Source organism: Primulina eburnea, chromosome 16 (assembly GCF_022965805.1).
Source record: "Primulina eburnea isolate SZY01 chromosome 16, ASM2296580v1, whole genome shotgun sequence".
Classification (NCBI taxonomy): Eukaryota; Viridiplantae; Streptophyta; class Magnoliopsida; order Lamiales; family Gesneriaceae; genus Primulina; species Primulina eburnea.
This window is the reverse complement of record NC_133116.1, coordinates 5293438-5400000: the sequence shown is the minus strand read 5'-3', so window position 1 is coordinate 5400000 and position 106563 is coordinate 5293438. Positions and strand designations below refer to the sequence as shown.

The window sequence follows — 106563 nt, the reverse complement described above, 5'->3', positions numbered from 1 at the left end:
AGAGTATTATTTTTTATTGTGAATATGGGTAGGGTTGACCTGTCTCACGGGAGACGGTCTCACATAAGACTCACTCAATCAGGTATAGAGTTTGTATTGGTGCGACAAATTTGTGATACGAAGCATTTAAAAATCGGTTGAAAACTGCTATATATGGCAATCAATTATTATAACATAAAATATCACAAAAAAATGGCAGAAGATTTTCTCTCTTATTTATCATAAGTTCGATTTGAAATGTGACAAATCACTAATTAAATGAGTGAATCTCATGTGAGACCGTCTTACGGATCTTAATCTGTGAGACGGGTCAATCCTACTCATATTCACAATAAAAATTAATACTCTTAGCATAAAAATTAATATTTTTTCATTGATAACCCAAATAAGAGATCTGTATCACAAATACAATATGTGAGATCGTCTCACACAAATTTTTGCCTTAAATACATTGAATTTTTAGCATAAAATTGACTAAGACTTGTGCCTACGAGTATTCATCCATCAAGTTCGTGATTAATAAACAAAAATTAAGAAATAAATCGAATAAAAAAAGGACAAGTGGTTTCAGTTTATTTATTAATCTTGATAATATTTAATAATGATGACGAGTTAGCACCTAAATCATTGTCATTAGAGATGGTGACAATTTAAGCAAGTGATTACCGTTAAAAGAGAAGGGTTTGGGCCTACCCATTGTTGAAATTTGTTGCACCAACAAAATAGGATTTTTTTTTTTAGTAATATAGACTAAGAAAATTGATGCCCTTTTACAAATAAATTTTATAGTATAGGTTCAATTATTAATCGATCGGAAGCATCTTCAGAATTCGAGCAGAATTATGCTATCAGCCAATGAAATATTAAGTATTTTATTTAGAGGACACGTTATTTTACAATTTTCTTTTGTCACCTAAACGTGTTTGGACCAATGATAACTTTTAGTAAGAATAACATCTCAATTGTAGGAACCAATAATGACTCGTGGTAGGAATGATATCTCAATTGTAGAGTAGATGTTTTTTGAGACGGTCTCACAAATCTTTATCTCTGAGACGGGCCAACCCTACCGATATTCTCATTAAAAGTAATACTCTTAACATAAAAAATAATATTTTTTCATAGATGATCTAAATAAATATCGATCTTATAAAATACGAACCGTGAGACCATCTCAAACATATTTTTACTTCGATTGTAAAATCTCATTAACCGTTGCGAACATATAAATAATTGTTTTGTTTGTATATATTTTTACGTATAGTAATTTTTTTAAAAAAAATAAATTAAAACATTACATTAAATTCAGAACTATATGCAATATTAAGAAACTTTAAGAAAGGCAGTGAAAAGTGTAGTAAAATGGGTCAAACAACTTGGTCAAAATGGTTAGGTTGGTAATGAATAACAACAATGTGAACAAAATCCCTCACATGCTTGGATTCATGCTCAGTTTTCTCAACTTGATCTGTAAAGAACAAGAAGATGCTACTAATTACAAACAAAAATCTAGTCATGCTTCACATTATTAATATGTTTTCATCTCTCCAATGTTTTGTCTGAAGAATAAGTTCACTATGTAGCTTCAGCTGACATCGCACAATATAATATTAAAATATTTAAAAAGTTTCGTTTTGAATGCTGGGAATGGTTTTCCTCTAACGGTAGTGGATTTAAGCCTATGATCCATTCGCTAGAAAAATTAAACCATTGATTGAAAGTGAGCCTTGATATGCAAAAGTGACGGACAATAATGAGAAGGCTTGTATCCAGGAATTTTTTTTAAAAATAATTGAAGTACATCTACAAAAAGTATTTCATCCTTTCGTCTTGTCTCATAGCATTGTACACCGCTTGAACCTGGAGAACACATATAGATTGTGTTATTCATGCATGCTGACGTATATACATACATGTGTGTGTACGTAAACATGCGTAGAAATGATCCAGAGTGAAGGAGATGGTAGCACCTGTTCGCTGGAAACAACTCGAACAGGACCAATGTTCACTGATACATATTTGCCACCTGATGAGATCTTCTGTTTCACTTGACCCTGTACCCGAAGAAGAAGTGTAGAACTTTTGTGGTTAAAATTCGAAAATTTTGGTCAAGGATACAAGTGATAGAAGTTTTAAACTGTTTAGATGTATGATTAAAAAATAGAGCTACTGGAGATCAATAATGAGATACCGAGAAGAAAAACAAAAGGGATCCATCCAGATAAATGATCGGGTTTTCAACCGAAAAAAAAGCCTAATTGCACATCAAAATGTTATAGATCCATTCGGACAGGCAGGATATTTTATTCCTAGCTAAGAAAGTGAAGAACTGAAGCCAAGAGGGAAACTGACGACATTTCGCTGATCAGATCAAAATCAGTTCTTTAATAAGTACTAGTTATGAGCCTCTTTCAACATCTGAAAATCAGACACCACAAAACCTAAATCCTCTCAGTATCAATACTACATAGACTTATTTCAACATGTCGTTGACAATGCCCGGGAATTAAACATTTTTTGTCTCTTTTTTACATTAAGATATTAGCGTGTGATGTCAAAGACCAATCTGTCATCATCCAACTCAACCGCTTAAAACATAATCTAATTGTAACGCAACCAAAGCTACAACTGACTGCTTCTTCGGCTATAATGTATTTGCAAATTCCCATACAAGGAAAAGAAGAAACAGAAGGAAGTCAGATAGGAATCCACATCTTAATTAGAGGTGCTACATAAGTTTCTGCAGTTAACAGAAGGTGCTACATAAGTTTGTGCTACAAAGAGTCGGAGTCATAAAGCCTGACAGAGAAATGCCGAAGAAAATAATGGAGCTCAGCCATTTATACAGAGCATCGCTAGTTTAGGTTTAAAAAAAGCTTTCCCCATGCAATTTATGCTGTTTCACTAAAAATGATGACAAGTCCCAGTACAGGTGCCAAGAACAGATAAAATGGTGCCAAGATTGTGGTAGCAGTGGGAACAGAGTCACAGGATACCTTACATCCTCCCGCATCTACCTACTATGCATGCACATTAATTTCTAAAAGATTATCTTTTTCTGCAGTTCATCACCGACAGTCGTTCACTGTTTCGGGATAGAATAACACATTTGGATGGAAGTAAACGGGGCATTCCCTTTAGCACTCTGCTTCAGTATATGACTCATCCTAACACTCCAGTAAAAAATCACAAAAGAGAGATGCTTACTTCTGGGATTGGCCTGTGAATAACCGATTCAACAGCAACAACCATGGCATGTACAAAATCATCACCCCCAGTACCGATGGCAGTAAATCCTCGAACTGTTGGATAGGAATTTACCTGTGCAGGAAAACAGATATTTGACAGCCGAAAATATTTCAAAAAGCTGAACAGACCAAAGAAGCAGAATGGCAAGTGTCTCGAAGATTAATGGTTAAATAATGTCTTCTTTATCCAGAGAATATGTTTCCGCCCATGAAATCGAAACAAAATTTTGACAAAAGGTGTAGGCAAGATAGCATGGAGCATACCTTTTGATCAAGAGCAAGCCATTCATTAGTCGAATCATCGGTAACTGTACCCCCAATCACTACATTCGTCGTTTGTCTGACCCTTCCATCTGTCTTTGAAATTTCTGATAATTTTGAAAGATGTACTCAAAAACCCCTTTTCAAATACAAATTCTATTATGTAAAATTAAAGAATGCAAGCACAACACAGCAAAGTCTATTGCACTCCTCAAATAAATGCCTCGAATATTTTAAACGAACTATTTTCCCTTAAATTCCACACAAGCCCTATTTTTCTAGCAATTGAGCATTCTCACCACAGGTGAAACAAGCGCACAAGCTGCTCAAGAAAAGCAACACCCAGCCGCCACTCGAACAAGAAAAAAAAATCCATATTTATTTATTTGCTGCCAAAATAAGTTAATTTGCCAAAACATGCACCTGAAATCGCCTTCAACACCGCTTCCTGAGGTGGTTCTTGCTCATAATCGTCTCCAGAAGAAGATGCGCTTCCAAAATTTGCGCAATTTCTTGCAAACTGAGAACTTTTAGCAGATACCGCAACCTCGTTCCTAGAACATATTGCTGCTTTACAGCCACAAATTGGTTTCAACGTCGATATTTTCTGGTGGGCCGAAATGATTGGTGTAAAATTGCTCACGAAAGGTAAAGGCAGAGATGATTCTGAAATTTCTGTCAAGAAAACGTTTCGGAGAATACTTCTGCATGCCATTTTTGAAATCTTGGTGGAGAAATTACAGTACGTTTATATGAAATATGTATGAGTTCCTACTAATTGGGAAATTTTGGGCACCGATTTGTTTTGCTATGAGCAGTACGTGTCGGCTAAAGGCAGACGGACGTTTACGGTCGAAAAGACCACAGAGCCCCTTACATTTTGTCGATAAATAAATAAATAAATAAATAAATAAATAATCTTTTATAGTCTTTCAGCTAATAAATAAGCCCTAGCCAAAATCCAAATTACAAATTAAATAAAATTTCAGATTTTTTCAGCCATTAGAGTCAATCAATCACCTAATATGCACGATTCAGAAGTTATCAATGAAGAATCGGAGAGAACAGCTTTTCGCAAAGCGGAGAAAAAATACAAGATTTATTACGATAGCTCCAAAAAGTACGAACTTTTTTTTATTACCTTCTTACCTGTAGTTTTTCTATTGCTGGGTTTTGACTAACCATGTTGGAATGTGATGTTTTTTAGTTCTGTTTTGAGGTTTTCATCTGATTGTAATACCAGGAAAAAGATACCGAGACCTGTAGATTTATCCGAGGTAATTGATTTCAAGTCAATTTTAGACAAGTACAATTGCCATGATGAACTTATGGAAGGAGTTACCGCGTTACAATGTGACTTCGATAGGCCTATTTTCTGCTTGAAAAATCGACCAGGTATGCCAGGATTTCTGCTATAGTGATTTTTTTTTGGATTTTCACGATATGACATATATCAGTTCTTCTGAATGGAATAAACGAAGTTATGAAAAAAGTTGTAAATTTTGCCCTCAAATTGCTGAAATTCGTCAGGTATGCAGGTTTTTATTTTATTCCTAGTGCATTGAGCCTTGAGGAGCAATGCCAATGGATAAGGGAGGGTTTGACGAGTTTTCCTCAATTCCCTAATAGAACAAATCACGATGCAATTTATGGGCCGATACCGGACTTATTTGTTTCGGCTACACAAGGAGAGGCATTGGTGTTTGAAGAGAAGGATCCTGATAGTGTCGATTCTGAGACTGGTAACCCCAAATGGAAATTAGTCGAGGAAATGGATCGATTGTCTGGGAGTGATGCATATAAGTCGGTACAGGCTTCTTTGTTGATGCGAAAGTTGAGATGGAGCACACTTGGCTTGCAGTTTGATTGGTCCAAGGTGAAGCTAAAAGTCTTTCTTATATTTCTGTTTATAACTTTTTATCAATTTTGTTTTTGTAAACCAATTTTGTTGATAATTCATCTATTTAATTTGAATGGATACTTAGTAGTGCAGAGCGTATGTGATAATCAGTCTTAAATTCTCAGAGATCACTTTTATATGACTGTAGTTACATGTTGAAATATTTCTTTTTCATGCATAATTATTTTCACTCCATATGTCATGATACGGTTTTTACATATTTCCACTTCCTATGTTACATAGTCTTAGATTGATGTCCGTGCAATACTCGTATTGATTGCCCCATCTTTCCATAGCATTTGTGCTGGCCTTGTGTAATAAAATTGGGATCGGCTCTCTATGAATAATACATATGGACATGCACACATTATTTGCTGTTCTTCATGTCCTATAAAGCGTTAATATTGGTTCAGCGGAGCTATAACGTTGATCTCCCTCACAAGAAGATACCCAATCCATTATGCCAGCTGGCTAAAAGAATGGCTGCACCTGCAATGCCACATGGTGAAGAATTCCAGCCAGAAGCAGCAATAGTGAACTACTTTGGTTTAGGTATCTCTCATACTAAAGACATCTTAAATGACTCATTAAGTATTTTCAGTTTTACCTGGTTATATGATTGATATCCACGCTCTTCTTTTAAGGTGATATGCTTGGTGGGCACCTTGATGACATGGAAAAAGATTGGAGTAAACCGATTGTAAGCATGAGGTACTTTTTGTTAGGCTTAGTCCAATGAATTGTGCCTTCTCACTATCTAGGTAAGTGCAATGGTATTGAGAAAAATGCTTTTCCACAGTTTGGGTTGCAAAGCAATTTTCCTCCTTGGAGGAAAATCTCGGGAAGATTCACCCATTGCAATGTTCCTTAGAAGCGGTGATGTTGTACTCATGGCTGGGGAAGCCAGGCAATGCTTTCATGGTAATTATAGCGTTGCTTCTTAGTTCAAAATGCTGTATTTGCTGTCCTCTTTGGAGACATTATGGGTAAATTATTTTAAATGACTGATGATGATTACAATATCCTCACAAACAAATTCTGTATTCTAGTAATGCTTATATCAAGCAAGTACTGATGATTAACGAGTTCCTTTTACTGTGTTGTTCAATCTATACATAAAATAACGTGAAATTTATGAGCATTTGGTTGGCAGGTGTCCCCCGTATATTTACAGACACGGTAAATGCTGAAATAGACACTCTTGAATCACATTTTGTGGACGAAGATTTTTCATTCTTGGATTACATCAGGACTTCAAGAATCAACATCAACATTAGACAAGTTTTCTAAGAAGTTGATTGGTTGCTACAAATAGCAGGTTGGCATGGCAGTTTTCCCAGAACTCGAGCAGTTAATTTATCCAAACTTAACTTCTTAGTTCGAGTTATAATTACAATCGCGAATCTGACGGTCTAATTTTTTACCTGGAGAAGTCGATGTTGAAAAATGTGCTGGTAAAATAACATTATTTATTTTCACCGTGATGATTCATGTTATTCAAATTTCTGTTCTCTATCGACAACCGCCTATTTGTTGTCCAACTTTGACTTTGACATATGTCGGTCGTTAGTAAAGTTTGACAAACTTTGTTTATTGTTGAGAAAAGTCTGATTTTTAGTTGGGTATGATGCCGTGGACTAACATTTTAGATTCGTGTGGGTTAAATTAGTGTAGGCGTACTCGATCAAATAAGAATTGTTTAGTTTTAACTCAACTTGAGCAATTTTTTGAAGTAATTGGAGATCAAGCTTCATGTTTTATTCCCAGATTGTCATTAACATTCGAATAAATAAATATAATAATAATTTGAGCTTGAAAACTCATTCAAGTTGAACTTGGATTGAACTGCCATGCGAGCCTATTTGTCCCAATTTTCGTTATTTTGAGGTTAAAACCGAAATATGAATCTATATTTTCGTATTACATAATATATCGAGAAATTGACTAGATTCCTCCTATATGTGCTCGAAAGAAGAATCGTGCATCTTGATCTTGCCACGGAATTTACCGAAGGAAAGATTCGAAAGCCACCACAGAATTAAGAATTAAGAAAACAACAAAATAACCCATCATGATGGACAAATATGAATTCCCCTTCTGCTAATCTTTACTAAGCTCCAAAAACACCTCAAACACCCCAAGACCACAGCTTTTTCCACCACGCTGCTGTTACGTGTACTCGTCCACCACCACTTCACGGAAACTCATATATCACAACAATAAAAACACCCAAACCCCAAATATCTTCGCTCATAATTCCCAGTTTTCTTCCTCGAAACAATCGGAAAGAGAAGGATACAAGCAATACAAAGAATGGGTCCGATTGTGATAACCCAATTAGCCACTGGTTTAAGCGTGTTAGCCGGAGCAGTTGTCGTGAAACAAGTAATAGATCAGATTCAAAACCCGATGATGGGTTCTGGCCGGGGGCCTAGATGCCCCAGATGCAACGGGTCGGGCCGGGTTTCCTGCATCTGTTCGCGATGGTCGGATGGTGACGTGGGTTGTCGGACCTGTGCTGGTTCGGGTCGCATGGCGTGCAATAGCTGTGGTGGAACAGGGACGGGCCGTCCAATCCCGGTTCAGGTATCTGCATCGAACGGGTCTCGCTGAAAGCGAACCGGAGTTGTTTAGAAAAAGGGTGGATTGATCCCCTTTTAGCACCTATATTTTGTAACATCAATTTCAATTTCTTTTGAATTGATTGTACGCATAATCTTTTGAATCATTTGGATTGAAATAGGGAAAAAAAAGCCAAATACAATGATAGCTAAATGAAATGAGATATTTTCACAGATTACCTTTGTCCTACTTTTTTCCTGAAAGTGTGTGCAACTGCCTTCTGTTCATCGGTGAAATTGGATTACATAAGGTTAAATTATTTGTATTTACCGGTTGCCAGTTGCCCCATGCATCGTGGTTGCGCTTATACAATTTATATTAGTTGTAACACGATATATGAAGTTGGGGGAGGGGAGGGAGGGAGGGGTTGGGTAGGTTCATACACTTCGAATTTCGAAAACATTGCTGGAATTGGACTGAGTTGGGTACTGATATGAATTGCCTTTCACATTTGAAATTTTGTTTGGCCCAAATATTGTGTTTCTGTCTTCGTTTGTCTCACTTTTCTAGCCCAACCTAGCCCAGCCCAGGGATTTCATTTTATCGACGATAATTTTTGAATGGGTTATTTGAGCAACGGGCCCAAAATTTAACATATCTGATTAAAGTCTCTAGGGAAACAATTCTTTCTAAATTTATCATCAAATTATTACCAACCAAAATTTTAACTCAAAGAAGGAGAACTCAATTGGGAGGCTGCAGATAATGATTTACTAATATTTTTCAAGGAACCATTTTTCTTTAGGTCGATCAAAATTATGTTCACCGATATATGTAGATAGAGCTATTGCGGAGATTAGAAGAGGGAGTGTGATGGCCTTTTAGATGGAGGAAGCTTAATTCTTGTTCCCATTTATATATTTGTTTCATTTCAAGATTTTATCTAAAACGAAAGAGACATACATCGGTAAAACATTGTTGAAAAACTAAGGGATATGCATGACATTGGGGGCCATGTTGAATTGTTTTTTTATATATTTTTTTATTAGCCCAAAGCGTGAAATTTGTCAAAAACCAATGATTTCTATCTAAACATTTGACCACACCACAATTGGTTTGGTGAGACTGGATGAACAGAAAAATATCGAAATCACTGTATCCCACGCACAGCATCAATCTTATCCTCTTCTGAACTACTCCCTCCCTGCCAATCATTACTCCCATCACTCCTCACCTTCATTCCTAAGTTTTTATTTATCAACAATTATATAATTTAATATTCATTCGGGGACATTTTCTCATATCCCAACTGATTTTTTTGGATTTGTACAAGAATACATGTTTGATATAATTTAATATTCTAACGAGGATGTCCCATTTTCTATATTATTTATTACCTATAATCATCATTACCATTTCATCTCAATAAATTATTGGATTTGTACAAGAATATATGTTTGATAATAAAATGGGCAATTTGCTATCTGTTAAAACAATTACAAGAATAATGTAATGGAAGTCCATCTTAACAAATCAGATGTATGATTCGAAAGTTTTGGATTGCACGCTTGATAATAACTATAATATTTGATAAAATAACATACATTTGCTTTCCTTATTCAAGAAATTAAAGTCGTACGTGATGTTTACCGAAAATATAGGGTCCAATTTCAGTAAATGACACTAGTTTAGACGCATAGTCTAAATTTGTTCTGAGCCTAAAATCACGAAGAAGACCGTTAGAAGAGGGCGAGAAGGTGTCCCGGCGTAGCTCTTCCGATGCTCAAGTCAGAAACTGAGGATATAAGAGGAGAGCAGGTGTTTATAGAAAAATACATGAGCTTGCCATGAGCTTTCTACCTTGGTTAGAGATGGGTCGAGGCCTACGATCCGATGTGGCTCAATTGCGATGGGCTCATCTCTGATGTATCAGTATGTAAACCGTGATATGTTTGTTAGATGCATACAGAACACATATATGTTTTAGTAAATTATTTATAAAAATTGACTCGTCAAAGCTATCCAAATTGTCTGGCAAAAAAAATTTCCACATTATTTTGGATTTATATATTTTCTCGTCGTGATCGTTTAAATGATATGCAGAGGGTTGCGGGGTCAAGAAGCAAAAGGCGCAGTCTTCCACACAATTGAGTAGTGTGGAAGAAACGGCAATAAATAACATTTGATTAGTATTTTCGTGAAAAATTACAGCAGAAACGAATTATTTATATTATTATTTATTCTTTTGAATACAATAATTTGGCAGACTGTGGTCCCATAAAACCATTCTGTTCATCTTAGGGTTTATCTTAGCAGCTCATCATTATTAATAAGTTTTTTTTTCCAATTTTATCTGATTTTATTTATTTTAAAATCATCACCTTTAAATTCAATTTTCCGATCGATATTATAAATGTGTGTGTGTGTGTGTGTGTTCAGAGTCAATGGGATAAAGATTCGAACTATCAAAAATATACATTTTTCATGTGCTTTGTGTTTACTTGAAATGATTAACATAATTTTTAGTCATTGATTTCAGTGAAGATAAATAATCAAGAACAAACTTTTCATTACTCAATACAACATCCGATCCTCTAGATATGATGGTGGTTCATACCAAAAGATGGATTTATATGTCAACAACATTTTTAGCTAGCAAATGAGCTAACTCAATTATCTGTTTTTGAACCAAATAAATAAAAAATTGAAACTCTGGTTTATAAGCTATCTACATCTTCCAATTACATCTCCAAACTCTGAAAAGTCATCTACATATATAATAACATCAGCGACACCTTTGCAATCAATTTCGAAGATTTATGTAAGCTCATTTTTGTAACCTAGTTAATAGCTTCTAAAAGCCCCTTAGCTTCTCCTTCAATAAAAATTGAACTACAAACAAACATATGTCAATTTACATGATCGAAACCAAATTTTAAATAATCAATTTTCATAAATGTAACGAGTGCATTACAAGCAAGGTTGACAACGAAATTAAACATAATAAATCCGTGTTTATAAAGAAAACGGCGTGGTAGTCGACATATAATTCATTTTGTCTTTATCCACTTAAAAAAATCCTAAAATAAAATAATATGGGCTGCAATGTGATTGTTAGTATGGGCCTTTATTAAGGTTCAGCCCAAGCCCGGTAATACGAGTTTATTATAAAATAAGAGGAAGTCCAATACACTGTTTTAGTGTGCTAGGTCTCAGATCAAAATCTTGATCATGACGTAACAAGGCTGCTTTTGGATGGAAATTAGTTTTTTTTGGATGGAAGAATTTGATACCGCTGATTTATTTGAAATCTTTGTTGAAAATCCAGATATTATAAATCTATTATCTTCAATTTAAGTTAGGGACATCAAAATCAGACACGACTCACCAATTTGACATGGTTAAACCCGAAAAAAAAATCATGTTTGATTTTGAGGTTTTCGGGTTGGGGTTAGATCAGGTTGGACCCGATAGCTGACCCGAAAAAATGATCGGGTTGGGTTGGATTCAGTTGACCCGCAAATTTTAAATTTTTTGTTGAAACATTATAATTAATAAATGTTGCATACATTTTTATATATTGTATGTCTGAAAAAAAATATTTATTGTATATTTATATTATAAATTTTCATAATTTAATATTTATTTTGAACATTTTTTTATTTTGTAAACAATTGTTTATTTGATTTAGCAAATATATGTTATTTTTCTACCATTAGACTTTCAATTTAAATTATATATGTGATATTTTTTTTATTATGTGTTTAAATTAAAATATTATTATTATTGTTTTTGAATTTTCTTTAAAAAAATTAAAAATTAAAAATCAGATTGATAGGGTTGATTCGGGTTCGACTTGACAGTTTTCGGATTGGATCAGGCTCAAAGTGGGTTCGGGTCGATCAATTTTTTAATGGTTCTACTGCTCAATCAGACCCTACCCACTCGAATTGACACCCTTAATTTAAGTGCTTCTTTCAACCAAATTGAGGCGAGTAAATTTAATATCATTGTGTCAATTATTTGGGGTCTCGAACTTTAGATCTAGTTGCAAATTTCAGAAGTCTCATATTATAGGATCTCGTTGCAAATTTTCAATACTGATGTGATATTTGCTATTTGAAAGCGAATTTTTCAAAGAAGGAATGAAAAAAAATTGAAAATCTATGTGTATACAGCAATTTGAAGTAATGGCCCCCCGCTACATGTAGTAGCCTGTGACACAAAATTTGACTATTAGTGATAAAAAAAACAATATAAATTCTGAAGGCAATAACAACTATAGAAAAGCACGATTCAGTACAACCTTCAACAACTGGGGCGGTGCTTTTAGGTACTTCAACTTGTGGTTGTTAAAAATATTAGAGTCAATATTTTTATTAGGACAAAATAAAATTCAAGATTACATAATTTTAATTCAATTGTTAACAATTTTATATTTTTTTTAATGGATAAAATTTATAAGATTTATGTTGTTTTTTTTTTTACAAATGAACCAACATAAAGATGTATTTATTAAGTGTGATATGAAATGAAATATACAGTGAGTAGGTTCTCTTGTAAGATGGTCTCACGAATCTTTATCTGTAAGACGGATCAACACTATTGATATTCACAATAAAAAGTAATAGTTTTTCATGGATGTTTCAAATAAGATATATGTCTCACAAAATATATTACGTGAGATTTTCTCACACAAGTTTTTGCGACATATAGTTGGATTGAGTACTTGGGGTAAAATTATTTAGATGATAATCACAAATATAATAAATAGTTAGTGTTAGATACCGGGATAATGTCACAATGTTTTGTTTTAGTTAACTTGAAATTATGCAACAAATCACTAGCTAAAACCACGTAATGACGGCATTTTCCACTTCTAAATTTCTTGGTTGATTGGACATATTAATTCTATGATCAAGTTTTTTATGGTCGACATGTATTATGTTGCATTATTATATAAAATTATGATGTCCGCTACATCTAATATACACTTGTGCATCGATGCACGCTCTTGTACAATATTTTTTATTATTTATTTGGTTTATATATATATATATATATATATATATATATATATATATATATATATATATATATATATATATATATATATATATACTAGAATTAATAGAATCTTTTCAAATATCATTGCATTATTATTATATAATTTTCCAAGACGAGGGACAATGTTTAAATAAGAAAATGTTGAAAAGAAAGAGCAGTTAACAATGACATTTGACCTATTATATATTAGTTTTTTTTTTAAAAAAGTCTATATTATTAATTTTAATACTTTGCAAATTAAATTTAATTTGTTAATTATTATCAACCAAACAATTATTTGTGATTAGATCATTATCGGTCGCATGACTTTTGCTGATGATGCACAGATTCCTTGCTGTACTTTCTATTATTATTCACTGCTTAATTTCTTAGAAACTTAAAGTCCTAATTTTTATTGTATCGATTATGACTGTGGGTGGTCGATTTTTGTATGTATATGTCGTAACAGACCGTACTCTAAAAGCGTATTTAAATTACAAGTTTTAATTGGAACATTTATTTATTATTAATGAAATATTAAAACGATAAATATATATATTTTTTAAAAAAATTAAAGTGTTCTAATAAGGAATTAGAATAAAGGAATGTCAAGATCGCTTGAGACATACTCAAAATTTAGAACGTAGTGACTGAGATTATGCATGAAACCCGAGGTAAACTAGACATTACAATTATTATAATTAAACTAAATCCCCCAATTTGGGTAAATAAATGCTTTAAGAAACAATAATATTCTCGTTTTAATTTATTTTCTCCCTAATCCCACTTGCGGTTCGTTACGCTAAATCCTCACAAATCCCCATTAACTACTAAATTATATGTTAAACCACTCCATTCATTACAATTTTCCGAGGAAAATTCGGGAATTAACGAGAATGATAAAATGTCACGTTACTGAAATCAAGATCTTATAATATTTATTTATAAACTACACACAATTAGCAGAACAAGAAATACTCCATCTATGTGAAGCATTTAATACGATCGAGAGATACATGTTGATGTAACCAATATTTTTCGGGTCGGCTCGGGTCGGACCAGGCTTATATCCGGGTCATCACTCGCAATCGTGATATTTTTTTTGAAAAAAAAAAAAAAACTTTATACATGCATACATATGTGTAACAATATATATATATATATATATATATATATATATATATATATATATATATATATATATATATATATAATATGGAAGAGTTAGTGACCGCCCATGCGTTGTTACCCAAATTAAGGTGGCTATATAGTTCTGAAAGAGACAATTAGGTTCATTTACTGTCCTTAAAAACAGAAAATAATCCATTGACGTGACTCGCAATTTACTAATACGTAGTACCCACTCGGCTTGCATCATGGGATAGTTTCGAAAGTAAGGAGACAATGATTTATTTTTAATTCAACAAATTCTTAAGACAACAAATTTATAAAATTAATTTATAATCAATTATCCCGATCGAGTAGGAATATTCAACCAAAAAAATCCGTGTAGTAGATGTTATGTATGTATTGAATATTGATTTATTTACGTTTCAGTTTTTATTTAGGAGATGAATTAAATGTATTAATGGAGAACAAAATTAAATGTTTAATTACTTTGGGTTGACAAGGACACAGACACACACAGAGAGAAAGTGGTATAGAAAATAAGTTGACGGCGCCAACTCTAATCTACCTTGTCGAAAGCATGCTAGCTCTTCGTTGTAAATAATGATTTTTATTTAATAATGTTTATTTGTTGAAATAAAATCATTTTTTAAGGTTAAGCATGCTCATTGATGCAGAATTAGTCCACCACGTAACCCTTTTTTTTTTTTAAAGAAACAAGTCCACGGAATGAATTTGACGAGATGAGGATTACATAATCTAGCATCTTTTTTTAAAAAAAAATTTAAAAAGTGATTATTTGCGATCATTTAATTTCAAATATTAATTATACCAAAGGTTTTACGGAAACCGGGAAAAAACTTGTTAAATGAATCAATTATCGAAACTAAATTTATTTTTCTCCATTGCTCCCCAGTTGATGAAACGGGTAAGGATTTTGGGGATATGTATTCCAACCACCCCTCATCATCGACAAAGTCACTGCCTTGACATTTTGCTTCCGTAGATAATTAACACATCAATTCATCATTTTAATAATTGTTGTATGTATCTCTATATTTTGTCTTACATGAGTTAGAAAAGGAAGTTAACAATGAATTCATACAATAACTTGAGTTGATTATTTTTGTAAAACGATGATAAAGACGAATTACTTACTATATCGACCCTTTTCTGCAGTTTTGTTTGCTTGGAAATGGGTTTGGGGCGTTACAAAATGGTAAATCGTGAAATAAATGTTATGCGCTTCAAAATCCTACATGTATGTGAGTTAGTTTTTTAAACCTGTACAGCAAAGTGATACAGCTTAAAAAAACCCACATACTGAACTTGTGTTAAGTTTTCGCATGCTCGGATTAAAAATAAAATATATTTTACTATACATGATATCAAGGCAAGGGCGGAGGTACAGCCCCTTGTACCTTATGAGCTTTAGTCTGGGTGGTCCAAATTTTTTAAAAATATTATATGTAAATTTTTGTATAATTTTGAATAAATTTGATATTAGTTCGAGTAGATCAATTTAAAATATTAAAGGATGTTAGAGTTTAAAATTATAGTCCGGGTAACGTCCAGATTCCTGGCTCCGCCACTGTATCAAGGCATATACCATATAATTTGGTATCTGTTAAGTTTTAGCAGTAATTTCTTCATGTCAAAGTTTTATGTAATGAACAAAATAAGATAGGGTGATTAATCTTTGAGCTCACTTACCATGCACGTAAAGGTTGAAAAATGGTTTTGTCCCTAAACAAGCAGGCAAAAAGCAACCTCGCTCTTGCTTACACGGCCAAGTATGGTATATTATGACCTTCATAAGATTTGGAGACCTGAATTGGTACCAAAATCTATTCCAATTTTTACATGCACTTGGGGAGGGAAAATCGGGCATGGTGAAAATCGAGTTAATCTACTACTCCCCATCGGAAAAAATTCTTCTCGTATTCTAACATCATTAAATTATATATATTTATCACATTTTAATGAAAATTGAAATCATAATTCAGTAATTAAAATTTCACCACATACAAAATGAAGCAACGATTTTGGAATTGCGTGTGGAAGCAGTCTTCCGTTTGCGACCAAATGATGTCAAATTTGGTCAACCTCAGTCAACTCTTTGATATAAAAAATAAGTTAAAATGAACGGTCCGGATAGCACACAAACATAGTGCGAGTGATCCAACGGTATTGACAACGCCAACCAAATTTCTATTTAAGGGTGGTTACCGTGATTGGGGGAAGCGGATTCTCCTAATTTGCTACTTCAAAAATCCCCTAAATTTTCATACCCAAAACCCAACACATAAATTTCATTTCCAAAATTAACCCGACATGGAGTCTCAGATAATGGATTTATTTTTAATATAATTATACCCAAAAGTCCAAATTAATTGCAATTTGCATGTGATTGTATTAATTATTTGTACTGAATAATTATTTTTATGAGGCACCACACACACACATAATGATAAATACACAAATATAGAGTTGAATTTGTATAGGGAAATATATGATAAGATTAATATTATTTTTTGGTTTTTTAATAATGTGAATAATATGTTTTAAAAAATGATTTATATAAAAGATCATCAAGATTATTTTAGTAAAATTTTAAATTTCCAAATTTAAATTCTATTTCTTCTAAGAAGAAATTAATTTCTAAATTTCTTTAAAATTTCAAACCAAACAGAAGATGAAAATTCTAAATTCATATATTTTCAAATCCATTTCTACATCCATATCGAAATCCAAAATTGTAAGTATTCAAACACACTGTGTTAGTGGGATAGTTAACTTAGAATATTTCTCTCAAGTAAATAAAAATTTTGTTAACTAAACTATTTCCTTTAATAAATTGATAATATTTTTGTGAAGTGTCCTTTTCTGAGACTTAAAACTTTTTTGAATGGGTTTATTGCAATTTCCCCCTCAAATTCAAATTTTCGTTAATGACTGAAATATTATATTACTATATATATATATATTTAGATGATTAAGGAAAGGTTAAAAATTAGGCTTGGACAAGACTCAAAGGAAAAATTATGCGCAGGCGTGTGGTAATCCTAACAAATGCGTCAGCAACATCCTCTGCCCAGACATTTCTTTCTCTCGACACTCAAATCCATGTTTCGACTTGTGAACTTTTAAAAAAATTAAGTTAACTCAACCTCGGCATGTTAGTAAAAGTACAATTATCGCATATTTTGCAAATTATTCAATCAATAAAACATCACGATATGTTTATTTCTGAAAATTCGAAATTTGTTTTCTCGCGAATATTTTATTGAAGTTCAAAGATTTATCTGATGCATATACATCAGGATATTAGTCATTTTTTTTTTCTTGTATTCTCAATTAATTTAGTAACATGTTTTTATAATAGGTTAATGAGTAGGTCTCTTGTGAGACGATCTCACGAATCTTTACCTGAGAGACGGGTAAACCCTATCGATATCCACAATAAAAATTAATATTCTTAGCATAAAAATGTAATATTTGTTCATGGATGAACTAAATAAGATATCTGTCTCACAAAATACTACACGTGAGACCGTCTCACACAAGTTTTTGCTTAGTTACAAAATGTATCCCCAAAAGCTAAGAATGAGATATCCAAATCATGAAATATAGTATGTTCTTTTATTATGATCAATACAATCCAAAGGTTTACTTTAATTAATTGACCTGAATACGAAGGAATTGAATTGCATTAGGCATAAGTAACCGAGCAAGTGTAAGCCATGGGTGATGCATCACACGAGCCAAGATGCAGTCAAACACCCAATTTTGCCGTACCCAAAATTATGCCCTTGATTTCGCCAAAATAGATTGAATGATGAATCAACCTTGCTCCCAACAATAAAATTCATAAACTAAATTTACTATATTTTATGTTCAAATAAATATACAACAACATCATATTCTGGAAAATACATACCAACTTCTGATTCCTAGCCGGGGGAGAAAGACGACGATCGTCTTCGTTGAAAAATAAATTTAATTGAATAAATGTCGAAGAAAACTATATTTTAAATCAGCTTTATATTTTATATAAATAAAAAAATCTGAATACCCTCCCATGTAATAATACAAAAATATTTTTGGATGCATAAGTACCAATCACATGTAATCCTCCTAGAATTTGTTTGTACGATAAACCAGACCCATGCATGTGAATTTACCCTTGAAATCTACTCTAAGTAAAAGTTCGTTCACGGTGGAGTCAAATTTAGTTTAATTTAATTTACGTTTATGGAGTCAGCCAGTCACGTATTAATGAATTATTTTTTCGATTTACAAGTAGATGTAACTGTGATACATGTAATCTCTTTTATTAATTTTTACGTGTGCTTTTTCTCATGTTTTTTAGTAGAAAAATTTATATTTTAATCTTGATATCAGTTAATTTCTCTTAATCAATTAATCTTTAATGTTGATGTGATATTTGCAAATGATTATATGTCATCGAAAATTATTGATATTAAACATGAAAACAGACTTTAATTTTGCCCGAATAAAAAAAAAAAGTAAAGTGTAATCACATAGCATACAACTTCACTTTTTACTACGTACGAATAGATTCTTATCTATCATAGCCTACTCTAGTGGCAAAGCCAAACCGGATTTTTCAACGAACTAATGTTAATTGAAAATTTAAGTTAATTCCATAAAAATAATCACACATCAAATCACCTATATATATATATGTATATATATATGTATATATGTATATATATGTATGTATATATTCCGAACCGTGGAAGGAGGAAGCATCAGTTCACGACAACTTGACACGTGCAAGCATGGAAACCATTCCTTAATTACCATTAAATACAATTTATGTCCTAAGGCGGCTATAAAAAATAATAAATTATGCTAATTTTGCTTAAGAAAAATGTGTTAATAGAAAGCCTGCATGCATGCACATACACGAAACATTAGGAAGTTTATTCGCGGCTGCCGATTTATCTACCAATAATAGTTAATGAGATTGGGAAATGGAAAATTTTGTAGTTAGTCAACCACGTCTAATCAAATAATTAATTAAAGTGCGTTCGTAGTTACAAAAACTTTCACCTAATGTTCAAGCATGCTTATATATATGCATTAATTAGTCTTCAAAGCGCGATTAAGATGTCGTTTTGCGAAACTTATCTAAAACAGTTTATAAGTTCTCATGCTTAGTTACATCGAAAACCCGATTCGATATTTCATTTTATATTAGATTTTTCGACAAAAACATTCAGACATAAAATGAAAAAAATGGCAATTTTAATCCTTTAAGTTTACCTGTTTTTGTTTTTAGTCCTAATTTGTCAAAATTTGGTTAACATCCAGTAACTTGAATTTTTCTTGGTTTGATCTTTTTTAACCGGAAGTCATTAAACTAATCGAATATTGTTTATTTGGAACCGATTCTGTCATGTGTGGCTCATATGATGCGACTAAATCATGTTTCACCCATATTAAAATCAATCTAAGCAAAAATAAATGAATACCAAAAATGAAAAACTTGAAGAAAAAAATCATGTCGTTTATTTAGATATATTTTAAAATGTTAAATATAAGTTTTATTCTTATCACATAATGTACGTAAGAGAGCATCGATTTCAAATAAAAAATATTTTCACAGAACTAAACACATGTTAGTGAAAGAAAACCAAACTTTCATAAATTCAAACATGTAAACTTAATATTAAAATCACAATTTTCCTAACATAAAATTAACTGAAAAAAAGGAAGGAACCACCTGACCGATTTTCCACCGTTTACAGTATAAATTAAATGTCACCAATTATTGAAAAAGTTGATAGCAACATATATACAATTATTAAATAATTGACTATTTTATGTTAACGTCCCCCTATCGGAAAATACTCACTCATTTGAGACAAGTCGGCCGTATTGTTGGTTGCATTGTCACAATTCATAGACGCGTGATAGACTCGAAGACAAAATACACAGAAAGTTCTATCAAAATTAATTCAAGAATGGTTAAAACATTTACAACATCATAAATTAAGTGGAAACTAAATACAAGAAAACGATTTATCACTTCCACTATCCGAAAAACCCGATCGATTTGCTCGATCCATGTTTATGCAACGAGTTCGGGTTAGAAACAATATAATATAAAACATGCGGTCGGATAATCAGTCATCTTCTCGATGTTCTTGACCTACCGATGTGAGGGTAAACTGACATAGATTACATGGCCAGGGCTAAGCCGACCGATGTATCCGGCAAGGTTTATTTTATCTACTCAAAGTAAATGCATGTAGAAATATATCTCGTACTCGTTGTCTCTGATTTGATCGTTAAAAGGGCATTGTCGAACGGATTAAGAGAATTTAGGATCACCAAGTAGTAGATTTGACCCTTTATTAATTTAGCAACAGACAATCATTTGCTAATAATCTTGTAAAACATATATTTTTGACCATTGACGTTTAATTTAATTATTATTATTATTATACAATAATGATTTCATCAGTACGTATAAACAGGAGCCAACAACCAAAACTAACGTCTAATCAAGATAATTAATAAATAAATAATCACCGGATAATGAAAAGTGGTCAAGATAATTAAAATAGTGCTTAACTTAAAACATAAAAATCAAACGCTAGATAAAACAAATTAAGGTCATAATCATGTATGAGTGGAAATAATTGTCAATGCCGACCATTTCGGAAAATGATTTTGATTGGTATTTTTATGGTAATTTTAATTTGAATGGAATAAGAGCTTTGAAAAGATTTTGACGGGTTTCATCGTTGTATCGATAATTATTTCACCAACAAGACAAGCTATCACTCGCATATTCTTGTTATAATATACCTCAACTTTTCTAAAAATTTATTTCAAAATTATATATTCATTTTTTTTTTATGTTTGAAGTTAAAATTTACTTATAATATATTTAATCACTTCATATTAAAAAAAACTATCACCTTAATGTAGAAATATTATTGTCCAAGAAAATTGTAATATCATTTTCCCACATTTGTTGAAAATGAAAGTTTAAAATATTTTATTAGAGTTTTATAATAGACTCTTAAGTATGTCTCTTGTGAGATGAGTCAACCATACTGATTTTCACAATAAAAAGTAATACTCTTAGCATAAAAAATAATATTTTTCATTAATGACAAAAATAATCGATATTCATAATAAAAAGTAATACTCTTGGTATAAAAGGTAATATTTTTCATTGATGACTCAAATAATATATCAATATCACAAAATTCGACTCATGAGACCATCTCTCAAAAAGTTTTGCTTAGATTTTTATATCAACTCGAGATAATCATTTTCGTTAAACGACGATAGATATGATATTCGCATGCCTAAACTCAGGACGTTGTATAGAGTTAGATGTCTTAAGATATGAACTCTTTTGGTGTAAACCGTGTAATGGATTTCCAACATGTCCTAGATTACATTTCAATGGGTCCCAAGAGACTTCACAGGAGTGGTTGAAATAATCGGATCGAGATCCACATCATCTCTCGACTTATCCATTCCTATCCTCCTCCTCCGACAATCTCCAAATATTTTTTAATATTATTATTTATACAAAAAATAAAAATAATTAAATGAGTCATTGGGTCCATTTACCTTGGATCATTTGCAGCGAATCCATTCATTTGCATATTATTCAAGAAAATTATTGGTGTAAATTTGTTTTAAATAGATATATTATTGATTCAATAATTTTTCTTCATTAAGAAACCTTAGCTAGCTAGGCCTTCCTTCTTGATGGATTTCTTCATCGTAATCAATGCTTCTAGACGATTCCAATTTGTTTTTTTTAAAAAAAATCCGCTTATTTTAAAAACTTTCGCAATATAAGATTCGTTTAAGAAGTACATATCATCGATGTATTTAGTATATTTCTCTAATTTATTTGTATTAGTTGTTCCACATCGATTGGATAAATTATCTGGGAGTTGCATATATGGACTTGGACAATCATTCCCCCATGAGCTAGCTTTTGGGTTGAGTTAGGTACAAGTTCTAATCTTAACATGGTACAAGAGCTCAGGTTCCACTGTTATTTATTGGACTGCGTATAGTTAGGCCACCCGATCTGCCTATAGTTGGGTCATTTGTAAACTCCACGCTCCAGATGTTCATTCCTGAGCGTGAGGAGGTGTGTTAGTTATCTCACATTAGTTAGATAAAATAACCTGTGAGTTGCATATATGGACTTGAACAATCCCCCTTGAACTAGAGGAAGCTAGTTTTTGGGTTAAGTTAAGTCCAAGTTCCAATCTATTCATTCTATTTATTTTTTTATTTTTTTAGGAAAATAATTCATTATATTTCTATTAACTTTTTTTTAAATGATTTTCGTTTGTTTTTATCGTTTACTTTAAATTTATTCAAACTATTTAATTTAATCTAATTTTTTACTTCTCTTTATATTAATTTATTCTGTCAATCTTTTTTAAAATATTGTCATTTGTTGCTATTACATATATAAATTGCATTCAATGCTTTGATCGAAATTATTAAATTTCATTATAAGACCATTTCCCAAAATCGACCTTTCACTGGAAATAAATGAATGCCATATCATTTAAGATATTTTCCACTTGATATTTTACATATTTCATGCATATAGGAAATAATATTAATCAAATAGAGAGGAGAGAAACGAGTCTTTAACTTGACAAGCGTCTCTCGTGACAAATTCGTGGCTTACAGGAGAACTATCATTCTACCAAATGTTGGTTGGATAGGATATGATTTGCCTTACGCGGATAGAAAGATTAAAACCGACTCTTTTTATTTTTTTTATGGAGATAAAGATACAGTCGTTTGTGTGTGTGCACTGAGTAAATAGACAAAAACTTGTGTGAGATGGTCTCACGGATCTTATTTGTGAGACGGATATTTTATTTAGGTCACCCACGAAAAAGTATTACTTTTTATGCTAAGAGTATTACTTTTTATTGTGAATATGGGTAGGGTTGACCCGTCTCACAGATTAAGATCCGTAAGACAGTCTCACATGAGACACACTCGAGTAAATATTCGTATTAATTCAGTTTTTTGCAAATCATACTAATCAAATAAATTACACTGTGTAATAAACTTACTCAATAACATATTAGTATGTCGAATCGAGGCTTACACATTTTTTGCTGCGACAAATGAGACATGTTACTCGTGCTAAAGTCATAATACAATATGTGATTTGTAAATCAGTAATTCTAAAACTTAAAATTTATATCATTGCCAATAATTTAGAAAATACTTTTTTAAAATAAAACTTACAAAGAGTTCAGATGGAGATTATATAGAAATATTAGCTGTTTAATTTTTGTAATATACAAAAAGTATTTATTGTTCCAAAGGTGAAATCGCTCACCTTAGGCGTCTCTCACCCCCCGGCCCGACAGGAATGTGAGAGGGGGTAAATCATGGTGACTCAGCCAATCAGCAGTAGCTAGACTTTATGCTACGCCGCACACAAGGAGCTCCTCTCATTGGAAGGAATTTAACTCCCCACACTGCCGCTTGTGAGACTCGATCCCTAGTCATTGTTCCAAGATTCACTGCTGCCGACCAACTGAGCTAAGCTCACGCGGACATACAAATATATATATATACACACACTGTTGATTTAATGTAAATTGTGAAATGTGTTAATCGAGGAGAGAAAAGCTGAATGAAAGGGCGGAAAGGGGAAATCAGAAGAACATAAAATGGCAAGTAAAAAACAAACAAGAGTAACCGAAGCTCTGTTTTTGCTGAATCACTCATTTGACCTCCAGTGGTTGGAGATGTCTAGAATCTGCTACCCTATTTATTACCGCACTCCCCCACTCTCACCCCACACCACGTGAACTCACTCTCCTTTAATAGCCCAACTAACATATACTCCATAATCATATTTCCTATTTCCCAAATCCTTTTCATAATAAACTTATGATATATAAGTGTACGATGGATATCACATTCAAATTTCCAAAATTTCCTCATCAATAGTGTTTTATTTTATTTTTAGGAACAAAAATTTCGGTTCATCGCACTTGTCATATCAATAAATACCAATTTTCGATATAATACGATACCATAATGAAAAATTCGACATCAAATCGTATAAAATTTCAAATTTTAGTTCGTTATATCGAATTTTCCACACATTATCAACAAAATTTTTTGGTATACTATAGAAAGTTACCGACACAACATTTCCAATTACCCAATTTAAATTTAGGATAAGATATAATCAATTTAAAGTATTTAATTTTTTGGTGTACTATCGAAAGTTACTTATGAAACGATCTCACATAATTTTATCTGTGAGACGTATCAACTCTACCGATATTCACAATAAAAAGTAATATTCTTAGCATAAAAAGTAATAACTTTTCATGGATTACCCAAATAAGAGATTTGTCACATAAAATATGTCCCGTGAGATCGTCTCACACAAGTTTTTGCCTAAAATTGAATTTCACATTATTTTTGTATGTGTCGCCTTAATCTTGAATGAGATCAAATTGAAGGTCAATATGAAATACATCACCTAAATAATAAGTTTGATTATGATCTCATGAGATATTATCAGGGACATCAACAAATTTGAGCACAGAAATTGAACTTGGGGATAAGTCCTGAGTATTATAAATATCTAGCAGAGCTCTATGATATGTCATATGGATCAATCATAGGATGATATTATTGGATTTTTGGTTTAGTAATTTCAATTTGATTGAGAATGTATTCTCAATATTTTAATAGAGTGAAACTGGATTAGTAGTTTATTTTGATCGGTCAAGAGTGGGTCGATTGGAATAATTTATTGGAGTTCAATCGAATCGAATTGGGATCTATAGAGATTTTTTTTTGCTGGCTCAAATTAGAACTTGAATAAATCATACTAGTTACAATTTATTTGATATTTAGTGGGAAAAAAATCGATTAGATATGAATGACACATATATTGGCGACACGTTAATTTTTTAATATATTATAATTCGAGCTTCGAAGAGATTGGTTTTTGTTTTTAAAAAAATTTTGTTCGAGTTTGACTCAGAAAGAAGTTTGAGTTTGAGTTCGGCTTGAAATCTTTAAAGCTATTCGCTAACTAACGGTTCACGAATTATCGAACAAAATAACTTTACCTTGAGTTCGGTTCGGAAAAAGTTGAACATATCTGAATTCGATAAATTCACAAATCAAATATTTATTGAACCGACTCGAAAAGTTTGCAAACCGGTTCGATTCGTTTACAACCATTAGCTAAATAGAGAATACTTCGAGGTTTGGGACATAGATCCGGTGCATGTCAACATAGATCTAGATGAGATCAAACTTCCTATGTTTGTTAAAGAACACTTCAATTGTGATATCTAATATTTTGTGTGATTGTACAATAAATTCATACAAAATATAAAGATTCTGATAATGAGAAGTTTGATATCCAGAAAATATTTTCATAAAGTAACATAAAAATAAAATGAATAATTAGAATAATACAAAAACTATTATCAGATATTAATTTTGTGAATCAAATTTCCAATCTACCCATGAAAAGCTCCCGTGACATCTACTATTGTAATAATATAATTTTACTATAATTTTAATTTTTTTAAATCGATTAAAAACAAAAATCACGTCTAGCACGGTATTTTGTTTATGCAAAAAATTATGTGACGGTCTCACATGTCGTATTTATGAGACGATATCTTATTTAGGTCATCTATGAAAAAATATTATTTTTTATGCTAAGAGTACTATTTTTTATTATAAATATCGGTATGATTGACCAGTGAGATGGTTTCATATGAGACTCACTCTTTTGTTTATTGTTTACACGGATTATTTTATTTGGTTCCAATCATCTCCGTTACTCGTTCAACAGAAATAACTACTTCAAAAACAAATTCACCAAAATTCATGGACAAAAGTTGATCCAACGAAGACTTGTTATGTTTCATTTTAAATAAGTATATAATTTATGATATTGAGCTTTGATTTGGTGGATCTTGAATTTAATAAAAAAAGATTAGGACAACGCATTTCAATTCAATTCATTTCGAGAAATTTAAAATTCGACTAATGAATTTGTAACACAAAAATGATACAGGTATACAAATAAATGCAGTCGATTGAATTAAATATACCTATCTATAAATAAATAAATACAAAAAAAGTATATTAATTATTAAAATAAAGCACGAGTAATGACACTGTAAAAATTCGAGTTTTCACTTTCACCGCAGTGGGAGAGAGTACAGAGGACGACGGGTGCGGGGATCTGGTCAACGCCGTTTGACCACGTTCTGCAGGTAAAATAATACAGACAAAAGAACAGGGGCATTTCCGTAATTCCGAGAGATACCCCCTCACGCTCTTATATATGGTAACATCCCCTCGTTTCACATCTCATTCCTCATTTCCCCGTTTATCTCTAACAAGAACAAAAGACAAAATCACGCACAAACACATGAGAACCAGGAGAGGGCTGTGTTATCCTAAAGAGGTGAATATGTGCGTCGCTAATAATAGCCGCGCCGTGAAGAGAAGGAAACTGGAGGATGTCGCCGGAGGAGATACAATCGGCTGCTGGAGAATGTTGAAGGAATCCCCTCAGATTGCCGGTGGACGTGATTTGTTTGATGCTTTGCCGGACGATATTGTGCTGACTATTCTGTGCAAACTCAGTTCTACCGCTGCCTGTCCTGCTGATTTGATCAATGTTTTGATAACGTATGTGTTATTTTTTCAGTGTGAACAGAAATTTTTTTTTCCGTATCTGAATCCGAGTTTCATCCATTTTATTTTGTCTTACGAACAGATGCAAAAGGCTAAACGGATTAGGTCTCCATTCGCTGGTGTTATCCAAATCCTCTCAGAAAATGCTGGAAGTGAAAGCCAAAAACTGGTCGGAGTCCGCTCATCGATTCCTCAAACTATGCGTTGAAGCTGGAAATATCGAAGCCTGTTTCATTCTAGGCATGGTTGGTATAAATTTTTAGCGATTCTCTTCGGATTTGATGATAATGTTAAATAAAATATACGATATTTTGTTTGAGATTGCAGTTAATGACTCTCGATGCATGTGCGAACTTCTATATTTATTTATTTTAAAAAATAAATTACTGAGATTTATTAATATTACCGGACACAGATTCGTTTCTACTGTTTGCACAACCGAGGAAGCGGTGCATCATTGATGGCGAAGGCCGCGATTGGATCTCACGCTTCCGCGCTCTACTCCCTCGCCATCGTCCAGTTCAACGGCAGCGGCAGCTCGAAGAACGATAAAGACCTTCGGGCAGGCGTGGCGTTGTGTGCACGCGCAGCGTTTCTGGGCCACGTCGACGCACTTCGAGAACTTGGGCACTGCCTGCAAGATGGTTATGGAGTGAAGCAGAACGTCGCCGAGGGACGCCGATTCTTAGTTCAAGCCAACGCGCGCGAGTTAGCTACCTTTCTAGCGGCGGCTCCGTCCGCTGTGGTGCCCACCTCGTGGCTGACGTGGAATCCCCACCGCCACGTGGTTGGCAGCGGGTGTCCGTTACTAAGTGATTTCGGGTGTAATGTACCAACTCCGGAAGCTCATCCGGCCAACCGGTTTTTAGCCGATTGGTTTTCGGATCAGATTGGGAACACTCCGGGTTCGGGGCTCCGTCTTTGTTCACACACGGGTTGCGGGAGACCCGAGACTAGGAGGCATGAATTCCGTCGGTGTTCGGTGTGCGGAGCAGTGAATTACTGCTCTCGCGCATGCCAGGCGCTGGATTGGAAGCTGCGCCATAAGGTGCAGTGCGCACCCGTGGAAAGACTGCCTGATGAAGACGGTTATTTTAACGGCGATGGCAATGACCATGGCGATGGCATCAATGGTAACGGCGGAGAAGCGATGGAGGAGAGTTAACGGCGAGGCGTGGACTGTGAATGTGACGGTAACGGCACGGGAGTCTTTAAAGAAAGAGAGAGTAAAAAGTTGGTGAGTGAAATGAAGAAAATGGGAAATTTCGAGGCCAATTTTGAAGGGATTCTAATTAATAGTTCATTATGGTCATTTCTTTTTACAAGTGAACTTTTTACCCGCTCTTTCTTTGTAAAATAGAGTTTATTTATTTTACTCGGTCTTAAGTTCAGATCCAAAATGAAAAACAAAGAAATTATTATTTGATTTGATTTGATTTGATTCGATTCGATTCACTTTAAAAGTAGATTTGATTTATATACTGATTATAAATTTCCCATGTATGATTAGAAATTCCTTTTAATTCATTATTAATCCAAACAGCATAATTAGATTATCACATATTAAATCTAAAGATTTATACATACACATTCGGTCTCTTTACACTAACATGACCAAATGATAACAGAATATTGATATTGCTGGGCTTTTATCACACTTCTCAGCAGATCACATGAAATGTGGGTCATGACAACTGCAAATTCTTGAGGAAAAAAACAAACAAACATTGATTCCAATTAATTGAGTGTTGTACAAATTTATTAATTAGGTGAAGAGTTGGGATGTTAAAATGTGAAATATTTGAATAACTAACCACATAAAATGCTTGAAATCTGCCTTAACTTTAGGGTAAAGATTGAAATGAAGGAAGCTTCATCTGAAAAGTCTATCATCAACCAGCAAACATTTCATACCTTCGTTTTCTACTTTTCTTCATTCTCAAATTATAAGGATCCAACCTTAAATGTAGTGACACATTTATTGGGACTCTAAGACAGATTCCCACGGTAAATCTATTTTATTGAATAGTGTTATTGAGGCCCGTGAATGTATAAATGATAAAAATAATGTGCCCATAAAAGAAAAAGAGAAAATGGAAAACAGAAAGTGAACTGGCATAGGGTATCCTAGGTAGCAAGTAATTAAAATTGACGATTCAGGCAAAGTGTCTGTTTCTTTTTCTCTAGTCTACTTTATATGTTTTGGTCAAAAATTGTCAGATTGCAAGAGATTGACCAAAGCAGAAAAAAAAAAAAAAAGAAACATAAATAAATAAAGAAGAGAGAATGGATTAGAAAGAGGGCAAAGGTAAAAGTTAAGGAGACAATGCATTATGGAAGTGGAGAATGTGCTTTGTCTGAGAAAAAGCTTTATGCTCCCCATTTCAAAAATAAAGATACAAAAACAAATAAATGTAAAAGGGCATCTAATAATGGAATGCACTTATTCCTTCTTTTATCACTAATTATTCACTACTAACTATAAAATCTAAACCATTTTTTTTAAAAAAAAAATAATACAAAACACGTTAGTAGGAAAGAAAGTTATGCCGTAACTCCGGAGATTAGACGAGTTTATTACATGAGAAAAATATTGACTTCTATTCAATAGATTGAACAAAAAAAAATCATTTTTCGATCAAACGACGATTGTATCTACTTGCCACCGATCGCCCACTATTTGTGGTCCAAACTCCCAACCAAAAAAAAAAATTAAAAGAAGCCATTTGATGCCATCTTTGTTGGTTGGAGACTAATTGTTGGTTGAGAATGCAAGGACACAAAACTACAAATAGGGCAACAATGTATGACACTATATTTCCAACAAATACAAGCTTTCTGCATTTGGGATTCTTCCCTATATTGTTCCCCATGTGTCTTGATTTATTTCTTCCCCTCCCCTAATGAACAAACTCATATCCATACTAACTTTAAGATTATTATCAATGTCTTGATGATAACGCGACCTCAATTACATCACGAACTCTACATTTTTCGACAAACGGACCTCTAAACATGTTGTTTTTCCAGGGAAAAAAACCCATATTTTATAGAGAAACAAATTGCATAAAAGTTAAATTTTTTTATACAGATGATTATCGCCATTAATCGCATTTCTACTGTCTGATTTGCTATATGTTGATATTGTGAGATATGAGATCAATTTTTGCTTTTTAGGGAGGAAAATTGTTACAAGTTGGTTAGTCTTAGGGGTTAAGAGGCACTTAATTGTGATTGAAAACAACTTATCTGATCTTCTTCATGTACATTAAATTTTCTTTGGTATTTGCGTTAATATATATATTTAATGCAAATTTTCGGCTAGATTTTCCACAAGCAATTATGAAAGTAGAATATATTTTCATAATATTTAAAAGGACACGATTGATTTAAACTTAACAAGTTTGATTAACATGTGATATTACAGTAAATTGATGTTATTTGTCGAATTATTCGATACATAAAATCAAATTCTTTGCACAAATTTTTTTTTGTTTTTTATAAATAAAAGTCATAATAATTCAAAAATAATTATAACTTTAAAAAAGACTAGTAAGTTTGTAGCGTTGGGACAAAAATATTAATTGTTGGCAATGTAGTATGGTGCCTAAGAGAAATATTATATCTATTTTAAGTCAAAATATTTGGTGTAAAAAATAGTACAAGAATTTATTATTTCCCCGAACAAGTGCAACAAAATTGTACCGAATTACCTCATACATGGCTACAAAATTAATGACAATATCGACGTCTCACCAGTAGCAATTAGTTGCATGTTAGTAGCCCTTTTTCTTGTTTTTTTTCATGCCTCCAGATTATATAATCAAATATAACTTATTTTATATTCTTGTTTTTCCAATATATATTATTCTTTCTCGACTTTATTTATATATAATAGAATCATGTGTGCATGATATTGACACAACACATGCTATCTATGTTCTTAATATTTTAATTAAGACAATAAAAGTATATCAAAATTACATAGTTCTTATTTTCAATAATAATAATAATAAATATTTAATAGATAAAATCTAAGTTAGGAATAAATAATAACATAATAAGCTAGCTAGACCGAACAAGTCCTCCGTCGTCGTCGCCTACTCGCCTATATACATTACTTGTCCGTCTAGTTGATTTATTCGACTCTAGCGCTCGAACCCGAGCTACTACAAGGGTTAAAGCCCGGTCTCCTATGAAATTAAAAATAATCCCTCTTCTGTTTTTTTTAAAAAAATTCAGGTAAGTTTAAAGGTTATCATGATCAGATGACTCTTGATTTATATATTTAATGGCAATTAATCATGCAGCTACAGCGTAAATTAAATTAATTTACTTGCAAAAATTGTAACTTGAAGTTGCCAAGTGTGCAGGTAATTAAAATTCTCAACCATTTCCCTTTCGCATTCTTGCACTTATGATCCCAGCCACTGGCTATCTAATCTATGCATTTAGTAGGAATTGACTTCTTAAAATTACAAATTACTTTGAATTATAATATACATATAAGCTCGCAGATTCTTTAGGATTTAACTTGATCAGTAATATTTATTAATACAATATATTCGACGTCAGCATTTTCTCATGTTTTCGTCATCTCTTTGCATGAGTATGGCCAGTTTTTCATATAGAATATACGCATTTCTTTAATTTAAAAAAAAGAGTAGGTCTTTTGTGAGATGGTCTCACGAATCTTTATCAATGAAACGGGTCAACCCTACCGATATTCACAATAAAAAGTAATATTCTTAGCATCAAAAGTAATACTTTATCATGGATGACCCAAATAACAGATATGTCTCACAAAATACGATCCGTGAGACCGTCTTTTTGTGTTTTAAAGCCTCATATGTTCCTCTTTCAGCCCCAAACTTTACATTTGTTGTCATTTCTTAATTAGTTAAGGTTGAGTTTTTTTAATAAATTTCCAATGATTATGTCACATTTTTTCATCTGTATATATAGTATTTATATATATTGATCAATAAAATATGAAACTTGGAGGGGCCAGGGGGGATATTTTATTTAAATGGGACACCAGGAAATGGAATGCTTGCAAAGAAATTAATGTAAATTCCGATGTCTCAATTATATTGTGGGGATGGATTCTTGTTGTCTTCACATGATTCGAATAAAATGAAATATGAAAATTTCCAGTATATATTATTTCATGTCTTTGTTTCGATTATTCAGACCCTACACGTATGTATGAGTGACAGACTAACCATATTTTGCTACAAACTATTAATTAATTTTGGAAGATTATATCTTCTCATTTTTTCCATTTTCGTTCACTCGAAATATATGTACAAAATTTTAAGTGGAGCTGGGGACGAAAATGTATGGTTCTGAAATTAGTTACAAGTGGTACTCGTTATAAGTATATATCTAACCTGAGTTTATATGTGAAAGCTGTGTTTTTGTATATAAATTACTGTTATAATTGGATCTTGAACTCGAGTCTCGTCTGGCTAAATCTAGAATCCAAAGTTATATGGGCTTCTTCAAAAAAATGTTTTATCGAGTAGGTTTTTAATTTTTTTTTAAAACCATAACATTTATTACATTTAAATATTGTAGTGGAGAGCCTTTTTTAATATATATTTTAAATGAAAATACAAATTAAAGGATAAAAAATCACATTTTCTTGGTTTGATTTTTGGCATTAAAAACTTGTCGATACAAATGCAATCGAGGTAGAGTTGTGCGGATATTTTATTATTTCGGATGGATACGGCCCTTTGTCCGCATCGGCTCGTGAAAAGAGTTTGGTCCAATTAATAAATGAAATGGGTGGCATGATAAGTACATTTTGTGTTATACTTTTTTTTTTTTCGAAGCATTTGTGTTATACTTTTTATATATAAAAATAAAATAAATATGGATGCGATACCATATTTAAAAATTAAGATTAGATATGTTAATACAGATAATACAAAATGATTTATTTAAATATGACAAAAACTTGTGTGAGATGGTCTCAGGAGTCGTATTTTATTAGACAGATCTCTTTTTGGATCATTCATGAAAAAATATTACTTTTTATTGTGAATATCGGTAGGGTTGACCCGTCTCACAGATAAATATTCGTGAGAGTGTCTCAAAAGAGACATCTTCGAATACTATATAATAATATTTTAAGCCTATATAATCGTCAAATCTTTGAGATACAAAAAAAAATCGACATTTAATTTCAGTTTGAAGTTAGAGATATGATAATACAATGGTGATAAAAATAGTTAATATAGTATTTGATTTGATAGATAAATAATAGTTTGTATTATTGTCCTTTTAATAATTAATAGAATAACAATATTATTATTTATTAAAAATTATATTATAATTTAAAATGATTTATCTATGTCAGATAAATAATTAGTAAATAAATAATAATTACTTCAAACTCTCCTAAAAGTTTTTGTATATCACCACAACTGATGGGCCTAAACTTGCTAGACCAATATAAACGAAAGTGGGCCTGATATAATAGTCATGGACTTGTAAGCTCTTCCAGAAAAGAAATAGAAAATTCTGTATTTATAACCCAAATATGATTGATACAGGCTTAGAGATAAAGCCCACTACTATAGTAGCATCAGTGGCTGAGATATGTGGCAAATTCATTGGCCATTAGCATTTTTCACGTTTGCCTTTGCTGTCTCATCAGTCGATTCACGCCATTGATTCAGGTAAATCGATCCACAAAATTCAAATTTTTTGTCTGTTTGATTGGTTTTTTGTTTGAAACTTTATTTGTATGTATGTTCAGCTGCATACGTTATCCAATTTTTCAGTTTCTGTTCGATCCGGTGTCAGAATCTAGGGTTCATAAAAGGTTCAGAAGCTAGAATTTGTGTTTCAATTATCTTCATAGGAGCCTCCACGATTCTATTAAAGTTACGTGATTGTTCATCCCTAATCCCAGTGAAGTTGTCTATTGTATTGTGTGATCTTGTCTTAACTCAAAAAATGTTTGATCGTAGCTGATTGATGTATATTTTTCCTGTTTTTTTAGTTGGTTTATTGTTTTTTAAGATATAATTGGACCTTGGATTGCATTCACCACTGGCAAAAACAATGAGTGAACATCTTCGCCTTTAATTTTAATGCTTGTATTTGAAATGTGATGTTGAAGGATGGGATTCATAATGGAGTTTGCCGAGAATTTGATTCTGCGAATGATGGAGGATCCGAAGGAGAGGGACAGGAAATTTAGGGAGCGTTTGTATGATAGGAAAGACAAGTGCCAGAAAACTAAGGAAATGTGGAGCTTACCTCTGCGTCCCTATGGATTCTGGACCTTCGACCGGCACAATGCTCAGATTTTCTGGGATTCTCAGATTAGCCAAGTTCCAGGGCGCAGGGACCCATATGATGACCTCATCCAAAAAGCTTCTTCGTCTTCCTCATCCTAATAATTGGTCAGTTTGTAACATGTTCCGTTCTTTTTGTCGAAAGTACACGTAAGAAACTTTGTATGAGTATCACTATGAGCTTGTTACAGTCCAGGACTGAAAATATGGTATAGGTTTTAGGGTCACATAATTCTTACGAGACTACATTTTGGTGCAGATTATTTGAGCGTTATAAAATGTAAACTGGTTGCTTCTGAGATTTTTTTATCTGTACACCGAAAAATAAATTGTTGATATTGGATATGAATACTAGTTGCTTTCATATATGTACGTATGGGAGTTGGAGGATTTGTATTATTCTCAATAGTGTAAAATGGAAAGCCTGTCATACTGCCTAAACCTGATGGATGGATTCTGGAAGAGTCCGTATGATATTTCCATATAAAGATAAAAGCTACATAATTTCTAACTTTGGCTGCACCGTTAGGTTGTTGCATATACTATTGGTGAGAATATTTTGGAACCTATTCTTGGCATTAATGTCACGAGTTGTGGCTGCTGCAAACTATCGTTGTAATACTTTGTTTCATCGTCGTACTTTTTATGTCAAGATGTATATTATTTCCAGCACAGGCATTTCAACTGTCCATTAAGTTTCAATGGCCTTGGAGTTGTTTCAGTTTGATCTCTCCAGCATTAACTTCCCTATGTTCACAAAATAAACACCTTCCTAGAAGGGTCAGTTGTTCACGTTTCCACCAGAATCACCTCTACCAACACAACCTCCATTCTTACGTGGCGTTATGCGCGTGATTCGTGGCAGAATTTAACTGTGTTTAAGAAAATGCAATGATGTTTTATGCGCTCATCCAAATACATTCAAAACTCAAAGATATAAACCTTTGTGAAACAAATTAAGAACTAAAGAAATGCCGCAGACATTTCTTATCCCTGCCCGGTTTATGTTAACACTGCCTTGTTATTTAAGGATAGAGATAACAGCAGTTCAATTTTTGTTAACTAATGTGCAGAAGCTCGAACAAGAATCAGAGTTTAAAAATGGAATCAGACGTTCAAGAATCAAAGTGTTATGATCGAAAAATTGCGTTGGGGTATCTGATGATTCTGTGTTGTTTTTCATGCAGGGGAATCTAAAGCATCTAGCTTTCAAGGAGTCTGGATAGAGATGTATTTTGTTTTTTACTGGCTATGTGCTGCAGATCAGCGAGACCAAGAAAGCTCTATATTCAAAACTTTTTATTGTGGAAGCATAAATTATGGAATTGAGAATAAATTGCATTTTCTTCTGCATCTATGTTATTGATACTTTGTTGTGATCTGTGACTGCGTTTCTATCCCCTATCATGTGATTATTGGCATAAGGTTTAAGTAATGAGATATAGAAGAATAGAGAACATTTTCTTCTGCATAAATATACTCCTTCCCGTACATCCCATGGAAAATATCAAATCACATCCCACATTGACTTGTCATTCGGAGTTCCTCTATGTTGTTATGCACTCCTTTAATAGGAACCCATTTTTCTGAAGGATCCTAGTTTTTTGCACTTCTTTGGGACTCTAAGCATCCTTTTGATGAGTTATATTGTGCCCGGATATCAAATATAGATCAAGCAAAGACTTGTTTTGTGACGGTATATTGATATATCAACATAGATCAAACACCACCCACAGAAGCAGCACAAAAAGCATCTCGGCAACGTTCTTCCAGAAACACGTTACATCTTATGAATTTAAAGCAGAAACAAGTACATTAAAACTGAGGTGGTTTACATATTTCTATCTGCCAACTGTTTGATTCTTACTATTCAAATTCTAATGGGTTGGCTCGACAATTTAACCCTCAGCTCTTGCTCTGCTTTACCGAACGGAATCACGAAATCCCCACTGAGGGATCTAATTTCTCACGGCAAAGATCGTCTGTGTAGTTGTAGATTCCTCAATTTTTGTCTTTACTAATCAATTTCTAATTTCATAAGCTGAACAAGCCACAAAATGTATAGAAACCACCAAAAAAAAAAAAAACTACACACACAAAAGTATCAATTCCAAATCATTTACACAAATCATTCAATCCACAAGATCAAAAACCTCCCAAACCCAGACCTGATGTTTTATAATAAAGCATCTTGAAAACAAATCCCAACCCTCTACTCCTCATCCGATTCACTACCGCTTGTGCTGCCAGCATCTGTCTTCTTACCAGCAGCTTCCTCCACCTGCTTATAAGCCTTCGCCATTTCTTCAACAGGAACCAATGGGATATAGTTAAATAAACTATACCCTTGTGTTGCCATATCTTTAACCAAATTGTTGTACTTCTCCGACCAGTGCACAGCTGCAGGAACAGCAACCTCAGATGCTCCATGCAGAGCAGGATACTTGTTAGCTTTGAACCAAAAGAGAGCCAATTGGTTCACAGCTATTTGCTTTGAAATTACACCAGCATGGGAAATTGCAGTAAATGGACCAGCAACTTTTGCTTCCTCTGCCAAGTCTTGTGCTATTAGTGATGCCTTCTTCACGACTCTCCGAGCTTTAGAGACAGCTTTCTTGGCTGTGGGTGGAGCATTCTCATCAAATTTGTAGACTGCCTCATCCACCTAAGAAACAAGGATTATATCTGAGTTCTTGAGGATCCATTCGAGGCTGGATACAAAATGAAACTGGACCACATATAGAAACACTTGGTTTCAATCGAGGGAGGACAGGAGAGATTAATTGAAGGCGGCTAGATGAGGTCATAAAGCGATTTCTTAAATTCAAGAGACTGAAATATGAATTTTCAAAAAAATAATTGATACAAGTTTTTAGTTTTCTTACTAAGAGGTCCAGCGAAACAGGGTTGTGGAATAGTAAGCAATAAAGCTTAAATTATCCAATTTGCCAAATCTCTTCATCAAGATGTTCATCAATCACTTGATAAACAAGAAACTCCTGACTACAGTAATTCAAAACTTTAACTTGGCTAACTTAATTACATCGGAAGACGAGTTTTTCCTTCAAAATGACAAACTACTTGGAGGATATTTTTAATAGCTTTGAACATCCTGGAAACTTTTGTCAATCAAAAAGGGAAACAACGAGCATAAACATGGTATCATCCTGATTACAAAATTGTATTCGAAAAGACAAAGTTGCAAGAAATAAAAATTCCAAATCCAGCGAAAACAATAAAACAAAAAAATGAGATATTTTACCTTCTTGTCGAGAAACACAAGGAGATCACCAGGAACACCCTTAACTTTCTGGTACACAGGATCAACCACGGCCGTAACGGCGTTCTCCACTGTTTCAACGGTGGATTTGAGCGGACCGGAGTTCTGTTTGGCGTTGTCGTACAGATTTGACACCACCACGACGGCGTGCACCGCCAAAATCTTCAGAAATTCAAGGTGTTTCAATTCCGCATCACTTCTCTCAACCTCAACATCAACCTGGCAACAAAAGAACCGAAAAAATGTAAATTCGTAAACAATTTGAAGTAAATAAAAAACTAAACATAGAAAAAAATAACAATTACCTGAGACGAAGCCATATAAATCGCAAAACTCGAATCGAGAATTTCTACAAGAGAGAACGAACAATAACGTATGCTTAGGGAAATGGAAACTTCTTACACAGTCGGCCAAGAAGTGTGAATGGAGGCGTACGAAGTAATTTACACAAAGATATGATGAATGGTTAATATAATGCCACGTGTCTTAAGATATGAAGGACTCTTAATCGAGTGGAGGAAGAATATTCTAGAGGAGGCCGCAGCTGATTTAAACTCTGTTTTATGCATGAATCGGTGGATGACCATTATTTATTTCGAAAACCCCAACCAAACTCTCATACCAAAAGATTTTTTTCCCATTTTTATCACAAAATAAATTAAATAAAAACACCTCATTAAAAGATTAGAAAAAAAAATATTAAATATGAAAAGTAAATTATATATTTGCAACATAGGCCCGGAGAAAAGAGAGCGATGAGTGATTGCCAGTGTCAAAAGGTTGCATAGTCAATGAGCGGCTCCTGAAAAGTTTCTAGGAGAAAAAAACATGATGGACCAAACTAACACTGGAAGTAGAGGGATTCCAAAACTGTTCATGTATGAGACTGTGCAGTCGATAAGTACTTAAAAGATTTGATATGTACTACTCATATCAAGATGATGAATCTTTTTTTTTTAGAGCTAATCACATAAATCTCCAAAATTAAAAATGTTTGATTTGAGACAATTCGAATTTGAAATGGATGAAAAAAATCCAATCAGACAGAAAGAATATAAACATATTATAAATAGAAAAAAACAAAGTATCTACTAATATGGATTTCCATATTCAAATGTTTTAGTGGAAATGGTGTCTTTTTAAGATGTTCAATTACTGATGTTTTCAAGTAACATAGAAAGTGGGTTTATAATTTTTTATTAGTAGAATATGAAATTGATTTTGAGATAAACTTGGGCTAAAGTGCTGCCTCAAGAATTGGAGAGCTAAACTATTCTCTTACTTGTCATAGGGTAAACAGAGGAGTTAGAAATAATCGTATATGTTGAATTGGGTTTAAAAATTTAGTAGTGCTTAGGTGTAGTTTCTAAAAAATTGGTTTAGACTTAAAACTTGGTGGGGGATAAAAAACACTCAATCCGGTAAAGTAATCTCAAATGCAGATAATGTAATGAAAAACAGAGGAAAAAAGTAGAAGAATTTGATACGCTCGAATATTTGTGAACTCTCGCATTTTCTTACTATTTTTCTTTATTGCTTTACGTCATCATAACGTAACACTATTTTTCTTTGTTGCTTTACACCATGAATATTTTAGTCGATATTTGACTCCACGTGATTGTATGAACAGACTATAACTAAAAGATAATATTTGAAAATCAATTAAATTCCTAAATTAATTTACTCGCTCCCTCTTTATACTATTATTATCGTCTGATCTTTCATCCTAAAAATCGAAAAATGATACGAAATAAAAATAATAAGTTATAACCACTAGATATTAATTCAGAAGAAACTCGTAAAGTATTCGAACACGGATTGCTGAATCAAGTAATGGTTTTTCGAGATAAACTTGAAAATGATCAAACATTTTTTTTGAGCCAAATTCGACTACACCCCTAGTTATACACCTGGTTATACCTCACATTTGGGTCAAATTCAGTAGCGTTAACCAACACAAGAAGCATACTCAACCACAATAAGCACTGAAGTCACAACAGCAAAAAATAATTGATGATCAACGGAAAAGAACACAAACCTGATTTTTAAAAAAAAACAGAGAGACAAACCAGGAGTAAATATAGTTATTCTGCTCCATTTGAAAACCGTTGGGTTTTTAATAACTTAATTACTTGCCCTGACAATTGTTATAATTCCAAGACTAAGCTAATCTCGATCTACCTACACAGTCAGATAGAAAACAAGCCAATAATCTGGATATCGCGATTCTCAAATTGCCTGAGATCAAACAATGTCATGGGTGAAATGCCAAGTAGCTTTCGACCTTCCCTTCCGACACCAAATTGTGGTATTCAAACTGATTCAGAGAATGGTTTATAAGAATTCATGGTCGTCCAAGAATTTTGACGAGAAAATGGGGGATCATCTTTCAAATGGGTCGCCTATGTTATAATCTGAAGGGCAAACTGCTGCTGCTATTTTCTCTTGGAGATTATATTTCTTAGCGATCAGGGGCCTTACATCTTCAACTCCGATTAAACTTTCCAAAAAGGGCAGGAGCAATAGCAATTCAGTGTCAGATCGGTCATCAAACCAGCTTTCGATCGGTATTCCATTATCCACTTGGAAACCAAAAGCCTGAATGGAAATAAAAAACAATGTCCAATTCGATAAACCTCAAAGTTTGGTTAGCATCGCTGGGAAAGTGCTGAATATAATATTCTTTTCTAGAAAAGCAGGATCAAAAAGTTTTCATCATGCCACTGAGAAAATTGTGGAACATATGCGTTGCAACTCGTTGAAAGGTTGCATCATATGATCTCCATCCATTTACAAAATTATATAAAATTCAGCGAGAAGATGAAAAATGAAATGGCTTTTATCATAAGCTAGCACTGATTCAGAAAGCTTCCGAAGTAAAATGAACAGTGATATTACCTGAGGAGAATTGTCAATTATAATGACTTGTGCCAAGTCACGGCCAAGAACAGATAGATCTTTGAGGTAATTCCCATCAACAAAAACACAAGAGTCACGATATACACGATGTCGAAAGATTTTCCTCTTTGGGATCCAGGACATTTAGAAGTTGCTCGGCATAAATGCTTTGACTGGCAGTAAAGATGATGATCTCAAAAAGTCTGGATACTCTCTCCAGAAATTCCCTTAGATGAGGACGGCATCGCACATATACTGTGTGCTCTTTTAAGTTGAAATTAACGGAGAACGTGAAATCAGCATCATCACATGGCTCAAGCGTAGAATGCACCAATGTCTCTGCCAAGAATAAATCTTCATTTGATAACATGTCACTACTATACTAGCAAAAGAGACGCAGCAATTGATCTAGCAGGCATATGAGAAGAAATTTGGGAAGGGAAAATGTAGTCGTATATTCAGCACTGCTTCACAGAATGAAGGAGATAAAAACAGAGACAAAAACGAATTACTGCTTGCTCACAAAAAGTGTTCACCAATTCAACTTGTAGCATTGGTGGATGCTATAAAGCTCAAACAACGAAAACTACTAAAAGATGGCAGATACTAATAATGATTTAGAAAGCACTTGCAGAGTTCCCAATTACTTGAGCAGTAACTTGATGTGTGTGATTTTGCTAATAACCACAGCGTTAAATGATTCAGACAATGTAAATTTTAATTGAAACCTGCATAAAAATCAGTAAGATCCCCCGTCAAAAGAATTTCTCCAACCCAGAGTTAAACGAGCTGAATCGAATTGGATATGACAAAAAATATAACGCTCGAATTCGGCTCGTATTAGTTCTAATCGAGCTCGATTCGAAGTTCGAAAATTTTGGCAACAATTCGGTTCGAATTAAAGCTCGAGATCGAGTTCAACTCGAAAGATTCGAACATGTTTGCAAACTATTGTTGGAAAATAAGTACTGGAAAGTCTCGAAATTTATTTATTTAATATATAACTATATTACATTAATAAAATATTAAGACTCGAACGCGGCTCGCGAACTATCGAACAAAATAATTTGGGCTTGAGTTTGGCTCAAAAAAGAACATTTTGAATTCGGCTCAAATTCGATAAATACGAGTACGAATCAAATATTTTTGAATCAACTCGCTCTATTCGTTTACACCCCTGACCTAGAGTGAGATGATTGGTTTCTCGCAGAAAAGCCCTCACATACATGAAAGACAAAAGGCTAAAAGAGAGAAATTATGTAAACATTTTACCATCCAAGTCCAGAACAAGAGAGGTTGATGGACAGCTTCTTGTCTGTTTAGGCAGTAGCATATGCCTAAACATTGGGACCACCGAAGACAAGTCTGGTAGATTCTTGATGAAAAAGTATGGGTCAAAATCATCATATTCTTCACCATCCTCATTATCTCGTGAGACAACGACCGACATGTGATCTTGATTATTCTCATCTACACATTCTAGGTTGGAATTTTTCATGGAAAGATATATAGCCGAAACTTCAGGTGACAGACCGGCACCGCCTAAATTTACAATGATAGCATGATACAGCAGACAAACTTATGAAAAAAATTGGGGATGAGAATATAGGTTTCTATTCTAATACTACATACCAGGGCAATCTATCTGTGTGTTCTTATTCCCACATTCCTCGATGTTTTGGCTCCCATGCTGAAAAAACGAGCAGAAGTCTGCTAGAAAGATTAGGGTAATTGAATCCATATACTAAGATAGAGTACACCAGATAAAAATAGGCCCATATTTATTAAAAAAATGCATAGAGAATATGAGGAAATCAGTTATTATCTGAAACTACCTCCTCTTGAAATTTCCGCTCCAATACTTCTTGCAACATGAAAGGATGGAGAAAATATAGTGTCCATGACACAATTAGTAGCCTCATTGTCAAAGCCCTGAAAAATGACAAGAATCAAATTTCATATCACCTAATATGCTTCTTGTTTCTTTAACACTGTAATTTGACACGTTGAATTTCTCGATAATTACTGTACAATCTAGCAAATACCAACGGAAGGTAATGATATGTATGAAGCACTGTAGATGAAGCATAATACATGTCGAGATATGTTGCATTTGCAAAGCATGTGATTACCTGATTAGCTATACAAGAACTGTCAAATCCAGGCCCAGCATCATAGCTCAAACAGACATCTGAATCATCAAACTCCGCCACTCTGAATTTGGTATCCAAATTTGTTCCACCGACTGACTCCTCAGCAGCTTTAGAAAGTGTACCAACTTAAAAATTGTAACAGAAACCACGTCATCAGCAAATTCAAACCATCTGAGTCACACCAAAAAGTAGATCTTTCTAAAGTGATGACTAATTAGTAAATGATGTGTCATTAAGAGAAATCTAGAAGATGGCATCATTGATAGTAAAGGTGAAGTTAATGCAAGGAGATTTATCCAAGGAAAAAAATGACTGTTACAAGGCTATAGCTGGATAAGCAATTCAAATACGCACCAACTTTTTTCTTCCTAGCAGAAGACGTGATTAGCTCAGTAACTTTCTTTGCTTGAACTTGAACATTTCCCACCAGTTTTTTTTGTAGTCTTGAAACCCTAGGACTGGGTAGGTCTTGAGAATTTCTTCCAGCTACTTTTTTCCTTGTCTGCATCTCGCATAAAGGGATTCGAACCAGACTCCCAGCTTCAAGATAAAAGCGATGAATTTAAATGAACCGATCAACCTAGATATTAATTCACCAAATCTTAGTTCAACTCTTCAGGAGTGAATTACTCAAGTCTTAGAACCAAATCTGGAAAGGAAAGGAGCCATCAATATCCATAAAGCAATACTGATTAGCAAAAAATTTCATTCTACTGAGCAGAATCTGAAAATGTAGGCAAAAACAAAGCATGGCAATTATTCATAGCTCGACTGAGTGTGGCCAAAAGATACGAGTGCAAAACACATCCATGGTTGGCAAACCAGAAATAGGCAATTCTATAAGCAAGCACGAAACACGAAAATGCTCAATTGAATTAATCCATAACAATAAAAGCATAAATTATAGATAATTGGATCGAGAAACACGCAATAAGATAAAAACACTAGAACTTCACAACACAATCTATTCACCCAGCAATTGATTATACTAATCATCAGACCAACAAACAAACAAAAACAACATAAAAAATAAAATATGAGCGGATTCTCCAGCAAAATGCGTCGAATCCTAAACTCAAAATTCTCCGAAACCCTAAGAACAACACATAAACCAGCATAGCAACGTATCAATAGCAGATTTGAACTTAATTCAATGCCAATTAACTCAGAAGAAACAAATAACAGCTCGTACCTGGAACTGAAAGTTGAAAAAAGATCAACAAAATCGCAGCTCCTTCGAAGCAGCACAACAAGCTAATGAGGTGGAAGTCGAAGATTGAAGAAGTACCAGGGTTTAATTCAAAATATTGGAAGAGTACTGATTTTTTTCCTTTTTCCCTCCGAAGATTGGGAAATGAAAAAAATGAGAGGGAAAATGGAAAGGGGTGGAAATTCCTTTTGAAGAAAACTGAGATAAAATTACAAATACTGTGTATTGTTTTCAGTGAGAAATATACATTTATGTTCCCTTTGGCTAAATTCACGATTTATGTCTTCGAATTCATGGATGGACAAATAAAATAAAATAAAATAATCGCGCGTGTACCTCACATGCGCTTCCAATTTAATAGCGACGTCAGCAATAAGTAGGTTTTGGATTGGTTTGAAGTTCCATACATATCATTCCCTTTATATGCCCGTATTAAATTAAATATACGATACCTCACTGATATTTAATTTAATTTTTTTTAAATGACAACCCAGATTCTCTTATTTAATGTTGTTTGTGTGTAAGGACGTTTTTTCATCATGTGGGTGTGTCTTAAGATCAAAATATTTGAAGTTTTTATTAAAAGAAACCTTTTGGAACGAAAAAAATAACAAACATTCCATTCAAAACTCACACATATTCGTGAAAACAAGACTAGAAGCGCACCCTGCCATGTTCCAGGCAGCACTAGGGACATTGGGTAGATGAGATCCTATCTATGTGTACTCTATCCTTAATTCATTTCGACGGGTAAGATCTTGCCACACATACAGTTTCAAAAAGAAAAAGTGGGTCCTATATATGCATGACAAATCTTGGCCATCCATCCTATCATGAAGACAATACCCACACATAGAAAGCATGAAATAAACCGGACATTGGGGCGTCCCCTTTTGGATGCTCTAATGCCTCGCTTGCTGCCCAGTTCAAAATCAGCTTTTGGAGCTCTTTTGCGTTGTTTTCTTTTACAAGTTTTTCTTGATTTTCGTTATTTAATTTCAATTTATTAATTACAACAATTCCAACATGAACTTGTTGATGTTGTCGATCACTAACATTATTTATATGAGTTCCAAAAATATTCAATGTCATAATCGAATTCCTAAATTATATTTAATAAGATTACCAATGAATCGAGTACGATTAAGAACTAATATAATTACTTATCATGTCTTTGTCAATCAATTGAATCTTCTTTTAAGTTCTTATTCGAACTCAATTTATGTAAACTAAGTCAACGATTCGGAAAAAACATTAGCCTAAATTTGAGTTTTACAGAGTGGAAAGCCATAACAATCTTAAATTATTACGATAATATATGATTTAGTGTTCTTGACAAATTTATAACAAATTAAGATTCTTCCGTCAGATAAATCTCTGCCCAAAATTAGATTTTGAATAATTTTGTTGCTTACAGCATGTTTAATAGGAGCATTGGGAAATTAATCTTATACTATTTTAATCTGAAAATATTAAGCTCCAATTGTGCAGTGACAAGTGGAACCGCAGCAATATATATTTATTACAAGCCCCCCGCAGTAGCAGACAGAGAGACGTACCCAAGGACCAGCCTTGTCCCCGATAATGTGATTTGAATTTAGGGGTATCCGATGTTGATAATGGCGGGCCGCCTGAGTTTTCTGGTTTTGGGAAATTTTTTTATTTTAATTGAAATGTCAATATTTTTTTAGAGTAAAATTAACAATTTTTCCAAAATCTTTATATATTTTGATTTTAAAAAAAATTAAGATTATCATATTTTTTAATAAATGTTTGAAAAATGAGTATCTCTACATGCTTTCTGACGTGCAAATTAGTATTGCGAGTATTTGGAAAATACATGGAAGAATGGTTGATAACATAGAAATAATTATTTATGCTTTCAAAAGTTTTCGTTGTTCCTTGAAATAATTATAAAACATAGAAAAATAATTAAAAACCTGTCCAACAAGTTTGAATATATTTATAAGCATAATCATACCGTTTGAATACAGTTAAGCGAGACAATATATGTTCTAGTAAAGCATAAATAAATTTCACATAAAATTTGTGTAAAAATTATGTGGCATTTGATTTTCTTGATATGATTACCCTTCTAATCCCATCAAATGTTTAGTCTCACGAATCGATCTGGTTTATGTCTATAGTGAAAAATAATATTTTTAGTATAACAATAATATATTTTCATGGGTTTCATAAATTTGACTTACGAGATGATATCATCGGTATTTTTGTATATTCATTTTATTTATGTTCCATGATCATTTAAAGATGACAAAGCTGTAATTTACTATTTTATCTCAAATTTGATCCATCAAACCAAACATGTTATTGTTTAACCACGTGTAATTTTCTACATGATACATAGCTTTAAAGTTCAACAATCAATACCAAACATCCTAACCTTTTAGTCCATCCTTCGTCATTACGAGTAAAATAACCGAATAGCATTCAAATCCCATTTCACCATCCTTACACAAGAGTCGTCATACCAAGAAGTACCAAACTAAAAATCACACCACCATACCAAAGTTCCATCTTCAGTTGAACTCGAACTCGAATTCGAATACAGCGCATACAGACTTATGTTGTCTAGGACAGGACCACACAGTACACCATCGCTCGCCCACGTCTCATCGAATCTATAGAACGCTATAGAAGTATCCCTGGGAAATTCGGATGCAATACTAAAACTGACAGAATGTCTGGAATTAGCCGATCCCGTCCCATTACTTTGGACTGTGTAATTCCTTACATCATTCCCCACTTGTAAGAATACCAATAAATCTCCTACACAGGAATCATCAGCATCACCTAGAGTGAAGTTCAAAGTGTAAGTTTTTCCCATTAGGCAAAAAGATATCTGCTTGGATGCCAGATGGATAACCAGAAAATAGCTCAATTGCTGCTTTGCCTCGGGGGACTTTGAAGTGTTTAGAATCGATGTATTTTACGGTTCCGAGGATTTTCCATTGTTGGAGTGGGCTAGGGTATGAGCTTGATTCTTCATTTAAAAGAATTCCCTCTGAGGAGTTCTTGATGACTGCTGGCCCAATCTCAAAATCTCCATTTGCTATCACGTTACCTGCGATATGATTGATATAAAATGTTTATTATAGATTTTAAATATATTTTTGTTTTGAATTCAAATACTCATATGAACATCTTATATAAAAATACACATAGAGTAAAACTCACATAGTATCATAAAAATAACCTCGAAAATAAATAGCTGTCGCCTAAGAATAAAGATATGTATGCCTTAATTTCCATATCTTTCAAATAGAATTTCTCAACTTATAGTTGTCAACTCTTAACAAAATGATATATTTAAAATTCGTAAATTTTTATTTTAGTTTAGTTTTAATAATAACAAATATATTAAATCTCAAATTAACATATTGCTTATTTACACACTAGTAATACAAAGTAAAATAAATTTCAAATAACACCGTCATCAGTTATGCTTAAAATTTTATCATAATTAATATGAAATGTTACATAGACTGGAAGTTATGATTTTACTTGTCAAAATAACGAAAAATATAGTTGATATCCATCGATTTAATACAACACGAAGAAAACGAAAATATATCGGACACGTATAAATACTCGAAGTGTGCTATAGGAAATGTAGGATATTTTCTATTATTATGTGACTTCCCATCATAATTTGGATAGCTAACATACATATATGTCAGAGGTATCAAAATTAACCGGCCTACCCCGCAATTACATATATATGTCTTAGAAAAATTACTAAAAATAGTACGTAGAAACCAATTTGTAGCGATAAAGTAATAACCGAAAAAGTGTGATGTTTACAGTATGACTATCATGTAAAAGAAAGCAAAATCAAACAGAGGCATGTAGTATTTACAGTTTTCTTAAATTAGATTCGTCCCCTCTTGTATGTACTTCGAGGATCATCTTGGACGTCTGTTTCTCAAGATACAACGGAACAACCAACTGTGAGTTAGAACGAGGCACTACTACGACGAACTGAAACGTACCTTTACTTTATTACCGAGATTTTAACGGAGACCAAATGGAAAGATAACAATATGTAATGCAAAAGAGCGCTGGAAAGAGATAAAATTTCATGTGTATGAAATGAAGAAAGGAACACACTATTTATAATCATTAAAATGCACACAAAAAGTTAATTAATCTTCCCATTAACTCAAAAATATGAAAAACCAAAACTCTTCAATTAACTCAAGAATGTGGAGATCTTAAAGACACTCCCATATTAACAAGGAGTGAGTCTCATGTGAGACCGTCTCACGGATCCTTATCTGTGAGACGGGAACTCTGTCCATATTCAACAAAAAAGTAATACTCTTAGCATAAAAAATAATATTTTTTTCATGGATGACCCAAATAAGATATCTGTCTCACAACTACGACCCGTGAGATCGTCTCACGTAAATTTTTGTCATTAACGAGAAATATTTTTTTATTCAACCTCTAAATTTTATTAAAATTTCCAACAATATGTGTATAAATATATATATTTACACAAAGGAAAAAAAAGGCTACATACCTCCGTACCATATGGGCATTCGATTTGTCTTCACAATAAAGTTATCCACAACGGGCCAACAAGTAACATTTTGCTCCAAATTTTGTGCCACACTCGTGATCGCGAGATTCATGGATTCCGTTTTACGTCCCAACGATCCCAAATGAAAACCATAGCTAATCCACAACTGTCTGCTCAAATTCCTCTCCAAAGAGAAGACTCGTGATCTATCATCATCGTATTCAGGATCAAGAACCGAAACATTAACGGCCGTAAAGTTGTTGAAACAATTCTCGTTTTGAGCAGCCAGAGTGAAAGTGAGAATATAATCCGAGTAATCATTAGTCCCTTTGAACGTTTGGTTGATTCGACCATTTTCTCCTAATTGAATCGCGTGGCCATTTCCTGGCAAAGATAAATTGGCAGCTGGAGTTACATACCACACTGTTCCATCGAACGACCATCCTGGAATTGGGTTTTGTTTGTTGTGGAGGAGCAATAACTGGGAAGTCGCGTTTTCGGTTATATTCATTGGAGGGATTTCGAAATCCGGGTTTTGTAGTATATCTGCACAAATCAGAGGATGTAATCAGAAATTTTGTACAGGGGGCGGATATGGGAGTTGGGAAGAGGAGAAATCGTATGAGATCGTCCATCTCGTTTCCTACTTGCTCCAATCGGGGGAGAGATGTTAACAAATTTTAGGTTGACAGATTCGTATTTAAATTCGTAAAAATGAAGATCTTCGGATGCACATGCAATGGGTTCAAAATGTGCATACAAACAGTGACTGCAGCTAAAAAAATGGGTATCAAATAGAAATGAAGTTCCCGTTATAAACAAAACAAAAGAAGAAGATAAAATATACCTGCAGCATTTGATAATGTGACGTAAATGAAGAACAAGAGGAGGAATTGGAACACATGATCCATCGTGTTCGTGTGTGAAGGGGGAATGGGGGGATGATGCTTATATAGAGCTGCATGGTAGTTGACTTTGATGATAACGAATGCTGCATTTCAGAGAAATTTCTTTGCATTTTGGTCGAAGAAATTTGGAAAAATATTTATAAAACTCATTTTTGTGAAGAGACGCAGTCGAACTTCAAAATAATAAGTACTCTCTAATATTCTAACTTATTAAGTGTTTTCTTTACAAATCTCTGAAGAAAAATTCCATAATGAGATTGCCAGCAGGAGCGTGTTCTTTTATGACAAATGATCTGAAAGCTTTGGAATCTCCTTTGATATTTTATTTTATGTTATGAGAAACTCAGAAAAAAATATTTAGTTAGAATACGAGTTATAAAAAAGAAATAAAAACGACAACCTTAAAATTTTTGGATTTGGATTTGGATTTGGATTTGGATTAGTCAACTCTCCGTGATGTGACAACTCACTCGTTGATTTACCAAAAGTCCCATCCAGTGGAACTTAAAAACCCATAAAAAGTGACAGTTTTTTATGTTCAAAGTACAATCATGATAAAATTTATTGATAAATCAAATGATCACAATTGGATTAAAAAATATTTTATGTGAGGTCAAGTATAAACTTTTATATATTTGGATAATTTAATACCATTTGATCTATATTGGGGACAATATCTTCATCTTAGGATCTCATTAACCATTATATATAACAAACTCACCATAGCTTATACAAATATAGAACTTGATAAAATTGACATTGTCCTAATTTATTGAACGCAGTTGATGCTAGTTTCCATATGCACAAGTAAAACTTGACAGACACCTACTTCTATAAATCCAAGAACATGAAAAGAAAATGTTAAGCTACACAAGATTGAAGTATCTAACCATAATAAAAACTCAATTTTCCAAATCTGTGTCAGCAGATGTTAAAGATCAGCTAAAATTCAGTGCAGAAGGCTGTAGGAAGGCATGTCCTCTATCCATGTAACGTCGTCCATCAGCAGTTCTTTCTCCAATTGATACCGGGTCGATTTTAAAATATCCTGTTTAACGCATGCATATAAACACTCTCAAAGATGAAGTTTCATTTAAAGGGTGAACGATATTGTAAAGTTTCGAGCTAAACGAAATATATTTTAAGGAACATTCATGTTTCAGTAGTTGAATATTATATAGGGCATGTTTTTAAGAGAGAGAGAGAGAGAGAGAGAGAGAGAGAGAGAGAGAGAGAGAGATTGCTTACATTGAAGTCCATGTATGTTGCGTTTTTTTGGAGCCACAAGTTGTCCATTATCACGAAAGCTACACAGTATAGTAGATCAAATGCCCACTCATTCTCTGCAAAAAGGATCAAGATTTTAAATTTTGAAGTTAAAACTTTCATTTTCTCAAGGCATAGAAACACATCAACACCAGTGAGCAAAGTATAAAAATATGATCAAAATAAACCAATTTGATCATGTGCAATGAATTTGATTAAAAATTATATCTTGAACACGCCTTGTCCCCCATATGTTTGATTATCTTTGTTTCGACATACACCAAGAGAAATGGTTATATATGATTGCTTCACCTGCTAACATTTGCAGAAAAATTGCTCTGATAAACGTTCCAGGCTTGGCTGCATATAGTTGACCTCAAATCAGCCATAGATAGGAAGGGAATGCATACAATCGAAAATTCTTTGTGAATTATGTGGGAATTTTACGTACTGGAATTCAGATCGAGCATTTGCATGAGCATAAATGTTATATTTATTCCAGCAACTGCAAATGGATATTCCCAAACTGCTCTCTTGCCTGTCTGCTTCCTTAAGAGACGCTGAAAAGATGTCTGTGGCATAAAACGATGATTTGTGACATTTTTATATACTGCATCATGCGATAGCAACTTCAAGAAGATAAATCGCGTGATACCATATTAATTTCCATAAGAACAGAACAACTTGAATCTTACCGAAAATGTTTTGGCAAAGAACAGCAAGTTTTCCAAAGAAATGAAGCCAGCACCCCTATTTAACAGAGGCACATTCAATGTCCATGAGAAAGGCAAGCACAAGGAGAGGCGAAATGAGCTATTTAGCAAATATGGAAGTTGGAACCAAAGAATACCTGAAGTCTGTAGATGGATCTTTCCCCTGCCATCCCATATCTTTCCACTGGTCAGAAATCAAACTCTGTAGTTGCTTTCCAGGGTATGTAGCTGACCATAATGCCCTTAAAGCTTCCTGTGATGTGAGCAAATTTGAAGGGATAATTTGAAAGAGAAACAAGAAACTTGGGCAAGTTCTTGGATTGCAAATTCAGATACCACTCAACCAATACATACAATACACTATGGATGTGTGCAAAAGGGGGCAGATGCAGATTTATAAAATTGTTAAAGATGCAAGGTTACACAACTGTGTCCTTCAATCTCACCTGATGTTCTGGCCTGGACGCATCAAAGTAAACTTTAGTCCGGCGTCTTAATCTTCTTAGTCTCTCCTCCTGGCAATTGAAGTAATTTGAGGGAAGATAATCATCTTAAACATTAAAGAAATAAATAAATAACACTGTCATGCCACTTGATACTGTGTGTTAAGTTAAGAGGACTTTGAGAGTGATGAAAATTATGACTTTCATTAATAATGAGGTAAATCCTTTTACAAGTACCTATACACAAGTGCAACTAATAATAAAGGACACCTGGAATAGATTTGTTACACAGTTCTAAAAAACAATCCTAACCGATTAACAAAATGACAAAAGATTAACAGATGCTATATGCTTCCATCACACTCGCTTTTGTGCACATCGAGCTTCTGATCTTTTGTTATTATCATTAATTTGTTAGGAAGATTATTTACAATCTAAAGGGCATCAACATTGCATAGGAGATGCCTTACATCAACATAATACAGATCTTACCTGTATGGGGCTCAAGTTAATGCATATGCGCGAACAGCTTGCCTTGCGCTTGAAGCAAACACAGGTGAGGCCTTTACCCATCCACACTGGTGTGCCACAAGATGCAACATCTGAAGTCAAAGCAGTAAATGTTTATCCCAAAAATGCACATAAATGGCACAGTGAGAAAATGCTTAAAAACATTATACAGAAGGTAGAAAGCGATCAAAGTTCAAATCCTTCTGTCTTCTAATCTAAATAATAATTTCCTTGTAACATTATTCTCATAATATATTCTTCATGAATCATGATAGAACAAACTGGACTGCCCATAAAATCCCTAAATATTGTACAGGCAGACTTATATATTTCACATCTTTCCCATAGCCACCTATGAGTTTCCTTCTTAGATCTTGTCGACCATCCAGTTCATATACCATCATCACCTATGTTCGAAGAAGCATGAGAATTGGGCATCATCAACCAATCTCCGCATTGTTTGAGCAAATGGAGATAGAATGGCGGCCGTTAATTACCACATAGTTATTTCTCCAAGTATACTTGAGGATTTTCAAATAAACATGAAAAGACCATTTTTTTTAAAAATGTTTCCTATGTTCACTTCTAACGAAGTAAAATGTTACAATCGAGAACCAAAAGGAAAAAATCTCAAACCATACATCAACTTAAGCAAACTGACGGACAGGAATCTTCGATCGATCAAGTAACCCAAAAATATCTGGAACAAGCAGCATTACTCCGAAAACAGCGAAACTACCAGTTAAAAACTACATAAAAGCCAAATTCAACAAATATCACAGCATCTACTCAAAACCTATATAAAAAAAAAGTCTCAAATGATCCTCCTACCGTAACACAACACGTCAACGTAGACATGATTCAATCACAACAAAGGAAAAAATAACTCTAGTGAACACCTGAATGAGAAGGATTGCATTTGGAAAACGAGGATGAGTGAGTAAGCATCCGAATCGCCACGCACCCGCCTCCCTGAATCTTGTCCGGTCTCATTTCAGCCGCGGGAAATCCAACAAATCTCTCCGTTTCTTATGATACAACGCACTCAGTCACCATTGTCGTTTTGCTCCTCGTAGTTTCAGCCAGACTAAAGTAAACCAGTGGCACTAGTTCTCTCTGTAGAGCTGAATCTGTATTTATTTATTATTGCATGTGGACGTAATTACATAAATACCCTCTATTTTTAAAATCTCTAATTTTCCTTATTTAATTGAGGGTGGTTTAATTATAGTCATTACTATTTATTTTTTATTAGTTGTATTTATCGCATAAATGAGTGGGAGTAATCAACGGGATGTGATTTTTTTCTCCTCAATATAATTTATTTTCCTTATAATTTGTGTAGTGATAGATAATTACATTTTTATTTTTGCAAGTTACTCGATTCTATTCAAATCTATAATCAAATTTTTAGGTTATATTTGGACTGGATGGATCAAATCAATAATAAAAAATCACTTGACAATGACTTTCAAATATCAAACTAATTATTTTTCGAGTAATTGTTATAGATTTCAAATTCATCTGAACTCAATTCATATAATTCTTCAAATCCAAATCCTTCGCTCCGACATAACCTTAAAGATTTAGTTTTCTATTTTAACAATGTGGTGATACCAAATGATGCATTCTTCAACCATGAAAAGTAAGCTCACCCGAATATAGAGTTACGCCCGCGATTCGATGAAACAAATAAAAGGTTGTGTTGTCCAGATCTTAACCAATGTTGATATTATATGTTGTTGGTGTTTAGCAAACGCACTCGAAAGCGTAGTCAACATCTCATACTGTTCATACTTGATATTATATGTTTTTAGTGTTTAACAGTTGGTCATGGTATTAGCCAATGTCCACGTAACGGGGTGACAGTAGTAGAGTCGTCTGTTGAGCTTGAATTGTAAATTGAGGTTGAAGTTGTAGTGGAATCTGAGTTTGAGGTTGAGGGTGTAGTTGAACCTAAATATGAAGTTGAACTTGAACTTGGAATTGATGTTGTAGCGGAACATGAATTGGAGGTTGTGGTTAATAAAGTTATTGATGATTAATATTCTACTAGTTGGTGAGTCGAATGATGTTAAACGATATACAGTGGAAGCTGAATCATTATGTGGAGGAGAAGTACCTATTTTGTATACTATGGAGGAGGAGAGTAGACAAAGAAGAGCTATTGTACATCAATTTCTTAATGAACAAAATGCTTCATGCGTTCAATTGAATTCAAATGTTATTGATGATCAATTGAAATTTATTCAAAAGATGAGTGAAAATTAATTTAAAATGGTCGAAATAAAGAGAAAAAAAAGAGTTAGATTACCATAAAAGAAAAATAAGAGAAAAATGAAATTTTTTAATTATGCAGCAATTATGATTATATATACTATATTATTAAGTTTGAGACACATAAAATAACTAACTTTTGATGTCATGATCTGTTTTAATAATATATTTTAATAAAATTTTAAAACTTTAATACAAATCACATATAGCTAAACAAATTGAATTTTTGTTTCCTAAGCATTTGTAGGTTCAATTCCTACTTTAATTATTTTTTTCTTTTTTTTTTTTTTCTTATTTATGTTTTTAATTGATGTATCAAAATTGTAGTATAATCTCTCACTATTTTTTATAATTATATTTTGATTTTTATTTAAATATAAATAAAATGAATTATAAAAAAATCTTGTACAAACACATCAGTGTATTAGTGTTACTAAAACCACAATTATATATTAAAAAACTTTATTAGATTCAATAAAAGAAATTAAATTAAATATAATTTTTGAAAAATAATTACGTTATGTCATTAATCAGGAGGGGTTTGGGTATAAATTATAATCAACATAAATGGAAAAGACAATGATGATTTGGCATATATGGAAACACGTCAGCTCTGTGGTCTTGGACTGCCAAAAACAAACCATGCACGATTGCTGTCAACATGGTTTTGGCACATGTATTCAACCTAGAGCTAGAATTATTAATCTCTTTTAGGTAAAATTCACGGGTGTCAATTCGGGTGAGTCAGGTCGAATCGAACAAATAACACTACTCAAAAATCTCACAACCCGAACCACCAATTCAATTAACCCGATTAACTCGATTCTGAATTTTTTAAAAAGAAAATTAAATAAAATTCAAAAAAATAATATTATAATTTAAACACATAATAACAAAACATCCTTCGTGTATATGATTTAAATTTGAAAGTCTAATTATAAATAAATAATATATATTTACTAAATCAAATAAAAAATTGTTTACAAAATAAAAAAAAAGTGTTCAACTTAAATTATGAAAATTTATAATATAAATATATAATAAATTTTTCAGACATACCATCTATAAAAATGTAGACACTATTTATTAATTATATATACATATATTTTAAAAAATTATAATTTTCAGATCAACCAACCCGATCATTTTATTCGGGTTAGCTATCGGGTCCAACCCGATCTGACCTGAACCTAAAAACCCTAAACTCAACCTGATTTTTTTCGAGTTGAATCGTGTCGGGTTGGTGGGTCGTGCCTGATTTTGACACCATAGTAAAATTTCAAAATATGAGATTTTTTAATTTTTAAAATTGAGTTGTCTGAACTAATATTAAATTAACCTATAATGATCATAAATACTATATAAATTATTTTATAAAAAAGGTGGTCCATTGGCTGTTAATATGGCGCCATTTTGAGTGTTGGCACACAGATATCACAAATCCATATTGTTTTATTAGGAGATTCCTATGGCGTGCAAAAGTTTGTGAACTAAAAATTAAAGAAGCGCCTGTTTCACTGTAAAATTTTGCTTCATATTTGTCGGTATTCTCATATTTTATACGTAAATTGATGGACACTAGCCATGTTACTTTAGGAAATTGTGAGAATTATCATGTGTAGGTACGGGCATAGAGAATTTTCGATGAATCGGTGAAATGCGTATAAAATGTAAAAAACACGAATGTTAGGTCGATATTGACATTGAGAGACGAAGCTATGGGTGCGAATGAGATTAGATACCCAGCCTAGCCGAAAACAACGGATACTAGGAAGATATGAAAGATCGATCGTTTCTTATTTATAATTTTCATTCGATTTTTGTCGATGTGTAATATATAATCTATGTAATGTGATGTAAGAAGGGTACATAAAGTGGGGTACAAAGACTTTGTCTTGGTACTTCAATAATTTTGTTTGGAGGTGATTATAGACCAATTAGTTGAGTTGGGCTTTTTTGAGTCAGCCCAATCAAGACTATGGGCTTCAACATATTGGCTTGCTCTTTTTTCAGTAAGCCCAACCTCCTATGGAATTTCATTGCGTTTAAGACGTAAAGATTAAAGATAGGGTTTTTCAATTGTTACTCAAAATATGAATAAACCTATAAGTATGACAAGTATATCGTAAAAACGATATTTACAACAATTATATCGTAATATCTTATTTTTATATCAAGAGATTTTGTATTGAATTTATTTTTATTAGATTTAGATAGATACAACGTTTGTATCGAGCTTTATATGCCGTAAAAACTGTTACACAAATCTGATTGTAAATGTAACAAAACTCTAAAAAAATACAGTGATACATTTTAAAAATATGATATAAAAAACATACCCCGCCATTTGTGTCGAGCAGGATTTGAGCACCTTTTTTTAATGCTATAATTTACTTTGGTAAATGCCTACCAATTAGGTTACTCCCATGAGAGCGAAAATCGTTGTTTCACGATGCAATTTATTATTTCGAATATCTCAAATATATAGTTCAGTTTTATCTATAATCTAAATTTTTGAAAACATATAACTATTCAGGGAATGAATTAAATAAGAATGAAGATTGTTAGTAAATTTTGCTCTTCTGATAATCTTTTTGAAATGTTTTTTATAAAAAAAACAAGCAAATATAGACGAAAGAAATATAATTTTCGTTACACAAATATCTGCAGAAATTGTAGAACAAAGTGGACACTGTCGTTCATTCCAATAAAGTTTATATGGATAACGGATCTCACGTGTTACGTTTTAATTAATGTTAATTTTTTACTTTTGCTACATGTAAAAATGGTAAAAAATATATTCCTATGATAAATTAATTAATTTTCGTTCAAAAGGTTTAGGAAACCAACCAATTTTTTTTTAAAAAAATTTGCCATCTGACTCCAATATATGGAATTTTTTATGTTCACAGAATCGCAACATCATGTCCCGAATCTCGATCAACCTTGTGGTAAAAAGGTGTTGCGCTCGGGATTATTTGATATTAGAGTAGGTCACTTATGATATGGTTTCACGAATTTTTATCTGTGAAACGAATCAATCCTACCGATATTCACAATAAAAAATAATACTTTTAGCATAAAAAGTAATCTTTTTTTATGAATGACACAAATAAAATATCTGTTTCACAAAATACGACCCGTAAGACCGTCTCACATGAGTTTTTGCCTTGATTACTAACTACTACGATGATAATATAAGTCAAAGATATGCTAATTTCTTTCGATTATTTCAAAAAATTAGTTAGTTAGAATTAATGGGGGGGGGGGGGGGGGGGTGGGGGTCTCAAATAATAATAATAATAATAATAATAATAATAATAATCACTCTGTGATATACGCAATTGTTGAATGGACGTATCTATCGATTCGTTAGGAAATTGTGCACCAACTATGTTTGAAGAAGCTATTCCTGTAATTAATTAATTAATTAATTATTTTTTTATAGTTACAAAACTTATTGAAATTAACCAGATTTTTTATTTTTCCATACTCCATAGAAAAAAATCAATAGGCTTAAGCGAAATATCTACTTGATGTGTAATAATTGTCTCTGTTAGAAGAACGATTGACACATAATACATGACACATGACATTTGATTTTTCACACAATTTAAAAGACTGAAATTGCATTGTCACAACTAGCTACAAATTTTTGGTAAAATGAGAAATAATTGAATTATATTAATTAGTATTAGATTACGGGTCTAGTGTTTGATTCCATAAATTACAAGAAGTGCAATTATCGTGAGGAAAATTGTTGGGTACGACAATTATTCATGTTATGAGAGTGATTGATATGTGATGCTTGAACTGTTATACGGAATATTGAATTTGGATTATTACTAATATACTAAATATATCTTAATTAACTAAAGTTATAAATGATGAGAACTATAATAATGAGTTCTATCATTATTGAATGCCATCTTTGCTTCCAAAACTTGATCAGAATAAATTTTTAATGTTTAATTTTGTAACATGTTATAATGGACAATACAGTATTAGTAAAAAATATATTGGCAATATAAATCTTGAAAAGAAAAAAAAATTAGCTTGATCATTAAATTGCAAGACGCTTGTTAATTAATCTAATAAAAAATAATGACTACAATAAGACTGAAAATAATAATAACAAAGACACAAATGCACAAGTGCGGAAACAGTTGGACTAGACTAGTGATAAGCTATATATATTTAATGTAAGAAGTAACTAATAAAACATCTAGATACACAAGTACTAGACAATATAAAGTGCGTAATGTAAAAGAGATAATGTGTACGAATTTTAGGAGATGGATAGTTCTATGTCATTATTTCTTCTTATTAAGAAAAAAATTCATTAAAAGATTTGACTTTATAATACTTTGTTACAACTCATTTCGACCATGATTTATCACTATTTAAACCAAAATTCTCAGTGATCACTTAATAACTTCTATTTATTTATGAACACTCGGTTTCCAACAAACCAATACAAACCACAACTATTAATTTTGACAGTTTGAGTTGGTAGGATAGCACAAATGATCCTTAGAAGATCTTATATGCACTGATAGACATGTGTTAAGTGAGCAACTTCATGTTGAAAGAATAAGCATGCTCAAGATCTATTAATGTAGATTTAAAACATGTAATTTAATCTATTTGTTATCATTTTTTCCGTTATTTAATATTTCACTTCTGAATCTGCATATTTATACTTGAAAAGTTTCAACGGTCGGAAATTTTTTTTCAACTATCATGTGTACTAACTCTCAATAAAATGACCTTATCGCTTTCAATTGTCGTACACTTCATCAAGTTTCATTTAATGTTCTTTTGTTTTTTTCGACTTTATCTCTTTTAGCCTCTGGAAATTTGATTGAATTTCAGCAATTTGGAATATATTCGTCAATCGAGAGTTGGTCGAATACTGTACTTTGATTACTTTAACATGTAGTCTTTGAATAGCTCGAATCGCAATATCCACCTTCATCTGCTAAAGTTTGACCGGTTAGACTTGACAATTAAATGTTGATCATTTCAGGGTCCGTTTTGAAATATATTCTTGGCACGATCTTTTTTGATAGTTTGTAGCTTGAATTATTAATTTTGTGTTGAACAGATTGAGTTGTTCAACTACTAGAAGCATATACATACATAAAAAGAAGACGATCGGATCCTAAAATAACTCGATGTTATCATTAACTGAAATTTAAGATAATATAAATACTCTATATATATATATATATATATATATATATATATATATATATATATATATATATTCAAATTGACATGTGTCTCAGTTTTATTTTTAAATGACACGCCCACTCATGATAAAATTGCAAAAGCATGTAAAAGAACTCAAATTACTTCGTTGTCTCCTCGTCTTGCTCCCCATCAACACTTCCTCCAAAAATTAATTTTTCCTTTTCTATTTCTAAAAAATAAAATCAAAATAGCCATTAATTGACCGTGCAAGAACTCTTACAAAAAACAAAAAAATTGAAATTAAAATTGACATGTATAATTATGAAAAAAAGAGCAAAAACGTATAAAAAGAAGTCAAATTCCATATATGTATTGGTATCGATACAATTAATACATTTGCATATCTTTTATTGAATCACAACTGAAATAAGTTCCAGAAAATTCGTAAACTGAAACGAAAATACAACACAGAGTATAAAGAAAAGAAATGATATAAACATATTGCGCATAATACATTATTTTTTCCCCCTCAAAGAATAATTTGGTCTATTTGAGACGCTTGCAAAGGGTGAGACCATCTCCGACCGAAAGAAGAGCCAATTCAATGCGAGAATCCTTAGCCAAAAAATCATTGAAATCTATGACTGCTTGTCTCCATACTCTCAAGTAATTCTCCATTTCATCCTCCTCGGATACTGCTACTGTTCCACCCCATAGTGTGTTGTCGTACGCTATAATTCCTCCAACTTTGACCAATTTCAATAATTCCTCATGGTAGTTTATGTAATTGTCTTTATCAGCATCCACAAATGCAAAATCAAACGTTCCACTTTCTCCCTGAAAATTGTATTAATTTATTACCGATTATTATAAATAATTATTATTCTGAAGTAAAATATTTTAAAACTTGTGGATCAAAAGAATAAAATTAACCAATTACGTACATTGGCAACAAATTCTTTGAGAACGATATTTGCATCAGACTGAATGAACTTGATTTTGTGCCCCATGTTTGCCTTCTGAATGAATGGCAATCCGGTCTCGAATGCTTCCCTATCTGGATCGATTGCTACTATCTGAAGAACACAATTTCAAAAATACCGATTAATTAGTCTATGTTCATATTAATTCTATCATCAAAAAAACGAATTATTCAAGAAAATCACGTACTTTTCCATCTTCGGGGAGTGCTAGGGCTGTTGACAGAAGAGAGTAGCCGGTAAAAACTCCGAGTTCGAGGGTTTTCTTAGCGTTCATTAGCTTCAACAACATTGATATAAACATCCCTCGTCGGCAGGTACATTCATCATGCTCCTGGTAAGTTACTCATATAATTAATAACTAATCACAATAACTTTTTTCGAAAAAACATTTAGTCGATATATATATAGAATCTTACATGAAATTATATTTGTCGACAGTAGCCTTCCTTATTTCTTTGAGTTGTTCATGTTCCCTGGGATATGCAGTTGTTTCCAAAATGTACTGCATGCAATTTAAGAATCGATTAGTTATAAGAAAAAAATAGGACGAATTATCATGACTTATGAAGCAATAAATCAATTAATAATAATAATAATAATAATAATAATAATAATAATAATAATAATAATAATAATAATAATAATAATAATAATAATCTAAAGTAAACACGGGACTCGATTATTATAACAAATTAACAATAATACTTCTGAGTCACGTAAGGACATATTAAGTGTTGAATTACAATGAAATAGTATAGAAAATATTTTATTTACGTGGAAAAAATGGAGAAAAATATTTAGTAAATAAGTGAACGAACTCGAATTTCGGATACGAATTATTCGATATAGAAATCGAACCTTGGAAAGAGCATGGCTCTGAAGAATGGTGCCTGTAAACTTGTCTTTCATTTTCGAAAATATGAATACAAAGGAATTTGGAGCTATGGAAATGAATGATGGATTGGGTTCTGCTTCCTTTGCGAAAAGCGTGGCTTTATTTATAAGCTCTGGGTGGCCAAGTAACAACGCGTGAAGATTGAAAGTTTCAATGGGAAAATATCTACGACTCACCTAACTTTTCTTGTATCAATATAATTATTTTATATATTGGTATGATAGGGTTGGGGGTGGGTGCATTGGCCATTAGTGCTTTTTCATCACCAACACCGCCGCAATGCAATGGACTGAAATTCTTACAACCTCGGATTTAAATACGACTGATCTAGTAAAAATATTTTTTCTAAAAAAAATGTGAAGGTAATTTTTTATTTTTTTAAAATGTGATTGTTGGATTTGAGTTTTTTTAATGATGTGAGCGTGAGTACCAGCTGCCCTTATCTTTGGTGTACACTGAAACAATTTTCGTCTGCAAATTACGTTAATCAGATAAACCGTATTATGTAAGATCTTTATGAAATACTCGTATAAGAAGAAAGGTGGTGAAATCGAGTTTCTTTAATTTAACAGAAGGTCTGCGAGTACAATAATTCAATGTGTTATGGATTTAAAAATAAATTTAAGCTTTTATTTAAAGACAAAAACTCTCGTTCACCATTTTAGTGGAGGTTTTTTCTTTTTTCTTTTTTATAGATTATTTTATGTATTATTTGTAAGAGCTTATTTTAAGTACTTCTTAATTTTTAATCAATAAAATATTTTAAAAAAAACTTAAAATAAACTCTTGCAAACATTAGAAGAATTGAATGCTATAGCTGGTGCAATATGTAATTCTTTATCATATAATTTAATAAATTATGCTTTATATTTGGAAGTAATTTTAATTTTTCGAGAGATATATACCCTAGATGATATATTTGTAGTGCTCGTAATTTAAAAGACTTGAATTTTATCACTTTGACTTACTGTAACTTTAAATGATAATATTTGATATTATGATTGATATCATAGCCAAAATGATTGATCCACAATTAAGTAATTTGTATATTATAAAAAAAATAGCTAAATGGTTAGAAATTTTTAAACGTGGAAACTATTTGTGTATATAAAAAATAAAAAGTCAAAGAAATGTAAATTAAAAATGTTGAAAGCCCTTGTTGAAAAATAAAATAAATTAAAAACCGTTGGGAATAATTTTCGCGGATCGTGACCCACCATCAGATTTACCTACCAAGAACCCAATAATTGTTCACCAGCATATATTATATATTTCTAAAAATTAATGTATATATTATAAAAAAAAAAAGAGAATTGTGCCAAATACACAATAAAATTCTCGTCGAGTTAATATTCATGTGTAACGGATTTGAGAATTTCAGTCTCTCTGTTAATACCCAAATTGTGTCTATATCCATGTGAAAATTCTTGTTGAGCTAATACATATCTGTAATTGACGCAATTAAATGAAACAATTGATGAGTTTTTTAGTGAATTAATTGACTAATATGTCGAACTAATTTTCACATAGAGACAGAGTTTGTATGCTCAAAAAAATATAAAAAATAGACTAAAATATTCAAATATGCTACATAGATGACTATTAGCTCAACGAGAATTTTCACAAGGGTATTGACAAAATTTTCACATTAACATAGGGATAATGCTCAAATCCGTTAAATATGGAGATATTAGCTCAACACGAATTTCAAAAGATTGTTTCGCGCAACTATCTCAAAGTAAAATTACTTTCGATCCAATATTTTTTTTTTCAATTCTGGGTTTTTGTTTTTAATTTTTTAGAGTTCGGTTTTAGGACATTAACTGTAATTTTCGCTTATCTTGGTATAATTTTTTATGTGACATCTGACAAGTCAACAATTTTTTATGTCACACTAACAGTTTTTGATGTCAGTCAACAGTCTTCGGTGCTATATCAGTATTTTCTAATAACACATTAGTAATTAGACCAAAATAATTGAAAACTAAAAGTTAGTCTATTAAAACAAGTTTTGAAAATTTAATCGACTCTAAGTCAATTTCAATAAAAATGTGAGAAACCTATATGATTTAATAATATTAAAATATTGGGAGAAATATTCATATAGCATAGACTAACCCACATAAATGCACCAAAAAATTATTCCAGCCAAAATTTTGCATTGGCTTGTGGCGTTCATTAATTTTTTTACTAAATTGAAGAATAATAATTTCTACTTTAAAGTTTAATCTATGTTGTGATAAAAATATTATTTTGGAGACATATTTTCTTTTCTTTTTTTCGTTTACTTTTTTTTTTTCAGTAGCGAATATAGATTTAATGTCATCGGATAGTTTTTTAATCTGAATATTAATATTATTTTGATATATGTTGTGTGTCTCTCATATATATTAATTTGGTCTCCAAGATATACCAATTTTCTTTCCCAAATACACATCCCCATTATAATATTATTCATGAAACACTAAATATATTAAAATAAAAATTCAAACATGAAATTTGATGTTAAAAAATATAATTTTGTGGGTTGTAATAAATGCTATGCTGTGAGATTTTAGGTGTGCCATTAAACGACATATGTTTGAACCCACAACTAATATTAAAGTCAATATCACGTATTTGATTCTCATTGATTGCAATTAATGTAATTATTGGAAGAGAATGTTGGGGTACAATAATCGTCACTGCTAAGAGAATGATAAATATGTGACGCTACGTGCCAAGATTCAACAAATAATTTATGATGAACTTATCTGAAATAATATGTTCTTTTCTTTTAATTGCCACAAATAATTGTCACTGTTAAGAGAGCGATAGATACGCGACTATACATGCCAAGATTCACCAAAATAATTTATCATGAACTTATTTGAAATAATATGTTCTTTTCTTTTAATTGCCACCAATTTTCAACTTAATTTTGGTTTCTTTCTGAGCTATGCCATTTTCATAAATGATTTCTTTGTCGATTTTAAAATGTTAAAAATTTAATTATATGCAATAATTTCACTGATTAATAATCTATAACTTAAATAAATAAATACAATTTTTGTATGGAATAATGTAGCTATCAATTGGTTAGAAAATTCATGCACCAAAGCTATTCCTATAATTACGTATTTAATATTTTTAGTAGAAGAAAATTGGAAAGAGACCAAATGTCTAATTTTGCCTACTGACTTCATAGAAAAAAAAATCACTAGCTAGAATTGAATTATATATCTATCTACTCGATATTTACTTCATAGTATACACAATACATCTTAATCAACTAATATTTTAAATAAGGAGAACTATTTTATTTCCTTCTATCATTATTGATTGTCATATTTGTTTCCCAAACTTTATCAAAATAAAGTTATGACGTTGATTATATATATATATATATATATATATATATATATATATATATATATATATATATATATATATATATATATATATATATATTATATTCATTTCGAATAGGTTGCTTTTTTTAAAAATATAATACACAATAAATATTAGTAAAAAATTAATTGGCAATAAAGGATACATAATTTCCTCAATATTTAAAATATTGTTCTACATGTGGGACTATGTAGTTTAATCAAAATCATGTGGTTTTTTTTTTTTTTTTTAATTTCGAATTTATGAGAAGACTGTGAATTGGGAAAATATCCTTAAAAACATATGAAACCAAATATTTCTATGGTCGGTTGTTCATGTGCAAACACATCGGTTCTTCGCCCAAAAACAACGCACATCCGGCCAATATGTTTGCAAGCTGGCCAATCTGCAAGTTATATGAATCTCGTTCGATCTGATTCGTTTACACCACTAATAGATATTTAAAAAGTCGATAATCATCACATTCGTTTTTTTTAACAAGAATCATGTGACAAATGTAAAGTTTAAATAACCTCAAATTGCAAATAATGGCATTATAATTATGTAACGTACAAATTGTAATCAGAGAGCTCACCTCCTTAATTCTAGGGCATATATAAGTTATTATATATTTTTATTATAATATATAATTTGTTACATTAAGTCAAATTCACTTCTAATCTAATTTCTGGATCCGTCCCTGCTCCATATCAATCTATCCTTTTAATTTTTGTTATTTAAGATAGGACACAGCCACTAATTGACCATGTGCAAGAAATGAAACAAAAAAGTAAAATTGATACATAAATTGAAATTGACAGGATCAATAATGATAAAAGAGCAAATGCGTATAAAAATAACATTTGCTATTGATTTTTATTAATACATTTATTATATTGTTTATTGAATTATAATTGAAATAATATCAACGTGTCAAAATTTCAACTTCAATGTGAAAAAGTCCCGACTCGACTAACTTTTCGTTTAATTATTTATTATATTATATGTTTATTAGAAATATAATCGACGATTACCATGCAATTCAAATCATTACATTGCAAAATAACACAAACACCACATTTTGATTCGAACAGAGGTAAATATTGTACTCCAATAACCATAGACGGAACCACCCTTGGGCTAGAGTGAGGCCAGAGTGAGCTCTAGCCTCACCTATTTTGTTTGTAAATAAATAATAATCTAGTTAAAGTTTTTTTTTTCTGCCTCATTTAAAAAAAAATTAGAATAGAATAATCCCACAAATCACATTTCATTCTTGTCTATTGGTTAGTTTCGTATATTCCGAATGTGTGCGATTTGAAGTAAAATTCGACAATTCTAAAATTATGTCGAATATTTAGTTATGATTATCTGAATTGCGATGATCAATACGTACGATGTATATGAATTTTTGAGTTTAGATTTTTACTTTAAAAATCTACTCATGCGAATTTTGAAAAAAAATTAATCAATTAATTGAAATATTTGAGAATATTGATATTATAATTATTATTGTGCTTGTGTTAGAAAAACATAGTTTTTGAATAATTATGAAATTCGAAAAAAATTTATTTGTTGGAAATTTTTGGGATAATTGAATTTTTCTAGTTATGTAACTTAGAGAATGAAGAAAAACCAACAAAATTATTTTTAAACAAAAAGAGCAGACTACCACCGAGTAAGGAATATACATCGATTAACAGGGTGAGGAATATATCGGTTTCAAGCAAAACAATCGAACGAACTGGACTAAGCTGAAAACCAATTTGGTTTATTCAAAAGTTAGGTTTTAGTTTTCTGTACTATCGTTTGCTAATAATTGTAATCCATGAAAATCGAACATCTGACCTTGCAATATCATATAAGTTGTAAGACCGAACATTTGTTACTTTACAAAAAGTTATATATGAAGACAATAGTACTGTAACTAAAATCTTTTAAATCTTGCAATAACCAAAATATCACGTTTCGATAGTCACAACAAAAACAATTATTACCCTTCAACATTTTATCTAAATTTATAATATCGTTTTGTAAAAAAAATATGGGTTAAATGGGTTAAGGGACATTGGTGCTTTTTCACCAACCACATCGCCGCCATGGTTGCTTCTTCGGATCGGTATACAAAGACTTGAAATTCTTACTCCGCGTTTTCAAATACGACTTGTCTAGATATATATATATTATAATTCGACAAAAAATAAAGATTTGTATTATATTAATGTTATTACTTTTTATATATAACTTTTGATAAATCATAAGTATTTCAATCTTACGATTGATATCATAAACAGAATCATATGTTCGATTTCCGTAACTTATAAAGTTATACAATGAATTAATAATTGGAAGATTATTGTTGGGAACCTGTTTGCTGTTGGAATGGTAATCGAAATATGGCACTGGACTTACCGTGCAATTCGAAAGATTAGATATATTTAATTATACAATCAAGTCATTAGATGTGTAGTACTAATATAAATCAGATCGAAATTTACATTAAAAATGCATAAACCGATGTCAGCAATTTTCTTGGATCGTGTTACCTACCAATATTTATTGACCATTAACATTATATTATAAATTGACTCGTGACATAATAATAATCTATTACTATGTATAATACAAGACTATTCTATAGTAATTATTCAGAGTTATGATGTATTAATTTTGGATTTGTCTTAAAAAATATTTGTTTGATTAAACTAACTATATGATTTTACTATATTAATATCATTTTCTTTATATTTTATTTTATCTCCTATCATTTCAGTTTCAGAAATTTAAAACTTTTATCATAATTTTTTTTTTTCGATCACACATATCATATTATTAGCCAACATGCTAAAGTATGAAAAAAAACATTATAGAGCATTAAATGAAAGCATGATCATATAAATACAAACAAAGCAATAACAAAATCATTATGATATTGGAAGTATAAATATTGGATGTGTAAAAGAGTAAGAAACCAGTAAATCAAATCGAGATTTGTACGAAATACATTTCCGTAAAATAAATTTGTCCCCTCCGATGGTGTTTCGGGGATCAGGATGAGCAAAAGTTTCTCAGGATACAACTGTAAAATCAGGAAACAACTTAGCACGATGTAACTACACCGACGAACTGAAAACATGTATTCACTTTATCACCCAAACTTAACTGAGACAAACGAAAAGCTAACAATATGAAATGCAAAAGAATGCTTGGGTGAGATATATCTTTAGTTTGTTTGTTAAAAATATTTTTTTTGTATATATGAATTGAGAAATGGACACACTATTTATAAGCTACAAAATACATACCAAAAGTCATACAAGATTAAGTTTCCAATTAATTCAATAATATAGAAAGTCAAAAGATATTTCCACAATCATGAGCCACAACTAACTCAAAAATGTTTAGAGTCAAAATACAATCTCATATTCATGAGCCATAATTTTCATTCAAATTTTAAATTTAATTCAAAATTTCCAACAATCTCACACACTAATGAAAATTGATATAAATCTTTATTCAAGTCCAAAGCGAATTCGACTCAAAGTCTAAAGAAGAAAAAGAACTAAGATGTGGTAAGATAGCCCATCAGAAATTCAAACTCGTTTGAATAAGTCAACTGCGTAAAGAAAAATAGTGACAAAAAATATTGTGCAAACACATATAAGTATTGGTGTTGATAAAATTAATACATTTGCATATCTTTTATTGAATCACAGCTGAAATAAGTTCCAGAAAAATCATAAACTGAAACGAGAATACAACAGAAACAGTATAAAGAAATGAAATGATATAAACATATTGCATAATTCATTTTTTCCTCTCAAAGAATAATGTGGTTTATTTGAGACGCTTGCAAAGGGTGAGACCATCTCCGACAGAAAGAAGAGCCAATTCAATGCGAGAATCCTTAGCCAAGAAATCATTGAAATCTATGACTGGTTGTCTCCATACCCTCAAATAATTCTCCATCTCATCTTCCTCGGAGATTGCTACGCTTCCACCCCAAAGGGTGTTGTCGTAAGCTATAATTCCTCCAACTTTGACCAACTTCAGTAATTTCTCATGGTAGTTTATGTAATTGTCTTTATCAGCATCCACAAATGCAAAATCAAATGTTTCGCTTTCACCCTGCATATCGATTCAGAAACGAGTTATGACGTTCTATAATTTATAATTAATCAAACCCTGCATGTTTATGAAAATAATATAGATGTAATGTTTTAACTTCAAAAAGCATAAACTCAACCAATTACGTACATTGTCTACAAATTCTTTGAGAACAATATTGGCATCAGACTGGATGAACTGGATTTTGTGTGCTACGTTTGCCTTTTGGATAAATGGCAATCCGGTCTCAAATGCTTCCCTATCTGGATCAATAGCTACAATCTAAAAAGAAACAATTTTTAAAATATTAATAAATAATCTTCCATATTTCACAGTATAAACTATTTATCAGCTTATTCAAAAAAAAAAAAAAAAACTGCATACTTTTCCATCATCCGGGAGGGCTAGGGCAGTCGATAGAAGTGAGTATCCAGTAAAAACTCCGATTTCGATCGTCTTGTTTGCATTCATAATCTTCAACAACATTGATAAAAACAATCCCTCGTCGGCAGGTACGTTCATCATGCTCCTGATGAGTTACTCATATAATCAATCAGTAAATAATTACAAGAACTTTTTCCGAAAAACATTTAGTCAATATATATATATATATTATATATATATATATAATCTTACATGAAATTATATTTGTCAACAGTAGCCATCCTTATTTCTTTGAGTTGTTCATGCTCTCTGGGATACGCAGTTTCCAAGATGTACTGCATGCAATTCAAAGAATCAAGTAACTGTAAGGAAAAATATCTCAAAAAATTTCGAGTATTTTGTAATGTTAAAAATGAAGTACTCTGTGATTTGGATAAGAAATATGATTCAAGAAATGAAACCTTGCAAAGAGCATTGCTCCGAAGAATGGTGCCTGTAAACTTGTCTTTCATCGTCGAAGAAAATGAAAGATGTTGGATCAGAAGAATTTGAAACTGTGAAAATTAACAAAGGATGAATTTTGGTTTTTTGGTTCATTTGCCAAAAGTGCAGGCCAATTTATAAAGCTCTGCGAAGCTTAGTAATAGTACGTAACAACGCGTGAAGATTAATTGAAATATTCAATTGGAAAATGTCACAAATTCAACCAACTTTTCATGTGATTATTTATTTTGTTTTGTGAATATTTTATCCATTTTTTTTTTATATATAATGGTATAATGGGTTAGCAGAGATTGGTGTTTTTTCACCAACCATACTGCCGCAATAGTTGCTTCGTGGAATCTGAACACAGAGAGTTGAAATTCTTAAATATTATTTATAGACAATGGGTAGATATCTTGTTGGCATTAAGGTTTCACGATTTTTTTTTAATCTAAATACTCCCGTTAAAATAAAAACCTCAAAAAAAAAAATGAAATATTCAAAAAAAAGTATATAACAAAATAGAGTTAGTCTCATGTGAGACGTCTCACGGATCATAATCCGTGAGACGGGTCGACCCTACTCATATTTACAATAAAAAGTAATACTCTTAACATAAAAAATAATACTTTTTCATGGGTGACCCAAATAAGAGATCCGTCTCACAAATACGACCCGTGAGACCGCCTCACACAAGTTTTTGCCAACAAAATAATACACATTATAAAACTTTTATTTACTAAGAGAGCAACTACTTTGTTTTCGTCCTGCTCACGTAGCGATTGATTTTTTTTTAATGAAATAACTTTTTATGAAAAATAATTTTATGGATTCAACTCTTCAGATAAAAAAAAAATACATCATCACTGAACACCTAAACATAGAGTTGAATGTATTATGCACATGGTGCCACTTGCAAATATTAACTTGCAAGATTGAGTGTTTGATATTTATATATATATAAAAAATGACGGTAAATAAGGATGCAACTCAAGATATTTATTAAATTACATAACATTTAAAATATCATGTCTCGATCATTTTAGTTACAATAGCCACCTATGACTCTCGACTAGGGGTGAACATCCGGTCAGTTCGGTTACCGACCAAACCGAATTATCCATAACTGAACCGAAATATTTAGCCATAATCGAACCGACCGAATTAGTTTTCATAACTAATGAAAATCGAATCGAATTATAATCGACCGACCGAATTAACCGATTAGTTTTTTTAAAAAAAAATTGTGATTTAACTTTAATTATAGATATAATTTTTCTTGACGACGGATGAAGTCAAGAGTGGAGAATAGAGAAGTGAGAACGATAAATTCGGTTAGAGAAGCGAGAATGAGACCGTAGATTAGAATTATGATTGATTTTAAAATTAAAAATTAAAAATATATAAAAATTGATTAAAAAATAAAAATCTATTTAAAATAATATTTATTATATTGGTTAATTCGGTTAACCGATTTCAAAATTTTGAAAATTGTAACCGAACCGAACCGAACCGAATTTTTTTAATTGGAAAGCCGAATTCCCGATATAACCGAACCGAATTTCCGAATTGGCTCGATTCGACTAGTTAATTCGGTATAACCAAAATATTGCTCACCTCTACTCTCGATGTAGTTTAATTTAACTATGATATGTATATATTAAAAAAAAGAGAGAAAAATGCAAAAGAATATAACACCAGAAAGTCAATTCTTATAGTTTATTTAATTTTTTTTTTTTTTAAGAAATCGTTGTGAATAATTTTCTCGGATCGCGACCTATTATCAAATTTAGTTACTGATAATAATTGATCTGATATGTCTTATGCAGGACTCTCCAACGGCCAAAAGATCCTGCAAATTAACAACATAATCAAGAATATTGTAATTATTAGTATGATATGTTAATTTCTTAGTTGATTCCGAGATGTGTTATAAAAGTAGACATTATTGTTAATTTGGAATGACAAAAATAAGATTCTCCAAGTTCATATATATAATTCTAAAAAACTTAATTTTGTCGATCTGAAACATTTAACACGTCTCTCATGCTCAGAACAAACAACTAGAGCTGACATTTCAACCAACACATAACGGTATATATGTGCTCAGATAACATATTAAGATCACAGAGTTGAGTTTAATTATTAACTCTGCCTCAAAATATAGCTAAAAGAGAAGATTGTCCAAATTCATATATATCTCTCAAGATATCAATCCAACCGATCTGATATATATAATATTTCGGTTTTATATAATAATTTTGGCGGTCGAAAATGTTTTTAATAGATAGCTAAATTAACCATGAGATAAATTTGAAGATGAAATAGTTAGGCTGTCTTCCTATGTCTAATGGTGTTAAGGGTGTCAATTCGGGTGGTTAGGGTCGGATTGAACAATAATACTATTAAAAAATTGTCCAACCCGAACCCAAGTCATCTCGAAAATTCTTAACTCGAACCTAAACCCGAATTTGATTTTTTTTAAAAAAAATTTAAATAAAATTCAAAATAATAATAACAATAATATTTTAATTTAAACACATAATAACAAAATTTCTCATATATATATATATATATATATATATATATATATATGATTTAAATTTGAAAGTCTAATCATAGAAAAATAAAATATATTTACTAAATCAAATAAACAATTATTTAAAAAATAAAAAATGTTCAAAATAAATATTAAATTATGAAAATTTATTATATAATAAATACAATAAAATTTATGAAAATTTATTTTATACAATATATATTTTTTGAAAATTTATAAATATTTCTAAATATAATATGAAAATTTATAAATATTTATAATAAATATAAATATTTTATAATATGAAAATTTATAAATATTTATAATAAATATAAATATTTATTATATTTATAAATATTTATAAATATAATATGAAAATTTATAAATATTTAAATAAAATAAATACAATAAAATTTATAAATATTAAATTATGAAAATTTATTATATACAATAAATATTTTTTCGGACATAAAATATATAAAAAAATGTAAGCAATATTTATACATTATATATATTTTTTTAAAAAATAAATTTTCGGGTAAACCCGGGTCACGAACCTAATCCAACCCGTTCATTTTTTTGGGTCAGTTATCGGGTCCAACCCAAAAACCCCGAACCCAAACCTTATTTTTTTCGGGTTGAACCGTGTCGGGTTGGTAGGTCGTGTCGGATTTTGACACCCTTTAAATGGCGCGGATCACTCCAAACGAATTGGAAGATTGCATTATATTCTCTGCGTGTAATTATTTTATCAATATAAATTCCGATGCATAATTAATGCACCAAACCTTTAATCCAACTAAGTTTTTGGTTGAGTTGGTGGCCATCATTCGTTTACTAAATTGAAAATTGAGAATCTCTGTTTTTATATTTAGTTTTTGCAGATAATTCATATTAAAAATCAATTAAATTATTCAGCCCACTAAATCGATCTACGTGACAGCTGGTACGTCAGCACGTAATCCCACGATCAGGTCAAAAGTTTACATTGGTTGGTGTTCGGGTTCATCTAACATTGCATTAATGTATTATTCTTCATTAATCCAAAGACATTAATAAAGAAACCTTCAAATTCGAATTCAACTCTCAGCATGTAAATCACTTGATTTACCACCTTTTTTTTTTTTCATTTCACGACAAAAAGTACGTAAATTTCCTAGGTAACAATCGTGTAATATTATTACAATAATAATAATGTTGATGATGATGACTCCAGCTACCTACGACTTAGTCAATCATTCCAGATCTGACAAAATGGTCTTTCTTTAATGTAATTATTTTTCATATCATATATATTTAAGCATTTTTATCTAATCATAATTACCAAAATTTTCTTGAATCGGTCTCTTGTGAGATGATCTCATGAATCTTTATCTGTGAGACGGGTCATCTCTACTGAAATTCACAATAAAAAATAACACTCTTAGCATAAAAAAGTAATAATTTTTCAAAAATGACCTAAATAAGATATCTGTATCACAAAATACGACCTGTGAGACCGTCTCACACAAATTTTTGCCAAATTTCTTTTATGTGTTGACATATGCAAAATTTAAATTCTCTCTATAAAATGAGTTAGTCTCATATGAGATCGTCTCACGGATCATATATGTGAGACGGGTCAACCCTACCCATATTCACAATAAAAAGTAATACTCTTAGCATAAAAAATAATATTTTTCAATGAGTGACCCAAATAAGAGATCTGTCTCACAAATACGACCCGTGAGACCGTCTCACACAAGTTTTTGCCATATAAAATTCACGCAAAGTCCCCTAACAAATGTGCATTGATAAATTTTTTTTAAAAAAAATTGTGTAATTATGATTTGATATGGTCAACGATTATGATATTATTATAAGATTTTGTGTGGTGTGGTACAACTATATTATTGAATGATAAAATATGTCACGTTGGAGTTCGGTTAACTCTCCATCTGCGGAAGCATTGTTTTTATACATGACAATGATAATTTTACTTGATTAATTTAAATCAAAACTTATAGAAATCAAAATTTATGTTGGATTAATACATGGAACTCCAACAACTTATGTTGAAAATTTTGATTGGATTTATATTCTAATGTCAGGATGATTAAAAAAACTCATTTATGATATGGTTTTTTTATTTGTTAAATGATATGCTATATTTAAACAATTGGATACGTAAAATTTGAATTTTCTTAAAAAAATTCTTAAATGAAATCCAATTTTTCGAGATAAACGTTGCTATTTTATATGCTTCATAATATTTATATTTGGTATTTTTAGGAAACAGTTCCTAGAAAAGGCCAAAAATTTGACTTTCTGTCGGGATTTTTTTCCATCTGAGAAAAGGTGAATGGTTTCTTCTTGGTGAGAAAACAGGACAAGTAGCAAAATGCAGACATATTTGAATTTGACAAGTGAATATCTCAAATAACGAGATATGATAGAAAAATTAGATTTTTCATAAGTCAAACTTAGGTCTAATGTTGAAATCAGAAATATTAGGTTGTTGATCATAATTACACAAATATGAATGGGCGGGTCGGAATTGATGCAAGTGCCACAAAATAATAGAAATTTGTAGTTTTCTAGACTCGATTATCTATCCATTGAGAAGTCGTTATAAAGATTTGTGTTGTGATTTGAATATCTTAAACCATTTGCATTTTCAAAGGTTTTTAGCGTATTTGACATTTATCTCTTTTATCAAGTACAAAAATGGTAAGATGTAAAAGAGATAAGGGCGTCAATTCGGATGAGTCGGATCGGATTGATGAGTAATACTATTCAAAAATTGCTCAACCTGAACCTGAGCCAACCAGAAAACCCTCAATCCGAACCTGAACCCAAATCAACTTGATCAACCCATATAACTCGATTTTGAATTATTTAAAGAAAATTAAATAAATAAAAAAATAATATTTTAATTTAAACATATAATATCAAAAGATCTCTCATGTATATAATTTAAATCTGAAAGTCTAATCGTAGAAAAATAAAATACATTTACTAAATCAAATAATAATTATTTAAAAAATAAAAAATGTTCAAAATAAATATTAAATTATGAAAATCTATGATATAAATATATACAATAAATATTTTTTCAGACATAAGATATATAAAAAAAGTAGACAATATTTATTAATTATATATTTTTTAAAAAAAAATTAAATTTTCGGGTCAACCCAACCTAACCCGATCATTTTTTTTTTCGAATCAGCTATCGGGTCCAACCCGATCTGACCCAAACCCAAAAACCCCAAACTCAAACCATATTTTTTTCGGGTTAAACCGTGTCGGATTGATGGGTCGTATTGGATTTTGAGTCTTTGACACCCCTAAAAAGAGAGAAAGTGTCGAAATAGAGAAGTATAAGGGTAGATGAATAAATAAAAAACACCCACAATTCATATATTGGACACAAACAAGTAATTAAAATAATAGAAATAAAAAGTGGTAGAATACTTATAAATTGTGATATACAAACATTGAGGAAAATGGTCACAATCACATTGAATATTTTTGCAATACAAATACTTGTCGGATATACATTTTGCGTCAATACAAGTATCCAGCAAGCAATTCAATTTCGAATCCCATTCAAGTTCATGGTTTATGATCTCAGAGCAATTCAATGTCTTACGTAAGCAAGAATTATTCTTAATAGCACATCATTATGGTTTTGTATATGTTGTTAGTCTTCAACGACACAGGGTCACCTTTCCGACGAGTCAAGATTGTAACCATCTATATTCCTCTGTTACACAACCGGAGATGTTCCGGAAATTTTGAAAAAAATAAGGAATGTACACACTTACAAACTATGACATCATAGAACTATCTCCACCAATCTGGTATTTTCAGCCGCCTGCTTCTGTGTAAAGCAAGCTTAACCGGAGGAACCTTATTTTTCACCTGCCTCCATATCATATTGACTGAATCATCCTTCTTTGGTGGTACTGAAACTCAAAGTGGTGAGATATGCTTCGAAGCTGCAGCCACATTTTCGTCCATTTCTCTTTTGAAATGCCCCTGAGCCCATCGATCATGTAGCCTGGTTGCAGAGCCTGGTCCACTGAGAAGAAGATTGAAAACTCTTTGTAGTCTATTTCGCTTTCAAAGGGTAGCTCGAGTCTGTCACTCACAATTACAGGAATGCAGTGACTCACAATGGCATCAAATAGACGGCAAGATGATGGAGTATCACCCGCAGGGTGTAGGCAGAATTTCGACGAACGCATTTGTTCAGCAGACTAGTATAACCAAGAATATTTTGAAGTGTCAGATGAAAATAATATTCCCAGACTGAAGAACAATAAGAAATCCAAGGCCCCAAACTTCCAAGTTTCATAATTTTTTTTAAAGGAAAAATATCATCTTCTCATGATTTAAAAGATATGTTCGGACACTGACTACTTTCTTGTGCAAAGTAACCACTGTTTTAACTTACAGCTTTGAAGCCTTCTTCTGATGCACTGCCCTCCTCGTAGATTACATCTTTCATTCCCACTAACATCTTATACAGTTGTGCACGAATTTTTCCTTCCTGCCAGGTTGATATACTGTGTCAGCCATATGGTTTATTCAATAAAGAAAGATCAAAACATTAACACCTTATTGTGATTATCATACATCCTTCCTCTTAGTCCTCCCGCGAAAGAAGAGAAGTGTCTTTCGAGCCTCGAATGGGTGCTCGTGATCTTCACTGATATATGAATCTATCATATGTGGATAGGGAGCAACGACATCTTTTGATAGTCGAGAAATGTTCATGATGCGACCAAAATCAGCCACGATGAAAATGGAATGATTAACTTGATCACGATATTGTCTGAAAGCATTTGGATGATGAAGAGGAATAACATGATCTCGTCCACCAGGACCTTTTCCAGTGATCCGATGCTCTTATAATATTTACCATCTCAAGCTGCGGTCAAATGAACAGCGATAAGCTCTATTAAATAATAAGAAAGATAAACAACGAAAGCCATACATTCTAAAAAGTTACCCCTGATTCATTCCTAATCTAGTAAAACAATCAAACATATATACAAAAAGGACTGAGGTAAGGACAGGTTTAAATTGATGAGGTAGGCAATCACTCATATCAAACAACCTCAATTGACTAGGAATTGGGAATAATTCAGAGAAAATCCCTGATTCCAATTTTATGCCTCAAATGCAGCTTTAATGATTCTATGACAAGAAGATTGCATTTTGATGATACAAAGCATAATGATTTCAGCTACTCACTAGGAGCTTGTCAAAAAAAAAAAGACCAGACTGAAGCGAAGTCTGTATTTTATTCAAACATTCTGTCACACAGTATAGTATGCCCACAAAAAAAATGGCATTAACGTGTTTTGTACTCAATTCACAAAGGAACCATAAAAAAATCACACTACGTCCAGCTTCACGGAAAATCATCCCATGGTGTGCTTTAGTTAATAATATTAATTGATACATATCATACACAAAATGCGAGATTTGACTGTTAATAATTTTAGCTAGCGAGCTATGAACACCCTTGTGTATTCGAATTTTTATGGTGGTTAAACATAGCTAAACTTAAAGACAGGAAACTCATTTCAAGATACAAATAAAGATTAAGAAAAGAATCTCACCATTTTCTTCAATAAGCTCAATAATTAATTTCATATGATCCAGCCGAAACCATAAAATTCAATACAAAATGTACATAATTCCAAGGCAGTACTCAAATATGCAATCCAGACAACTATAAAGAACATAAGTGAATAACAAAAGACACCATCGTCACAGCAATCGCAAATACAAATACAACACATAAAATAATCTCAAAATTTAAAAAAAATCCCACCTGCAGCTGCTCATCAACGGTATTCAGCTCGGCCATATTCCGCACATGAAGATTGAAACTAAGCGAGGAAAAGAAAGGCACGAAAAACACATCAGCTAACTGTGGATCCCTAACACGAACCGCTTCCCGGGTGGAACCTGATTCATCATTCCCCTCGTACAGAAGCGAAGCCATCATCCAATACTCCACGCTGTGCTGTTTTCTGAGCCCATCGTTCCACCTCCACATGGGCAAATTCGATGCAGTCACCAGCACACTGTCGGGAAAAGTAGGGTCCATCAATCCCACATTAAAACGCGGAGGCAAATCGTACATGTACACGCGGAGAGGTGGTGATTGAGTTCGGCAAGGCGCAGCATTATTGAGCTGGGGCAATAAAGATAGGAACTGGGATTTGTAATCGAGAGTTCCGGCGAGGAGTAACGAACCGAAGAGTAGCGGAATGCACAGCGAAAAGCATATCAGGGTCTTGTTGATCGATTTTTGCATTTGTTAAGCAGCTGGATTTTCAATGAGAATCCCGCGAGGCGAAAGGAATGGTGCAGATTGGATCTGAAGAAAACAAATAGCTGATCTCAAGAATTGCTGTTTTTTTTTTTAATTCATAACTTTGGATTGAAGACAATCAAATTGGAATTTAGTGCTTTGATACAAAAGATTGATTATTCAGTCATTGAAATTAGGGATTAAAAATGGGATCTCTGATCGTCAGATCTAGCTCACCATCACGAGCAGTTCATAGAGTAAGTATAAGTTACAATCTCACGAATCTTGTTCAATCTTATCGACATAAAAAATAATATTTTTTTATTATTATTAAAATAAAAAAGCTGTCTAATAAAATACGATCCGTGAGATCGTCTCACACAAATTTTTATCTAATTTTAACATAGCATCTGGTTGCTGTGATTTTGCGGGAGCCTGGTTATGTCATTGGTTCATTTAAATTTGAGCCAATTTATAGGTTAGTTCGATCAAGTCGCTAAAGATTATCCATTAACATACGATGTACCAGAAATCATTTTTGGCGTTTGAAAATACATCGTATAAATCCTTCGTTAAGTTCATTCGTAGTTTTTTTCCCTAAATATTTATTTTGTGGGATATTTGCTAAAAAAGTGTCATAAAAAATTTGAAATTCATCGTCGATATAAGCCATAATCTTTTTCTCCCTATCTGTAGAAGTATCAAAATCAACCATGTCTGTTTTCAAGCTCCTGGAAATTACCATAATCTCGGCACAAGACCTTCCCCCCGTATCCAAAATGTTACGAACATTTGCCGTGTCCTACATCAACCCCAACAATAGATTATCTACCGCGGTCGACCATCGTGGAAACTGCAACCCCACCTGGAATCACCAAGTAACGTTCAACGTCGACGAACGATTTCTAAAATCTAAATCATCAGCTATCACGATCGAGATATACAACGTCGCCTGGTTGCGTGATCTCCCTATTGGCACCGCACATCTTATGATCAACAGTTTGTCACCTACGCTGAATAAAAATCCATCCTTTCGACGGGTTTCGCTCCAGGTTCGTCGCCCTTCGGGGCTTTTGAAAGGGACCCTGAATATTGGAATCCACCTTGTTGACAGAAACATTCCAGGCTTGAACGAAATCTGCCGTCTCAGAATAGGAAACGAAGAGAAATTAGATTGTGGTCATCTAGACGGTGAAAAGGGACACTGCATTATTGAAGATTCGACAGGCCCGGAAACAAATCCGGGACCCCAAATCTTCGCATCAAGTTCTGGGGAACTGACTCAGACCCATGAAGAAAAAACGAGCATGCCAACAGAACCTGATAACACCTCCATTCACGGTTCGGAAAACGTGAGAAAATGGTCATACTCAAACGACAACGAAGAATACGGGAGCTCTGAAAAGGGAAAAGAAAAGGAACATTGCATTATCGAGGGTTCGGCAAGCCCGGGAACAAACCCAGGTTCCCAAATCTTCCCATCAAATTCTAAGGAACTGACTCAGACCCATGAAGGAAAAACAACGAGCATGCCACCTGATAACACCTCCATTCACGGTTCTGAAAACGTGAGAAAATGGTTGTACTCCAACGACAACGAAGAATATGGGAGCTCTATATTCGAAAATTGGACCGAAACAGGAGAGAAAAGTGAAGAAGAAGTGCAATTGAAACCTAAAAGCGTCAAAAGGAGATTAACAGACGATGATCAAATCCCATTGAGAAACGGTAAGAAAGCAGGCCATCACAAGCCAGGGAGTCCTGAAGGAAAAGGGTTGCTTTCATGTTTTGGAAATGCTTATGGTTTTCAGTTCAGCTTCATTTGCGGGTCTAAGAAATTGAAGAAAGAGATGAAACAGCATGGCCTTAAGAATACACAGAATTTTAGTTTGATGTCGCGTCCATAACGAAATCTCGTAGGTTTCTTTTGTAATACAAGTTTTATACCTGAATCTTGATTATGCCTTTATATTTGGAAGTTCTTGTCGTTGAATATATAACCTGGTCTAAGAAATTAGTGTTTTAACACATGAAATTGCTATCTTTATTCATTTTAGTATTAGTTGTTTTTTCTTTTTTCCTGACTTCTTTAGGTTTGCCTCACTTTATTGCATGATTCTTTACAAAATGTTTAGCGTCAAATGATAATAAACGAACTCGAAATCCAATAATACACAGTTATACAAACAAATGCAATTGATTTAAATAATGGAACTGAAATTTTTTTACTTCAAATGAATAAATAAAAAAGTCATCCTTCAATAAGTACTATGTTCTCTGATACGCTGCCTCTATAACCCCGCCACATGACACGATTCAAATATCCAGTATGAGTAAAATAAAATGTGGCGCCAGTGAAGCCAAGGAGTGAATTGTACAAAGCAATAAATATATCAAAAATGTTACATATCACATATCCGTTATATATGCACTTAGTCAATTCTACTCGTTTTAACTAGTTATTGAGATGGAGTTAAACTCAAATTCCTGATCTTATTATGGTATCAGAACTCACATCCACCGTTATATATTGAACTGAATTTATTTGTCATTCATTAATGTCTTGTGAATTTCACGCACCGTTTGTCCATTCTTGAGCCTAATGAAGATGTGTTAGACGTCCACATCAATTGTAATAAATTCTTGAGAATTGTAAATGTCATGTGTTAAATTGGCCTGATGAACTACCAACTAATGTGTTGTAAACTTCACTTTCAATTGTTAATTTTTGAGCATGAGGTGGATGCACGTATAAATTAGGCATGTTCAAATCCTTCCCACTGAATATGTTCATGTGTGGCATGGACACCACCAAAAGGGAGTTAATTAATACAGTCTCCTTGCTAATATATTTCCAGAAGATGAAATAAAAATCATTATTATACTTGTTATCTTTTCCAATGATATGTTTTCCCTCCTTTTCCCTCTCCCGAAGAATCTATGATTAATTATTGAACGCAAGTTAAAAAATTGTAGTACCATGAAATTTTGACCATTTATTGCAAGATACAAATAAAATTATCTTTCAAAGTCACAAATTTCTTGATATTATTTCACTTAGTTACATCAAATGAAGAATTAGAAAAGGTGGGTCGGGCTTACCCTCTCATTTTCCTTTTGAATTCAATTGTCCTCCAAGTACGATAAGTCCTGCCGTTGCGATAGCAGACAACACCGCTGAAGAATAGGAAAGCACGAGTAGAGCTCCACGTAATGACTACATGGTTACTACTTCATGATTATTATCAGTTTAAAAACAAATTTGTAATGAATTAATGATATATTTTAGCACCTTAGCAAGAAGCAAAGCATTATCACTTGCATACTCTAAGGAGCTCTCTGGCGTGCTTTGGATGCTTTGACCTAGTTGCCACGAAAGAATCCTGTTTTGGAGTTTCACAACGAGAAATACAAGTTTCTAAAACTTAGTAGAATGAATGGAGACTCACAAGTCAAGAGGAATGATTACCCAAAAATAAAGCCAATGCCAGCTCCAATATATGCGTTTTCTTGAGTAAGTTCAGCCTGAAGCTCGCCAAACTGCAAGATACACATCCTGTGTACTAATATACTTATATGCAGGGAACTAATGAACCAAAAACTATCCTAACGACTGGCTTACCTTCGGCATATCCCACGTATTTAAAATTTTAAAATATGATGTATTATGTTAGAATATAACATCATATATTGTTTTGGGAGTGACATATGGTCGAATTAAATATAATGGCTATGGAAATGTGAATGGAATAAAAATATTTTACGAGAGACTTCTTTAGGAGAATATAGTGCATGATGGTTTTGTTTTCAGAGATAGAAAACATGGTTCTAAAAATAAATTTAATCATGGCCTATGAACTGCAAAACATATATACCTTCAGCATCCTCGATTCCTGTTTAGGCTCTTCATTGGCTACCTCAGATACAAGGCTCTCGGACAATAGTTTTCCTGCTTTAATCATCACTTTGGCGATCTGCACTGATTAAGAAATATAAAAAAAAATCATTATAGAATAGATAGAAACTTCTTTACCCATGAAATCCAACAAAAAAATCCAGTCAAGGCATCAAATTTTTTGAAATATCCTCGAGAATCAAGACATAAAAGTAGAGCATTGCACACAACCATATAAGTCATAGTAAATATGGCTATAAAGTGTGATCAAACGTTATCAAGTTTTATGCACAATACCAGAGATCAATGATGATCTCAACTCACTCAAAATTAATCTCCATCTCAAAATGTTCAGACCCTTCTCCGTATATTCACAATAAGCTTACAAACAAACGTCTTTTATATTTTAATGATATAATTACTATAGTAATATGGTTGGAAGAATATGCGCAAACAGATAGTTCTACATGCAAAAAATTAAAAAAATTGTGAAAGTATTTTACTCTGATTTACGTTCGACACTGCACGAGTTCACCATTATCTCGACCCACAAAACACTCAGAAAAACATGACACGAAGAAGTAGAGATATCAATTAAGATAGTACCAGCCTGAAATCTAAGATCAAAAAAGTTGAGATAAAAATGGGATTAGCAAGTGGAATGCAAACATTAAAAACAACAAATAATACAATGACACTGACAAGTATTCATTTCCTGCCATATGGGCAAAGAACTGAAGCAAAAAAAATATGTTCTTACCTTTTGAAGTTCACCCTGACCATATTGTCCCATCGACTGGAACCTCCTCCCAGCAGACACCAAGTGCTTTCCAAGTGCTAACAAAACACAACAAACAATAAGTGAAAAGTACATAGTATAATAAATTGGGAAACTTAAAACACCATAATACTACAAAGTAGTAAAATCACTAATCTGTAAACTTGCCTGATTTATTAAAGCTAGTAAGGGAACCCACTAACAAAGGGAGCTTGCTCACTAATTTTGCTGAAGTAGAAGTTTCTGCAAGTTCCCATGCTCGACTTATATCTAACAAAGTCTGTCCCATCTCTTCACCACACTGCATTACAAAAAACAAAAGTCAAGACAGCAGTAACTGTAATGCTTGGTTTTTACAAATAGGCTACTACAATTTGAGCTAAATCCTTCCGGACAATAGCCCACTATTGCCCATATATACCCTATGTCCCTGTCTATTAGTACACAGTTACACTAAGTCACAACTAAATCACTTGAAGTTCTAGTAGGAGTATTTGGATTATAATTTATCTGAGCAAGATAAAAACGCCAAGTAGAAATCTATAACTTATGAATTTAAAGATTCTCCAAAATTTGGACTTTATGCAGGCAGTCATAATTTATGATTAAGAAGTACATAGGTACACTATATCACAGAGTAAATTACTTGATGTTCTAATACGAGCATTTGGATTATAATTTTCTTTGAAAGATAAAAGCATCAATTAGAAATCATCAACACGTGGATCCCTTGCTTTCATTTCATAAAGATTTAAGCGTGAAACTGTATATAACTGACCTCATTTTTTACAGGCCCATTCGAAAGATCAAAGGCAGCATCATTCAGCTTCAACATTTGCATAAAGAAATAGTCAGACTTTCCATGTAATAAGAATCTCCATACACATAAGCACAAGGAAAAATATCACAATAGCAGAAAATCGGGTAACTCTTTTCTTCTAGCCAAAACAACCAAAAAAGGTACAACATCCAAAGGTCCTCTATGTGAGATTATACAAATCTGTGCTTTCAAAGTCCAACTAAATACAATATCTCATTTACAAAGCAACTCACAACTTATGAATCATAACTACAGGCCATGCTTGGAAGATCAAAATTGCACTTCACCAGTAGTAACTTTAACCCTAGAAACCTAAAGTCCAACTTGCTATACAGAATGTCGTTTTTTCATAAGTTACAAGAACAAAATTTATGGTATAACGCACACGTCCAAATTTCTGCATGAATTAACAAAGTAATCCGTTCCAGTAATTATCATGCATTATTCGAAAAAAGATGCAATCTCAAGCTAACTTCAGCAGCTGCACATTTCTTCTACAAAGAATTTAACTCACATCAAGGCGAAGATCCCGCGGTAGCTTCGAAAAATAATCCGAAGGAAGATCAAAACAATCCTGCGTGTCCACCAAAACAAAATCACTGAAATAAACACACACAAGTAGTTAAACATTAAGCCAGAGTGGCATATTCTACATATTCTCATGCAAATATAAGCAAACAAGCGATAAATTGGAATTTTCAAGGAAAGGGGTATAAATATTCTGGTGCATACTGCAAGTTCCTGAAGCAGAATTTGTGGGTCGGAGTCCAGGGACTTGGGGGAATCAGACGATTCTGTAACAGCAAACGGAACCTTTGTCAGGTATTTGAACTTAAAGGTTTTGCATTGAGGGAAAGAGGGGATATGGCAGGGATTTCGCGAATGGGCAAAAGGGGAAACGAATTTGCAGAAGGGAGGCCGAAGATGAAGAACGGGAATCGCCGCTGTCGCCATTCGAAGTGATGTTTGTGGAAAGCCTGTAGCTATGTTGGGATTGGGTTTTTTTTTGGTTTAATTAAATACAAATAATAATAAAAATATTTAAAAAATGAATTAAAAAGAAGAAGAATTGACTCGGGTTTCTGCTGCTCCTCGATTTTTTTTTATTTATAAACTAATATTTATTGATGACTTAAAATAATTATATTTTTAAAAAATATTATTGTTTATTTATACACATAACAGATAAATCAACTACATTATGGTTATAAATAATTAATAAACTAAGAATAATAAATAATGTCAAATAAAATAGTAAAAATAATGATATTAACAAAATAATAACATAATAAAATAATAGAACATCAATAATTATTATTTTTGTTATTTTAACAACAACAAAAATAATATTTCTTGAGCAAGCTATTATTTTGAAAATTTAATTAAAACTGATTTTTAAAAATAATTTTTTTTTTAAAAAAATAATTTTTTTTCATTCATTTTCCATTTCTTTCGATATCAATCACTGGAATGAATATAATTCATTCTCATCTCCATTTCAAGATTGATTGAATTCAACTTAAATAAAAATACATCCAGTATAAGAGAGAGTTGAATGCATATAATCCCACGTATAATCCAAAATAACTTTGTTTTTCATCTTTACACACACTAACAATCCAGTGACATACAATTACACAAGCACGTATATTTTTCAATCACATTCCTTAGTTTTATAATGATTCATTTCACAGTGAAAAAGCAAAATGCACATTTTGCAATAATAATAATACAAATAACACCAACTTTTCCCATAGCATATAATATAATTGCCATTTCCTTGCCCTGTTTGATGCTTCCGGTGTTCATAACTCGGTACAGTCGATACCAAAAGTACACAGAACTAGAAAAACATAGCAGAAAACATGGCTGGAAATAGCATATATAACCCTACAATCTTAAAAGAAGCGTAGACGACAAAGAATTTGCATGCATTTTGATCAGTCTTCGTAGGTATATTATATATATATATATATTATGTGATATCTTCATCCATTCATTGACAACTCGGATTCCTCCCAGGCCCGCCGTAGTAAAAATGAGTACCCCATTCACTATTGCGAGAGCTCAAGATGTTGTAACAATTCGAGTTCTCGGCGAGAACCGAGATGTCTTGGGCTGTGGTTAGGCTGTTGTCCGAGTCCACGATCTCCAGATTTCGAAAATAGCTAGCTTTTCCGAATCCGTCTTGGGCGAACTGGCCCGAGCCCATCTGAGTCGTCGTGTGTTCGTCGTTGGTTCCCGAATTTACAATCTCCCCTCCCCACTCCACCATGGTGGCCCGGTCCGCTAAGTGCGTGAATAGCTCGTTAGGCCAGTAACCCACTAATGTATTGTCACCGAATCTCATCCACCAGTTTCCTAATTTTGGATCCTATGTGGTGTTCAAAATAACAAGGTCAGAACAGAAATCTCCCATGCAGCCATGTCTCCTCTAATATAGTCAAAAATACATTTTAATACAATAATTTAGCTTGTTCTTCGCCGGACCATGTCAGAAATACTCGACACCCTATTGGCATTTCGACGAAAAAAAAACTAAAATTGCAAAACAAGTCACGTCGTTATCGTAAAACGCATGTTACATACCTTCCATATGAGAATGGTGATATCATATTGATTTCCTCCCATGGATGATACTGGAGAAATAGCAGCGCCTATAGCTATTCTACTGTTTGTTTGCACAAATCCTGAACACAGCAGATTGTAACATCCTGTTGCTTGGTATGCATCACTCTACCATCAAAATTTTCTTAATCAGCTAAAAAAATTATATTATATAAACTAAAAATATTAATAAATAAAGTTTTAAGATTATTAATTATTCAGAACACTACTAACTTTCCAATGCTAACATTCTTAGAAAAATGGTGATCCTCATTCAAAAAAATTCTTAGAAAAAAAACCATTTGTTTAGTATTTTTAACTTTAATTACATCCAATTAATTCACTCACCCGATCGAATAGCGAAAAATTACTCAAATTTTTGAGTTTTTTTTAATTCAGAAAAATTCAAAATGTTTTTTTTAAAGTTATGTATTGTTCACAAATTAATATCTCGTAGAAGTTAATTTTTTTTAATATGTTTCCATAATTATATTGGTTAATGAAGAAGAATTGTCAGTACCTCTCATTGTGAATAAGCTCTTAAATGCATGGACGACTTTTGAGGAGTATGAATTAAATGTCATGCATGTTATTGGTCCCTCTTCACATTACTTCAAGAATGAGTCTCGTGTGAGACCGTCTCACGGATCCTAACTTGTGATATTAACAATAAAAAGTAGTACTTTTAGCATAAAAAATAATATTTTTTCATGGATGACTCAAACAAGAGATCGGTCTCACAAATACGACCTGTGAGACCGTTTCACACAAGTATTTGCCTTATTTCAAAATAACCAAGTTGAATATTAAATCTATATTTTTTATTTATTTAATAATAAATTAACATATGACAGAGTTGGTGGTTCAATTAAATTTGAATTGATATTTGAAAATTAAGATAAAATTAATAATTAATTACTTGACCTTGGAGTTAGAACTCGTGCTCAAAGTCATTGATTATGAAGCTTTGACTTTAAACAAGGATTCCTATAATAAATTAGTTGTTGCTTCTAAAGTATTCTACTAATTATTAATCTAATATTACTAATTTAATATTCGATTTCATTTCTTTTTTCGGCTGTTCCAAATATATAACTCGATTTATACATTGAATAGTTTTTGTTTACTTTGTTTTAAATAAGATTTTTATTTGTAGCTTTGTTTTTTTCAATAACAAATAGGATAAATAATTTAATATTATTAAAAATATTTAAGATAAATTATCGATCACTCAATATTATATTATATTGTAAAAATCAAAGAATTGAGAAATAATAAACTAACCGTCCAATAGGTGAATAGTCTTGGCCTGTTGTCACCATAAAGCTCCGGACTAACCTGACTAGTGGAACAATCCAAGTTTCAGAAATTCAACTCAATTATTATTAATTATTAAATCCTTCAATCAATGCATTCATGCTTGTGAAAATGAACTTTCATTTGTATTAAATATTTGACCCCATTTCGAATTCCCATAATAAATAAAATATGAGATTAGGATTCCCAAATAATTAGTTTTACATTTATGACTGAAAAATAGTTTTTTTAGAGTAGGTTTCTTGTAATACGATCTCGCGAATCTTTATTTGTGAGATATGTCAATCATACCGATATTTAGAATAAAAAATAATACTTTTTCATGGTTATCTCGAATAAGAGATCCATCTCACAAAATATAACCCGAGAGACCGTCTCAAATAAGTTTTTACCTTTATTTATTAATGTCTCGTTCCGAAAGTTGAACTTTATAAATCAAGAAATTAATATAATTTTGAATTACAAAAGCTACAAAATTAGGCGAGACATAGCTTCAACAAAACTAACTAGTAGTGTGTAAATCTACGACTATGTTTATGTTAGGATCGAATCGAATCAGTCGAGGTGTTTAGAGGGAACGATATCTGACTGAAGAGTGAGATTAACATAGTGTGTAAATCTACTACTATGTTTATGCTAAGATCGAATCGAATCAATCGAGGTGTTTAGAGGGAACGATGTCTGACTAAGAGTGAGATTAACATATTTAGGGGCTAAAATTCAGATTTTAGGGAGAAAAAAATATACATAAAAGTCCAATTTTCATTTTATTTTTTTTGAAAAAAATATATATTTTATTGAGCAAAATTCAATATAAATGGAAGAAGTACCTGCCAGCCAGCTTCGATACTGTTGAGATCCGACCCATCAAAGGATCCGGAGAGAACCCATATCTGAGACAGGCTAAACTCGTTGACCGTCTCGATGGATGGGCCCCACACGTTTATCGTAGCCCTCGCCCCATACACCTCGTCAGACGCCGTCGTATAGGCTATCGCATGCTTCATCAAAATTATTAAACATTAAATTATTAAATATTTTATTTGCTTTTGATATATTTTTATTCTAATAAATTTACACTATTCTGTAGCTTAAACTCTTATATACGATTGTTTCAAAAAAAAAAAAAAAAAAAAAACTCTTATATATGATTAAAAAATCATTTTCAAAAGTCAATTTTCCGAGAGAATCTCTTGCATGACCTCAACCATTAAAAAGTACAACATTATTTTTCACTTCATGCATAACTAGATCAACTCAACTCGCAGACTAATTAATAGGATATATACTCTTACAGTGGACCATTTCACGGATCATAATCTGTGAGATGGGTCAACCCTACCCATATTCACAATAAAAGTAATACTCTTAGCATAAAAAATAATACTTTTTCATGAGTGACTCAAATAAGATATCTGTCTCACAAATACGACCTGTAAGACCGTCTCACACAAACTTTTGTCATATTTCTTAACAGTTATTGCGTGTAGTAGGAAGAAGGGATTATTGACCAACTTGCATTTAGAAATATATAGTGTCCTATCACTATCACACATCCCACAATAATTATGCTAAATTATTATGTAAAAGTAGCTCGAAAATTGTTCATGAAATGTTCGATTTAGAAATACCTTTGAAATAAATTGGAATTCTAATTAAATCCTGTCTTCAAACTGAAAGATATTCATGTTCTTGAGCATGCATGATTCGACATCGTGATGCATGTATGATCATACGAAAATTACTAAAGGTATATCATTTTTTCGACGTCAAATTTCATGAAGAAGATGGATATTCTAAATTACCTCATGGCCATTACCGTTGACAACGTCCGGCGCATCGACGGAGCTGAGACGGCTAGCAAACTGCGCCATTCCGGCGGTTTTTTGCTTCTTACCAAAATCATACAAAGATTTAGCCCTCAGCACATCATGCGATGTACTCCGCCTTACGGGTATTGTACCTTTCGGGCATCTTAGCCCGTTTTGGTGCCACATTTGCCAACCCGCCCCTCCCATCAATCTTTCATCAAAGCTATTACTGCTATTTGTTTCTCCGCTAAATCCATCTGTTTTGACAGTTTTCATCACCTTTGGCATTTCTGGTGCAACCCTCTGTGATTACACAATAAGTTACAATCTTCATTATTTAAGTATAGAGGCTTTTTCCCCCTTCATCTAGACCTATTAAGCCACATTATATCTAACATATTCCGAAATCGATCAAACGATAATATTGACTCGAATGTCTTGAATTTTGAGCGTCGGTGAAGTGTAGCTCATCTGATACCAAGATTTCAAGTAGTCTCGATAAATTTTAGGCGGGCACGATTTCCCTAATTGGATCCATTAATTGTTTGTGTTGCTTGACAATATGATTTGTCTGAAGTAAAGGTATTAAAGATCTGAGGTGGTTGGTAGTTGGACAAGTAATTAATAATCCAAGAAGAAACAGCTGAAAGTTTGCTTTACGACTCATCAAAGTATTAAATAGCAATTCACTTTCCCTTCCTAGCTTATAGCTAGAGTACATTTTGTGTCCCTATTTTGTGAAATATAGAGACAAATGTGATCAGGGATGAACTCATCAGGAGGGAGCAAGGGATTGATTGATTACCCATCCGGTGAAAATGTTTGAAATTTTATAAATAATTTTTCTAAATTTTTTGAAATTTATTCTCGAGGAGTAAATTATATACCTGGATCTTGTGTTTCTGTAGGAGGGGATGATCCAGAGCTGGCTGTTTTCTTTTGTGAATACAATCTATGATATCTCCATCTGGACTCTGAAAAAGCATGTTTTGGTCATAAAAAAAGTTAATTAAATCGCATAAATAATTGGATTCATCGGTCTCCCAATTGAACATCAAAGTTAGTAAGATTATCCATGTGCTAAACAAAATATATATATTCAAATTTCACTCTATATATATGTACAGCTTAATTACCTGAATGGTGAAAACAGGAGGCTTGTTAATCTTGTCCAAACGCCTCTGAATCCTGGCAAGTCTCAAGCTGCTGACTTGTTTGTATTTAGTGTAATTCAAAGAAGTGGAAACGGCCATTGTTTTCTTGGAGAAAAGCACGAGAAAAAATGACAGAAAGACAAGAAAAAGGGAACAGCTCTGAAGAATACTATTACCACTGTAACTTGGACAAGAAAACCTCCCTTGTCTTACCACAGAAACTCTTCCCATATCTCGTTCAGTGCCCAAAGAACAACAAAACTTGTCTTAATTTCAAGCCATTGTACGCGTTGCTAGAATCGAAAACCCCAAAAACAGCCCAACACAAAAAGCAAACCACAGAGAATGAATGACTCCTATATATTCAACCCTTTAAAAAGTTCACTCTCTCACACACACACACAGTTCTTGGAGACTATACCCTCTCTTCCTCCTCTCTCTCATGAACACACACGCAGTGTGCGTGTAGGAGTTGTGGTCATATCCTGCATCAAAATCCTGATTGACTGCTACTGCTGCTGCTCTTGCATGGGATTTATGTATCTAACAATGACATGTGTATTGTGTGTTCTGCTTATATATATATATGTGTGTGTGTGTCTGTGGTTGATTGAATTTACACGCAGTGGATGATTATATTAAGAGGAAAACGGGAAAGATTGGTGGTAATGAGAAGAGTATAATCAAAGGGTATGTTGTAAATGATCCAAACCTACCACACCTCAATGTTTCAGAGCTCCTACACTCTCTCTTCTTTATGGCATGAATGCATCTGCCTCCCCCACCAAACATTTTTAGCCATTAATTTCCGTCTTCTTCTTTTTATTTTCTTTCTTGTTTTATATATTATTATCCAACATTATTATAATATTTATTTCACTTCACTCCCCTTCTTTTGATTCTAATTAATTTTCTTCCCTTTTAAGGTCATACTTGTTTTCCGTTTTCTTTGCTTGAGGGTTACGTACTTGAAATTTGATGGAAGAAATGGCTTCATCAAAAGTCATAAGAAACTTAGCTACACACGTTTTTGGTATGGTTTCTTTGTCAATTATCATGCATAGTTTCCATGATTCATATGCATACAATATGTATTTGATTATCAATTATTGATTAGGTATTTAGATTATTGGTAGAAGGCAGCTGCTTACCACGACTTTAGGTAGTATTCGATTGGACTTCTAACTCGACTCAAAAGTTATGGAAATTGGTTTTTTTAGTATTTTTTTTTTTAAATGTTGTTCGGATATAATTTGGTGTCCGATAAAGTGATATTTAGTCATGATCGGCAAAATTCTTAAAGTGAAAAAAAGGGTCTTTTAGAAAAATTATACAGAATTCGTGATTCTATAATGATTATGCTTTGAATAATAGGTTTTAAATAGAAAAAAAAAAGGATGTGTATGTGATGTAGCCAAAAGTTATAATTGTTCGACTACGTAAGGTAAGATGAAGTAAAAAAATCCAGTAATCGGGTTCGTAAACTGGACTAAGTAGTTTGTAAACGACTTCCACGTAGACGGATCCTCGTAATCGTAAATTTTGTGGGTAGTTATTTGTGTCACAAATACTCGTAAGAGGCATCTGGAATCCAGACATATATACTTAGACGTTCACGATATGAAATTCTGTCAAAGCTAGAGAGCTCAAATGAGAGAAATGAAAATGTACTTTGAATATGCGAGATGTTCCTGATGTTTAGGAGTGCTTAAGGGTTTGGGCTTTCGCATTCGCTATGGACCTTAATAGTTTTGGGCCTAATAAATTCGATTGAAATATTGAAATGGGCTAGGATAATAAAATGGGGTTTATAAAATCAATACAAATTTCTTCTCTTATTATGATCACTCTAAACTCAAGATCTCAATAATAATAAATCATTTGTTATCAAGTAAATTTTTAACCAAATACTGATGCAAATTATATACACTATTGTTATCATTAATATACCATTTTTAAAGGAAAAATACAATTAATTCTTCCAATGCACGCCTAGTCTACTGTAGATGGTGTGGATAGAAAGTAATGGCACTGTCTTCAAGTTACAATCAAATCCTGTGGAAGGTGCCATGTAGTGCATGTTACTCAAGAAACAGATGGAAGGAGAACGACAATATAGTTTATATTTATTAACCAAAGATTGAATTATGCGTTAAAATTGAACGATAAGATATCATTTGGAGTTAAGGACGAAAAAAAATAATGTATCATAATTTTATGTTCATACTCTTTGGTCTCAATCACGGTTATTTTCTTTTTTGTAGGCATTTTACTGCGAAATACGAATCAGGCTCTACGCAAATTTTTCTGGTTCGCCCCAACATTCCCCACTTGTCCGACTGTTACTTAGCAGTTTTTAGATATCAAACGGAAAATTGCCTTCATTTTTCCTCATGTTTTTCCGACTATCCTATCTTACTCTTTTCCAGGCCATTGGTCAACTTAAATTCACCATATGACCCGTAATGAATTAATGCTCGCATTACACATTCTAACTTACTCTTGAAAGCAATTCTACAAATTATTACAATATCAAATGACATATTTTTTAAAACATATTATTCATTCATGTCTTTCAAATTTTTATCTTGTGGATTATGCATCTCTCAGTTATTTCATTATGTTAACCAAATGGTGTCTGAGCCCTGAAATTTAATATGATGCTCCGAGTAATATTTGATCTTATCGATAGTAATTTTATAATATGTCATATGCTTGTTATTTTAGTAGATCTTTGTGAGATGATCTTACGCACAGATCAGATGTTAACTCTGTTTATCCGTGAAATTGGTCAACTATGTTCATATTACAATAATAAGAATATTTTTAGCATAAAAAGTAATATTTTTCATGAGTGGTTCATATAAGAGATATGTCTCACAAAATTGACTCATGAGACCGTCTAACAAAAGTTTTTGTGTTGTTATTATATCGATTTATTTTAAATTAGTTAAACACAAATAAAATTGACAATCCCGTGGAGGAAAGTTCTGTAAATTTTTTTTTTACCATTCCACAACAAGCCGAGATATAAAATCAAGAAAATACACACAAAAAAACAATCTCCACACGTTGACTACTTCATTTATTACTTTTCATCTAAAAATTAATGAAATATAGACAGCATCTGACAGCTTGGATTAGTAATTTAATTCAAATTATTAAATAATAATAGGAGCGGGTTCGGAGTAATTTTAAAATACGGAAATGCTTTATTAATATAAAATTAAAATACAAAGTACAATTAATATAAGGAAGACGAGTTTGGGGAAATTTTCAAATCTTACGTACATAGGGATCAGGTATTATTCAGGTTCGTGTTCTATTAATAAACCCCCTCATCCGTTAATTATATTATAATATAGTAAGACTTTTGTGAGACGGTTTTACGAATCTTTATCTGTAAGACGAGTCAACCATATCGATATTCACAAAAAAAAATAATAATCTTAGCATAAAAAAGTAATATTTTTAATGGATGACCTAAATAAGAGACAGTCTCACAAAATACGACATGTGAGACCGTCTCACACAAGCTTTTACCATTATAATAATGTAGTAATCTCAACCAGCTCCGTGGACGATTTTAATCCCATAACAATCAATTAATCAAGAATCTCCAGTATTGATGAAAAGTCGTCGTAGCAGATTTTTTGTTTTTTGAATTCATAATGCAATGTCAAAAATATTTTTAGCCATACAATGTTGTTTTCAAAAGTTCCCAATACAATTTATCATCTGTACAGATGTGAAAAGGCATGCCACTTGAAATCTATTGTGATGAATCGTTCAGAGGATTCTCATTAGCTAGTCTGGCAGAAATGACTCTATCAAGAGTCTCGTTTGAGACTTTGATTCCGGTTGTCTCCAAGTATGCCACAATTGCAACGGATGCATCGAGTTCCCCGAGATCGAGACACAGGCTGATGATTTCATCATATAACGGGCTGAAAATAAACGTAGTACTAAAAATAAGAACACGATAACAGAGACTTTTTAACAATATTTTGAGGATTAGTTAAACATAAATATATTCATTCGGGGAAATAGCTGAGCTGAACTACTAGTAAAGAACGAGAAAGTAATGATTTGCCAGGATAGATATATCAAATTTATGTACACAAAAATGTGCCACTGCAAAATGGGCAACTAAGGCTGAACTTTCGAGAGGTTTGAGCAAGTAGAAGAATCAAACAGAGAGTAGCGATAACCAAGCTTTTAGAAGAAAAAGTCCTGAACATTATCCAAACAATGGAGACCAGATATCCATGTAGTCAGATCCCAAAAGATTGAGAAGAAAGGTCTATCTGATGTTTATGGTGCCGAGTAGGTTGAAAATCTGGTTAAAATGGATCTTTGACAATGGTTCATTTGAAACGGGTAGGCACCCCAATCCGAAGTGAAAACAAATTGATCAAATTTCCCATCTTAGTATGATTTCGCATACAATAATACGACTTCACGCCTGCACATTCTGCTCGAGTTAATTCTTAATACAACTGAAACTTCATCTAACCTGCCAAATACATAGCCAAGACGATGTGTAGTCTGCAGAATCTGTAAGAAGGCTGAAGGCATAGGAGCTCGTATGGCAGCTCTAAGTACCATTGCACAGTCCCCAATAGTTGGATTTCCACCCAACTCAATTACCTAAAAAAACATTTTACGAATTTTCTTATGGAGCCAAAAAATGTAATATAAATATACACAGCTAATGAGATATGAACTAGAATGCACTGTCATGACCAGAAAATCAGTTCGGGCATAATTTATCAGCTGGCTACAAAAACAATGCTTGATGAGCTTTAATTACCATGAGGGGAGCACAGAACCAAATTGACGAAATATTAGATAAATAAAGAGAATTTCAGAGAACGAAGTTGGGAATTAAGGTGGCGTAACGAGATCGTAGTGCATCAGAAACAAAAATTGAAACTCCAAGAAATGCTTGGAGATAGTTTAGTTCCATTTCATTAAAGTTTATCATCACGTGTCACATGTAAGATGATGAAATAATTTCCTGAGAGTAAAACTATGTACACAAGCTCAATACCATACATTCGTGTATGTTACTTTAAGAGACTCCAAGTTCTCAAAACCAACTTTTTTTATTCTTTAATATCATTCTGTCAATACATAGGAACGGTTGACGCTCAAACCATAGGAATGGGTTTAAATAAGAACAGTATTACCATTGTCATTACTTTAACAGCCAATTCAACTTCCCATTCCTGTGACCAACGTCTGGGAGTCTTGTTCTTGAGTTCCATTTCCCACGTCCAACCCCAAGCATCAGCTATTGTATACATATCCGATACATCAAATACTTTCCTTCTCCTCAATTCCTTGAATGCTTCATGAATATCCAAAGGAAACCAATCATCGTCATCGTCGTCCTGCACTCATAGACACCACATGAAATCAGATTCATTGATTGAAAAAAATGAAATTGCAACCTTGTAAGTGGCATTACAGTATATTTGTAGATTATTTCATAAAAGCTCGGAAAATCAAGAAAGTGAGAAGCAATAGACATCAGAATCCTTAGGTATATGCACAAACTTTCAAATATTCCTAACAACGAAATATAAGAGTTTGCACTAGCTGGGGAAGCCTTTTTACCTCCATCGATACCCTAGACGACCTTCTTCTTGATTTTCTTGATGAACTAGTAGTTGGGTCAGAGTCTCTCAACAATTGCACTCCAATCATTTGAGGTGGCTTGGTAGCTTCAACTTCTTTATCTTTAACCCTTTCACCTACTTGAATTTCAGTTATTTCCACTTCCTCCTCCTCATCCACCTCATCATCTTCAGTCTCTTTTGCAACATCATCACTGCCATCAGCATCTTCTAAGACATCAAGAACTTCAAAATCTTTGACTGCCAACGGCTTGCTATGATTTTCATTAAGGCCCTCTCCAAGAAAACGACGTCTCCAGAACTCTGTATTCCCTTCTTCCAACTTGATGCGTGAAATTAATTCATCCAACTCTTCGTCAATCTATCATATAGATAAACTAAGTTTGATAGGTCATCGAACATTTTTTAATTTATTATATTCAATAAAAGGTGTTTTACGGTATATTACAAGTCCTAGTGATAGTAAAAAGAAATATCAGGGGAAACAGAACTACACTAGGAAAAGTAAAAAATGAGGTCAAGATTTACCTCCTCTTCTTCCTCTTCAATGGGGGGAACCCAAAGGGGTCTACCTCTAGAACGATTTATTCTCCTTGCTTTCTGCACACGCTGGTAGAGAACATTTCTAGTTCCATCAGTCGGTAAATCTTGAGCTTCCAGCTCTTCCTTTAGTTCTGATACTATCATTTTACTAGCAGCCTTCGGTTTCAAGGTATTCTGTTCTGGGCCTATTATGATTTTTTTCAATCTCTCCTCGACTCTAATGTAGTCTGATTCAGATACATTTCCTAACACAGCAGGTCCTTCATTGCGTAAGGTTTTCAAAAGTTTTCGATGATGTATTTTCCATTCCTCGAGACATTTTTGTTTGAATGAGGTCTCCCTAGGGTTGGAATATATAAAACCCTCTGCATCAGGATCTAAAGGTGTTTTTCCTCTCCGTGGAACCCATCGCTTGCGCTCCCCAGTTAGCCCACCTTCCGCTATGTATCTGTTCAGTGATTCCATCACAGGACTTAAGATCAAAACTGGAGGATGTTTTCTTCTAATATTGTTCGTTTACCAATGTTATAACAGCATCCCATAAATAAAAACTTCAGAAATAACAAAATATCCTCAAAGTTTTACCAAAGATTTATACAAGCATATCAAGTTGTTTTGGTTAATCACAATTGTAAGAAATAATTAACAGTAAGTACAGAACACCCCAGAAGACAAATAAAGTCACACGTTGAATAAATTAATCGAGGGGTTAACTCTTGCCATTTATTTCCGATAACAATGTTTAATGTACATATATATGCTATAACCACTAAATAATTCTCAACCACACAGACTTCAAAAGCAGCATGACCATGAATGGAAGGGTGTTGATTAGAAGTGGAAAGAAGGCAGCCATGTGGAGGGCTACAAATACCATGAACCTCCTTTACAATCCAGAACAATTCCGCTGCCCATCAATCTGCATCCAATCTAGTCCTTTCATAATGCTGAATCTGTGGGAATTTCTTTTTCCTCTGGAGGATGATATCTGGCAATTACTTACTGGAAATTTTGAACTGGTGGTTGTAAACAGGTTCATCATTAAGAAAAAAGTATGGAAGATATTTTATTACCTTCCCTAGTAGGATGGAGTATTTATAGTGCCTTGGTAAAGACCAGCAAAATGATGGAATGAATAAAGATTCAACATCATGCTATAACAAACATATAGCATGTGCTGATGTACAACTAGCATAAATATTCTGTATTAATTTATTTACTTTTAAGATATGATTTGTTGTAATAGAATTAGAAATTAGTCTTTTGATAGGTTTCCCAACAGAAGTATGAAATTGGATGAATTTGGATCTCTTTCCGAAAGTAAAAACTCGTCTTGTCAACCTGTATTTGCTTAAGCGTCTATTTTATCCTGATCAAAAAGAGAGATATCAAAGGCTAGTGGGAGAATCCCCACACTAGACCAGACTTTTCATTTGCAATTACTTTTGTAAATAATTTCATGCACAACTCAAGTAACTGATGAACAAGAAGCAGTGAAGCATCTCTTGAGTTATCATAAAGTCTTCGCCATGTATGGTGTTCTTCAAACATGGCCATCTAGACACCATTGGTTATACAGACTTGGATTTAATAGAATCCTGATTAGATATGAAGTTCATGTCAAGATATGTGTCAAAATTTGGTTCCATTGACTAGTGTGGAAGGTTAATATTATGCTCTTTAACATGCAACTATGAAGCTTACCAGGTAGGAACTCCACCCAAATGAACTCGGTTCTTGGTTCAAAAAAAGAACCTACAACACTTCTACTACAACAAAATAGCTTCTGAAAAGCGAAAATAATATGGTAATAACACAAATAACCAAGAGAAAGCAAGTCAAGCTCCGCACGAACTACATCAAAGATAACCTAGATAGGTTCTTTACATTAAGAATGTACAGTTGCTAACTGAATGATGACTCATACTACAATGGGTCATTCTGTAGCACTATTTAAGCTAGGCATTTGTAACATCGATACACCGAATTGAGAGGGAGAGTTAAAAATGTACAACTAGCATAATACTTTGAATTACTATATTTCCTTTTTGGATAATTTGATGTACTAGAATCACAAATTGACTAACAGTCATTGTATAGTCGACTTTCCTAAAATAGATAGTATATACTTTGTATAATGTTCCTTGAGATGTACGAAAATCTTTCAGCCAATTTATCAAATTAAGCAAAAGAAAAAAGAAACTAAACCTGGCAATGTAATCAACTTCATATCCAAGTTCAGCTTCTTCTTGCAAAGGTTCAATCCATGAGCTAACCAGTGTCCGATATTTCCTGCTTAAGATCATAGCTCTAGGTGGTACTTGCTGGTTATCTCTTGCCATGGCTTCAAGAGCTTCTAGTAACTCAACTATTTTTCCTGCGCTCAATGTGATTATCAGTAATAAAAAGGTTCCACTGACAGATTCTTGTGAACATATTTAAAGCATAAGAAAAATTACTACGAAAAATCTTTGGTGGACAAACTAATAAGCATGGAGCCTATTGATGATGATTCAATCTTCATGTAAATTCCACTACCGTAGACCTAAATAAAGATTTTATCCCATAGTAAAGATGATTATATCCAAAGGGCCTCCGCTGATTATATGAAATCACAATCTCAACCAGTTTCAATGAAAATTTACCATTTAGGTAGGTCAGGTTAGCATATTGCAGATAGATAGAGTTCAAACAGAAAGGAAAGCGACAGCCAACAGGTTTAAATATACTTGAGGGATAGAATATGTTCCATCGTTATCTAACATCATAGATGTACTGGATCCGAAAAATGTTAGTCCAACAACTTTCATGTTCATTAAACATTAATAGCCCTTCCACATTTGAAACCTTCAAAGGTGATGGTGTTAGGAAGCAAGAGAATACACACCTTCTCTGCATAATGCACGGAGGTATAAAGCTAGTGGATCCCCATATTGCCCTTTGTAATGTAAAAAGTTGGTCCCACCTTCAAAGTTTTTGAGAGCACGAAAATGTCTGATGGCTTCGTTTATGACACAATACTTCGTAAAGCACTCCACTAACAACCTAACAAGATGACATAGAGTCGTTTATGAGCCACTTATAAACCGTAAGCCAAAAGAATATGTCACTTATAGATAAGACACATTTGACATACTTCTTCATTCACTTCCTTATTTTGGCCTTAGTGCATCTATATAAGGAACTTGAATTTCAACATAGACTGCACATTGTTTTGCAGAAAAATAACCTGATAAAATTTTTTGTTAAAAAACACAGTTTATCCAATATACACTCCTATAAAAAGTAGATATTCATTACAAAATTGCAGGAATCTAACCGCATAAACTACACCTGAATACGTTAAAAATGCTAAAAAGAAATTTTGATTCATAAAACAATTTCACGAAATTTGAATCATGTCATCTTATTGGTTAGTCAGAATGATGGTTCACAGGTCAATGCAGGTGACATGAAGGTGTGATGAGAATGGTGGTTCAAATATCAGTCCTGAATTCACAGAGACAGATGAATCAACAAAGAACAAATTTATCCCAGTGGTCCAAAAGATGAAAATTTCTTACGCGTAAGTTCTCATATTTGGTTGCAAGTGCTTGTGATGTTCAACCATCATCCCAAGTAATTCAGCAACATCTTGAACCCTGGAACAACATATTGGAATCCAAACAACTCTTATGTTAATGGAACGTAAACATTAGATCCGGATATATCAATGTCAGACCAGTATTATTTTTGAAATAAACTAATAGCAAGTTCAATTTTAAAAAACAAACAAACAGCAGGTCTGCATTCTTTCCACCTTAGTTTTATCGGTAACTATAGCAGCAGAAGAGCACGATACTAGTTAAAGCGAAACTGCCCACGCACCATACTATCTACAGCAAATTCTTAGTAAGCACGCTAATTAGAGTTGGTCAATTGGGCACAGCATCAAACTCCTAATTTGGTCATGTTACCACACCACATCTCACTGAAATATAAGTTTCCCAAATTACCCACTGAAGCAATCAAATTTAAATTGTTTTATTTAATCACAAGCAGCCCCTATTGTTTTCCTTAATCTAAATATCTAATTGGTGGCACAGATGATTGCAATTTGCAAGCCACGCTTTTGCGAGTCAAAACTAGAAGATAGTAGGGAAGATCTAGGAGAATACGTAATCAGAGAATGAAAATACCAGTATCTGAAAAATAAAGTAAAGACTTGTAGAAGACAGGGTACCTGTCATATGACTCAGCTCTTGTATACGCTTGGATTACCCAATTATATGTCTCCGTGTCAGGTTTCATAAAATCTGGTAACAAAAAACAAACAATAAGCTTAAACTTGTAAGACAGAAGTTAATGTTTTGTCTCTCTCATTACCTATTTTAAACATAGTTTGATGTCTGACATACAATGCAAATCTAAGCAGTCATTACGATCCCAAAAACTGTTTCAGAGAACAGAATGTGACCTACAATTTAATAGGCCACTAAATACAAGTATGGGTGCATTTACAAGGGGTTGCATTGATACAACAATTATATGAAAAAGGGTGAAATGAATGTCGAGATTACATGCTGAAAAATTTAAGAAAGCAACTGTCATGTGGAGTATGAACCAAATCTACAAAAGTGTTTGGAAAAGGTCTAACTGCCACCAGCATTATCATATATTCTTTTGGATATCCATAAAGACACTATGTTGTTTAAGGACCTTTCGGCAGCTAAAATCAAAGTCAAAAGGACCTGAAGATGGTTTCATAAGCAGCTCGAGGTAAATTCAATCACAATCTGGTCCTATTTTGATTGGAATTGTCGTAGATTTTGTTCATCTACCAGCCAATCCTTTTATCGATTGTTGGTCACATGCTCAAATTGTGGGTAAAAGAACGGATGAGGAGGTTGATAAGCAGAAGATAGAGGGTTTGCATCCAGATGAAAAATGACGAGAAAAAGTTCTGACGCGGTACGTAAATGTATTGGAGAAGCGCAGAAGACGAAGGCCTCGATTGGAAACAATGCCGCCGAGGGAAGCTATGGGGAAGTTAAGGAGGTGTTCAATTCCTTTTCTAGGAACTATGATGGAGGTCAATCCATGTTTTATGATCCTTCTCGTGCTTTCGAAGTATTGGATTTACGTGCAAATGACAACTGAGAGAGGAGTAATTCAAGAGAAGACAACCCATTCATTAGGCAATGGGGATCAGAGCCTTTCCCGGGGGACGAAAGGTAGTTTCTTCAGAAAAGGTCTTGCTAATTTTAGAAGATGAATTATTCAGGCAGCGCGGGAGTTAGTTGATGGGAATTGAGTAAAGATAAATTCAGGACATACAAGAAGGCATTTGATACATAAGTGTGAAAAAGTCTACGTCAAAAGGAAATCATGTTTGGTTTTTGAAGAGCCTAATGTTGGGGGAAATCCTTCGAGGGAGGAGGGGGTCAGGGATTAACCAGTGACTCAGTGAGGATTTAGAGATCGAGGTGGACCAACTTCATAATGTTTCAACCGAAGTTTGTTCTCTCGAGGATTCCGAATCATTTGTTTCGGATAGTCTTCAATCTTTAATCTCGGATAATACGACATCGATTTTACGAGGATTAGAGAACGTAAGGAACTTATTTGCATCATCTCCTAGACTCCTACTCTTATGCAAATTCATAGGCTGATCCACGAGGATTTTCTTGACACTAGGGTGGGTAAGGTAAGTTTCTCCTAACATTTTACCAAACAATCTTTTCCTCTCAATTTCATTTTTCCTTTACCTTTTGTTCATCAAAAAGTGATGTGAGTAATATGGAAAAATCACTAAAGTTGGAAAAGTCAGAGGATTCGGGTATTATATTTTTAGAAGAGGATGATGTGAATCTGAATCAAGGGGTGGAATTGGTTCGGAGTGTTCGGAGGTAGTGATTGGCGATCTGATAATTTTCTATCTCGGTTGCAGATGGAGAAAATGTCGCTAGAAAATTTAGCAGGGAACAGATCGACGAATTTTAAAATAGAGTTAAATCGATTGGCATTTTGGGATAAATTACGAGAAAGGGATTATCCATAGGGGCCATTGAGTGGTCAAATGAAGATCCAATCTTGGCATATAAGGGGAAGGGGTTCAACTAGACATATGGGGTTGACAAAAACGGTTGTGCACAAAGAAATGGTGGATATCTTAGTTGTTCAGGAGATTAAAAAACGTGGGTTCGATATGAATTTTATAGCAAGTATTGGAAGCCTAGATTTGTGGAAGCCTAGATTTGGGTATCTCTAATATCAACTTGGGATTTATTCGAGGCGGATCTCAGACAGGATTTGAGTAGGAAAGGCTTAATTTTTTGGAATATGGTCGTTCATTGTTTGACTTTGAGCAGGTCCGTGAGGATTGAGAGAAATAAGAGGATCTTTGAACATCAAGAAGATTCAATTGAGCAAAGTTAGGGCAAGATTAAATTCAAGGTTTTATGCTAGAGTTCGAGAATTGCAGAGTTCAAATCGTTCTCGATCTCAGATTTGTATATGAATTGGGATCTAGTATTATGTTAATCTATTTTGACTATGGATCTAACTTCGTTTTATGTCCACTTCTAGTTCGTTTTTTGTAATTATTTTTATTAAGCAATATAATATCTATATTTCAGATCTGGGATTTCAGCCCATTTCTATTCCATCATAATCCTTCTAAGAGCATGTTTAAAATGGAGACACACAAACCGCGGTGTGGAACACATGACCACAAAACAATTATCATTAAAATAAGCTATCAAGCAGATAACAAATTGATAAGTGAACACAAACCTTCTCCATATTCCATGTTCTCAAATGTGGCGAAAGCAATTTCGGGAATGCCGCAAGTAGCCTAGCCAAATCCAAAGAAACGGTTCTTGAACATCATACCAATTGAAAATTACAAAAGTATTCTTCGGATGTACTGATTTACGTCTCATAGAAATAAAGTGCAAAACAACTTGTAAATACTCTAGTCAATGGACAAGTAATCAGAATATTGTCCTTCAGAATATTTAATACCTGAATTTTTTCTGATACTGTCAGTAGTTCTACTTGCTACTACAGCAGATTTTAACATCTAGGTCTATCACAAACACAAACCCTAAGGCAGATTGTGGTGGTCAAAAGTAGTTTTTAAGTTGTGGTCATATTAACCAAATACTTTACATTCAAACCTGAAATATTGAAGGATCAAAGGAAAAAAAGAGTACCTGCACACTCAATAGATGATTGAAATGAAATGTAGTTGCCATTCTACCAGCAGCCTCCATTTCGTAGGCTATAGTCAATGCATTTGAGTGATCGCCTGCTTTACAGTCTTCCTCAATTATGAGATCATAAAGCTCATCTGTAGCTCTAAGGCCACCTTCAGCACCCTTCAAGAACACTTTATTGGCAACTTCTAAATGACCACTCTTCACCAGCTCCTCTGATGTAATAACAGGATAATCAAACGCAAACCAAACAAGAAAAATATTAAATTACATGAAACCAGCCAATCAACGACAGGCTTTTGCAATGTACCAACAAGAAGAAGCCAAGCATGGCGAATGTCATAGTTGAGTTTCTCCATTGCTGCAAGAATTTCTAGGCCTCTGGTTGAATGACCTTTTGCGCCAGATAATCGAATCAATGCAAGAAAAGTTTCATGAAGCGGACGAAGACCCTCACTCAGTTCCCTTCTAAGAGCATGCATCTGCAAGATACGCATTTTCAGATAAGTCAACTACCCTATGCCTAAAGAATAAAAGTAATTTATTTTCAAGAACATATAATGACATTTTGCAAATTTTGAGTTACCTTTTTGTCATGTGAAATATCAATAGAATAACAAGATGGAAATCCATATTGATATCATCATAATCCAAACAAATGTTATAGACTATTTCTTTAAGCATAACTGGGCCACTGAGTACACTCCTGTATATATCTGTGTGTGTGTGTGTGTGTATATATATAATCTAAACAAATGTTATAGACTATTTCTTTAAGCATAACTGGGCCACTGAGTACACTCCTGTATGTGTGTGTGTGTGTGTATAATATACACACACACACACATACACACATACATATTTTTTTTTTGGGAGTATGTAAATATGTTATCTGTTAATTAAATTGAGATGATCATTGATCTCCAATCAATATATCCAGTCCATTTATAGGAGACAAGGTCTTTCATTCTTTAAAGGAGTCAAAGATTTACCGTAAATCCTTGGATACGATGTGATACTTGATTCTTTGCATATTTTTTAAGGTTATTTCCAAAAATCTCCGAGTATACTCCCAAAAATCTCCGAGGATTCTTACATCTTCGTGCTCTAAGACCTTATAATTTCACTAACAAGCACGAGGAAGACTGATAACTTTTATGAAAAACACTCACAATTCTAGCATTGACCACTCATAAGACAACCCGCCTAATTTATATGCAAGTCTGAAGATTAGGAGGGTGTTTTAGAATTCACGTCTGTTTATAGGTAAACTCTAAACACCCGCCCAAAAACTAGTCGAGTTGCTGAAGCACACATAATTATAGCTCAATAAAAACACATACACACACAAAATAAAAATAAAAATAAAAATAAAATTAGGACCTATATATCCGTAAACTATTTCAATGCACGGGTAAGCGACCAACTAATCTTACAGCGCCTTCTATATCTTGCTTAAGCACGTGAGACACCACTAATCCATGAAAAGACCGAGGCCCAGGCGTCAGCCCTGCGGCGATCATGTCGTAAATGACATCAGAAACTCCCGAAACGTCGCCATTCCGAGCTCGTTTCATCAACTCCTCCATGAACACCAGCCTCAGCAATTTCTCTGCGCTCGAAGGCGTGAAATTAGTGTCTACATTACCATTGTAACCGTTGTCCTCGGAGGACTTCAAGTCGTGCTGCTGATGCTTTTTTCTTCGCGCCTTCCTTTGATTGTTGGAGACCGAGGCAGATGGAGATGCTGCGGCGGAGGTGGCGGCGATGGCGTTTCTAGCGGAGGACACGGAGAAAGGAAATGCTGCGTACGTTAGCAGTGTAGCCATTACCCTTTTTTCCCGAGTGGATAAGCTGGTAAGGGAGGGAGGGGTAAAAGGAAACAGGGGAGGAATTGAATTTGGAAATTATTTGGGTCGGGTCAACTTGTGGATATTCCATGGAAAACATTTCTAGGAGTAGCTATTATTGAAAAACTATCTTCGGATAAGAAAGATTTCAAGCATCATCTGAAACATAAATGAAATGAGATAAATGTGGATGAACTGATTATTACACTTCATATTGAATAAAACAATAAGGTACACGATTGAATGTTTTTGGGTCCTACTATGACTAAGGTTAA

At 32.8% G+C, this 106563-nt stretch overlaps 12 protein-coding genes and 2 pseudogenes across 21 annotated transcripts; 4 read left to right on the top strand and 10 right to left on the bottom strand.

Moving 5' to 3' along the window:
- Window positions 1-1790: 1790 nt before the first annotated feature.
- Window positions 1791-4310, bottom strand: LOC140816244 (uncharacterized). The gene is made up of 5 exons (XM_073175368.1): window positions 3933-4310; window positions 3513-3616; window positions 3208-3321; window positions 1971-2054; window positions 1791-1860 (listed from the first exon to the last, which is right to left on the bottom strand). Exons 1-5 carry the CDS (start codon window positions 4222-4224, stop codon window positions 1804-1806), a joined length of 651 nt encoding a protein of 216 aa, XP_073031469.1. The 5' UTR covers window positions 4225-4310; the 3' UTR covers window positions 1791-1803.
- A 141-nt stretch (window positions 4311-4451) lies between these two features.
- On the top strand, window positions 4452-7000 carry LOC140816243 (DNA N(6)-methyladenine demethylase ALKBH1A). Its single transcript, XM_073175367.1, has 7 exons — window positions 4452-4629; window positions 4753-4904; window positions 5048-5385; window positions 5823-5961; window positions 6054-6120; window positions 6209-6330; window positions 6563-7000. Exons 1-7 carry the CDS (start codon window positions 4535-4537, stop codon window positions 6697-6699), a joined length of 1050 nt encoding a protein of 349 aa, XP_073031468.1. The 5' UTR covers window positions 4452-4534; the 3' UTR covers window positions 6700-7000.
- Window positions 7001-7500: 500 nt separating this feature from the next.
- LOC140816245 (uncharacterized) lies at window positions 7501-8204 on the top strand. Its single transcript, XM_073175369.1, has one exon. It carries the CDS (start codon window positions 7723-7725, stop codon window positions 8020-8022), a length of 300 nt encoding a protein of 99 aa, XP_073031470.1. The 5' UTR covers window positions 7501-7722; the 3' UTR covers window positions 8023-8204.
- An 18342-nt stretch (window positions 8205-26546) lies between these two features.
- Window positions 26547-28329, top strand: LOC140816715 (F-box protein At1g67340-like). Its single transcript, XM_073176136.1, has 3 exons — window positions 26547-26877; window positions 26966-27128; window positions 27299-28329. Exons 1-3 carry the CDS (start codon window positions 26615-26617, stop codon window positions 28046-28048), a joined length of 1176 nt encoding a protein of 391 aa, XP_073032237.1. The 5' UTR covers window positions 26547-26614; the 3' UTR covers window positions 28049-28329.
- Window positions 28330-33437: 5108 nt separating this feature from the next.
- LOC140817289 (uncharacterized) lies at window positions 33438-35577 on the top strand. 3 transcript variants are annotated; one of them, XM_073176932.1, is made up of 3 exons: window positions 33438-33572; window positions 34019-34304; window positions 35384-35577. In XM_073176932.1, the coding sequence occupies exon 2, from the start codon at window positions 34020-34022 to the stop codon at window positions 34296-34298; it is 279 nt and encodes a 92-aa protein (XP_073033033.1). In that variant the 5' UTR covers window positions 33438-33572; window position 34019; the 3' UTR covers window positions 34299-34304; window positions 35384-35577. The 3 variants fall into 3 exon arrangements, with proteins under 3 accessions (XP_073033033.1, XP_073033032.1, XP_073033034.1); XM_073176931.1 differs by lacking the exon at window positions 33438-33572 and adding an exon at window positions 33697-33718; XM_073176933.1 differs by lacking the exon at window positions 33438-33572 and adding an exon at window positions 33792-33812.
- Window positions 35578-36238: 661 nt separating this feature from the next.
- Window positions 36239-43976, bottom strand: LOC140817336 (uncharacterized). The gene is given in 12 exon segments (XM_073176985.1): window positions 36239-36861; window positions 37459-37695; window positions 37782-37873; window positions 39864-40074; window positions 40375-40506; window positions 40508-40713; window positions 41647-41916; window positions 42007-42084; window positions 42210-42306; window positions 42507-42652; window positions 42882-43176; window positions 43720-43976. Coding segments are annotated over 11 exon segments (2076 nt in total). The 5' UTR covers window positions 43036-43176; window positions 43720-43976; the 3' UTR covers window positions 36239-36408.
- Window positions 43977-46186: 2210 nt separating this feature from the next.
- LOC140817591 (protein BIIDXI-like) lies at window positions 46187-49407 on the bottom strand. Its single transcript, XM_073177362.1, has 3 exons — window positions 49131-49407; window positions 48284-48829; window positions 46187-46822 (listed from the first exon to the last, which is right to left on the bottom strand). Exons 1-3 carry the CDS (start codon window positions 49192-49194, stop codon window positions 46548-46550), a joined length of 885 nt encoding a protein of 294 aa, XP_073033463.1. The 5' UTR covers window positions 49195-49407; the 3' UTR covers window positions 46187-46547.
- A 500-nt stretch (window positions 49408-49907) lies between these two features.
- LOC140816534 (uncharacterized) lies at window positions 49908-53220 on the bottom strand. Its single transcript, XM_073175864.1, has 9 exons — window positions 53023-53220; window positions 52106-52215; window positions 51617-51685; window positions 51308-51423; window positions 51153-51207; window positions 50909-51029; window positions 50770-50817; window positions 50440-50534; window positions 49908-50239 (listed from the first exon to the last, which is right to left on the bottom strand). The coding sequence occupies exons 1-9, from the start codon at window positions 53114-53116 to the stop codon at window positions 50141-50143; spliced, it is 807 nt and encodes a 268-aa protein (XP_073031965.1). The 5' UTR covers window positions 53117-53220; the 3' UTR covers window positions 49908-50140.
- Window positions 53221-59915: 6695 nt separating this feature from the next.
- Window positions 59916-61564, bottom strand: LOC140817305 (flavonoid 3',5'-methyltransferase-like; annotated as a pseudogene).
- Window positions 61565-68481: 6917 nt separating this feature from the next.
- LOC140817306 (flavonoid 3',5'-methyltransferase-like) lies at window positions 68482-69951 on the bottom strand. Its single transcript, XM_073176947.1, has 5 exons — window positions 69796-69951; window positions 69587-69669; window positions 69335-69479; window positions 69101-69232; window positions 68482-68971 (listed from the first exon to the last, which is right to left on the bottom strand). Exons 1-5 carry the CDS (start codon window positions 69844-69846, stop codon window positions 68681-68683), a joined length of 702 nt encoding a protein of 233 aa, XP_073033048.1. The 5' UTR covers window positions 69847-69951; the 3' UTR covers window positions 68482-68680.
- A 6127-nt stretch (window positions 69952-76078) lies between these two features.
- LOC140817161 (probable arabinosyltransferase ARAD1) lies at window positions 76079-78903 on the bottom strand (annotated as a pseudogene).
- Window positions 78904-81642: 2739 nt separating this feature from the next.
- LOC140816816 (uncharacterized) lies at window positions 81643-85165 on the bottom strand. Of its 5 annotated transcripts, none has more exons than XR_012114650.1 (9): window positions 84898-85165; window positions 84680-84739; window positions 84124-84171; window positions 83514-83646; window positions 83328-83404; window positions 82548-82646; window positions 82142-82228; window positions 81965-82035; window positions 81643-81889 (listed from the first exon to the last, which is right to left on the bottom strand). XR_012114650.1 is itself a non-coding variant. In XM_073176285.1 (9 exons), the coding sequence occupies exons 1-9, from the start codon at window positions 85117-85119 to the stop codon at window positions 81898-81900; spliced, it is 804 nt and encodes a 267-aa protein (XP_073032386.1). In that variant the 5' UTR covers window positions 85120-85165; the 3' UTR covers window positions 81643-81897. The 5 variants fall into 5 exon arrangements, 4 of the variants coding, with proteins under 4 accessions (XP_073032386.1, XP_073032384.1, XP_073032387.1 ...); XM_073176285.1 differs by having other exon boundaries at window positions 81643-81900; window positions 81965-82055; window positions 82142-82212; XM_073176283.1 differs by having other exon boundaries at window positions 81965-82055; window positions 82142-82212.
- A 667-nt stretch (window positions 85166-85832) lies between these two features.
- On the bottom strand, window positions 85833-91838 carry LOC140816252 (protein neprosin-like). 3 transcript variants are annotated; one of them, XM_073175377.1, is made up of 7 exons: window positions 91037-91838; window positions 90788-90874; window positions 89909-90203; window positions 88920-89080; window positions 88057-88110; window positions 86755-86901; window positions 85833-86539 (listed from the first exon to the last, which is right to left on the bottom strand). In XM_073175377.1, exons 1-7 carry the CDS (start codon window positions 91283-91285, stop codon window positions 86162-86164), a joined length of 1371 nt encoding a protein of 456 aa, XP_073031478.1. In that variant the 5' UTR covers window positions 91286-91838; the 3' UTR covers window positions 85833-86161. The 3 variants fall into 3 exon arrangements, with proteins under 3 accessions (XP_073031478.1, XP_073031477.1, XP_073031479.1); XM_073175376.1 differs by having other exon boundaries at window positions 88920-89090; window positions 89895-90203; window positions 91037-91834; XM_073175378.1 differs by lacking the exon at window positions 88920-89080 and having other exon boundaries at window positions 89895-90203; window positions 91037-91837.
- Window positions 91839-94705: 2867 nt separating this feature from the next.
- LOC140816250 (uncharacterized) lies at window positions 94706-106352 on the bottom strand. Of its 2 annotated transcripts, none has more exons than XM_073175374.1 (13): window positions 105875-106352; window positions 104749-104920; window positions 104436-104653; window positions 104014-104074; window positions 101462-101534; window positions 100803-100880; window positions 100127-100284; window positions 99448-99616; window positions 97225-97687; window positions 96677-97057; window positions 96247-96450; window positions 95571-95704; window positions 94706-95001 (listed from the first exon to the last, which is right to left on the bottom strand). In XM_073175374.1, the coding sequence occupies exons 1-13, from the start codon at window positions 106265-106267 to the stop codon at window positions 94827-94829; spliced, it is 2679 nt and encodes an 892-aa protein (XP_073031475.1). In that variant the 5' UTR covers window positions 106268-106352; the 3' UTR covers window positions 94706-94826. The 2 variants fall into 2 exon arrangements, with proteins under 2 accessions (XP_073031475.1, XP_073031476.1); XM_073175375.1 differs by having other exon boundaries at window positions 105822-105982.
- Window positions 106353-106563: the final 211 nt, after the last annotated feature.

Excerpts from the sequence above, each read along its gene's own strand:
- LOC140816244 (XM_073175368.1), bottom strand. The coding sequence starts at position 4,224 with ATGGCATGCAGAAGTATTCTCCGAAACGTTTTCTTGACAGAAATTTCA. Across the intron at positions 3,617-3,932 it reads GGTGTTGAAGGCGATTTCAG|AAATTTCAAAGACAGATGGA; the intron begins GTGCATGTTTTG and ends CAAAATTATCAG. Across the intron at positions 1,861-1,970 it reads GAGTTGTTTCCAGCGAACAG|GTTCAAGCGGTGTACAATGC; the intron begins GTGCTACCATCT and ends TGTGTTCTCCAG.
- LOC140816243 (XM_073175367.1), top strand. The coding sequence starts at position 4,535 with ATGCACGATTCAGAAGTTATCAATGAAGAATCGGAGAGAACAGCTTTT. Across the intron at positions 4,630-4,752 it reads TATTACGATAGCTCCAAAAA|GAAAAAGATACCGAGACCTG; the intron begins GTACGAACTTTT and ends TTGTAATACCAG. Across the intron at positions 4,905-5,047 it reads CTGCTTGAAAAATCGACCAG|GTTTTTATTTTATTCCTAGT; the intron begins GTATGCCAGGAT and ends TCAGGTATGCAG.
- LOC140816245 (XM_073175369.1), top strand. The coding sequence starts at position 7,723 with ATGGGTCCGATTGTGATAACCCAATTAGCCACTGGTTTAAGCGTGTTA.
- LOC140816715 (XM_073176136.1), top strand. The coding sequence starts at position 26,615 with ATGAGAACCAGGAGAGGGCTGTGTTATCCTAAAGAGGTGAATATGTGC. Across the intron at positions 26,878-26,965 it reads TTGATCAATGTTTTGATAAC|ATGCAAAAGGCTAAACGGAT; the intron begins GTATGTGTTATT and ends TCTTACGAACAG. Across the intron at positions 27,129-27,298 it reads CCTGTTTCATTCTAGGCATG|ATTCGTTTCTACTGTTTGCA; the intron begins GTTGGTATAAAT and ends TACCGGACACAG.
- LOC140817289 (XM_073176932.1), top strand. The coding sequence starts at position 34,020 with ATGGGATTCATAATGGAGTTTGCCGAGAATTTGATTCTGCGAATGATG.
- LOC140817591 (XM_073177362.1), bottom strand. The coding sequence starts at position 49,194 with ATGGATCATGTGTTCCAATTCCTCCTCTTGTTCTTCATTTACGTCACA. Across the intron at positions 48,830-49,130 it reads CACATTATCAAATGCTGCAG|ATATACTACAAAACCCGGAT; the intron begins GTATATTTTATC and ends TGATTTGTGCAG. Across the intron at positions 46,823-48,283 it reads AATGCCCATATGGTACGGAG|GTAACGTGATAGCAAATGGA; the intron begins GTATGTAGCCTT and ends ATCATATCGCAG.
- LOC140816534 (XM_073175864.1), bottom strand. The coding sequence starts at position 53,116 with ATGAGACCGGACAAGATTCAGGGAGGCGGGTGCGTGGCGATTCGGATG. Across the intron at positions 51,424-51,616 it reads CGTCCAGGCCAGAACATCAG|GAAGCTTTAAGGGCATTATG; the intron begins GTGAGATTGAAG and ends CTCACATCACAG. Across the intron at positions 51,208-51,307 it reads GATCCATCTACAGACTTCAG|GGGTGCTGGCTTCATTTCTT; the intron begins GTATTCTTTGGT and ends TCTGTTAAATAG.
- LOC140817306 (XM_073176947.1), bottom strand. The coding sequence starts at position 69,846 with ATGAAAGACAAGTTTACAGGCACCATTCTTCGGAGCAATGCTCTTTGC. Across the intron at positions 69,233-69,334 it reads CCCTCCCGGATGATGGAAAA|ATTGTAGCTATTGATCCAGA; the intron begins GTATGCAGTTTT and ends GTTTCTTTTTAG. Across the intron at positions 68,972-69,100 it reads TCAAAGAATTTGTAGACAAT|GGTGAAAGCGAAACATTTGA; the intron begins GTACGTAATTGG and ends ATCGATATGCAG.
- LOC140816816 (XM_073176283.1), bottom strand. The coding sequence starts at position 85,119 with ATGGCGACAGCGGCGATTCCCGTTCTTCATCTTCGGCCTCCCTTCTGC. Across the intron at positions 83,405-83,513 it reads TACTAGCTTTAATAAATCAG|CACTTGGAAAGCACTTGGTG; the intron begins GCAAGTTTACAG and ends GTGTTTTGTTAG. Across the intron at positions 82,213-82,547 it reads AGGAATCGAGGATGCTGAAG|TTTGGCGAGCTTCAGGCTGA; the intron begins GTATATATGTTT and ends TGTATCTTGCAG.
- LOC140816252 (XM_073175376.1), bottom strand. The coding sequence starts at position 91,285 with ATGGGAAGAGTTTCTGTGGTAAGACAAGGGAGGTTTTCTTGTCCAAGT. Across the intron at positions 90,875-91,036 it reads CTCCTGTTTTCACCATTCAG|AGTCCAGATGGAGATATCAT; the intron begins GTAATTAAGCTG and ends ATGCTTTTTCAG. Across the intron at positions 86,540-86,754 it reads TCACCATTCTCATATGGAAG|GATCCAAAATTAGGAAACTG; the intron begins GTATGTAACATG and ends AACACCACATAG.
- LOC140816250 (XM_073175374.1), bottom strand. The coding sequence starts at position 106,267 with ATGGCTACACTGCTAACGTACGCAGCATTTCCTTTCTCCGTGTCCTCC. Across the intron at positions 104,921-105,874 it reads AGCAAGATATAGAAGGCGCT|ATGCATGCTCTTAGAAGGGA; the intron begins GTAAGATTAGTT and ends CGTATCTTGCAG. Across the intron at positions 104,075-104,435 it reads ATCATCTATTGAGTGTGCAG|GCTACTTGCGGCATTCCCGA; the intron begins GTACTCTTTTTT and ends GGATTTGGCTAG.